Consider the following 107,756-nt stretch of genomic DNA (forward strand, 5'->3'; position numbering starts at 1 on the left):
TCGCCTTCTCAGTGACCAGGGGAGAGATTTTGAATCCCACACCATCAAGGAGTTGTGCTGTCTGATTGGAACCGAAAAGATCAGAACCACGCCATACCATCCACGTGGAAACCCTGTCGAGAGATTTAACAGGACCCTTCTCAGCATGCTCGGGACGCTAGAAGACAAGGATAAATATCATTGGAGGGACTTTGTCAAACCGCTAGTCCATGCATACAATTGCACGAAAAATGACACCACAGGCTACTCTCCATATGAATTGTTGTTTGGTAGACAGCCAAGACTACCCATTGATCTGGTTCTAGGCCTTACACCAGACCAAATTGGATTCAAGTCGCATTCAGAGTATGTTAAACATCTTCGACAGCGCCTCCAAGACAGCTATGCACTTGCTTCTGAAAGCTCTAAGAAGATGGGAGAGAAGAATAAAGCCAGGTTTGATAAAAAGATCAGAGCCGCAGAACTTGTTACCGGAGATAGAGTCCTGGTGAAGAATGTCAATTTAAGAGGAAAACATAAACTTGCGGACAGATGGGAAAAGGAAGTCCATACTGTGGTGAAGAGGATGGGAGATGGCCCAGTGTATGTCGTCAAGCAAGAACAGGGTGAAGGTCCACACCGTACCCTTCACAGAGACCTTCTTCTGCCCTGCGGCTTTCTACCTGTTACAGATAAAGTCTCAGAACCTGACACAAACTTACCAACAAGGAGGCTGAGACGCAGGGAAACAGTCTCGCAGCAGACCAGGCACGACAATATTGTTGACCCAGATATGCCCAGCAGTGACGAGGATGAGGATTGCTATCCACAGATCTCCACAAGGTTTCCCCAAAGCATTAGGACAACCACACAGGCCACCCCTCTAGCACGTGCCACGGAACTGTTGAACCCAGTCGGGTTGAATCCAAGTCCGTCGGAGTTCTCCCAATCTGATAGTCCACTCCTTAGTGAAGTACCCCATACCCCTGAGTCTGTTCACAATCAGTTACTTGAAAAGAAACCAATTGGGCGTGAGACAGAAGTAGTCACAGATGAATTCTCTCAACCTGTTCGAAGACACTTACCTGAGGGAGACCCCGCATCATCTACTACTGTTGTACCTCAATTTGGACCTATTGAAGGACGTTCACCTGAAAACAACCCACTTGAACCCGAGAGTGCACCGCCCACTGGTGTGACAGGCCAGGCTGACCTGTCTGACGGAAACCCGTCTGAGAGCGAACCGATCAGAAGATCTATCAGAGAAAGACATCCCCCTGAGAGACTCTGTTATGGTGAACTAGGAAGACCTTTAGTCCTAGCCATGGCCTCATTTTTCGAAAGTTTGGGCAGAAATGTCCCTGATTCTTCTAGAGTGCCCTCTGCAAGACCATACAGTGTTTAGACGCATGCAGAGACTGATGCGGTTTAGAGGGGGAGAATGTAACCCACATGATTACATGTACCCTGTGATGTATGTAAGTTCCACGAGTAGCCTCTAGGAGGCACACGAGCTGCAGAGTTTAAACCATGCAAACAACCGTCGACAATAGAGAAGAGAAATACGGATATTTAGAAATACGGACAACTTTGACTATGGATACCTGAATTATTGATATTTGAACTACGGATATTTGAGCTACAGGACATTTGAACTACGACAAAAAAGATCCCTCCCACGAAGCTTCCTTGGTGAGCCGCTAGCCAAAGCTAAAAAACTGGTTTTTTAGTACCCCGAACAACCCCCCTTGCGACACCCTTTTGGAACCCTTGGATACCCCCTTTGGATTGCCCCCATCATCGCCCTGGATTTGGATTCATCATCATCGCCTCTACATTAACTTGCCCCTGTGATTGTGGTAGGATTGCAACTTGCACAGATTGGAAGACTGAATCATTCCCCCTTTTCTTTTCTTTATTATTTTCTTTGAGTGCACTCATACTTTATTTTGGATTATTTTCTTTAATTTGTTAGTGTAGAATATGGCTGCATAAGTAATATATTAGAAGGGTATAAAATAGAATATAGATAGATATAGACAATAAATAGAATATTAGGAAGAACTTTTAAAAAGTATAATAGAGTAAAATATATATATATATATAACACATCTAATTTAGTATTGATATTGAAATAACTTTACTTTGAACTGTTGAAATAAATTGGTTTTTTTTATTGTAAACTATACCCACGAGTGTGTGTGTTGTCTTTGGGTTGAGTACTAGAATCCGGTCTAGAAAAAAACCTACACCAATCTCCACTGAACTTAGACATTAGACTGTAAACTGTCCCTGCGCAAGCATAGGCCCATTCCCCTGTCGTGCAGGTTACATGAGCATTGAAGTCCCCCAGCAGAACTATACAGTCCCCTGGCAGAACCTATCCAGGACACCACCCAGAGACTCCAAGAAGGCTGGATACTCCAAACTTTCATTCGGTGCACACAACAGTCAGAGCCTTCTCCCCAGCGACTTGCAGTCATATAGAGGTGACCCTGTAATTCCCTGCGGAGAACTCCAACTGGGGACTTGTCAGTATCCCCACACCCGCCCGGCACCTGTCATCTTGGCCAACCCTGGAAATGTAAAGAGTCCAGCCCCTCTCCAGGAATTTGGTACCAGAGCCCATGCTATGTGTGGGGGTGAGCCCAACTATATCTAGTTGGAACCACTGAGATGCAGACAACACAGGCTCATACCCACTAGCCTGTGCCTGTGTACCACAATGAAAGGACATAGAGCAGACAGAATCATAGAGAAGGCACAGAATCAACTCCTGAATGAAAGAGTGAGACAGGTCCATTTCACTATTGAAGGGCTGAAGGAGAAATCTGACCAACTACTCCAGCAAATAACACCCCACTTGCATGGTGCATTCTTGGAGAGGATCACTGATTTCACCAAGAAAGCCCAACTATCTCAACACCACAAAACCAAAGAAAGGCAGACAAGGAAGTTTCAAAAGTTACAGCGACGAACCAACAACATGTACAAGGTACTTACCCAATCAGAGACGGAGGTCTTAGCCAAAGGACTGAACTTCGCCATGACATCCAAACAACTACCTATAGTTGACCTCATCACATCCACAGAATCAGCCATAAGGAAAAACAAGCTAACGGAAACCGAGGCAGAACAGCTTAGATTAAAGGTATCAGCAGCTCTGTCCAATGTGAAACTCCCTCCTTCCAACCTAACCATGGAGGAAAGGAAAGCCGTGACAGCCCTGAGCAAGGACGAAAACATCACTATCCTTCCAGCAGATAAGGGGAGATGCACGGTTATCCTCAATACAACAGACTACCACACCAAGATCACGTCATTACTCAGTGACACTGACACCTATGAACCTCTGAGACGCGATCCTACTAGTGGTTACAAGAGGAGAATAATAGAATACCTACAGAAACTACAGAAAGGAGGAACCATTGATTGGATACAATACCACCGTCTCTACCCACAAGATAACATTCCATGCATATATGGACTCCCTAAGATCCATAAAGATGGAACCCCCCTCAGGCCCATCGTCAGCAGCATAAACTCGGTCACGTACAACATTGCCAAACATATAGCCAATATCTTGACCCCTTTAGTGGGCGAAACACCACACTGTATCCAAAACTCCATTGACTTCGTAGACAAGGTCCAAGGCGTAAAACTGGAACTGGATGAAACCATGGTATCCTACGACGTGACCTCATTCTTCACCTGCATCCCAACCATGGAGGCTTTGGAAACTGTGAGGCAACGTTTGCTACGGGACAACACTCTCCACAATAGAACCAACCTCAGCCCAGACCGGATTTGCCAACTACTGGACCTTTGCCTGAACACTACATATTTCCAATTCCGGGGCCAGTTTTACAGACAGAAACACGGCTGTGCAATGGGCTCACCATTATCGCCCATTGTGGCCAACTTATATATGGAAGAGGTAGAACACAGGGCCCTGAACTCCTTCAGAGGAACACCTCCGAGCCACTCGTTCAGATATGTGGACGACACATGGGTCAAAATCCAAACACAAGAGGTGCAAGCGTTTACCAAACACACCAACTCAGTGGACAAGAACATTAAGTTCACAAGGGAAGACTTAAGAACAACAGTTTGCCCTTCTTGGACTGTGACGTCCACATTGGGGAAGACAGGAGCCTCTACATTGGGGTTTACAGGAAACCTACACACACAGACCAATATCTACTTTTCGACTCACACCACCCGCTGGAACACAACCTGAGCGTCATCAGAACTTTGCAACACAGAGATGACAATGTGCCCAGCAGCACTCAGGCCCAACGAGAAGAACACAAACACCTGAGGGGAGCTTTAAAAACCTGCGGCTACCCCAGTTGGACCTTTGTGAAAACTGCAACACGTTCCAAAAAGACCAACCAGGTGAGCGACGAGGAGAAAAGGAACAGAAGGAATAGCACAGTCATCCCGTATGTTTCTGGAGTCTCCGAGAAACTCAGGAGAATTTTCAACAAACACCGCATCCCGGTATACTTCAAACCCAGCAACACACTCCGACAAAGACTGGTTCATCCCAAAGACCGTGTACCACACACCCGGAAAAGCAATCTGGTGTATGCTGTACAATGCAATGAGGATTGCACTGACCTATACATAGGAGAAACCAAACAACCACTACACAAACGGATGGCCCAACACAGAAGGCCAAACTCCTCAGGACAAGACTCAGCAGTCTATCTACACCTAAAGCAGAAGACACACTCCTTCAAGCATACACATTTTGGACAGAGACGATAGATGGTTTGAAAGAGGGGTGAAGGAAGCCATCTATGCGAAAACTGGAAAAAACCATCCCTCAACATAGGAGGAGGTCTGCGACACCACCTATCTCCCACTTACAATGCCGTCCTTTCATCTCTACCCAGGAGACTCAAGAAGCCTAGCCTCCAAGAACAACAGTCGGTCACTAACGGCTCCAACGACTCTCATGACCACTGAATAATGAAGTCGGAACTAACACCCCCAATGACCGTCGCTGCTAAACAAATGCAAATCAATAGCTCTGATGGCGACGGGCGCGGCTGGACATCGGAGCACAGGAGAGCCACACATATCAATAGCTCCGATAACGACGGGCGCGGCCAAACATCGGTACACAAAAGAGCCATTCATATCTATGGCTGTGTTAGCAATGGGCGTTGGTAAACATCGGATCACAAAGAGCCATGCATATCAATAGCTCTGACAACGATTCCTAGAGGATAAATTCTAAGTCTCATCACCAGCCAGTCAGACTAGCTTCGTCTAATCAGAAAGGCACGAACTGAGGAAGCCTCTTGGATGAGAGGCAAAACGTTTTCACGGATATATACCAAGTCCAGTTGCACTTGATTCAACTCCTTTGGATAACCATGACCTGGATGAATGAGAACATTCACAGACAGTTGGAACCACTCCACCTCCTGCACCAACTCAAGCTCCTTCCCTGCCAGAGAGGTGAGATTCCACGTCTCGAGGGCCAATCTGTGATGCCGCCCCGGTCCCCGCCTTTTCCTGCTGCCTGGCCTGCATTCCACCTTATCCCAATACTCATCCCTGCATGTGGTGGATCCATGGGGTGGTGGCTCCATGTTATCTTTTTGGGCTGGGCCCTTTGAAAAGCAGCAAAAACAGAACAGTATGAACTATGGTTGAAAGGACTGGTAACATTACAGCTAATTGAAATGACCTCATTGTTATTGTCTACAATCTGTTCAACAACACAAATCAGAGCTCATATTACTTTGCGATGCTCATCAACCATACGGAGACTTGTTTAGCTTGATCTGGATACTGTATTGAGTGCAGCCTTAACATCTGGTTGTCTTTGCAGTGCTGTTATCAAATGCTCTCCTTTAGAAGAAAGAGCAGACAGAAAGCCACTTTATTTTGCCATTGTACAGTTACAATGAAATTTGTTTTCTGCATTTAACCCATCCTATTGTAATAAGATCAGTGGATCAGCCACCGTGCAGCACCCGGGGACCAACTCCAGTTCTTCTTTCCATTGCCTTGCTCAGGGGCACAGACAGAAGTATTAACCCTAACATGCATGTCTTTTTTATGGTGGGAGGAAACTGGCATACCCGGAGGAAACCCACGCAGACACGGGGAGAACATGCAAACTCCACACAGAAAGGACCTGGGATGGCCTGGGGTTTGAACCCAGGACCTTCTTGCTGTGAGGCTACAGTGCTGCTAACCACTGGGCCACCATGCTGCCCCGTTTATACCTTTCAGATGGATTTGAGTTTGTCATATTTATCAAAAATGTTTAAAATTAGCATGTACACTCAAATTTTATTGTTTCTATATTTGATGTCCTCTGTTACTTATATACAAATGACACCCAACTTATTGCAAATTAAGTGACGTGACAAAGCATATCCCAGAAAGAAAACATTGGCTGAATGATTGACAAATAACTTTACACCAATTAGTGGTGATAAATGAAATGTCCATTTTAAAGTTAAAGCACGATCATACTCTCCTAATCGTTAGAAACATGTTTAATTTTGATCTTGACATCATATTACATTTCAGAAGAGCACATCACATCGTGTGCATTGTTAGAAAAAACTGTTATTTCTAATGCCAGCATTGCAAAAGCAAAGAGTGTAATGGTTAATGTCAAAACACCCTCGCAAGGGAAGCTTTGCTTGTTTGTCTTTCAGTTTGTCATAAACTTTTTGTACTATGAACAGTACTTGACACTAACTTGACTTGATTAGACGTTTGTGAATTTCTTTCTTTGTATATCTTTCTTAGATAAATTGTGCAGGCTGATAAACTGGCTTTCACTGTAACACAATAGTCATCTAGTTTGTGCTGCGGCTGAACATTTGGTGGTGCAGAACATGACCATGGCTGTATTTGATACCCAGGGAGACTATGTGTGGTTGGACCTCAAAACGGGCCGGGAGTTCGATGTCCCTATTGGAGCTGTGGTCAAACTGTGCGACTCTGGAGAGATCCAGGTGCTGGATGATGAGGGCACGGTAAGTCATGAGCAGAATAAAGAAAAAGTATTGAAATGTTATTGCAAACCTATCCTATCAACTAAATTAAAATACGGAAATGTGTTGCTACTGCCTGTATGCTATCAGGACTTATTTCCATTGCATTTGCTGTTAAATGTCTTAAAATCCCTTTATATCACCCTAACCATTCCAGTTCCTTATGCTCATGCTTATTTGGATCATTTTCCCCCACACATACAGGAGCACTGGATCTCTCCTCAGAGTGCGCCAAACATCAAGCCCATGCACCCAACCTCCATCCATGGGGTGGAGGATATGATCCGTCTAGGGGACCTGAATGAAGCTGGCATCCTCCGCAACCTACTCATCCGCTACAATGAGCGTGTCATCTATGTTAGTTCCTCTTGCAGCACTACATAGCACATGTCCATACAGCCAGGACCATGCAAATGTCTGTATCTTCATGATGAATCCCTCATTATAGAGACTTTTTTTACAAGTGCAGATCTTTCTGTAACAGTCAAGGGTAGATTTAGCACCTTAGCACCAACCTTCTCTCGATATCCAAACTCCAAATGGAGCTTATCAGAGCAATACAGTGCTGGTCACATGTGCTGGCCACGTCTTAAAAAATGTATTAAAAACCAAATGGGCACAAAAGGGGGTTTTCAAGATATTGTTTGGTTCAGTGTGAAAACAGGTTAAGCGTGGATCCAAGTCAGTCCTTACATTTCCAGTGAGAATTACAACTGCTTAAGAATAATAAGATGCTCACTAGATAATATTGATGCACAATACCTTGTCATGAAAAAAAATCCTAATCTTCTATAATATACTATACTACCTCACACTGAAATAAAATATCCACAATCCTTTTCAATTTAGTAATTTCCCCATCCTTTGGACTCTTTTGGTACTTGCAGACATACACAGGCTCTATCCTGGTGGCAGTCAACCCATACCAGCTGCTACCCATCTACACAGCAGATCACATCCGCCTCTACACCAATAAGAAGATTGGGGAGATGCCTCCACACATATTTGCCATAGCAGACAACTGCTACTTTAACATGCAAAGGAACAACAAGGACCAGTGCTGCATCATTAGGTGTGTGTGTGTGTGTGTGTGTGTGTGTGTGTGTGTGTGTGTGTGTGTGTGTGTGTGTGATTATGAGAGAGATGGGCAATAGAGGCTGACTCTGGGTCATGCAATGAAGGGATGGAAATTAAAAACAACTTTACTGTGAGAAAAAGCTGTCCTTGAAGCTGGATCAATATTATCTTCTTGACCATAATTTCACTCCCCTGTAGTTGTAGTAAGTAGTGTGTGTGTGTGTGTGTGTGTGTGTGTGTGTGTGTTTTTGAGACCAGTTGATGAAGGTTGGCATGTCTAATTTGGAACAAAATTGATGTACCCAATTTGGTGACACTGCAGTCACGTTCAACATGGTATAAAATGGTTTCCGTCCTCATTGGTGTTAGGTTATGATTAGATTACGCCTCCAGGGAATAAATGCGAGTCAATGCAATGACTCCAAAAGTTACCAAAGTAAATATGTGTGTGTGTGTGCGCGCGCTTTGCTTGTGCACATATATATGTGAGGTGAATGAACATATATAGGAAAGACATTGTGTCTAAATATGATTTTATTTACTCTAATCTCGCCACCAAATTTCATATTCAGGGGGCGTGTGGGTAGCGTAGCGGTCTCATTTGTTGCCTACCAACACGGGGCTCGCCAGTTCAAATCCCCGTGTTACCTCCGGCTTGGTCGGGTGTCCCTACAGACACATTTGGCCCTGTCTGCAGGTGGGAAGCCAGATGTGGGTGTGTCCTGGCCGCTGCGCTAGCACCTCCTCTGGTCGTTCGGAGTGCCTGGGGGAGGGGGAACTGTGGGGAATAGCGTGATTCTCCCACGCGCTACATCCCCCTGGCGATGCTCCTCACTGTCAGGTGAAAAGAAGCGGCTGGCGATGCCACGTGTATCGGAGGAGGCATGTGATAGTCTGCAGCCCTCCCCGGATCGGCAGAGGGGGTGGAGCAGCGACCAGGACGGCTCGGAAGAGTGGGGTAATTGGACGGGTACAATTGGGGAGAAAAAGGGGGAGAAATCCAAAAAACAAAAAAACAAAAAGCATATTATATTCCGCACACATTAACTCATGCGTGTGTGGAATCAGCTAAAATATTTTGGAGAACACTTACTGACCTCTGAATTTTGAAATCAATGTTACCGCACCATGGTAACATTAATAGTGAGTGAGAGAGAGAAAGAGAGAGACACAGATTGTGAAAGTGTGTTTTGTGTGGCAGTGGTGAGTCTGGAGCAGGGAAGACAGAAAGCACTAAGCTGATTCTCCAGTTCCTGGCAGCCATCAGCGGACAACACTCCTGGATAGAACAACAAGTGCTGGAGGCCAACCCCATCCTTGAAGGTCAGAGGCTGTTAACCGTAATGTTCCACAATGTGCTACTTACATTTTTGTAAGGAAATATAATTTCCAGAAAAGTAACTCCATTGCATGTTTAGTATGTCATTACATGCTTTATGAAAACATCAGAATCAGAATCAAAATAATATATTCATCCCCGAGGGGAAGTTGGGTCATATCACCTAATGATTATTCATTTTATTTTGATATTCTGATTATTGTCACTACCCAAATATGCCTATAGTAGATGATTTTCCCTTCTGACTGCCTATTATTCGTTCACTTTATCAGCATTTGGCAATGCCAAGACCATCCGTAATGACAACTCGAGCCGATTTGGGAAGTACATCGATATCCACTTCAATAAGCGTGGGGCCATTGAAGGAGCCAAGATAGAACAGTACCTTTTAGAGAAGTCTCGTGTTTGCCGACAGGTGAGAAACGTTGTCTGGATTATTGCCCGCCATCTGTAGAAACAGTATTGTTAAACACTGATGTTCCATGTTAAGCCTCAAACTTCTGATTTCCCATTTTCAATTTAACTCAGCTGAAATTTGTTTTATTTAATAGTGAAACAGTGATTTACAAAACCACAAATCTAGAACAATCTTATTAAACCCAATTTGGCCACAAATTGTGGCCCCTGACAGACATTAGAGTTTAGATTCCTGAAAAAAAGGCAGGGATATTTAATATTAATTTAGGGTGTCCGGGTAGCGTAGTGGTCAGTTCCATTGCCTACCAACACAGGGCTTGCTGGATCGCATCCCCGTGTTACCCCCGGCTTGGTCGGGCGTCCCTACAGACACAATTGGCCATATCTATGGCTGGGAAGCCAGATATGGGTATGTGTCCTGGTCACTGCACTATCGCCTCCTCTGGTTGGCCGGGGTACCTGTTCGGGGGGGAGGGTGAACTGGGGGGAATAGCATGATCCTCCCACATGCTATGTCCCCTTAGTGAAACTCCTCACTGTCAGGTGAAAAGAAGCAGCTGGGAACTCCACATGTATCGGAGGAGGCATGTGGTAGTCTGCAACCCTCCCCGGATTGGCAGAGGGGGTGGAGCAGCAACTAGGACAGCTCAGAAGAGTGGGGTAATTGGCCGGATACAATTGGAGAGAGAAAGGGAGAGAGAAAAAAGCCCCAAAACCCATTAATTTAAAGCATTCTTGTCACTTTCACTTTCTCCCCTCAGGCTGCAGATGAGAGGAACTACCATATATTTTACTGCATGCTGAGGGGTATGGCTCCAGAATTTAAAACTAAGCTGGGCCTGGGTCTCGCAACTGACTACTCCTACCTTACCATGGTAAGTGTGTGTGTGTGTGTGTCTGAGTGCATGTGTGTGTGTATTAGTGTGTGTGTGCGTGCATGTGTGCTTTGAGTACATGCATAAGTATGTGTGCATAAGAAGCACACCAGGGTGCAAAATGCTTAAAAAAGACTGACGTCCACTCTACAGGGTAACTGTACAGAGTGTGATGGCCGTAATGATCTGCGCGACTACTCCTGCATCCTGTCTGCAATGAAGGTTCTTATGTTCACCGAGACAGAGAACTGGGAGATCTCCAAGCTGCTGGCTGCCATCTTGCACATGGGCAACCTACGCTTTGAGGGTGAATTACACTGCATGTTCACTCGGACCATAATTAATTAAAAAAATTCCATCATCATTATCAAAAACTACCATTTCTTTGTTATACAAGTGGCTGGTGTTTTGTAATGCAGGCAGCCCCCTGCAAAAGATAATGTGGATATTCTGGAGCTTTACAGAACTTTAAAAAAGAACAAATAATTAAAATGTGCTTGGGATCTGTTTCTGGTTTTAAGTGAACAAACAATCTCTGTGTGCACAGAGCAAGACATGGCAACGTAATCAGAACATTATAAAAAGAGGCATTTAAAATCATTCAAGAGAGAAATTGACAATTTCATCCATCCATTCATTATCTGAACCGCTTATCCTGCTCTCAGGGTCGCGGAGATGCTGGAGCCTATTCCAGCAGGCATTGGGTGGCAGGCAGGGAGACACCCTGGACATTTCATATGTAGCTATTTTGATAGTTTGGCTGCATTTAGTTTTTCCCATCTATAACTCACATAAAAATGTCAGGATGGAAACATAGCTGATGTGAAACCCTATGCTTTTTGGTATGAATCCTATGGCCCATGCCTTCCCTCTTCCCTGCAGCTCGTACATATGATAACCTGGATGCCTGTGTGGTGGTGAGATCCCCCGATCTTGCAACTGCTGCTGCACTCATGGAGGTGTGTGTCCTTTGTGTATGTGTGTGTGTGCACTTGTGCATGGGGTAGGCCACTTGTGGGAAAGAATGCCAGAACATTATTGCTGTAATCAGCGCTAATTACTTTACACATGTGATTTTGTGCCCTTATGCTATGGTTCCGTCTGTGTAATTTAGAATTCAACCCTCTCTATATGACATTGCAAGTATTTTTAATTGTCCTTCTCTCATAATATTTGTTTGTGGTGTAATGTAGGTGGAGCCTAAGGATGTGATGGTGTGTCTGACCACACGCACTTTGATAACACGAGGTGAGAGTGTTGCCACACCTCTAAGTATGGTGCAGGGCCTGGACGTCAGGGACGCCTTTGTCAAGGTGACAGTATTTTCCCCGCAGTGAGGTCCCAACTAACACTTGATAAGACATGCATCAGGCCGGCCTAGATAAGGTGTCCTTCTCGAATTTTTAAAATCGTAGGTTCAGTCCCTACCACAGCCCTCTGGACTGTCAACGTGTATTTGAGCAAGGCACAAAAATCTTACTGTTTTCTGACTGTCAGGCACTCTGGTCAAAAATATCAGTTAGAGGGCGTCCGGGTAGTGTAACGGTCTATTCTGTTGCCTACCAACATGGGGGTCACCGGTTTGAATCCCCGTGTTACCTCCGGCTTGGTCGGGCGTCCCTACAGACACAAACGGCCGTGTCTGTGGGTGGGAAGCCGGATGTGGGTATGTGTCCTGGTCGCTGCACTAGTGCCTCCTCTGGTCGTTCAGGGCACCTGTTGGGGGAGAGGGGGAACTGGGGAGAATAGTGTGATCCTCCCATGCACTATGTCCCCCTGGTGAAACTCCTCACTGTCAGGTGAAAAGAAGCGGCTGGTGACTCCAGTGTATTGGAGGAAGCATGTGGTAGTCTGCAGCTCTCCCTGGATCGGCATAGAGGGTAGAGCAACGACTGGGACGGCTCGGAAAATAGGGTAATTGGCCATGTACAACTGGGAAGAAAAAGGAGGGGGGAGTGGGGGGACATCAGCTAGATATCGATCCATCTATCCACCCATCCATAGCCATCCTTCTATTCATATCCATCCATCCATATCCATCTGTCCACCTATCCATCATCCATCCATCCATATCCATATCCATCCATCCATCCATCCATCCTTCTATCCTATCCATCCATATCCATCCATCCATCCATCTATCGATCCATCCATCCATCCATCCATCCATCCATCCATCCATCATGTCTTAAATGTAACTGTTAGAGGATGTGTGTTCTTTCTGATGTCGATCTTAATCTTTCAGGGAATCTACGGCAGACTTTTTGTCTGGATTGTGGATAAGATCAATGCAGCGATATACAGACCACCGCCTTGTGAGAATAAGATCATGCGCAGATCTATTGGATTACTGGACATCTTTGGCTTTGAGAACTTCACTGTCAACAGGTCATTGCTTCCTGATAGCTTATATAAAGAACCTTTTTAAGTCAACATTGGTACTCAACCACAAAATAGTAATAGAAACAAATATAAATGCAATGGTATCATAATATATAATAAATCATATAAAAATCTGTGATGTATTGTAGCCTGCAAAAAGCATCTTCGGTACTGAGGTTCACGGTTTCAACCCAGGTGTGGCCTCTCACTCGATTGGGTGTTGTAAGGAGAACATTTATCAGTGCTCCTGGCTAGGGAGCTGGAAGGGGTAGTGTCCCTGGGGTGCCTGTACAGCTATAAATCAATCTGGGGGAAATAGTGAAAGCCTCCCATTCGTTCAATGGACATCTCCCACCTCCACCTCTTCCCATTTTCAATTGTCATCACTAAGCAACAGAAACACTCTAAAACACTTGCTTTGGGTTAGGGTTAAGGTTTGGGAGGTGGTTGGAAGTGTTAGAGGAGGCAGAGAAGAGTTGCGGGTGTCCTCAGTCTGCTGCCAGATCCATCTCCATTAGTTTTGTTCCCCCACAGAAACCTACAGCTGGTAGGTAAGAAGAAGTGATCAGCTTGCTCCATGTGTATCAGAGAACCCCACCACCACCCAACCACCATATGGGTTGTGTAGCCTTGGACCCTTAGTCGAACAGGGAATCAGACAATGTCAGTTTGGGATAAAAAGGGGAGGGGGAAAAAACTCAATCTTTAAATTAAATGACTTCTTTGAGGCAGGAAGACTCAAATTGTGATGCAAATTGAGCCTTATTTTTGTGAATCAAAGTGCACAGTGCAAAGTGCAGTCAACGGCATAAAGCACAGTGTGCACCATGGCAGTGGTGAACAGACTTGGTATTTTTGTGGCAGAAGGCACACGGTGCACATTCGGCATATCTTTGAACGGGACAGGATTAGGTGGTGTACATTATCTGGAGGTGTCATAGGGGCTGGTGTTGAATGAACCAACTACATATCCTCTTTTCTTTCCTTTTAAAAGGAGTGTGCATTGCCTAGAGCACTTTGTTATTTTGGTGATGGAAGCAACAGAGCGCGGCCCGGAGCTTTCAGCACACAAAAAAAAGTTTCTCCCGAGAAGAAACCGATGTCTTTGTATTTATTTTGTATTTGGATCAGAATTTTCAGTAATCTGTTTCGGGCAGCAGGCGGGGAGACACCCTGGACAGGTTGCCAGGTCATCACAGGGCTGACACACACACACACACACACACACACACACACACACACACCTAGGGACAATTTAATATGGCCGACTCACCAGACCTACATGTCTTTGGACTGTGGGACGGAACCAGAACACCAGGAACAAACCCACGCAGACACGGGGAGAACATGCAAACGCTACACAGAGGATGACCTGGGATGACCCCCAAGGTTAGACAACCCCGGGGTTCGAACCTCGGACCTTCTTGCTGTGAGGTGATCACTGCGCCACCGTGCCGCCCCAGTTAGAAACAACAGGATAAAATCCACAAATAAGTTTTCATGGCAGAATGATCTTATCAAGTACAACTTAACTTCCTTTACACTAAGGTTTTCTCTCTGATGTGCATTGAACACACAAGAATAAATAGGCCAACTTTTTGCCATCTTTCAGTTAACACAGGTGTAATCCCAATAGCTTGTTTGCAGTCACGTGATTCTGATGGCGCGTGAGATTCAGATGGAGGGCAGGAAGTGAAAAGCAGAATGGATGAGATAGAGCTAGTTTAGCCCAAAGTGTACTAGTTTAGATGATATTACGAGAGAAAGGTATAAACAGAAAGTGAGATATGTTGGACATGATCCTTATGTTATGAAGAGTGATTTTTTTTTGATGAAGTAGTCACTGCACACGTGTGCGTTATCCGACTCTGTTCCTCCCGACCACAGATGACGTTTCGCAAGCCATTTTTTTCCGCCGTTTCCGGTCAATTTCTTGCATTTTTTTCCCCCTCATGAACAACAATTTTTGTTACTCAATAAAAACTCCTTGTGGTTTCTCAGTTAATGACGCCAAACATAGGCATTTCGAAAGTTTGTGATAATGCTTCCTATGTAGAAAATCACTTCCTGCCCTCCATCTGCAGTTCGTGACGTCATATGCAAACAACCTATAGTTAACCATTCAGTAAGCTTCTCAGGAAGTTGAACTCTATGCCTAAATGGAGATGTGGAGGTCTTTTGGTGTCACCAACTAAATTGACAAAAATGGCGCAAAAATCAAGTGCGCCTTGCACTCTGCACTGTTGACCTGGTCCAAAAAGGGAGGTGGTGGACGCCGCAAATCAGGCGTCATCCTTAACACTAAATTTTGCAGTGTGCCACTGGATTGCCAATGGCACCCCTCCTGTTACCGCTCTCCTCCCACTTCGGTGTACAGTGAGTCACCAAAACACCAACGGGTGCAGTGCAAAGAGAAAATATCCCTGCAAAAACAGAACCCAGTGGGTTACGGGCCAGTATGTATGGGGGACAGTGGGCTATGCACCCAAGAATACAAGTGGAAATTGACGACAAGTAGATATTAACAGCTAAATTCTTATCTCATATATGTACATTTTATTACTAAATAATTCAGTTATGACATCTCATGTATAGCATAATTTATTGCAATAGAGGGGTTTTAGTTTTGGTGATTTATGGATCTGCTTCATATGCACAGACTGCACTTGAAGTTCACTACTATCAATTAAGAGCACAAAGCAGAAACCCCCACACATTGGATAAAAGCAGTGGAGGTGGGTGAACAGCAGCCAAGCAACCATCACGGCAGCCCCACAAACTGACTCCCTCGAGTTAAATAGCCCTCCCTTTAGCAGGGGCAATTGTAATTGGTGTGTGAATAGTATGTGGCCGAGGCCAATTGCGTCAGCAGTGAGCCAGTCCACCCACTAAGCTTATTAATTCCCCAACATAACTGTTGTATTATAAATAGCTTATTTCAAAATCACTACACAAACAGAAATAAATAGCAACAAAAGAGATCAAGTCAAAGACGTTATAAAATTGGGCAAAATTTTTAATTCTGTGGAGGGAAAAATTTGCCTTGAAAACCCTACTTATAACAGCCATATGTGAAATGTTGTTGGAAGTTCATTTTAATGCCTTATTAAAACATGGGTAATTGTTTCATACCAAGTCATTCAATGAATTCTTTTCTCTGTATCTCCATATAGTTTTGAACAGCTATGCATCAACTTTGCCAATGAGAACCTGCAGCAGTTCTTTGTGCGCCATGTATTTAAGCTGGAACAAGAGGAGTACAACCTGGAGGACATCAGCTGGCAACACATCGAGTTCACTGACAACCAGGAAGCCCTGGACATGATAGCTAACAAACCCATGAACATCATCTCTCTAATTGATGAGGAGAGCAAGTTCCCTAAGGTACTCTGAGAGAGCCACTAAACAGTAGTTTCTTTGGTCGCCACGTGGAGCTTGGCTGTCTGAAGAATATTAAACTGACTAGAGATCATCAGATGTGTGAAACAAGTGATGTGAAATCTCTCAGTTGAAAATGCTTTGAAAAGCAAGTCCCAGTCCTAAGAACACTGACATTTATCACATTTATTGGAGGAAAAAAACGAACTAAATGCTAAATCAAGCAGTCACTACATTAATTTTGCATGTATTAATTGTTAAAAGTGGATGTTTTGATCTGTCTTTATTTCTCACAGGGAACCGACTCCACAATGTTGTACAAACTCAACTCACAGCACAAGCTCAATGCCCACTATATCCCCCCCAAGAACAACCATGAGACTCAGTTTGGCATCCAGCATTTTGCTGGCGTGGTACACTACGAGACCAGAGGTAAATGCAGTTTTATCGGTACGGTGCATTATACCACATTGTCATATCATTGTATTACACTAAGTAATGCAAACTTGTCACTGATATTTGAAACAGGAATTGGATTGAATTGCTGTGTGCATAAAGGACTCTTCAGCTGTGATTGAATTGACCAGATATACTGTGTTAAATACCAACGCTCTCCTTTTTTTCCTCTCTCCATCCACTCTTGATTTAGGCTTCCTGGAGAAGAATCGAGACAGCCTCCATACAGATATAATCCAGCTGGTTCACTCCTCCAAGAACAAGTTTATCAAACAGATCTTCCAAGCCGATGTCGCCATGGTAAATTCAAGCTGAGGCCACTAAATTCTCCATTGGCTCAGTTCATATGTACTGGTTTGCTGCTCTTGTAATTATGCCATTGGTAGCCTTGCCTTCCTTCAGCTTTTTTTCCTCATAGTGCTGGGTTTACAGCGGTCGCTTCCTCTTCATCTTCTCTCTTTTTTTTCTATTCTGTCCTCTATCATCAGTTTCTGTGTGGCTATCAGCAGCCCAGCACCCCTGCTCCCAAGGTAAACAAAGGCCTGTAGCAATGTGTGGTCTCACTATCCCTTTGTATTTTTTGTCCGTGATGCAGTTTGAATTAATATTTACTTCACGTGCAGCCCAAATTTCCACCATGCATCTCCAACAAGCTGCGTCCCCTTCCTAAATCCAATTTACCAAACGGTCCCGGGGGAAATATTGGTTATGATGTGAGTATTAGCATTAGCATGATAAGAGGTCCACGATGGAAAGAAAAAATCAATCACAAGTGTACTTTAACAAAAATAATGCATGGAGACAAAACATATTTGCATACACACAAAGAACACGCCCACATGCACCCACCCACACACACACACACATACACACATGTGCTAACTCCTTCAGCCCATGAGCACAAAGCAGAAATTGATTAAGTGTTTTGATCAAGTGATAGAAAATTGGGGGGGGGGGTGTACACTGGAACATTTCACAATGGATTGGCTGAAACGATCTTCCATTTTTCAACATATCATTAGTAAGTGTCAGGGCTGATTTGTGATGAGTTTGCGTTGTTTTTTTTTTTATTTGTTGTGTAGAAATAATCTGATGGTACCCCGTTCCTATAGGTATCTTGTGTTCCCTGTGCTAACAAGTATCATGATATTAGGGCATCTGGGTAGTGTAGTGGTCTATTCCGTTGCCTACCAACATGGGGATCACTGGTTCGAATCCTTGTGTTACCTCTGGCTTGGTCGGGCGTCCCTACAAACACAATTGGCCATGTCTGCGGGTGGGAAGCCGGATGTGGGTGTGCGTCCTGGTCACTGCACTAGCACCTCCTCTGGTCGGTCGGGGCGTCTGTTCAGGGGGGAGGGGGAACTGGGGGGGAATAGCGTGATCCTCCCACGTGCTACGTCCCCCTGACGAAACTCCTCACTGTCAGGTGAAAAGAAGCGGGTGGCGACTCCACATGTATCAGAGGAGACATGTGGTAGTCTGCAGCCCTCCCCGGATGGGCAGAGGGGGTGGAGCAGTGACCGGGACGGCTCGAAAAAATAGGGTAATTGGCCAAGTACTATTGGGGAGAAAAAAGAAAAAGGATCATGACATGAGTGACTGACGATAAAGCAGCACTTTAAGTCAAAATGTAGAATTTCGTTCGAACTTCCTGTACACCGACTTGTTTTTGCTGCAAAGTGTACATGGGTGTATTTAACTTGAATACTGAAAACCTATCATTTCCATTTTTTCTCAAATAATAGCATGTCTCAGACAATAAGAAGCATATTCTCTTGCAATCACAGTGTTGTAACAAACAATCAAATAAGCATCGTGTACCCGGATATAGAAGAAAAGTTACTCGGCCTATATTTGTGTGGTGTTATTTTACCAGGTAAGGTTAGGGGTAGCCTCTCAACAGACACCTCAAATAAAGTGAGATAGATAAGAAATTTCATCACATACCTGGTCAGCCAGGGCGCCTGTTCAGGGGGGAGGGGGAATAGCTGATCCTCCCATGCGCTATGTCCCCCTGGTGAAGCTCCTCACTGTCAGGTGAAAAGAAGCGGCTGGTGACTCCACATGTATCAGAGGAGTCATGTGGTAGTCTGCAGCCCTCCCCGGATTGGCAGAGGGGGTGGAGCAGAGTGACGTAATTGGCCAAGTACAATTCAGAGAAAAAGGGGGAAAAATCCACCAAAAAGAAAAAGGAGATGATATGTAATAACGTTACTACTACCACCATTAACGTCCCCTGAGCAAGGCAGAATAGTACACTGGCTGTCTCTTTGTCACTAATATTAACCTAACAATACAATACACATAAAGAATAATGATAATAACATCGAAAGCCCAATTCCACCCCATTCACCAGTTCGTTGAACCTGAAAGGACAACCGATGCTGATGACTCATTCTAATTTATTAGCAAAAAGAAAAAAGAAAAAAACAGAAACCATTTTGAACTCCAATAAAGGAATTACTAACACTATCACAGCAAACTGTAAGTAAAAATCATTAAGATGTAAGTTGTAAATGTCTTTTTCAGCTTTGCCTCACAAGAAATGCGCTGTTGTCTGACATAAAGCTTTGGAGTCGTGCATGTATCCCCGCTGGCCTGTAATCGCATCCCAGCAGCAGCTTTGTCTCCTGTGTCTCCCCTATTCAGTCTGTCTCTGTTATCCTACTGTGTTCGTAGATACACCAAGGTGAATTGACTTTGTAATGTGATTTGCCCGTGGGAGCTGTTCTGAAGCTCTAAAGCACTGATTGCAGATCATGCTTGATCTTTTTTTTTTTTGTCTTTAAACTAGATTTTTGAACAGTCAAAAAAGCTCTGTCTGCAGGTTTGAGAATATGCCTCTATGCACAGGGTGAAAAGCTGTGATAAAAGGAATGATGTAGGGGCATCTGGGTAACGTAACAGTCTATTCCATTACCTGCTAACACGGGGATCGCTGGTTCGAATCCCTGTGTCACCTCCGGAGGAGGTCGGGTGTCCTTACAGACACAATTGGCCCTGTCTGTGGGTAGGAAGCCGGATGTGGGTATGTGCCGTGGTCGCTGCACTAGCGCCTCCTCTGTTCAGTTGGGGCACCTGTTTGGGGTGGAGGGGAACTGGAGGCGAATAACTTGATCCTCCCACACACTACGTCCCCCTGGTGAAATTGCTCACTGTCAGGTGAAAAGAAGCGGCTGGCGACACCACATGTATCAGAGGAGGTATGTCGAGCCATCCCCGGCTCGGCAGAGGGGGTGGAGCAGCGACTGGGATGGCTTGGCCAAGTACAATTGGGGAGATTAAAGGGGGGAAATTTTAAAAAAGGGAATGATGTAAATAGATCAATTTTATGTTAATGATTCTAAATTTGCCGCAGTTTTCAAAATAACTAAAAAGGCGTCATATCACTTCTCCCTTTACATCTTAAAGCTCAAGTGCTGTATTCTGAACTCTGTGCAAATGAGAATAAATTTCAGGTTAAGCCAATAATACAGATTTATAACCTGGAACACGTTATAACCTGCTGTTTGCAGAGTAATATTCAATCTAAACTGCTTGTAGATTAAAGTAATACATTTGTCCTAATTGTGTGTGTGTGTGTGTGTGTGTGTGTGTGTGTGTGTGTGTGTGTCTTTAGGGTGTTGAGACCAGGAAGCGTTCCCCTACCCTGAGCAGCCAGTTCAAGCGCTCTCTAGAGATGCTGATGAGAACTCTCAGTGTGTGTCAGCCGTTCTTCGTCCGCTGCATTAAACCCAATGAGTATAAAAAACCTATGGTGAGTGTGTACTTGTGTGTCTGCCTTCATGTAAGTTTTTGCTGTTCATTCTCTCGTCAGGCTTTTGTTGTAGAAAGCTAAATTCAGCCATCCGGGTCTGCCTTGTCTGGGTTTTTTGGCTTGTCACAGCCATCACGTGGGACTTGTGACAACATCCTTCCAGAAGAGATACCGTTTTTACCTAGTACGACTTGCCAGTGACTTCAACAACAAAGTTAACAGTGTAAAACATGTTGACCTGTATTTGTTATAATGTGTCCATTCTTCTGTGTAGTTGTTTGACAGGGAGCTCTGTGTGCGTCAGCTGCGCTACTCTGGCATGATGGAGACCATCAGGATTAGACGGGCTGGCTATCCCATCCGATACACCTTCTCTGAGTTTGTTGACCGTTACCGGGTCCTTATGCCTGGTGTCAAACCAGCCCACAAACAGGTTAACACCGCAAAATGTCCTTTAAAAAAATACCCATTTTCAAACATATTGCTCAGTTTTGCTGTTTCAAGTGGTCTTTCCGAAATCTACATTTCCATATTAGAACAAGTCGGTAGCTGCAGTTCAATGCACAGCCTCATTTTTGCATGTGTGAGATGTTTTCAGATCGACATTTAACATCTTCACCTGGGGCTAATCCTATCTCTGTGTCTGACATCAGATATGAATAAATGATACGGCATCCTAGGGGCATTATGCTAAATGTTGATGTCAGTACATATCTCATTTGCAGAAATGAGGATGTGCAATGTCAGAACTGCACTTCATCTTTTCATGTATCTAGAATTAAAGGGATGGGGATCCATTCAGTCAAAGTGTTATTTTTTGATCAGATACTGATGCAGGTTACTTGCTATTCTTGGATATATACTCAATTCATTTTAATTTTGTGCCAAGCTCAGGTAAAACTTCTCACAAACAGGGTTTCCGATTTGATTTCAACACAAACATCTCACATCCTTGCACTGGAAAACTGTTTTATTCTGCATTACTAATGGAGGGACAGCACAGGTCTTCAAAACAGTCATTCCTATCCTGTTCTTTTCTGTTTTTAGGAGGACCTACGAGGCACCTGTAAGCAGATAGTCGTGGCCAGACTGGGGAAACATGACGACTGGCAGATTGGCAAGACCAAGATCTTTCTCAAAGTTGGTGTTATGTCATTTTCTTCCTTATGAAGTTGTGCTTGTTTGCCCATATGAGACAAATAAAAAAATAATAATTTGGGTGAAAACTGAATACCTGGGGAGTGTTTTGTTAATTCTTAGTAATCAGATGCACAGGGATCTATTTAGAAGATGTATATTTCACACTAAATGTGGAACAAGTGGTGCTAAGGACAAGAAAAAACCTGCCTCTGACCACTATCGATCTTCAAAACAACGCATAGCAAAGGATAGGAATATATCTTTAAAATACAAAGTCAAACATTTTGGCAGTTTGAAGTGAATTCAACCATTTTACCGGCTGAAAAATAATTTTGAACTTTTTCACAACCTGGAATGAATTTCCTTCAAAATGTAATCCGGTCATCAAGGGACCATTACCCACCTTTCCTAAACATTTCATGTCATATGCTTTCATGATGCTGGCTGTTTCTATGAAGTTGTTGACAGACAGACAGACAGACAGCGCCACAAACAATACCCCACAGGGCAAAAATGGTAAAGTTTCCAGCTGTGAGATAACAGGACGTCTCTGTGCACATCAGTGTGACACTTGTGAAAGTCCTATGTGTTGCTTGTTGTTTTATGCTTTCATATCCCAGACTCTCTCAATGTGACAATGCAGTAAGTGGGTCAGATACAAGTCAAACTGCAAACCTTTTTTCCTAATGAACAGCTGCAGGTTTCCGTTTCCTGTTAATTCAATTCTGTGAAGTTTTTCTTCCTTTTTCCTTCCTTTAACTTTCAGGTTTGGATGGATGGTGTAGGGCCAATGTTACACTGTACACTTAAAGTGGAAGTAGTATTTGAACGTCAAAGGAAGGAGATAGATCCACCCCGCCTCCCCCACTCTCTCTCTCTCTCTCTCTCTCTCTCTCTCTCTCTCTCTCTCTCTCTCTCTCTCTCTCTCTCTCTCTCTCTCTCTCTCTCTCTCTCTCTCTCTCATTAACTCTCTTTTTGCTGACACCTACATATGTCTATCTTTTCAGGACCACCATGATATGCAGCTGGAGATTGAGAGGGACAAGGCCATTACTGACAAGGTCATCCTCATCCAAAAGGCTGTACGAGGACTAAAGGAGAGGTAAGGAACAATATGAGATGTTACATCTTAATTCCTTACAGTTCTCAAAGGGCATGATTAAGAATACCCAAAGTTACAAATTTCTTTCGAAAGTGGACCCACTGTGTGTGTGTGTGTGTGTGTGTGTGTGTGTGTGTGTGTGTGTGTGTGTGTGTGTGTGTGTGTGTGTGTGTGTGTGTGTGTGTTATCCAGGACAAATTTCCTTCGAGTAAGGAGTGCCGTGACTCTCATCCAGAAGGTCTGGCGGGGTTATCGACACAGGAAGAAGTACCAAACGGTGAGTTCTGCTGTTGCCTCCAGCATCCTCAACAACAATGTGAATTTCTTTTTACTTTTCATGCTATGAAGAATATATAAAAGAATAAAATATGCACAGTTTACTACCCGCTTGATCACAAACATGAGGAGAAAGGTTTTTAGGCGGGTCTGTATTATATGTTTACTCTGCACATTAAACTTTAGGTATTCACTTTAGCAAAGTATAAGATAATATAGCCCTCAACAGCTCGGGATTTACCAGTTTTCAAGGCCTGCACCTTGAAAACACATAGCCTGTTTGTTGTCTAACAGCATATTTAGAATGGAGGGCTGTCGGTGGTAACTGCACGCCATGATTGATTATGTGATTAAGGTATTGAACAGTGTTATTATCTTATTAGACTATATAGGATTTCAGATTACATTTATTTATAGCTTTGGTGGTACAGTGAACTAATACGGTCCTATAGGAACTAAAAAGTTCCAATGCTTAGAGCCACGGTTCAAACCCTAGCTTGGCTGGGTATAGCGGGGAACATTTGACTGTCTTTGTATATTGCTGTGGATAAAAAATGTCTGCTGATTGAACAAATATCAGTATGTTTCTGAAAATTATATCTTATTTAACTTAGTTTTGCATGCATTGCTTTAAATCAATAATCAGCTGCAAGAGTTTTTGAGTTAATAAGCCCTCTTGAAGTTATATTGTGCAAAGATTTTTACCTTAATTAATCACACGATCCCATCCTTTTAAAAATATGATGGAAGGATGAACTTTCAATCGATGGCTTTTACTGCCAGGTTGTTTTGTTGCCCTTTATTTGGTGCTAAGTGTTTTTCTGAGTCACAAAATGCTCTACATCATGAGCTTGAGCTCACCCATCGCTTATAAATGTGGACAATGCCTGTGTGCTGAGTTTTATCCTTTTTTTCTACGTCTTCTTCGAGAAAGCATGTTGCCATTTTGCTACTGAGTACCGCACATCTCTTACCCAGACATGTTGACTGCACTCATTAATGCCCTCAAAATGTGGTCTCTGAGGGCGTCCGGGTAGTATGGGAGTCTATTCCATTGCCTACCAACACGGGGATCGCTGGTTCGAATCCCCGTGTTACCTCCGGCTTGGTTGGGCGTTCCTACAGACACAGTTGGCCATGTCTGCGGGTGGGAAGCCAGATGTGGGTATGTGTCCTGGTTGCTGCACTAGCGCCTCCTCTGGTCGGTCGAGGTGCCTGTTCAGGGGGGAGGGGAAACTGGGGGGAATAGTGTGATGCTCCCATGCACAACGTCCCCCTGGCAAAACTCCTCACTCAGGTGAAAAGAAGCGGCTGGCAACTCCACATGTATCGGAGGAGGCATGTGGTAGTCTGCAGCCCTCCCCAGCTCGGCAGAGGGGGTGGAGCAGCGACCAGGACGGGTCGGACGAGTGAGGTAATTGGCTGGATACAATTGGGGAGGAAAAAAGGGGACAACCCCCCCCCCCAAAAAAAAAGCTTTATTCCTTTAGGGCTATGCACTCATATAGTCAATTATTTCAAAACTCTCTCTTTAGATGAAGGTGGGCTTCCTGCGTCTTCAGGCCCTCTTCAGATCCAGGAAGCTCTGCAAGGACTACCAGTTGGCACGGCTGCGTGTCACACTCATGCAGGCCCGCTGCCGTGGCTTCCTCATTCGACAGACTTTCTGGCGGCGTCTGCAAGCGGTGCTGACCATCCAGGCCTACACCAGGGGCATGATTGCCAGACGCCTCTGCCAGAGGCTCAGGGCAGAGGTAAAGAGTTGTTATGTCTACTGTTTTCACTTCTATCATGCCACTAACGTGCCAGATAGAAAGGAGTATTGGTGCTGAATCCAGACTAGACAGCTGAAGAAGAGAAGCGAGACTTTTTTTTCCCCGCAAATTAGATTGTGCTGATCTGAAAGGAAACCACTGTAAAGCCTTATACTATATTTGTATATTTTTTTGCAACTCTTTCAAATACTTCACCCCCAATCCCTTTTGATTTTCCTATCTGTTTTTTACACATGCTTTTCAAGCCAGGTTTGCTCAGTATGCAAAATTGGGAAATGTTTGTTCTTTTTTTTTTTTTAAGGATGTTTTTTTTTATTATTATTTTGAGCCGCCAACACCTTCTGCGACCAATGCTGCACTTACTACATATTCTCTTTCACGCCTCTGAAATAGTCAAATTTGAATAAATCAGATGGTTTTGAAATGCTTGTTTTTTCTGTCTGTTATTTAAGCCATGAATGAAGCCATAATGAGACATAGATAGCTTCCCATCTCAAAGAAAATAATCAAGAAACACCCAGGACAGCGCTCAGAGAAGAGAGGGGAACATTTTGCTGGTGGGAACTCGGTGCCCCAGATTTTTTTGATTTTATTTTTATGATTTTGATATACTTTATTGATCCCCGTGGGGAAATTACACTCTTAATTTAACCCATCCTAGCTGTGTAGCTAGGAGCAGTGGGCAGCCGCCGTGCAGCGCCCAGGGGCCAACTCCAGTTCGTCTTGCCATGCCTCAGTCAGGGGCACAGACAGGAGTACTAACCCTAACATGCATGTCTTCATGATGGTGGGGGAAACCGGAGCACCCAGAGAAAACCCACCGCAGACACAGGGAGAACATGCAAACTCCACAGAGGATGACCTGGGATGGCCCCCAAGGTTGGACAACCCCGGGGTTCGAACACAGGACCTTCTTGCTGTGAGGCGACAGTGTTAACCACTGGGCCACTGTGCCACTCATTGGATAGTCCTGAGTGTAACGCAGAAGTCTGACAGTTTGATGCTGACAGTTGTACACACTTGTAAATCTAACAGCACAGAGCTGTGACCTTTGTGCGTCTTACTATTTGTTGCTTGTAATATTGGTATCATTTAACGGAGTTTTATTTCTATTGTGCACCCAGAGTTGCATGCCTAACCCTATCTCTCAACTGTCTTGCCTCTCTTTTCCGCTCTCTCTCACTCACACAAACACCCACATACAGACACACAACTCTAGCACACCACGATGGACATCAGTACCCCACTGCTAATGTTCAGCATCTGCTGCTAGTATCTTGATAATTGTTTATACGCTTCCTCATAGAAGACAAATGAGCATTTATTTGGACTTACACCAAATGTATACTGTATATACTTATCAACCACAGCTATATTTTTTCATATCTGTGTTCATTTCTGTCTAAATATGTCTATTAGTGTAATATCCTAAATTGTGAGTCCTATATTTTAGAGACCAACTGTTTTCAGTTAATTTCTATTGTGAACTGGTGACACTAAATCTAATCACACAGACTTTCATTGACTTTATATTTGCTTTATGTGGATATAAACTGTGTTCTGGAACACTGTTATATACAACCTTTATTATCTTTATCATTTTTCATGTTTTTTTTTTGTCTTATGTGTTTTATGTGGGCTGCCAACAAAGTCAAATTCCTTGCATGAGCAAACTAAGTTGGCTGAAGAAAACTTCTTATGATGATGAATGCACCATCTAACTCCTTAAAATGTTGATGTATATTGCGTTGAACTTCAGTGGTAGGTTTCACTCTATTTTCATTGTTATCTTGGCCCTTACCTCTTAGAATTGCCTCACAAAAAACAAACAGCGCGTTCACACCCCATAATTGACCAGCTTGCCCCATTCCTTGTGTCGCTGGTGTTGGACAGACTATAGGACTCAGCAGAGAATGGAAAACATGGCTGATAGATGAAATGCGCCACCATCTCCTGAAGCTGCTGTGTTGACCCCCACTTTTGTGATGCCTTGTCATCCCTTACTCTCTTTGCCCCTACCACTCACAGCACCAGCATCGCCTGGAAGCCGAGCGCCAGCGTCTGGCAGAGGAGGAACGACTACGCAACCAGATGACGGCCCGGCGGGCGAAGGCCGAGGCCGAGAGGAAGCACCAAGAGCGGCTGGACCAACTGGCCCAGCAGCAGGAGGAGAGGAACAGGGAGGAGAAGGAGGAAGCACGACGGAAAAAGGAGCTGGTCGAGCGGATGGAGAGGGAGAAGGAACAACCTGTCGACCACTCTGACATGGTGGACCAAATGTTCGGCTTCCTTGGGAACACTGGGCCGCTGCCCAATCAGGAGGGACAGGGGCCTGCTGGGTTTGAGGTGAGGGGTCGAAAGAGGTGGAGATGTCCAGCTTGTGTAAATGAAACGCTCATGTGTGAATAGTAATTCAGCCCTCAGTTGTTTTAAAAATATTGAAAGATTGGCCCCACTTAATGATTATTTTTGTCAAAACTGATATACATGGAAATGAACTTATTATTTGAACTGCTTGAAAAGGTCTCCCATTGATAAGAAAATTCGACAATAAACTATTATAGATTTTAATAATTATCTATTTGTTATCGAATTATAACAGTGTTTACCTCCCTAGTTTCAATGCTTGTTGTCATTTGAAAACATTTTAACAGTATTTGAACACTTATTTGCTATTTATTCAAATATTTGATAACTGGAGATTTTTTCCCCCAGTGTGAGACATCAACCACCCTATTCTCAAAGAAAATGTCTAACATGAGCATAAACCTGATTGATGAATATTATTGAAGTAAAGTTAGACTCTGTAATGATTTGAAACAGCAGCCTGTAAGGTATTTTATGATGACTTCAAAAACATCTTTTGTTGTTGGGTGGAACCACAGGGTGGAGCTCCCCCACCACAGCTCATCAACTCTCTCAGTGCACCTACCCTCACTGGCAAGCCACAAAGCCAGAGAGTTTCATGTTTGACTAAGATAGGGGGAAAACAATCAAGTTGTCCCTTGTACTGTACAAATTCCACAAACACAACATCAGTTGTGAATTCTCTTTTGGTTTAAACATGTTTAAACTTTGGGAACACTTATCCAATATTTATATGATGGCAAGAGCGGTCGTAACCTCATATACTTTCCATTTGGGGATGCTTTCCTCTATCTGGCAGACCCCATTCTCATTCCACAGTATCATTTATTGATCCTTTGGCAAAAACACTGATATATAACATGCAAGGTCCCCTGATGCATTTGTGTAAGAAAAGGCAGGTTAACCACTACCTAATCTTAGCCCACAACTTAACTTTAACCCTAAATATAACTCCTATACGTAACCTGTGTGTCATTAATATTCATATATTAGGCCAGAGGCCTAATATAGGGGGAGATCATGGCTCAGGAGGTAGAGTGGGTCATCTAGTAATTGGAAGGTTGCTGGTTCGATCCCCAGCTCTTCCAGAGAGCATGTCGAAGTGTCCTTGGGCAAGACACTGAACCCCTAACTGCTCCTGATGAGCAGGTTGGCACCTTGCATGGCAGCCTCCACCATCAGTGTATGAATGTGTGTGTGAATGGGTGAATGTGAGGCATGCATTGTAAAATGCTTTGAGTGGTTGGTAGACTAGAAAAGCGATATATAAATACAGTCCATTTACCATTTACATTGGAGTCTATGGAATACCTGCCATATCTGAGGTTACCTTTTGTATTCAAACCATCAATATTTGATACAATGGGATGAGAATGCATTGCCTGCCATTGTGAAAAGAGTCCCCCTGTATTCTCACAGCCCCTCCCCTAGTCCCACTCAAATTAGACACACAGACATCAAACCAAAAAAAAAAATGTACAAATTAAAGTTCAACAACCATGTGCTCATTTGTCAGGAGATCACTCTTTGACACCATTACAAGAGTCTACCTTAATAATAATAATACATTTTATTTGTCGGCGCCTTTCAGAGCACTCAAGGACACCTTACAGAACACAGTTTAAAAAATAAAACAAAAAACAAGCAGCACTGTATCAGACAGCATAAAAGGGCCTTAAAGGCGAGAAGCAATACCTTTAAGTCAATATGGTATTTAACAGGGAGCCAGTGGAGTTGCTGAAGAACAGGAGTGATATGATCTATGGAAGGATTTCTGGTAATGAGACGGGCAGCTGAATTCTGGGCCAATTGAAGTTTATGAAGACACTTGAGGGGAAGACCAAAGAGGATAGAATTGCAGTAGTCAATACGGGATGTAACCAGGGTGTGAATGAGTATGGTGGTGCTGTTACGTGTAAGTGAAAAGCGAAGATGATTGATATTGCGTAGGTGGAAGTATGTAGACCGAGGAACATTGTTGATATGAGCTTCAAAAGATAATGTGCTGTCCAGGATGACACCCAAACTCTTAACCTGAGGCAATGGAGGAACTATAGAATTGTCAATAGTTAGGGAAAAACTATCAGGTTTAGCCAAAGTAGATTTAGTACTTACTAAGAGGACCTCAGTTTTATCACTATTAAGTTTGAGGAAGTGGTATGAAAACCGGATTTAATTTCTAGTAAGCAGAAAGGGAAGTGGGTGGAAGGGTGGCGGTAGGCATGGTGGATAGATAAAGCTGGGTGTCATCCGTGTAGCAGTGAAATTGAATGCCAAATTTCCTGAAAATGTGGCCAAGAGGTAATAGGTAAATAATAAATAGGAGGGGTCCCAACACAGGGCCCTGGGGAACACCGGTAGTAACAGGAAAGGACTGTGATCTCAAAATTTTAAGTTGGACAAACTGCATGCGGCCAGAGAGATATGATCTTATGTGAGATGGTATCAAAGGCTGCACTCAGGTCAAGAAGGACAAGTATGGTTAAGAGCCCAGAGTCAGCTGCCATCAACAGATCATTAGTGATTTTCACCAAGCCTGTCTCCGTACTGTGCATGGAGCAAAAACCAGACTGGAATTGTTCAATCAGATTGCTGTGCATCAAGTGAGCGTGTAACTGAGATGCGACTGCTCTTTCAAGCGTTTTAGAAAGAAAGTGTTAATTTGAGATTGGGCGAAAATTTGAAATCCTTGAGTAGAATCTGTTGTCTTTTGAGTTTACCTGTACTCACAGGAAAGGAGGACGGAATTACCTGAATTTTTTTACCGAATGACCATTGCAATTGTACTGTTTCGGGATGAAACTGGTGATGGAAGTGAATGCTCATTTTTGTTGTGTTTGTACCAACTTTACACTTTTGTGCACATTTACCAGGACCTTGAAAATGGTCCCCCAGGAGAGCAGACTGAGCCTGAGGTACTGAATGAAGCTCCACCGCTGCCTGAGGAAGAGGAGGAGGATCTGTCAGAGTTTAAGTTCTCCAAGTTTGCTGCCACCTACTTTCAGGGCATTTCCACCCATACCTACATCAGACGCCCACTCAAACAGCCCTTGCTCTTCCATGAGGATGAGGGAGACCAAGTTGTGAGTTTGACCCCCATAACCCATCAACATAAACATCAACATTATTATCATTTGGCCCAACAGCACAACTGATAATACTCTACTATACAGTACATAGTAATTGATAAAACATGGTCAGATCAGAGTTAGATTACAGCCTAAGCTTGAGTGTATTATCCTTCATCTCGTTTCTCTTTTCCCCTGTGCTTCTTCCCTTCTCTCACAGGCTGCATTAGCTGTGTGGATCACAGTGCTGAGGTTCATGGGTGACCTACCCGAGCCCAAGTACCAGATAGCCATTAATGATGGCAGTGAGAAGATCCCTGTCATGACCAAGATCTATGAAACTTTGGGTAAGAGGACCTACAAGAGAGAGCTTCAGGAGCTACAAGTGGAGGAAGAGGTGAGAGAGGAAGAGCGGAAGAAGATAAATAGTGTGGGGTGTGTGCTGTAATTAGGACAGAACAGGATTTAAAGGCCCTGACAACCTGTCTCCTTAATCGGCTTCTTACTACAAGCAATAGGGTCCTGCATAATGTACTAGTTGCAAAAGGAGGAACATGTGTATTTATTCCAAGAGAAAGGTTTCTGTATAATGTGTTTTCTCAGTTCTCGCCTAACTTTAATAAGTTAGGCGGGACTTATTTGGAGGTTGCTGATGTCACAGAGTTTGTAATGTAACCAGTCAGAATCAGAGAGATATTTACATCAGCTGCATCTTGAGAGAGTTACCGATACTTGCATATTTGATATGAACAGAAAGTTGTTAATAAACATGCAAACATTACAGAACACAAGAAACATTACAAGCACAATGTTATGAAAATTAGATATAGAAGGTCAGAGGCCAACATGCAGCTCAGACTTTTTGGGTTCTCCTAATTTAGCAATAAATTAAAGAAATAAACACCTGCAAAGGAGAGAATTGATAATACACTTTATTTTCTCGAATACAACAGCCAACAGCGACACACACATGCTGTATCTGCATCAAGCCCCAAGAGAAACAAAAGAAAAACACTACTTGCACCGTATCATGACTATGCAATCACATTGCGAAAAAACAGAAAAGTCTGTTGCATCATGTATCTGAGATAGCTAATGTAAGCTTGGCTGCAATATACTTTCTGCCTTGTAACTCACCATTTAGTGACTAGATGAGTAGCGTGAAGTTGTCCTGTTCTTGCAGCGGGATCTCTAGTTAATTGTAGAGGTTTCTGCCGGTTTAAACATGTATGGCAGTGTCATGCTGATCCTACCTGATGCTGCAATTGCTAGCAGATCACTAACTAGCTTTCACTGACCACCACGTCATTGGGTTTCCAGTTTACATTCCGTGCAAGATGCCACTGTCTCAATCATTATAAGATCAGACTACACCCGCACAGTCTTGGTAGACAGATTAGAGCAGGTTTAGCAGTTCATTGAATGAGTTTAATTATAGCAAACGGGGCTTTCTTTATTGCAACGTTCATTAATGCATCATAAATTGCATCTCTTTAATATCATATAGATATTCTAAAAACATTTAGATGTTGTCAGTGACTTCAATAGCTTCAGATAATTCTTAATATAATTTTCTTTTACTTGAGTTAGAGTACCAGATGTGTGGGGTTTACCATATCAGGAGTCTGCTGTTGTCAAACAGAGCATGGAATACAGAAATGGCTTTATTTTACTTCAAAGTGACTTCTAAGTTTTCTTACTCTCATTTATTGTCCAGTGTGCCACACCCAGCTGGGGATGCACTGATGTGATATTTTCACTGCTGATATTCCAAGTAAAAATCGTTAAGCACTGGTCAATACAGAGGACTGATCCGATCCACAGACCGTTAGCTTCTGTGGGCAAAATAATTGAGATAAAATCAGCTTTATTTTCCACCATTAAAGAAATATAGGCTTCCTTGTGCCAAAAATGTTGTAAACAAGCCATTTTGCTTTCATGGCCTTTGGTTTGGGATTTTAGTCTTGGGTAAAATCTCTGCTCACTGATACTCCATTTTTGCATAGTATGGTTCTGATATCCGATACCAGTATTGGTATTGGTGCATCCCTACACCCAGCTATTCTGTGCCACAGGAGTAAAACAAAAAAAAAAAAACAATGAATCTATTTGCACTTGTTTGGAGTCAGTGGCGTGCTCAGTCCTCTCTGTAGTTAAGTAATATATTTGTTGGGTGCTCTTTGGTCCAAGGTTAGTAGTTTCAGACATATCCTAAAAGGAACTAAAAGGTCCTTGTAGGTCCTTTTTGGATATGTCCAAGTTTCAATAAAGACATTTTTAATTACACGGAGTGCCTTGGTCAGAGAGATTTGTTCTCTTTTTCTCATCTATTTGCACTGTTTGTACTTTTTGACTTTGCTCTCATTGAAATTAAAAGACAGCTTATTATTGGACATAGGTGAATGAGATGACAATAGAGTTAAAAGTGCTGAAGGAGGGACATCTGGGTAATGTAGTGGTCTATTCCGTTGCCTGCCAACACAGGGATCGCTAGTTCAAATCCCCGTGTTGCCTCCGGCTTGGTCAAGCGTCCCTACAGACACAGTGGCCTCAGTATGCGGGTGGGAAGCCGAATGTGGGTATGTGTACTGGTCGCTGCACGAGCACCTCCCCTGGTCAGTTGGGGCGCCTGTTCGGAGGGGAGGGGGAACTGGGGGAAATAGCGTGATCCTCCCACGCATTACGTCCCCCTGGCAAAACTCCTCACTGTCAGGTGAAAAGAAGCGGCTGGCGACTCCACATGTATCTGAGGAGGCACGTGGTAGTCTGCAGCCCTCCCCGGATCAGCAGAGGGGGTAGAGCAGAGATCGGGACGGCCCGGAAGAGTGGGGTAATTTGCTAGATACAACTGGGAAGAAAAGGGGGGGAAATCCAAAAAAAAAGTGCTGAAGGAGTATTATATGCATGTTAATGTTTAAAATGACTGCAGTGCAAATAGTCATAGTCATATGAGTAGTAGGATATCCTTCAAACGTTTTCATTTTATGTTTGTCTTTGTCTACAGAACAGCCCCATAGATGGCCAAAAAAGGAACAGTGTCAGACATAAACTTGTCTCTCTAACCTTGAAGAGGAAATCTAAGATCACCGAAGAGGTGAGACTAACATGGCGCTCAAACATGCATCGGCAGGCCTTTTCAAATCATGTTTTTTTTCTTCTTCTTCTTTTTACATTGCTATTTTGGGGATTTAGCTGGTGCTCTTTTCTAGAGCAATTTACAATGAAACAGTAGAATGACGTGAAATTCATAGATCAGCAGCATTACAAGTTACAAATTAAAAAGTGTCAAAGCTACAGTGTCTCACAATAGTACAAATACTCCTCATTCCTATGATTGGTCATGTATAATGGGAAAATTCAAGGTAGCATGGGAGAAAAGCCTTTCTTTAGGAAACAGGAGCATTTTAGCTTACAGAGAACATGAAGATACAGTCACAGAAAGTTGAATCAGTTCATCTGGACACAAGGTTCATTCAAAGTTGTGTCCAGATGAACTGATTCAACTTCCTGGGATTCCCTTACCTGGCTTATTGAGCATGCATAAAGACATAAAGATAGAGGTTTTAACTCTTTGATGAGAAGGTAACATGAGTTGAGATCTCCCTTACAGGTGACCAGGCGTCTGACAGATGGAGACTACAGCCTCCAGGGGAACAGCATGCTGGAAGACCGACCTACCTCTAACCTGGAGAAACTCCATTTCATTATTGGCAATGGCATCTTAAGACCGGCCCTCAGGTGACCCTACTGGTTTCAACATCTGAATTCACTTTATTTATCCTTGTGAGATCACTTTGTATGGTAGGCAGCTACATTTGGTAATGAAAATGAAATTTGTTTTCATTAAGAGTCCAGTTCAGAGTGTAACCTAGTCCAGATTGAGATGCACATGTTTTAGCTGTTCCTACACAGTTTGTGTAACTGAGGAGTTTAGGCATGTCTGCTTATATCTAAATTTTGGCTTCTTCGGACATGGACCTTTCACGTTTTCATTTCTTCCTGCAGAAGCATTACCTTTACCGATCATGCAACTTTATTTCAGTTTTACTTAGAAAGAATGCACATGCAGATTGCCTTGAATTTGGTGGGGTGTGCACATAGCCACTGCATAGTTTTTAGATCAAGGTCTGGATTGGGCCCAGTTGTGTATTTTTCTGTCTTGATATAATATGATAATAATGATATTCGATCAACATGAACATCGATATAATTCTTTCTTTTTTTTTTCTTTTTTGATTTTCTGTGATGTGTTTCTATGATGTGTGTGTAGGGATGAGATCTACTGTCAGATTTGTAAGCAGCTCACTCAGAATCCATCCAAGAGCAGCCATGCCCGCGGCTGGATCCTGCTCTCCCTCTGTGTGGGATGCTTTGCCCCCTCTGAAAAGTTTGTCAAGGTAGGTTGCCCTAAATCTATTGTCCTGAATAAGGTCAAATATTACTTTGATAAAACATTCTAGTTGTCATAATATCTCTATCTTCGTGAGTTCCTTAACAGTCAGCATTTGTCAAGTCTCTAAAATCAGCCTGAACGTTATAATTCTAACATGCTTACCAACTGAAGCAGAATGACTGAGAATACTGTCTCTGAGCTCTGAAAAATTTTGTTCCAGCTTGCCTATTCTTAGACCAAAAAAATATAATAAATGCTCAAATGTTTGAATCAACATTTAACAGGCAGATAAGGTTAGAGATGAATGACTAACAGTCATAACAGGTGAGCAGATAGAAAAAATGGAAAGGATTTATGTCAAATGATTCTTAAAGAGTATATTCATGGTTTTTATTACATAGTGTTCAGTGAGACGCACCAAAGGCATAAACACTATTGCACAAGGTTCTACTACTATACTGCTCAAAAAAATAAAGGGAACACCTAAAAACACAATATAGACCTCGATGAATGAAATATTTCAGCTGAAAATCTTTATTTATTAGACAGAGGAATGTGTTTAGAGCAAAATAAGCTGAGAATGATCAATGGAAATCAAAATCATTAGCCCATTAAGGTCTGGATTCAGAATCATACTCAAAATCTAAGTGGAAAACGAGAACATAGGCTGATCCAACTTCTGTGGAAATTCTTCAAGACGATTCAAAATGAGGCTCAGTAGTGTGTGTGGCCTCCACGTGCCTGTATGCACTCCCTACAACGTCTGGGCATGCTCCTGATGAGACGACGGATGGTCTCCTGAGGGATCTCCTCCCAGACCTGGATCAGGGCATCGGTCAACTCCTGGACAGTCTGTGGTGCGACATCGCGTTGGCGGATGGTACGAGACATGATGTCCCAGAGGTGCTCGATTGGATTCAGGTCTGGGGAACGTGCAGGCCAGTCCATAGCATCAATGCCCTCGACATACAGGAACTGCTGACACACTCTGGCCACATGAGGATGAGCATTGTCATGCATGAGCAGGAACCCAGGGCCCACTGCACCAGCATATGGTCTGACAATGGGTCTGAGGATCTCATCCCAGTACCTAATGGCAGTCATGGTACCTCTGGCTAGCACGTAGAGGTCTGTGCGGCCCTCCAAGGATATGCCTTCCCAGACCATCACTGACCCACCGCCAAACCGGTCATGCTGGAGGATGTTGCAGGCAGCAGAACGTTCTCCACAGCGTCTCCAGACTCTCTCACGTCTGTCACATGTGTTCAGTGTGAACCTGCTCTCATCTGTGAAGAGCACAGGGCGCCAATGGCGAATCTGCCAACCAAGATGTTCTCTGGCAAAGGTCAATTGGGCTGCACGGTGTTGGGCTGTGAGCACAGGCCCCAATTGTGGACGTCGGGCCCTCATACCATCCTCATGCATTCTGTTTCTCACTGTTTGAGCAGAAACCTGCACATTAGTGGCCTGTTGAAGGTCGTTTTGTAGGGCTCCGGCAGTGCTCCTCCTGTTCCTCCTTGCACAAAGGACCAGATAGCGGTCCTGCTGCGGGGTTGTTGTCCTCCTGTGGCCCCCTCCACGTCTCCTGGTGTACTGGCCTGTCTCCTGGTACCTCCTCCATGCTCAGGACACTGTGCTGGGAGACACATCAAATCTTCTTGCCACAGCACGCATTGATGTGCCATCCTGGATAAGCTGCACTACCTGAGCAACTTCTGTAGGTTGCAGATACCGCCTCATGCCACCTCTAGTGGTGAGGGCACTAGCAAAATGAAAAACTAACCAAAGATCGGCCAGAAAAGATGAGGACAGGCAAATGGTCTGTGGCCACCACCTGCGAATCCATTCCTGTTATAGGGGTTGTCTTGCAAATTGTCTAATTTCCACCTGGTGGAAATTAGACAATTTACCAACAGGTGGAATTGATTCACAAATCAGTGTTGCTTCCTAACTGGACAGGTTGATATCTCAAAAGTGTGATTGACTTGGAGCTACATTGCATTGCTTATGTGTTCCCTTTATTTTTTTGAGCAGTGTATATTGGCTATTATTAAATACATTTGGAAATTTGCAACAGAGGTTTTTTTTTTTAAATCAACACAAGTGGAAAGCAGTTTTGGCTGCTTTATATAACATTAGAAAAATCAGTCTAGAATCATTATTCTATAGATTTATTGATGGTAAGTAGGATTCAGTGGAGCATCTAAGCAAGATAAGGTCGAACTGATGCCAGTCTCTGAGAGTACGATACAGATTGATTCAAGCATTTTCAGTTTTTTTTCCATCAGTTGTAGAATTTTGTGTTCTTTATTATGTCAACCCAAATGTCAAGGAGTCCATGGCCTTACCGATGAGGGGATGAGCTTTCTTTTTTCATTTGATTCAATTTACTTTTTAATATATTTTTCAAAACTTTATCTTTCCTGTCTCATTTCTCATCTCTCCCACTCCTACCTATCTATCTATCTATCTATCTATCTATCTATCTATCTATCTATCTATCTATCTATCTATCTATCTATCTATCTATCTATCTATCTATCTATCTATTTATCTGTCTATCCATCTATCTGTCTATCTATCCGTCCGTCCATCTATCTATCTATCTATCTATCTATCTATCTATCTATCTATCTATCTATCTATCTATCTATCTATCTATCTATCTATCTATCTATCTATCTATCTATCTATCTATCTATCTATCTATCTATCTATCTATCTATCAGTCAATCAACTAGGCCTGTAGTTCCAGACAATTAATTCACCCCTTCTTCTTCTCTGTTCCCAGTATTTACGAACATTCATGAACAGTGGTCCTCCTGGTTATGCGCCGTACTGCGAGGAAAGGTTGAGGAGGACATTTGTCAACCGCACAAGGACCCAGCCTCCATCTTGGTTGGAGCTCCAGGTACATAAGTGTTGATGAAAGCTGCTTTTTCTCATCTGTTGTGGCATCTGTTCACACTGGTGTTCTATTCAGCTAAATTCCACTAATTTACCTTAGGACACTGTCCATCTCAACTATTAAGTGAGGAGATTCTTAACGTAGTCTTTCTGAAATAATTGGAAGAATCTGCCAGTGGGATGAGGTCAAGTCACTTCTTACAATACAATTTCATTTTGTTTCAAGAGTTGAAACGAGTCACAATTGTTTGCACTTGGGAGGATCTCCCCATTTTGAAATACAATTTCAAGGCACTGGAAGAGTTATGAAAATTATGATTTTGAAAAAGTTTTTGAAAAGTCATGGAAATCATACTAAAGCAGCGTCATCTCTGTTAAAGATTGACTCAACAATTTTTAAAAAATGAAATCAACAGAGACGTTTTTATCCCTGTTGTATGTGTGCATGCACAGTTTATCACAGTATGCTTGCTAGAGCCCTCACTGGCTAAATTTCATATCATTAGCTAGCTAGCTTGTCGACAGCATATCAGGCAAGCGCAGGTTCAACAATCGCTGGCATCAAATGGCCAAGTACAAAATATGACTTGCAGAAGTTGTTGAGAGTAGCATGGCTCATATAGATTGACTTTTACATCATACATACCGTTAAAACATGCATTTTCAGTAGCAGCTCTAAAAACAATTTCTTTTGGTGACAGACATGTAGTCAAAGTCATAGTATCTTTATTGTCCCTTATAGGGAAATTAGTTTGCAGCCAGTATATATATAAAATCTCACACAAAAAAACAAAACATACAGAACACCAAGGCAGAGTTGACACATCACTGGTGGACAACAAAAAACAACAGGACATAGCGAGCAAGGAGAACCAAAGGAGTTCAGATATAGAGACCATGAACATAAGCGATCTGCAGACATCAGATGAATACTATCTACCATTTAACAATTGAAAGACAGTGGGGACAAAGGAAGCCTTGTATCTCTTAGTCCTAATACAGGGCATCCTCAACCGACGACCTGAGGGTAACAACTCAAACTCTGGCCGAAGGGGGTGTGACCTTGGCACTCCAGAAGGGAAGTAGCCTTTCTGAACGCCTTCCTATTATAAAGGTCGGTAAACTAAGCTGACTTCTCCCTGAAACCTTACTAGCCCATTTGATGAGTCTATCAAGCCTTTTTTTATTGGCCAGAGTCAAATTACCTAACCAAGTAACAATACAGTACATTAAAACAGTTTCAATAAAAATTCTTTAAAAGCGAGTCATCATCTGGGAGGAGACGGTAAATGTACAAGTCATGGAAATGTATAAGTCATGGAAAAGTCATTGAAAACCGTTGGTGGAAAAATTATATAAACTCTGAAGATAACGTCATCTGTTTCAATAAATTTGCAGAATTGCTTTGTATCAAAAAGAAAGTGAAATAATCTTATACCATTGACACATTTGTGTCATTTGATTTTTTTAAGAGGAAAAAATGTTTAAATGTAATTGTAGCTCAAACTAAATCCCTCTGCATTCACAACCCAAGGCTTCCATTCATTCCAAAAAAAGTTTCTTGATAACATCAAAGACAAGAATATTACTTCTCCAGCATTACCTTTGTGAGTTTAACATAGCCAAAGAGATTGACAAAAAGACCTTATTTCTATCAAAAAGCTGGATTTTAATAAAATTGATAAAAATTTGGTACAAAAGCTAGACCCTTTGTCTTGCCAAAGAGCCATGTTCTGTGAAATATTTTTATTGTTACAAACTGCTCATTGGTTTGGTTCTGTTTTGTATTGCCCTGTCAGGCCACCAAGTCTAAGAAACCCATCATGTTACCAGTGACATTCATGGATGGCACCACCAAAACCCTTCTGACAGACTCAGCCACCACTGCTAGTGAGCTGTGCAACGCTCTCGCAGATAAGATCAACCTCCAAGACCGCTTTGGATTCTCTCTATACATCGCCCTGTTTGACAAGGTATTCCATGTCATAGCATTATAGCTGTGTGTACATGTGCGTATGCATGTGAATGTGTGTTTGTGTGTGTGCAGAGCCGGTCCTGACCTCCCTGGGGCCCTTTACAAAATTCTGCGAAGGGGCCCTCCTACCTGACCTGTGAGCCATGTAAACCATTTGCCATTGCCACAGTCACATCTGACACCCCAGTGCTCCCACTACAGTCCTCCCCCCTTTTAAACAGTTTGCTCCATCTGTTGGTCTAAGAATATGTAGACCTATACAGAACAGAATGAGGTATAAACAAACAATATTTAGTGAATAGAATATTTTCTATAGAATCTCAAGATAAGTGAATATTAACATTAACATAAATAAGAAATTGTGGAAAATGTATGTAGCGAATTCGGGGGGCAGTCTGGGAGACCGTCGCCACAGCCGGGACGCGAACCCGTGTCTCCCACTCCTCAAGCGACAACGTTAACCAGCCGACTAAAGGGTCCGACCCGTTAGTCAAGGACCAACATGTCTACTTATCCATGCATGTTACACTACCCCCCTCCTTTGGGGAGCGCGTCCCCGCACCTCAGCATATCAGCTCCCTCACGCCTCTGGACGCACACGCTTCTGATGACCTCACAGTCTCACCATCCCACTTCTGACACCAATGTAGCGAATTCGGGAGGCAGTCTGGGAGACTGTCGCCACAGCCGGGACGCGAACCTGTGTCTCCCACTCCGCAAGCAACAACGTTAACCAGTCGACTAAAAGGTCCGACCCGTTAGTCAAGGACCAACGTGTCTACTTATCCATGCACGTTACACTACCCCCCTCCTTTGGGAAGCGCATCCCCGCGCTTCAGCATATCAGCTCCCTCACGCTTCTGGGCGCACGCGCTTCCGATGACCTCACGGTCTCACCATCCCACTTCTGACACCAATGTAGCGAATTCGGGGGGCAGTCTGGGAGACTGTCGCCACAGCCGGGACACGAACCCGTGTCTCCCACTCCGCAAGCGACAATGTTAACCAGTCGACTAAAGGGTCTGACCCGTTAGTCAAGGACCAACGTGTCTACTTATCCATGCATGTTACATGTAGAAAATAATAAAATATAACACTGAGCTCTGGTTCTGCTGCCTGATAATCAGTCCAGTACTCATAATTTTATACAATAAGCTTTGGTTATATGATGTAAACATAAGCCTAGAGGCTATGGCAGCAGCTTTGTGACTCAAAATAATAAAATAAAACCTATCCAGCTCTGTGATTAACTTTGGTTCCCTCTACAACCTGGAAACTAAACCTTGACTGAGAGATTAGATAATTATTGTCTTGTTTTAAAATTATGTATGCCTATGAGGAATGCAATCACACCCATATATTGTCTGGACTGGTCCCCACAGAGGTTGCTGCACTGGCAAGCAAGCAAGACACAGACAAACTAGAGAGATGCACTGGAAGCTAGCGCATCAACTTAACGTTACTGTTATTTGCTGACATCAAACTTGGAGAGGAGAGAACACAAGTTTACCTGATTGCTGTTCCCGCAGTTCACTCTCTGGTGTGTTTTTTTCCTCTCTGTTCATTACCAGAAGGATCGTTCCACTGACACCTGCTTTGACATGAGGGGGAAGCGGGGCCCTAGGCAACTTGTGTAGTGAGCGTATAGAGACTCCCAGCTGTGTGTGTGTGTGTGTGTGTGTGTGTGTGTGTGTGTGTGTGTGTGTGTGTGTGTGTGTGTGTGTGTGTGTGTGTGTGTGTGTGTGTATGTATGTATGTAAATGTACTCACTCAAAAAAAGGCATTTGAAACAAGGTACTGAAACTTCCTTTCTGCCATGTCAGGTGTCGTCTCTGGGAAGTGGCACTGACCATGTGATGGATGCCGTGTCGCAGTGTGAGCAGTATGCCAAGGAGCAGGGGGCCCAGGAGAGGAACGCTCCATGGAGGTTGTTCTTCAGAAAGGAGATTTTCACCCCCTGGCACAATCCTGCCGAGGACTGCGTGGCCACTAACCTCATTTACCAACAAATCGTACGAGGGGTTAAGTTTGGAGAATACCGCTGTGAGAGGGTAAGTAATGCAGGAATGACCAGAGAACTTCTGCTCACAGGCAGGCGAGTCCTCCCCTCAGTTTATGTGCCCAGCATATTTATCATCATTTTAAAATAATACAGACAAGGGGTAGCATAACAGTCTATTCTGTTGCCTACCAACACGGGGATTGCCAGTTCGAATCCCCATGTTACCTCCGGCTTGGACGGGCGTCCCTACAGACACATTTGGCCGTGTCTGCGGTTGGAAAGCCGGATGTGGATATGTGTCCTGGTCGCTGCACTAGCGCCTCCTCTGGTCAGTTGGGACGCCTGTTCAGGAAAGAGGGGGAACTGGGGGGAATAGTGTGATCCTCCCACACGCTACATCCCCCTGGTGAAACTCTGAAGCGGCTGGCGACTCCACATGTATCAGAGGAGGCATGCGGTAGTCTGCAGCCCTCCCTGGATCAGCAGAGGGGATGGAGCAGCAACCGAGACGGCTCGGAAGATAGGGTAATTGGCCAAGTAAAATTGGGCTGTAAAAGGGGGAACAATCCAAAAAAAAAACCAAAAAAACAGATTGTGCGTTAGGTTTACTGGAGTCTACTGTATAAATAGAATATCCAAAATGTTCAACTACAGATGTTTATTTTGTTTCTTTTATAACTCTTTGTCCATCTTTTCTGTTCACCAGGAGGAGGATCTGGCAGAGCTAGCCTCTCAGCAGTACTATGTAGATTATGGATCTGACATCCTCCAAGACCGTCTGCTTAGTCTCATTCCCACCTACATCCCTGACAGGGAGATCTCCTCAGCCAAGACAGCCGATAAGTGGGCCCAACTCATCATGGCCGCCCACAAAAAGGTATCTCCTCTTGCACTTATCAAAAACTTAAAATAAAACTGACTTTTTGGTAAAGATGTTTTTTTTTAATTAACTAAGTATTGAATGGGAAGGAAAATTCATATCTTTGTCCCCTCTGGGTATCAAATATGTAGTGGATTAGTTTGCATACACTAAAGATTTTGATTATGATAATCAAGCTTGTACCTTTAAAACAACCTTGAACCTTCAGTTGATCCATTACATCCTTGCAAAAAGCCAGTCTGTTCCCTGACCTTTGTATATCATTCCACCTTTGTGCATCATTCCTTATCTCTTAGTTTGCTTGAAATAAAATTATTGCTTTTGGAGGTTCTCTTGACTTTGCTCTAACCAGCCACAACTAACTAACAACTCAATAGGGATTGCACACTAAGAAGAGGTTGAACACACAGAAGGTGAAGGAAGATGTGGTGGACTTTGCTCGTTTCAAGTGGCCTTTACTGTTCTCACGCTTCTACGAGGCCTTTAAGTTCTCAGGTTGGTAAACTATGGAGCTGAAGCTGTGATTCATTTAAACAGATGCGTCCTCTGTCACCGAAGAAATCTTTTAATTGATCAAAACCTCCTATCTTATAGAGTGTATTTGTTTTTTGTAAATTAATGCTGTGCTGTTCATCTCACAGGGCCTAGCCTGCCTAAGAATGATGTGATAGTTGCGGTGAATTGGACCGGGGTTTACTTTGTGGATGAGCAGGAGCAGGTCCTTCTGGAACTCTCTTTCCCAGAAATCACTGCTGTGTCTAGTAGCAGGTAGGTAGCAGGTAGGTAGCAGGTTGTGCCACTCTACTGAACCAGCATTTGTTCAAAATTAGATGCCCACTTGCATAGCGGTCTATTCCAATCCCTACCAGCATGGGGATCACCGGTTCGAGTCCCCGTGTTACCTCCGGCTTGGTTGAGCGTCTTACAGTCACAATTGGCCATGTCTGCGAGTGGGAAGTTGGATGTGGGTATGTGTCCTGGTCGCTGCACTAGCGCCTCCTCTGGTCAGTCGGGGCACCTGTTTGGGGGGAGGGGGAACTGGGGGGAATAGCGTGATCCTCCCACGTGCTACATTCCCCTGGCGAAACTCCTCACTGTCAGGTGAAAAGAAGTGGCTGGTCACTCCTCATGTATCGGAGGAGGCATGTAGTAATCTGCAGCCCTGCCCAGATCAGCAGAGGGGGTGGCACAGCGACCGGGACGGCTCGGAGGAGTGGGGTAATTGGCTAGGTGCAACTGGGGAGAAAAACGGGGGGGGGGATTAGATGCCCACCATCATTAAAAAAATGACACCTAGTATAAAATTATGGATTTCACAAGATAAAAGCAAATGCTGGTATGGTACTTTGAAGCATAGTAGTTCATTTGTCCTTGATTGACACACTGAGATACAGACTGTATCTTCTACACTGTGGAACTTTTGAACGGTCATGAAATTATAGATTTTTTTTTTCCAAGATGAATGTCTAACGTTTTGGATAAAACAGTGTTCATATATTAACAAAAAAGCATAGTTAACAAAAATTGCCCTTACAGGGGTGGGAAGCTCCAGGGCCAGAGTTTTACGCTGGCCACTATCAAAGGAGATGAGTACACATTTACATCGAACAACGCTGAGGATATCCGTGACCTGGTGGTCACCTTCCTTGAAGGCCTGCGAAAGAGGTCAAAATATGTGGTGGCGCTAGTGGACTGTCCCAACCCTGGTAAGATTCACAGATGTTTAGAAAGAAAAATTATGTTTAAAAAAGTTTTTTTTTATTTGCTGAGGTACATTTCTATCTAAAGCACATACAAATATATACTCTACTAGAAGAACCCCGCTACAATGTAGTGGTTTGGTTATCCACCTGTCCAAATCTCCCTCCTCTTCATCCTGCCAGCTAACCGCCTTCCCCCTGCCCCTAAACCCCCCCCCCCAACTCCAACTCCCTCCCCCCAAGTGCTCAGAATCATCTGAAATGCCGAGAAAAGTGGTTTTTAGCCATTTTTAGAAAATGCATATTTTGCATAATTATGTATAATTATATTTTAATTTTCTGCTATTTTTCTGGTCCTCTCTGGAACAATACCTACCACCTCCAAAAAAAATTAGGATCATAAGTGCATTTTTGCAAAAATGCATATATTTTGCATAATGCCAAAACATTTGTCCCATAACATTTTTTTTATATAGGTGAAAAAATCAAAGATGCTCAGAATCATCTGAAATGCCGAGAAAAGTGGTTTTTAGCCATTTTTAGAAAAATGCATATTTTGCATAATTATGCATAATTTTAATTTTCTGGGATTTTCCCCTTACTCTCTGAGACAATACCTACCACCTCCAAAAAGAATTAGGATCATAAGTGCTTTAGTTTTCGGTCCCGCTATCTACACTAACACCACACACACACACATTCCGAAAATATATGAGTAGAGAATCAGCAACAGTCCAAAAAAAAAAAAAATGAAGGTCAACTTTGATTCTTTTTTGGGTTTTTTTGTGCACAAAACAATTTATTATAAACTAGATATTCTATACTTAAGAGATTTGAATTGTAAACATATGGTGGTGGATTAGTTTCTACAATAGAAAATGCTTCATATTCATAATCCTTTTAAAATATAAGCATTTTTGTTTGAATTTTAACAAGAAAACACATAAATAAGCTAATAAGCTACAAAAAAGGGGGAGAAAAACAAGCTTAAGGAACAGTGAGACCACTGCTATGCATAAAGGTTATTTTAAGTCAGAGTACAATGTTAGCGAGGGTTAAAGGTAAAGTTAAACACATCTAGAAACAGAATAAGTCCAATAACACCAGGTAAAATACCTTCATAGAGAGTGAGAATTCAGTTCTGTCATTTTTCTTAAGAGTAGACTGATAATTGTCTTTTTTTTTTAAATCTTCTTTGGTTTGTGGCTTTGGGGTTGATGATTTTGATTATACCATAATAATAAACAGCATTACATGTTTTTAAAATGACAGTCAGGGATTTACAGTCCTTTAGAATTAGATCACTGGATGCAACCGTTGCATAACTGCTTTACACTTTACTGTCATTGAAAGATATCTGTTCAGCTTGTATCTGGCATTTATCCACAACTTTTCAGTTTCTCCTCACAACATCTCATCCAACACAGCTAAAATTTGACCACCGGATCCAGTGTAACTGTCATGGTATGAATGAGCGGTTTTAACATATTAGGGTGTAAATGAAAAAGTTTGACATTTAACAAACATCATTCTTTTAGAACAACATTTTCACCAATAAGCTAACATGGATATTCAGTTTTACTAAAACTCAGCTGGAAAGGAGTATTTTTTTATTGACTAGGCTTTTAACATCATGCACAAGGGTCACATCATCTACAAGTGTCAGTATTGTGTAATATTTAACCAAGAGTCTGAGATCGTGAATTGGTTGCTTCATATTGAGTAAGCGCAAGGAGGCCTAGGCCCTGACCTACTGTGGGTTTATATAAATAAGATTTTGATTTTCAGCATGTGATGTATCCCCATACAAACACAATTGAATCCAACTCTTTAAAGAGTAACTAAAGCCTAGGATAAACACTGCTGCAGCTAATGAAATTAATAATAGGTCTGTTGGCTGTAGGTGTGCCAAAGAACCAGTATTGACAGTTGCATTGACTATTGACAATTGTTAGTGCTGCTCTGTATGTTTGTCAGTGCTGATAAGTGTGCCGGTACACCTAAAACAGACACTCATTATTAATGTTATTAGCTGCAGCTGTGTTTATCCTACTGTGCTTACATCACAGAGTACCAAGACCAGCCTGTGCATGTTAACAAACTCACTAGAATGGTCTAGGGTTAAGTTATGCTTTAAGAAGGCAGTCATGGGATAAATTGGCAAATTTTGAGAGTGCTACACTTCCTTAGCCAATTTTGCGGTCTGCTTATGTATTTCATCAGCAGCAGGGGCAGACTCCACATTCCTAAGCTTCTCCAAAGGGGACCTGATCTTTCTGGATGAGCACACCGGGGAACATGTGATGAACTCCGGCTGGGCTCATGGGATCAACGACAGGACTAAACAGAGAGGAGACTTCCCCTCTGATTGTGTCTATTTGCTGCCAACTGTCACAAGACCACAATATGACATAGTGGTATGTTTTATGTCATCTTACAATATAATACCTGCACGATACCGTTTTCTGGCAATGATTGATACAAACATCAAATCATTTTAAAAACTTTAAAATGTTGACTTATTTCATTTACAGCTCTATTTTTCCTCATGTATTTTTCTATTTTGTTATACTATACATTTCATTTTTTTATTCATACTAGTAAATTATTTTATTGTCTGATTCTATATAGAAAAGCAGATGCAAATGTTGATGGGGTGGCACCATAGCTGAATAGTTACCACTGTTGCCTGACAGCAAGTGGTTCCTGAATTCAATCTTTGCTCCTCCTTTCTCTTTTCTCTCTCTCGGTCTCTCTGTCTCGCAGGCCTTAGTGACCATGACTCCAGATCAGAGAAGAGAGTCCGTCACTCTGTCCCAGCTGGCCCTGTCTAACAATGAAGACAAAGCTGAGCCTTATACGTTGGAGGATTTTTCATACGATTACTTCAGGTGTTTTTTCTATTCATTTTAGAGCGCAACAGTAATGCAATATGATCATCTACCATCTTTTAGTGATACTGCATCTGGATGAAATTCAGATATTGCCGTATCATGATATACAGTTGTGTTGTTTAAATTAACAACAACTAAAATCTATTACCTTGAATTTATCACAAAATGAGATCTGAAATACTTAAAGTATGTATTATTTTAAAACTTGTTTTGGTTTGATATTACACATTATCAGCAGTTCAATGTGATGAACCTTAGTTGCAGTCTTAAATACGGCATTTCTGCATGAGATATATATCAATAACCTGTCATATGGGGATAAAGACATTTTCTATATCACCCGGCACCAGTTCATAGAGTTTTTATTCACCTTAATCCTAGCCCCAATGATACCTTGCGTGAATTATGGGCACGACTTCCGGCACGTCCTGTCACTGAACCAGAACCGGCGTTTTCCATGGTAACAGTACGCTAACCGTCTTTCTTAGAGCGATTTGTACGGCGTCTCATTCATTAAAATGGTGACATCCAATGCTTGGGTGACCAACAGTACCTGATTGATCCCAATGGAAAGGATGGATACTACCTCCAGGTGAATAACATTTTTTTCAAGAAAACAGATTATTGGCTGTATAATTAGAAGTGTTGGACATTGTATTGTAAACTCACACTGATCAGAATTTTGTAGCAATGTGCTTTCATATTCTTTCTTTCAGACACAACCGATCATGATGTGTCTGGGCCTACAGAGCTGCAAGCTGGTCATCTGGACACCAAGTGAGGACAGAGAAGTGGACATCCCATTTGATAAAAACTATACAGATGCACATGTGCAACAGCTGCAGAATTTCTACTTTTTACACAGGCTACCTAGTTGGCTAATGATTTTACTAACAAGAAGATAAATCTCTGCCCAAAGTACCTGGAGCTCTTCCATGAGTAGATGTGGGGAGAGCAGGAGAGTCAATATGTAGGGCTGCACGATATTAGGAAAACATGCGATATGTGATAATGTTGTTGAATATTGTGATGGTGATATGACTCGCGATATATAAAAAAATATTGAAGTTTTAATGTCTTTCTGCTTTAGGTTTGCTGCTAACACAGATCCCAGACAATGAACAGCCTATGCACACTCTGAAATGCATTGTTTCCATTACAGCAACATGGTTTTATTGAAAAAAAAAATGCACCTGGCTAAGCCGCTATATTAACAATGAACAAATACCACCAACTTGGTTGCATGGCAATACAGTTTCTTCATCACTTTAACAGAACATCTAGGCCTATTTAAAGCAGCTACTAGCAGTTTGTATTATAAATGATTACGTAACAGTCTCGATTTAAAACTGATGTCTCTTACCAGTTTTACAGAGTAAGTAATGTTAGAATTTTATTTTTTACATTGTTTTGTTACTGAGGCGGAATCGGCTCACTACCGCCTTTGTCCAGAGGAGGGCACCAAAGTCAACACAAACTCCTAGTACCATGCAGAGTGTGACTGCATGGCACGTCCATAAAACCATTTATCGCAGTTCAGTCTTTTGCGATACATATATTGCGCATGTTGATATCGCGATGAAGGTAAAAATTTTTGATATATTGTGCAGCCCTAAAGTTTGAATGTACACTTATTTTATGAAGTACTGTTTTAACATATGTTAAGCAGATATAGATCATATATTAAAGAACAGATCTACACAAACAGTGTAATTATGTCTCACCAGTTCATTTTTCATGGAACAAAGTTTATTTTTCATGGGACAGATAGTGAAGATAGGCCAGTTGATACAGGCAGTTAGGTGAGCTGACAAAACAACGGTTAAGAAACAATTACAGCTAAAAGTTGGAATAAAATAACACATTCTGACATTGTGCTGTGCAGTTCATTAATAGGAATAAAGTGCTGTACCTTTTTGAATATATTTAACAACCAGCACACGTGGTTAGCAGTGGTAGAAGTATTCAGATTCTTTAATAAACATACTAATATAACACTATGAAAGTACTCCACTGCTTTTTTAAGTTTAAGTTCTTTAGCCAATTTCTTTTTGCCTCGTCGTCTTGTGGGAGGCGATGGAAAGTACGTACCATCACTGACAGGAAGTCTGACTTAGTTTTAGGCTTTTGATCGAAGCACTCCTGTTTAAGCCACTCATTAAGTTTCGTCTGGTTGTACGTACGACCACGAACAGCACGTTGTCCCCTGAGCTCCGTAACGACATTTTATATGTAGGTTAGCAAATGTTATCTTTTTTTAAACACAAACAGCAATCGCTAACGTTTCTTCAGCCAAATCTGCCGCCGGTTTGTGATACTGCTTCCTTCGAACACCGGAAGTATTACATATAATCGTTTCCCCAGTGACGACCCCCAAGAAACGCGTGGATAAACTTAACGTGCAGTAGTTCCACACTCGCTCAACAATTACCACAAACCTCTGTCGTCCATGTATGATTCAGGGGGATATAGTGCCAGTTTCAAGTTGCAAGAAAATACAGAAGTCACTGGAGCATTGCAAAATCAAACCACTTCCAGTGACCTGAATTATATTTGCCATCAGAGAAATTGCTGTCCTTTAGGGGATAACAACTCGACTGACTTAATACTCAATGTTGTGAGCACCAGGAGACAGTTATCATTAAATAACGGTGTCTGTTGAATAGGTGATTCAGACGGAGAGCTGCCTTAATAAAGCAATTAGAGATGTACAAGCTGAATAGAAAGGCACATGGGAAATAGGTGGGTGATTCAGGAGGGACATGAAGTATTTCTTGAGACAAGTTTTCAGAAGTGTGACTCACATCAGGAGTTTGGAGGGTGAGGAGTGGAGGCTGGGTGAACGAGACAACCAAGTAGCCATTAGCATGGAAGGAAAGACCACCCAAGGCGAGTCCAAGTCCAGACTAAGTCTTTAGGGGAGCCAGTTCGAGTCCAAGTCCAAGATTGAAGCTTATCAGGTCCGATTCAAATCCAATACTTTAATGTGCTGAGTCAAACTCAAGACCAACGGGGCCAAAACCTATGTGAAGACTGACACCAGAACAGTGCAAGCCCAATTAAACACCATGACTGTAACTGTAGTAGTCTACCTTTGCAGTAAAGGTCAAAATTTCACTCCACTGGAATATTTATTTAGGCTTTTTTTTCTTCCTCCCTTGTCTCAGATTCCAGTTTCCCAAAGTTTCAGAGACATAAATTGAAAATAATGAAGAAACAAATTAAATTGGATGTACTTTATTTATCTCCCCAGGAGAAGTTTGCTATTCATTTCAAAAATGTAAAAAAAAAAAAAACAGTTTTGAAAAATCAACATAAGTCCACAGACTGAGCAAAGTCCAAGTCATTATACTGTGAAGTCTGAGACGAGGACAGAGATCAAGACCAAGTCCACAGAGGAGTGCTACAACCATAACGACCTCTATGGCATCTGGGTCTCTACCATGGCCTTGTGCTCAGCTCCCTTATCGATCTCATGTACCGACACCAGGGTTTTGAATTCAATACAAGCAGCTATAGGCTACTAGTGGACTGAGTGCAGGAGGGGATGATTTGATGTAGCTAAAAAAAAAAAAAAACAGCAGACAAGCAGCACACTGAATAAGTATCACGTGAAAGTAGGTGTGAAAGCGAGAAAACAATCGGGGGGGGGGGGCTGCAATAGTCGAGACGAGATCAAGACTAAAACCTGAAGAAGAGGCGGGGGGTCCCTGTTACAGGCAGCTCTTACCTGGTGGATGCAGTAGAGCGTTAACCTGTATGACTGGTGTGAATGATCATTTGGCTGTCATTGTAAGTATTGGTCATCTCTGTCTTTCTTTTCTTGAACTCTCTTCCTTCTTTTAATGTCCCCCATTTTTCCAGACCCCCTCCTAAGAGCACTCTGAGCAGGGTGATGATCACCAAGTCCCGGGGAAAGGAACGATTGTGGAGCTGCACCAGGGACCCTCTCAAACAGCCTCTACTCAAAAAGGTCCTGGCCCATGAAGAGCTCTCTCAAGAGGCCTGTGTGGCTTTCATAGATATCCTTTACTCTACGGACTGTGTATATGTGGCTGTCTGCATCATTCTGTCTGCTGACTGTGTGTGTATATGTGTAGTTTTAAACCTTAAACCTTTCACCCTCTTTCATTTCGGGGTTCACAGCGCAGCATTAGCCTCGATTGTGTCTGTTTTCTTCGTGTTGCCATCCAGCAGTGTTAAATGCAGGCGTGTGTTACTGGTCCTTGACCGTGGCGGTACCTGTGATGAAGTATATGGGGGACTACCCTTCCAAACGAGCGCGCTCCGTCAATGAGCTGACAGACCAGATATTTGAGGGGGCTTTGAAGGCAGAGCCTCTGAAAGATGAGATTTTCTGTCAGATCCTCAAGCAGCTTACAGATAATCACATCAAGTAAGTCTGTCGCACAAATGCAAATGCACACCTGCACATACACACACACACAAAGTTGACCTAGTACATGGACACACAAAAATCAATGCATTTTTTTACCAAGGTTATGTTCCCCTTGTTGCATTTTGCCATGGTCTGAAAAATGATTTAGCTGTCTCTGTCAGTTTGATATCCGATCGAATCTGTTTGATGATAAAAGGAAACTCCATATAGCAAGCGGCACCACAGGTCACTGTATTTTAACTTAACGAAGCTCACAGTTTTAGGCAACCAGCAGAATGCACAACACACTCTATCTATGTTTTTGCTGTGTTGCGTGTGTGTGTGTGTGTAGGTACAGTGAGGATAAAGGCTGGGAGCTGCTGTGGCTCTGTACTGGTCTTTTCCCTCCCAGTAACATCCTGCTACCTCATGTCCAGAAGTTCCTCCAGGCAAAAAAACACCACCCGTTGGCTCCAGACTGCATGCAGCGGCTACAGAAGGCCTTACGGTAATTTGCACACATGCCGGGTGTCTGTTAGTGTGTCTGTCTCTCGATCTTTCGCCCTCTCTTTTTCTTAAGCTCTACTGTGACAAAGTTCAGGAACATTGAATGAAGGACACACTGGAGACTGTACTCCACATTACAGCTCTTACTGCAAAGCACAGTGCTTAGTGCCCAGCCATTAGATAACTACATCTCCGTCTCTCGGAGCAGTCCACAGGCTTGCACAAGCACAATTCAAAGTGTCGGCGATTCCTAGGAGTCTGCTACTCTGTCTGCTAAACCCGACACATGAAAAGATGAATAGTCACAGATTAATTGAGTACATTTCTCATCTCACAGCATTATATATCAACGCTTTGGCAAAAGCGATATATCATGTGCAAGGTACCACTCCGTGTCTGTATGGCGATATGCCAGGATAACCATGATTTCAACGTCTGTATAGAGCTGGACAGTGTTAACCATGAGCTAACCTTAACTTAATACCTAACCACAACGTGAACTTAACCCTAAACATAACCACTACCTAGCCTGTATGTCATTAATATTCATATATAAAGCTCAAGTTGTAACACTGGAGTCTAACACCCGGCATGTCTCTATACAGACACGGGAGCAAACTATATTGAGCTTCTGGCAAAAGTGTTGATATAGGGCTTCACTGAATGACAATTACCTTTATTAATCATAACTGGTCAAAATACACATAAGTGTTCCTCGCTGTCAACATAAACCACCTCTAATTCTGCCTGCCTCAAAATTAGTCTGTCTATCTGTCTATCTGTCATTTCATTTATTTTCATTTTTACCCCTCACTCAAACCCTCCCTTCCCAACTTGACTCATCTATGGCACTCTGTTTCTTTCCTCTGTAGAAATGGATCCAGGAAGTACCCTTCCCATCTGGTGGAGGTGGAGGCCATCCAACATAAGACCACCCAGATCTTTCACAAAGTCTACTTCCCAGATGACTCCGATGAGGTGAGGAGTATTAAGATGTCCTTGCATATAGCAGAACAAGGAGCTTGCTAAAGCTCTGGAGTGAACCTGGAAAAGGGGGGAAATAAAAACGTGTTTATCGTTCATTTGTCTCCAGTAATTTTCATTTCTGTTCTTTTTCTTTTTTTAAGGTATAGAAACTGTAGTTATGAAAGGCTATGTCCGTATTACATGTACAAATAGTCCCCAATCGCAACTATTTGAATGAGGCTTTTTTTCCACATAGGCATTTGAGGTGGAGTCAAGTACCAAGGCCAAAGACTTCTGTCACAACATCTCTGGACGACTGATGCTGAAGTCCTCAGAGGGGTTCAGTCTCTTCGTCAAAATCACGGACAAGGTAATGGGGCTCACTACATTCTCAACTCATCTGCATTTTTTTGGTGTACCTCAGACTTTTGTTCTAAAATTAAATATCTTGAAAAAGGTGACAAACACACTCATAAAGTAGAAACATTTTATATTGCTAAATTTTCAAGGGCACTTCATTTCCTCAAGGCCATAGTTGATAAAATCATAAAATCACCTCACAACTGGATCCTCTTTCAGTCGTAGTTTTTCTCTGTGTATCTTTGAAAATGAACTCAACTAGATTTTCAAATCTTGATCTGATTGATTTTTTTTTTTTTTCCCAAAACTGAAATATGCTGTTCTCTCAATTTCCAGGTCATCAGTGTGCCTGATGGGGATTTCTTCTTTGACTTTGTGAGGCACCTGACTGACTGGATCAAAAAGGCCCGCTATGTAAAAGATGGTAAATAGCTCGGCATTCATGAATGAATCTGTGGGCTGAGACTCAAATTGCTTATAAATCATGCAGTTGGACCTCGTATGAAGTTTAACCTCTAACCCATATCTTCTGTGTCTTAGGTGTAGTTCCTTCATTAACGTATCAGGTGTTCTTCATGAAGAAGCTGTGGACTAATACCATCCCAGGAAAAGACTCCATGGCTGACTCCATCTTCCACTACTACCAGGTAATTGACTTCTCTATTGGCAGCACATAGCTTATCAGTTTAGTTTATAATTAAGCCACCTCCAGAACCATTACAACAATTAGATATGATGAGTGCATGTAATGCAAAAAGTAGGTTAGGATTAACATAGATGAAAAGAAACACTGTGAAACAAAATATATATGATTCCTTCTTGCAAATATTTTTCGAAGGTTGTGATGTCAGCTCTTTATTTCAGGCCTCATGGAGAAATTGAGTCATATGTAAGGGCTGCTATTAAGCATCTCCCACCCGGATGAACCAAAAAAATGTGAAAAAGCCAAGATATTAAATTAGGAAACAGCGGCTTTCAGCAAGAGAATTATGTTCCCAAAGTCATTGGTGCTAAAAATAATGTTTGATTGACATATACATAACATTTGGCAAAATAATAATCCTATAATAAAAACCTGAAATTGATAAATGTGCTAAAACAAAAATGCATTTATTATAATTAATGCCCCAATCACAGTCTCCAGGGAAAATAATGCAATATCAATTTTTATCAGCACGTTTTGCCTTTGCTAAAACATGTGCATACATTATGTCCACGCTCCCAGCATGTCACACACACACAAACACACATACATACACATACACACATATTGTATTTGTGTATCGGTACAGGAGCTGCCAAAATATCTACGTGGCTACCACAAGTGTTCCAGAGAGGAGGTACACCAGTTGGCCGCTCTGATCTACAGGGTGAAGTTTGAGGAGGACAAGTCCCACTTCCACAACCTCCCCAAGATCCTTAAGGAGCTGGTCCCTCAAGACCAGATTCGACATCTCCCTCCCGACGACTGGAAGAGGGTTCGTCAAAAACCACACCTGAGGCGTCAAAAATGATCATCATTTGGGCATCTGGGTGGCGTGTTGGTCTATTTTGTTGCCTACCAACACGGGGATCGCTGATTCGAATCCCTGTGTTACCTCCGGCTTGGTCGGATGTCCCTACAAACACAATTGGCCGTGTATGCGGGCGGGAAGCTGGATGTGGGTATGTGTCCTGGTTGCTGAACCAGCTCCTCCTCTGATCAGTCAGGGAACCTGTTCAGGGCAGAGGGGGAACTGGGGGGAATAGCGTGATCCTCTCACGCGCTATGTCCCCTTGGCGAAACTCCTCACTGTCAGGTGAAAAGAAGCAGCTGGCGACTCCACATGTATCGGAGGAGGCATGTGGTAGTCTGCAGCCCTCCCCGGATCGGCAGAGGTAGTGGAGCAGCGACCGGGACGGCTCAGAAGAGTCGGGTAATTGGCCGGATACAATTGGGGAGAAAAAGGGGGGGAAATCCAAAAAAAAAAAAGAACACTCATGTTGTAATAACAATATATCTATGTCTCCCATTAAAGTACTTGTTGTCTTTTTTCATTTGTCTTCCCTGCAGTCTATAGTGCCACTGTTTAACAAGCATTCAGGGAAGACTCGAGAGGAGGCCAAACTCTTGTTCCTCAAAATCATTTACAAATGGCCCACATTTGGTTCTGCTTTCTTCGAGGTCAAGGTAAAGGGGGAAAAAAAGACTTCTGTGATCTTTATTTTTTAATGCAATAATACAAATAAAAGTACAATAATATAAGTTTGCAGTTAGAGTGGGTATTGTTTTTCCAACCAGCTTGTGTCCTGTTGCACCTGCAGTAATCAGTTGTTTTAATCTATTTTATGTTTTCTTCTTTCTGAAGCAAACCACTGATCCAAATTACCCCGAGACGCTGTTGATAGCAATCAACAAGCATGGAGTCAGTCTGATCGATCCCAAGTCTAGGGTAGGTCTGCATTCATCTGTGTGTGTGTGTGTGTGTGTGTGTGTGTGTGTGTGTGTGTGTGTGTGTGTGTGTGTGTGTGTGTGTGTGTCAGATAAGGAAATTCGATTTTCGAAAAGGACTTTTTGTACATACGTAGGCTGTGCATTAAGGTTTGTGCACAAAGAACACTTTCAAGGATCTCTGTTCCCTGTCACCAATTTACTCCCCATAGGACATTTTGACGACACACCCCTTCACAAAGATCTCCAACTGGAGCAGCGGCAACACCTACTTCCATATTACCATTGGCAACTTGGTCCGAGGAAGCAAGCTGCTGTGTGAAACCTCACTGGTAAGCCCTACAATGTAGTGATAGTCCCAGCTGTATCTCTTTACATAGATGACTAGCTGTAGATTGTGTATTTTTTGTATGAATGGATTAGTTACAAAAATGAGTATTTGCCAGTTGATGAAAAGCTACACTACTTTTACAATTGAGCTTTAATACAAAATGAAAACAAATCTTGGTATATTTTGGGGATACTGACTGATGAAATTCAGGTAATGACTTTTTTTTCCACAAAAGATGAATTTTGAGAATGAGCTTTCGATATATTTAAACGTATTTGTGGCCACCCATGTGTAATAGTTTGGTTTACAATCCTTCAACGAATGATATGGTGAAAAAAAAAACATTTTACATACTGGTTTGAAATAACCCTCTCAAATACCAGGGCTACAAGATGGATGACCTCCTGACTTCTTACATCAGCCAGATGCTAACGACCATGACAAAACAACGCAGTTCCCATGGCAACAAGTGAGCCGGGGGATGGAAGTTCAGCGATCTCCCTGCCCGGTGATGTGTGGTACCCTGGGAGGCTGTTTCACATCAGTCCCATGCTCATTACCAAACACAGAGCGGGTTTAGGTCCTGTTCTCATCTTGTACATACAGTAGCCATTCATATGCAAAAAATGCACTTTCAGGTATACACAAGACATAAAAAAAGGTATACCTGAGAATAGAGGAAATACAAAGAAAGGCTTTTCAGCTCAGTCAGGATAAAAACACAGATTTGATGAGGAGTCACTGATTCCCCCTAAGGTAAGAATACGCTGCGTTAAAGGCAAAGCCCATTTTGAGCGTGACACATCCACTGTGATGCTGATGCCAGTGTTTTTCCCTGAGAACATATTGGCCCTGTCTTAACTTCACCTATTGCCTTCAGTTGATTTTTTACTAATGAACTAAGAGTGAGGTGGCAACTAGGATAACTTTAAGCACTGCGCTGTGGTACTATGCTATATATTATTTTCAGAGCGGCCACGGCTGTTGTCCCCACAGCTCATCGGCTGTTCTGTCCATTGGGTTTCTTGATTCATGTTTTCAACTCTCTACATGCTAGAGAGCTGTTAGTATTCAAGCAATCATCTATATTCATTGCAATGTTTTTCATATTGTAGACTCATAATCCAATCCATGACATTTTTGTGTGGGAAAGCTTAAATATCTATTTATATCCTATGCATCAGTGTTGAGAGAGATAAATAGGATTTTAGTTGGTAGCACATTCTAGCCATACGAGGACTAATTGCGTCAATTAACGCAAACAGAAAATTGGAAATCTGACTTTGTGGCCAGACTGCAATCTTTCCATGGCTGTGGAAACGGGTGAGAGTGAGATTCTATGTGCTTTAAATGGCCGTTAAAAAAAATCAGGGATTGTTTTGCAGACAACAAAACTGGACCAAGAGTTCGCTTACTTTGTAAGATGCATCTTTTGTTTATGCCTAATATGATGAAACGTTTCCCAAACCAGCATCTGAGTCTTCCTTTTTTCAAGTTAATAATTTGACTTGTGTTTTTTTAGGAATTTAATCTCTTCAAATATAGACCAAAGAAAAATCAAGTATGTTATGTTATCATCCAAGGAATTATATTCCAAATCTTAGTTGTTTGTCATTATTTGTTTAAAGCATTGTTTTTTATGACATTTGAACATGTACTTTCGCCTGATGTTTCAAATTGCCAATCCGTAGTTAGTCTGGTGTAGATTTCTGGTAGCCTCGAGTTAATGAGGGAGAAACAGCAATGCTTTTATTCGTTCTCAAACAACCAGGTGTTAAAAACTGATGTAATAGGAAAGCATGACCACGCAGCAACTGTTCAGTGTTGTTTAAAGTTGGAGGATGAGCTCCTGCAAAGGATTTTCTTACTCGTGCATCTTACTCATATGGACCAGATCTGTGTCACTTTCAGTATGAACCAAGACATCACCTCTTTATACCAGCTGATCCAGCTACTGAGCGTTTTCAGAAGGTCTACGTCCATCTTTACACTGAGCAGTGGTTTTCTTATAGCCGGGTATTCGTTCATGTAAACTTTCAGTTGATATTATTTTAAGCATTAAGTAATTTAAAGTCATTGCTATTGTGGATCACAGTAATCATTAAGATGAAATTGCCAGTTTCATAAATTATGCTGTCACATGATCCAACACAGAAATTAACTTGTGACATGTTGCATGTCCAAACTGGTGTTTTGGTTAATATCAGTTCAGCTGTTGTAATATGTAAATAAAAAAAAAAAAAGAAAAGAAAAAAAGCTTTAAATAAAAACATTCCACTGTTGAAACGATACATGCATTTACACTAATCATTTTACACCAACATGTAGTGACCTCCTCCTATCATGAATATGATACAGATATGAAGACTGTGTGGATGGCGGGGACAGCTGGGATGGGGGAGCTGGTTGTAGGCTAGTTCTGCACAACATCATGAGATCTCGATAATACTGGAAAAAAAATGTTTTTAAGTTATAGATATATTTGGGTGGCACGGTGACACAGCGGTTAGCATGGTCGCCTCACAGCAAGAAGGTCCTGGGTTCGAACCCCGGGACTGTCCAACCTTGGGGGGTCATCCCAGGTTGTCCTCTGTGTGGAGTTTGCATGTTCTCCCCATGTCTGCATGGGTTTCCTCCCACAGTCCAAAGACATGTAGGTCAGGTGAATCGGCCGTACTAAAAATTGTCCCTAGGTGTGAATGTGTGTGTGTGGGCAATGTGATTGACTGGCAGCCTGCCAGGGTGTCTCCCCCCCTGCTATAGGTTCCAGCATCCAGAATTAGGTAATAGGCATTCCAGAATTAGGTAAAGCGGCTTGGATAATGGATGGATGGATAGATATATTTTAAATCATACAACTATTTCTTGAATTCTTGTATTTTCAAATTACATGGCAGATATTTTTTAACGAGTCAAAATGTTCCCCCTTCACGCCACATCACATAGTCCCGCTAATGCACTGTCATTGATTCTCACCACTGCTAAAGTCAGTGAGTATTTAATGACACTGTGAGAGGACAAGGTAAAATGTTGCGATATTTAGCAATTGAAAATATATCCATATATAAAGACGGGTGACAAATTAAAGGAAAAGCTAACATAAAGTGTCTTAGTAAAGTGTTGGGCCACCACGAGCCTCCAGAACATCTTCAGTGCTCCTCATCTTAATATTTTCTACAATTCCCTGAATTCTACTCTTCCAAAAGATATTCCCTCATTTGGTGTTTTGATGATGGTGGTGGAGAGCACTGTCTACTAACACGTCGGTCCAACATCTCCCATAGATGTTCCACCCGGTTGAGATCTGGTGCCTGTGAGGGCCATAGCATATGATTTACATCATGTTTTTCCTCATTAAACCACTCGGGGCAGCCAGAAATCTGCCGCAGCTGAGATGTGAACCCGGGTCGCCCGCACTGTGGGCGACTGCGCTAACCAGTCGACTAAAGAGTCCGACCCAGTGATGGCCTGGCAGCCTGTCCAGGATGTGTCCCCGCCTGCCGCCCAATGACTGCCAGGGAAGGCTCCAGCATCCCCGTGACCCCAATTGGGATAAGCGGCTTGGATAATCGATGGATGGATGGATAAACCATTCAGTGACCCCTCTTGTCCTGTGGATGGGGGCATTGTTATCCTGCATGGGTGTTGCAGCTTGCTAAGTTTAGTCATACTCATTTGAAATGTAGCCTGAGGTTACTGTATACTGCATGAATTCAATGCTGTGTCCAGTGCACAGGCTACTGAAATGCATTTAATAATTTTAGGGTTTCCTCTGGATCCTTCAGATTGTCATGGGGCATTTCACATCACAATCTCTATAAATGTATGCAGATTAGATTCTCTCAAACTACTGCTTCTTTTTGCCTCTGAGCTTGTTCGCTGAGATGATTTTAATGCTTAGTGTTTGGTTCTGAAAACACGGGTGTGGGTTCATTGACAGAATGAATAGGTACCTCTTGATATGTATTTTACACCTGTTCAATAAACATGAACAGGAGGACAAATAGGGTTTTACAAAGAGTCTGCCTGAACATTTAAAGAATAGTCACAGATGTTTAAAAATATTTAATTCTGGTATGACATACAATTATAGTCTGCGAGGAAAACTTCATGGCTTTACCATTCTTGATAACACTCTCTTATAAATGTCATTTAGAAAGAAACTATCATTGGGTTATATTTGCTGATTCTTTTGCAAAATATATAAAAAAATAGTAATAGTGATTTCATCTATATCAATTGTACTTGTTATTCTGTCATATACACTACTACTACTAATATTAATACTTTCGGCTGCTCCCATTAGGGGTCGCCACAGCGGATTATCCGTTTCGATATCGTCCTGTCTAATTGTCCCATGCACTGATGAGCCAAAACATTATGACCACCTGCCTATTATGCTGTTGGTCCTCCGTGTGCCGTCAAAACAGCGCTGACTCATCGAGGCATGGTGTCTACAACACCCCTGAAGGTGTCCTGTGGTATCTGGCACCAGAACATTTGCAGCAGATCGTTCAAGTCCTGTAAATTGCAAGATGGAGCTGCTGTGGATCGGATTTGTCAGTCCAGCACATCCCATAGATGCTCAATCGGATTGAGATCTGGAGAATTTGGAGGCCAAGGCAACACCCTGAACATGTTATCATGTTCCTCAAACAATTCCTGAACACACACACAAGTGTGAAAGGGTGCATTATCCTGCTGGAAGAGGCCACTCCCATCAGGGAATACCATTGTCATGAAGGGTTGTACTTGGTCTGCAGTGGTGTTTAGGTAGGTGGCACGTGTCAAAATAACATCCACATGAATGGCTGGACCCAGGGTTTCTCAGCAGAACATTGCCCAGAGCATCACACTCCCTAAACTGGCTTGTCATCTTCCCACAGTGCATCCTGGTGCCATCACATCCCCAGGTAAATGGAACACGCACGCCTACACGGCCATCCACATGATCTAAAAGAAAACATGATTCATCAGACCAGGCGACCTTCTTCCACTACTCCAAGATCCAGTTCCGATGCTCGCGTGCCCATTGTAGGCACTTTTGATGGTAAACAGGGGTCATCATGGGCACTCTGACCAGTATGTGGCTATGCACACATTCTTCCTGTAACCATAATTAAAACTTCCTGTAACTTGTGCCACAGTAGACCTTCTGTCAGTTCAGATCAGACGGGATAGCCTTTGTTGCCCTTGTGCATCGATGAGCCTTGGGTGCCCAACACCCTGTCGCTGGTTTGTGGTTTGTCCCTCCATGGACCACAAGCCTTGCTGTTTCAGAGATGCTCTGACCTAGTCGTCTGGCTGTAACAATGTGGACCTTGTCAAAGTCGCTCAGGTCTTTACTCCTGCCCATTTCTCCAGCATCCAACACGTTGACTATGAGAACTGATTGTTTGCTTACCATCTAATCTACCCAGATCTTGACATGTGCCCTTGTTTGGAGATGCTCAGCATTATTGAGTTCACCTGTAAGTGGTCATAATTTTATGGCTCATCAGTGTATTGCCAAATGTAATGCTTTGGTTTAGTTTATCTACATATCACTGATAAGCTGCTTGTGAACAGCAGCAAGTGATAAAAACCTTTATAAGAATTCATATGCTGCTTCTACTTCAATTAACTACTACTACTACTTTCGGCTGCTCCCATTAGGGGTCGCCACAGGGGATCATCTGTTTCCATTTCTTCTGTCCTCTGCATCTTCCTCTGTCACACCAGCCACCTGCATGTCCTCCCTCACCACATCCATAAACCTCCTCTTTGGCCTTCCTCTTTTCCTCTTCCCTGGCAGCTCCATATTCAGCATCCTTCTCCCAATATACCCAGCATCTCTCCTCCACACATGCCCAAACCATCTCAATCTTGCCTCTCTTGCTTTGTCTCCATTGGCAGTGTGGGGCTCAAAGCAGTTGGGAAGACCGGATTCCTCACAGAGGCAGTAGTCAATGTTCAGCAATGGTTGCCAGATTGGGTGTGGTTGTCCGCAAGCTAAGTTTCTCTCCACTGGAGACTGACCATACATCACTCATTTCTATTATAGGAGCAGAGTACCAAGAGGACCACATTAACAAGGTATTTTTTGATTTCAGACACACACGAGAGGAAATATAGAAGTCGTTTCCAGGGTTTGATACTTGGATTGTTCGGAGCCAACACGGAGCTATGAAACTCACCTGTTCTGAACTTGCTGTAAGTGCCGTTGTCCAGCATGACTTTGCTGGCTGAGCAGAAAGACAGTCCTCGCTCTCGCCACCTGTTGACAAACAACACAGCCCCAGTCATCAGAGGGACAGAGGTGGAAAAAAAAGAATTTTTCTATGAATTATTTGTTGAAATGTTTTCCATTTACCAGTGGAACATGAAGATAATGAGAATCAATATGAGGGACAACAGATCTGTGAGGATCCACATCAGATTGTACTCATCTGGAGTCTGAGAATAACAGAGACTTGTAACGGGCAGAGGGGTGAGGTTGTGAAACACTTGGGCCATTCTTGTATGCTAATTTCCTTTTACCATTATTAGCCTGTTTGTTTTGCCTAGTTAAAAAAAAGGTCTCTTCCTGTTTGGCTTCAAAGGACAGCAATAGTTAAACTGAAAAATTTACATGTATTTTTTTAGTCCAAGGATTTTACCATGAGGAAGAGGGGTGTCTGCATTGCACGAAGGAGCTGAGGGGCATTGGTGGTAACTGAATGGACTCCAGTACACCAAGCAAGTGAGTAGAGCCATGGCTGGCTGATGACATACAGGTTTGTGGTGATGTTCACTGCTGCATACGCCCTGCTCCGAGATGAAGTACACATACATGGAAACAAACAAACACGCTCACAGCTGGAGAGTACTAAATAGATTGCTTAAGATAAGAGCTATCTAACTAAGGACTGTCTACTATTCTTTAAAGACTGTAATATTTTTATCGCACTTTTTAAAAAAATTTTTTTAATTATCCTCCCCTCAACAATTAGAAGTCAGTTTCTAAAAATGCTGGATATCATTTTGGCATGGCATTTTTTCTCACTTTATTATATAAACAACTGAATATAATTATAACTCACTGATTTACTTTCTATGGACCACACACACACACACACACACACTGACCTGGTGAGCTCAGTGGACATGGCGCTGTAGTGCAAATTCAGTTTGACGATGTGGTTGCGCTGCAACTCCTCTAGGGGGAGCTGGCTGCCAGATGTCTGCTGAAGCAGAGGGTCCATCTCCTGGACCAGGGCCCTTAAATATGAGGGCAGCCACAGCACCTGGGGGGCAGTGTTGCGTGGACATGTTACATAATACATGTACAAGGGCATATGAATGCATTTAATCAATTAACCTTTTCCTCTTCTTTAAGTCTTTTTGATGACAAGCATGCACTTTATAAAAACAGTCCAACGACATTTTCAAACTCATATTTACACTTGCGGATAACAAATCTATAAGTACATCTATATAGTGAAGCAATTGCAAAAAACCTACAACTCTTAAGAAGGACATGTTGTTCTTGTTATTTGCATATCCTGTTACCTTACAAACCCATATTAACATGTACAGTATCTGTACTGTATCTCTCTCATACCCACTGCTAAAGGGCTCTACATCCAGGTTTGTCTCTCCTGGCCCCCAAAAGGTGGAATCAACTCCTGTCTTCCACCAGAGCTAAAGATTTGCTTTCTTCATTCAAGAAAGGCCTAAAATTCATGCTCTGGATAAGTTCTCGTGACCGAAAGCTGAGTCTCCATAAGGTGGAACACAGCATGAGGTTTAAAGTTTGTGACTTTTCTCTTGCTAAATATGGGCTTTTTCATTATGAAGCGCCCTTCAGAAGTCATTGTGCCAGGTTAGCAGCTGTAACAACACTATAATTTAAACAATCACAGTAAATTAAAGGACTGCATTTCTGATTCAATCACATATTTAGCAGTCGTGCTGCTGGTTAAACTTCTTAATTTAAAAACCTCTTTTTAGTCTGCAGTAAATTAGCATAATCAGTCATAATCATAGCATATTTTTTTAGAATTTGGCATTTATTTTAAAAAAAAAACGACACGATCTGGTAACGAATTTCCATGTGGTTCACCAAGGAACCTTCTTTATGGTAGGTTAGGACCTGAGTAGAAGTTATTGCTTCTGCACATATAGTGCATATTAAATTGGGATTTAATAAAAAGTGTAGCTGTTCAGAAAGACAACAGTGCTACATTAAAATTGCATAGCATTCCTATAGTAAATGAACATCCATCTATCCATCCATCGTTTATCTGAACCGCTTATCCTGCTCTCACGCCTGTGAGGAAAAACTAGCTATGCCTTTTTGTCACAAATGAAATCAGTGTGTTTGTCAGGGTCAGGGTAACATCAGTCTGAGTTGGTGGTACCATGATATCCTAGTACTGTAGAGTAAATTACATAATGCCCTGCCATTATTCAGTTTAAACAATACTAAACTCTGGTGGCCAAGCCCCTCGAAGACCAGAACCTTTGTGATCTTTCAGATGTCTTGAAAACACTCACAAGCATGTATACAAACACACCTGAGACTCGGTTGAAGTCGGTAGGGTGGTTTTCTTGTTTAGAGAGAATACCCTGTAGGTAAAAAGTCACATGCTCAATCCCAATACTCAATGTGTTCAAATCTACGGCCTGAGTCTTGCAAAAGCATCCTTGTGGAAGAGACAATGTCCTTGTTTCTTAGTATAATTTCATCTAAAAAAAAAAGCTTTGGCTATTTGCCGAAAATGAAAAGTGAGCAGCTGAATATCCCAACGGTAACCATGTGCAACAAATTAAACCCCGGCTAATCCAATATAATGTTCAAGGTGGTGGATTATTTGGATCACTGTGACATATTAAAATGCTGAGCCAAACTTATTGACTTAGTGAGGAGCTGAGGATCTGTCTGTGTCATGGACTGTTTTCTTGTTTTTTCTTGTTTTAAGTGTCAGACTCCTGTCATCTGCCATTGCGTATGGGTGTGTGTGTTTTTTTTTTTTACTATGGTTCAACCAACATTTTCAAAATATAAAGCTTGAATGATTTTTTTCCCTGCGATATCAATAATTATGTCTTTGTTCATCCACTCCCATCCAACATAAAATATGATATTACGCCATCTACATCAAGTCCTCACTCGGAAACTGCCCCACCTGATCAGAGTGAATGGAGGCTTCATTCTGGATGACCTCCAGTGTGCGCTGAATCCAAGTGTCCCTGTAGGGATGGCCTCTGGGTGGACGGTAGAGGTCAAAGATCACTTGCTTGCCCCCTTTGGCCGCCAACTCCAGAAAAACCTGCAAGCTGCAAATGGACTGGTTCCACGCTTGCGCTTGCTCCTCTACACCCAGTGAGCCAGCTGTGCCAAATGGATCATGCTAGTGAAAAATGGTCAATAGGTAATTAATTACCATGAAGCGACATGCAAGTCAATATGTTCCTTATCTACCAGCTACACTGTAGTAGTGCTGTTATTGAAATGAGGCACTATCTAGGTCCAAATTAAATAACAACCACGTGTCTCCCTCCTGTTGTTTTTTTCTGTAGTACTAGGTACATGTGCCTGCCAATGTGTTGGTCCATGTGCTAAATGTCACCAACCAACAGAAACCAACATGCTGGGTAATGGAATCTGTTTTAAGGCTGAAGCATCACTGTGATCTCGCCGAGCATGTTTAGGCTAAAGCTAGTTCAGCAGCATAAGCGCCCGGCAGTGTTAGGAAAACCAACATGACTATTTTAATGTGGTTGTGGTTAGGAAGTTGACTGGATTCAGAGACTGACAAAGAGGAACCAGCTCCCGGCGTTTAGGCTCTCCAGTTCACCCCAGGTGAACATTGCTGCCAGGCTGTCTGTTCGGTTGGGGAACACCTCCCGGATGTTGGTGGTCCGCCGGAGGGTGCGATCATGCATCAGGAAAGGTACACCATCGTAGCTATGACAGTGAGAGGACAGTAACATTTACTGATTAGACAAAAAAGGGCACCGATTGTCAGAGAGGGTTTAATATTAACTTTTAAATACTAGTTAATATTGTTCAATAAACAATATTAGCTAGTGTTTTGAAGTTAATATTAGTTAATGTTGTTCACTAAACCTTTTATCACACAAGAAAAGCATTTTCCTTTGATTAAAATTTGTCAGAGTTAGGTTTAAAACCATTTCTAAGAATTAATCCCAACAGTCTGGGGGAGTTTAAGTGGTAGATTGTAAACTCATGTATTATTTTATCTTGTAATTTTTGAACTTGCTTAAACAACAAACTACATGAACTTTAGTGGGAACTAGGAGTTGAACCTGAGACTCCCTAATCTACTGTCAAATCCTAACAGTCCCTCTTGTTCGCAAATCACTGACTGAAGCCCTGCTGACCGACCTAATAGTGACGTCCGTCTCCAGACCATCACTGCCAGCTTCCACGGCCTTCTCAAATGACATGAGGGTGTTCTCTGGAGCCAGCTGCCAGGGGGATCAAACGTAATGATTTGCACACCCGATCCCCACACATGCAAAATAAACAGCTACGTTACAGTGATATCCAGATTAACACCTATAACATTTTGATCACTGCTTGAGCTCACCATAGGCGCTCCTCTGTGCCCAATGAGGGTGGGTGCAGGGCCCAGCTTGCCTTCTTCTTTGATGCAGGGGGAGTACATACCCAGGGGTACCAGGAAGAGGGCAAACAGGACTGCCAGGTAAACTCCTATTATTAGTTTTTGCCTCACTGCATTAAAAATAACCACAAACACACACATACACAAAATGTACTGTTACATACTCTGCGGGGTACAGTGAAATTTTAAGAAGAGTCTGACACAGCGAAAATATTGGAAGGAAATTTGAAGTTATCAAAATCGAACCAAATTAAGAAGCGAAGGCTGTTGTGCGGCGGTCGAAGTCACTTTCCATTGTCTTTAATAATATCACTATGGTCGCATTCATCTAAAACCCACCATAAAAACTGTGTGCCTCTCCTCTGCTGGTCATTCGAAAGAAATGCAAAGCGATGGGCCACGCCAGGGCTGTTGTCAACAACATGCCGCCCAAATGTAAATACGGTGCTGTTACCTATTCACACAGGAAACACAACCTCCAAAGGTTAGCAGTCCAACGCAGAGAACTTGTGAGGACTCGTGGAAAAAGAGGAAGGGGGGTCACCTGGAAGGAGAGTAGCAGAGTGGTCCATTCCTTACTCCACAGGTCGGAGAGCACGGCTGTGGCTGTGATGGAGAGGATAAGGGTCAGCAGGATACCAATCTGCAAATGAATCGAGGTAAAACGTCCATGATTAGAAAACCAAGAAAGCTGTTGAGACCAAAATCATAAGTAGGTTGGCCTAAGCGGGCATTTCAAGTTACAATATATTACAATTTCTTAAAATTGAAATTTAGAACTGCGACTGATTCAAACGTGGAAAAAAATTGAAACTAATTGTACGGTGTACGTCAATGGGATACGTGATGATAACTTATCCACAAACAATAGAAAATATTGCTCAGCTACCTTGTGGGTCCAGTGTAAATACAGTTTCTGGCCTTCGGACAGCAAACACACTGCCAGCAGCTGCGTTGTAAAAACAGACACATAAATACAAACACACACAAAGCTCTCACACAGGACCAATCCTTTATGAGAGCGGAATGATAAATAAAACGTATGACATTTAAACAACCAGCTGCCTTATAAAATCTTCAGTCTGTGTAGCTGACAAAATTTGTCATTGACTAATGCTGTGAGAAAACGTCCGAAGTCGGGTCTGAGCCACACTGTTGTCCTGAATTGTACGCGTGCGCAGCGGAACCTCTTGCTTTTCATTTTGGCGCCCATGCTAACATGTTAGACCTACCAACACGGGGGTTGCTGGTTCGAATCCCCGTGTTACCTCCGGCTTGGTCGGGCGTCCCTACAGACACAATTGGCTGTGTCTGCGGGTGGGAAGCCAGATATGGGTATGTGTCCTGGTCACTGCATTAGTGCCTCCTCTGGTCGGTCGAGACGCCTGTTTGGGGGGGGGGGGCTAGCGGGAATAGCGTGATCCACCCACGCGCTACATCTCTCTGGTGAAACTCCTCACTGTCAGGTGAAAAGAAGCGGCTGGCGACTCCACATGTATCGGAGGAGGCATGTGGTAGTCTGCAGCCCTCCCCGATCGGCAGAGGGGGTGGAGCAGCTACCGGGATGGCTCTGAAGAGTGGGGTAATTGGCCAAGTACAACTGGGGAGGAAAAGGGTGAAAATTCCACAAAAAAACAAAAATATGTTAGAGCAGCCACACTGCAGGTGCAGCATGACTCAGGCGCGGCTCGAGCCACCACGCTGCAGCGACGCAACTCTAGAGAACAGACATGATGCCTATTTTTCTCTGCATGAGGCTCAGAAAAAATAGCGAAAATAATCTGTTGATAGTCATATTGACATCATACCAGTAACATTACATAACATTACTGACAACTTTCGCTGCAGTTTCAACATCTATATCTGTAGAATGTCACAGACATGAAAAATATTTTTTTAATTTATAATGTATAATATAATAATTTATAAGGTATAATAATAAAACATTTATAATGAAATGAAGTGAAACATTTGATTATAGATGGCCATTATCAAAGGCAAACTCAGTGTAGATAGATAGGGCTGGCAGTAGCAGCGCCGCAGCAGCAATGCTGTCTGTGTGGACACCATTCGCATGCAAGTCGCAGCAGTTCAGCGAGGTAGCCATCATCACACACAGGTAAATGTAAGCAGTGTGGACCGGGCCTTACAGCTTAACACCAGCAACCCTCACAACACAGCGCTCGAGTTACTCTGCCAAATCAGACATTTGTCTCCTGTTGCTTGGACGTGAAAATTTCACTTCACTGTAATAGCAGAACATTCAGAAGGAAAACAAAAAGCTTTTCTTTATGGTGAGAAGTTATTTGAGCTGGCCTTTTTACTCTGAATGTTAAAAGTTGCCTTTCAGTGCATCAAACAGCCATGCTACATACATGTATATCAGAGATGCTTTACTGGTGCTGATAATGTGGCTGCCTTACCATGAGCACAGCGATGTAAGTGAAGAGGGCTGCAGCAATGACCAGCAACACCACAGACCAGGGAAACCAGAAGCCCAGGTTCCCGAAACTAAACCTGAAGACAAAAGATGATGTGAGGCAGTGCAGAGAGAGAGAGAGAGAGAGAGTGTGTGTGTTTGTGTGTGTGTGTGTCGGGGGGGGGGGTCTGTATTTACATACATGTAAAAAGACAAGGAGAATGAGTTTGCATATTTGCATATAAGTGTGACCTATACAGTGGCTTGCAAAAGTATTCATACCCCTTGAACTTTTCCACATTTTGTCACGTTTCGACCACAAACATAAATATATTTTATTGGAATTTTATGTGAAAGACCAACACAAAGTGGCACACAATTGTGAAGTACAAAGAAAATTATACATGATTTTAAAAAAATTTTACAACTGAAAGTGCGGTGTGCAAAAGTATTCAGCCCCCCTGAGTCAATACTTTGTGGAACCGCCTTTTGCTGCAACTACAGCTGCAAGTCTTTTGGGGTATGTCTCTACCAGCTTTACACATCTAGAGACTGAAATTTTTGCCCATTCTTCTTTTCAAATAGCTCAGGCTCAGTCAGATTAGATGGAGAGCGTTTGTGAACGGCAGTTTCCAGATGTTGCCACAGATTCTCAATTGGATTTAGGTCTGGACTTTGACTGGGCCATTCTAACACATGAATATGTTTTGTTTTAAACCATTCCATTGTAGCCCTGGCTTTATGTTTAGGGTCGTTGTCCTGCTGGAAGGTGAACCTCCGCCCCAGTCTCAAGTCTTTTGCAGACTCCAACAGGTTTTCTTCCAAGATTGCCCTGTATTTGGCTCCATCTATCTTCCCATCAACTCTGACCATCTTACCTGTCCCTGCTGAAGAGAAGCACCCCCAGAGCATGATGCTGCCACCACCATGTTTGACAGTGGGGATGGTGTGTTCAGAGTGATGTGCAGTGTTAGTTTTCCGCCACACATAGCGTTTTGCATTTAGGCCAAAAAGTCCAATTTTGGTCTCATCTGACCAGAGCACCTTCTTCCACATGTTTGCTGTGTCCCCAACATGGCTTCTGGCAAACTGCAAACAGGACTTCTTATGGTTTTCTTTTAACGATGGCTTTCTTCTTGCCACTCTTCCATAAAGGCCAGATTTGTGCAGCGCACGACCAATAGTTGTCCTGTGGACAGATTCCCCCACCTGAGCTGTGGATCTCTGCAGTTCGTCCAGAGTCACCATGGGCCTCTTGGCTGCATCTCTGATCAGTGCTCTCTTTGTTCGGCCTGTAAGTTTAGGTGGACGGCCGTGTCTTGGTAGGTTTGCAGTTATGCCATACTCTTTCCATTTCCGGATGATGGATTGAACAGTGCTCCGTGAGATGTTCAAAGCTTGGGAAATCTTTTTATAGCCTAACCCTGCTTTAAACTTATCCACAACTTTATCCCTGACCTGTCTGGTGTGTTCCTTGGACTTCATGACGCTGTTTGCTCCCCAATATTCTCTTAACAAACCTCTGAGGCCGTCACAGAACAGCTGTATTTGTACTGAGATGAGATTACACACAGGTTGACTCTATTTAGTCATTAGGTCAACATTCGATCATTCAGCAATCATCAGGCAACTTCTGAAGGCAATTGGTTGCACTCAGAGAAAAGGGGGCTGAATACTTTTGCACACCGCACTTTTCATTTTTTTATTTGTGAAATTTTTTTTAAATCATGTGTAATTTTCTTTGTACTTCACAGTTGTGTGCCACTTTGCGTTGTTCTTTCACATAAAATTCCAATAAAATATATTTATGTTTGTGGTCATAACGTGACAAAATGTGGAAAAGTTCAAGGGGTATGAATACTTGCAAGCCACTGTACATTAAGATGCCGTTATCTATGAAAACAGCAAACAAATCTGTGAGATGTGCAGAGAGACAGAGACAGAGAGGTGGTTGTGCATGTTTCAATAAGATATCCTTCTGATAACAACTACTACGACTACTACTACTACTACTACTTTTGGCTGCTCCTATTAGGGGTCACCACAGCGGCTCATCTGTTTGCATCTCTTCTTGTCCTCTGCATCTTCCTCTGTCACACCAGCCACCTCCTCCCTCACCCCATCCATGAACCTCCTCTTTGGCCTTCCTCTTTTCCTCTTCCCTGGCAGCTCCATATTCAGCATCCTTCTCCCAATATACCCAGCATCTCTCCTCAACACATGGCCAAGCCATCTCAATCTTGCCTCTCTTGCTTTGTCTCCAAACCATCCAACCTGAGCTGTCCCTCTAATATAATCATTCATAATCCTGTCCTTCTTCGTTACTCCCAATGAAAATCTGAGCATCTTCAACTCCGCCACCTCCAGCTCCGCCTCCTGTCTTTTCGTCAGTGCCACTGTCTCCGAACCATATAACATAGCTGGTCTCACAACCATCTTGTAAACCTTCCCTTTAACTCTTATAATAATATTAATAATTTTATTTTTATAGCACTTTTCTAAAACAATGTTACAAAGTGCTTCACAAAAAAAAAAAAAAAAACATAAAACCAGACAAGGCAAAAATAAGAGTAAGTTCAAATAAGAGTAAAAATAAAAACAGTAAAAATAAAAACAAATATCAAACATTTGTAAAAGCTTTCATTAAAAGAAAAGGTTTGAGACGAGATTTAAAAGAAGCTCGGGACTTTGTCTTCGACTTCGTTTTCGTCTTAGCTCAGCAGGAAGAGCATTCCATAGTGTGGGGGCTCTAACAGCAAAAGCCCGATCACCCTTTGTAACCAACCGAGACCTGGGAATAACTAGCAGGGCTCCGTCTGCAGACCTTAATGGTCAAGGGGGGACATACCAAGTCAGTGAATCACAAATGTATGAAGGAGCAAGACCATTTAAAGCCTTAAAGTGAGCAGTAAAATCTTAAAATCAATTCCCCTCTGTTGCAAATCACTCCTGACACTCTTCTCTGCCCACTCCCCCCTGCCTTCACTCTCTTCTTCACCTCTATCCTGCACTCCCTGTTACTTTGGACAGTTGACCCCAAGTATTTAAACTCATACGCCTTCGTCACCTCTACTCGCATCAACATCATTCCACTGTCCTCCCCCTCATTCACACATATGTAGTCCATCTTGCTCCTACTTGTTGCGGCAAAAATACTTTAATGAACAGTGAGAACAACAAAAATGGTCTTTGTGAGTTTATTTTGCAATGTAAGTTTTTTTTCAGCTGAAAAAGGACAGACCTCATCACTCCCACACACACAGAGTATGCATGAGAGTAGCGAGAGTCTGACACCGGACAGAGCCTTTGCTACTCTTTTATCAGTGGTCCACCCCCCCCCCTTGGGTAAAGGAATGATCCGTTCATTTCTTATGGGACAGCTGTGAAGCTTCTCTCGTGTGCCCCTTATCTTGGAGACAGGACACAGAGCGCCTGACTCCCACTGGAACACAGTATCAAGGCTGCACGCCAACCCTTTAAAAGCTGCACACACATTCTTTTGCTAATGCTTCTAGGTAGATAAAACAGACAGGTAGAGTCAAGCACAGAAAAGCACTGATTACACGAGGTTTAGAGACACATCTTAAAAGGAGTAAATATAAGAAACAGCTGTAACACTACTGACTTTCATTCCTCTTCTCTCCAGTACATAACCTCCACCTCTCCAGGCTCTCTTCAACCTGCTCCCTACTCTCGCTACAGATCACAATGTCATCCGCAAACATCATAGTCCACAGAGTCTCCTGCCTGAACTTGTACATCAACCTGTCCATCACCACTGCAAACAAGAAAGGGCTCAGAGCCGATCCTTGATGTAATCCCACCTCCACATATCCTTCTGGTAACACTTAATCTTAAATGATAGATCCTTTTCTGGGGGAGAACAAGATCTCATTAAAACATCGTCCGTCATTGAGAATTGTACAGACAAAAACATCACTAATCGCTTCAGTATTATAAAACTTAGCGCTTTACTAAATCTTCTTACTGTGCTTGCAGTGCAGGCATGTTTATGTGTGATTGTGTACGCACGTGGACGCTCACTCATGACACCAACATGTATAGTGTGTGTGTATTAGGGATGGGACGGTATGAAAATTTCATGGCACGGTTATTGTGACCACAGATAATCATGGTTTTCGGTACAATCACGGTATTGTTAAAATATGTTCAAAATGTTTAAAAAGTGCTAATAAACACTGAAATCATTTCACCAAAGGTATTATATTGAAGCAAATTTTTATCTACCCTCTGGTTAACACTATAAATAAATATAGGAAATAGCAAATGTATTGTAATTGTCATCATCCACAGACACATACATGTGCGTGCGCACACAGAGTTTATTATTTTCTGTGTTTTGTTTGTTACTCAGTAATTGCATTGACCTCATGCATAATAATAATAATAGTAATAATAATAATAAATCAAACTTATATAGCACTTTTCTAACACTCCTAGTTGCTTTACAATAAACGGGGTGAAACAAGACAACAGATAAACAGCACAAACATACAGGGGTGGATGGGAAGGGGGGGAGGCTATGAGAGGGAGAAGTGGCAGCCACACACGATGCCAGCAGTACTCTCTGACTTAAACAGATACAAAAAAGGGCAAGAAAAACAAAAAACAACAGCATTGTGGACGTTGACTCTCTGTAGGGGTTTACTCCCGTAGCCTAGTCCTCTCCCGAGGTAGCTTAGTCCTCTCCCGAGGTATCCCCTAGGCACTGGCACTATTTAACCCATAGCTGGGGGCTGGTTCATGGGCATCAGGGAATATCCACACACCGGTGGGCCTGCGTATCGCATGTCTAGGGGCCAGACCTCCTCCGAGTCCCTTGTAGTTCAGCCAGGGTCCAAGGTGTACCCAGTTACCATGTGTCGCCTCAAGGAGGCACTACATAGGGCTTGCTGTTGGAGAGGCTATGTACTGGCAGGGAGAGACTTACACCCTCGGCTCTCCTGTTCACATTTCTGCTAGCCGGCAGTGAAGGTTGAGAGTGAGACGTGACAGGCACACAACACCACACCAACACACTAGACGCTTCACAACAACCCCACTTCTTACAAAGGAACGTCATAAATCAAAAGATGATGATACCAATCAAAAGATGATACCAATAGCATCCATATTGTTGGAACAATGTTACTTTTGTAACCCAATTCCACAGCCTTCAGATTTTACATCAACAACCACACATACTGCATGGGTGGATCATGTGCAGTGAGCGTGCAGCACGACAATTGATGTGTTACTAGTGTTGAGCAAAAACACCCTTTCAAAGGCTCTGGGTAAAGATGTTGGAATTGTTCGCTCCCTTTGCAGCAACCTTGCAAAGCAAAGTTGCATGTTCAGCAGATGGGGTAGCTTCCTGTCAAGAATTTTTAAAATAACCAAAATACACCCAGACTTCAGACTCCGTCTTTTTAGATGGGTGAAAAATCTGAGCAGCACTATCTCCTCCTTCAGCCATTGTTTTTTTTTGGGGGGGGGGGGGACTAGCTAAGCAGTGTAACACGCTCAGCTAAGCAACATGGCATGCTGCGCATGTGTGGTTACATAAATTACATTGAACCAGGGTAAATGAGATTGTGAAAATTTGACACAGTATGATAACCGTCAGGAATTTTATCACAATATATTGAAAACAAAAACGGTGACCATCCCATCCCTAGTGCGTATTACTCAACTTACCAGTCAAAATCATTATAGTCATTCTGAGCTTCACCCCAGAAGAAGAGGAAGATCAGTGTCAGGCAGAAAGCTACAACAAGAAGAGCAAAAGTGGCGCCTTCCAGCTGTAAAAGACAGAAATATTAACGGATACAAAGGTCTTGCTAAGTTGTTTTTTTTTACAAAGCTGTAAATCACACATGTCTATTTCATGGTCTTGTAACTTTCCAGTGAGGAATTCATCAAGAAAAGCTCATTATTGGCTTAACTGGTTACCTTAAGCGGTATGACGCAAGTAATATTTTAGAGTCTGCAAAATCTGGGCGCTCTTTCTTGCTTTACTTTAAAGCATTAATTTGGTACTGAAGTGAAAGCTTGATGAAAAGAGAGCAATAAAGTAAAGGAGAGAATGTGAGAAACAAAGAAAAATAGAAAGAAAAAAAAATAAAGAAAACAAAATTCGAAATCAATTTTGGACACATCTCATATCAAAGTCCCTAAGACACACTAAAATGTCCAATATTGGAAATCAAATTCAGACCGAGTAACCACAATATGTGACAGCCAATGACAAGAATACGAGACTTTATTGTTATTACTTGCTGCAGTGCACCTCATACTCAAAGGGCCAGACCGGTTTGTTTGGCTTGTCACTATTTAGCTTTAGCAAAATTGTACACACAAATTCACTTACACAAAACGACACACACATTTGTGGAATATTATGTCATATGTTATGCTGTCAGTGTCAAATGCATTATCGCTTTATTTGTTTTTTCTGACCATATGTTTGATTGTTCTTTATTTCACTTGTTCCAATTGAATTGAACTGGGAATGAGCAAGATGGAGGGAGGGAAGAGTGTGTCATCGTGTCAATATTTGGCTATATTGTATTATACATTCATCAGCAAAGCAGATTGAACTGAAGTGAAATGAAACGGGGGAGGGAGAGAGTTGTTGTTGCTGTTAATATAATCATTGTTGCTGTTGTGCTGTTGTTTTACATGCTTTGGCAATATGTACACAAACGTATGTGATGCCAATAAAGCAAATATTGAATTGAATTGAGAGAGAGAGAGAGAGAGAGAGAGAGAGAGAGAGAGAGAGAGAGAGAGAGAGAGAGAGAGAGAGGGAGAAACACGCGAACTCTACAATTAATAAGTACGTATATATATTTTGTTTGATTTACCATGCAGTGTTTCACTTCATCTCATCTCTATTTCGTGTTCAGATTTATGCTTTGCCAATGTGTGCACATGGGCCTCATGCCAATAAGTGGAAATGAACTGAAACTGGACTTTGCCAATGTGTGCACATGGGCCTCATGCCACTGAGTTGAAATGAACTGAACTGAACTGAACTGGACTGAGAGAGAGAGAGAGAGAGAGAGAGAGAGAGAGAGAGAGAGAGAGAGAGAGAGAGAGAGAGAGAGAAACACGCGAACTCTATAATTAATAAGTGCATATATATATTTTGTTTGATATACCATGCAGTGTTTCACTTCATCTCATTTTATTTCTATTTCGTGTTCAGATTTATGCTTTGCCAATGTGTGCACATGGGCCTCAGGCCAATAAGTGGAAATGAACTGAACTGGACTGAAACTGGACTTTGCCAATGTGTGCACATGGGCTGAACTGGACTTTGCCAATGTGTGCACATGGGCCTCATGCCACTGAGTTGAAATGAACTGAACTGGACTGAAAGAGAGAGGGGGGGGGTGACTAAGGTGTTGCTACTTTCCTGGTTCCCTCACCTTGTTGCAGCAGCAGTCCCCGGGCTCAGTGCGTCTCCTCTGGTATCTCTTCCACTGGCAGCCGTAGAGACCAGCCAGGCAGGACACCAGCGGCCGGTGCTCGTAGCGCTGCAGCACCTTTCCACGCAGCCCGCTCAGCTGGCCGAGCCTCAGCCTGGACAGGGCGGCGGAGGAGGAAAGGGCCATCTCTCTCACGCGACACAAGCCCCCACGCGTCCGCACCAACTCTGATAACACATCACATCCTGCCGACTCACACTTCCGAAAAGGATGTCACTCAAAAAACCCCAGAGGGGCACGAGGAGAGAGGGTGCTGTTGATACAGATGAGGGCAAGTTCAGCGGCACAATACGCTCGCCAGCATCCTCCAATACACGGCTATCACTGGACCAGGCGCTATATAATCAGCAGTACGTTTTGCGTCGCCGCCACCTTTCATTCTGCTGGACAGACGCGATGCATATATAATAAGCCTTACGTTAGTCCCGAATAACCACACACTCATTGACTAAAGCGTCGTTAAGAGCAGCGTTCGGGTTGGTTTGAGAAAATGTCCACAGCACGTTTTTCGACTTGAACTCACAGAAGCACAGTGACGCCAAACTTACCTACCGTCGTACGTCGTGCTGATAAAGCAGTATATAAATGGCCGATACGCGATACGTGTTTGAATTTCCAAGGTGACAATGCTCGGGTGTAAACAAAGCCTCTCACCGCTCAGCAGCGCTACATAACGCCTCGCTATAAGCGGCAATTCCGCGTCGTAAATATCGCATCGCTGCATTGACGGTGACGGGGGAAGCTGTCCGAAAAGCCATCAAACCGCGCGACGTCTCGACAAATGTGTGCCGTCACAGGTTGGCGGGCTCGGCATCCTCCTGATGGCCTACCTCCATGCTGACCGGCTGCTTTAGTTTTCTGGTGACAGTCCGTTTGTTTGCTTTGTTTGTTTGTTTGTTTTTTTTTGTTGTTTTGTTTTGTTTTGTTTTTGTCCCTCATGGAATTACGGCGAAGCCGCAGTGCGCAGTTTGTCAGTGGTGGCCGCCGCTGTCTGTCTGTCTGTCTGTCTGTCTGTCTGTCTGTCTGTCTGCAAGGTGAATAAACCAAGCGGCCCCTATATATGACTTTCCTGTCACTTGTTGCTAGTGGTCCTAGCGGTCACCCTGTAATAAGCAGGGCTGCCAACAGGCTGTCTAGAAATTTACCAACTCTGTAAAAATAAGTACATAAATATGTGTGTGTGTGTGTGTGTGTGTGTGTGTGTGTGTGTGTGTGTGTGTGTGTGTGTGTGTGTGTGTGTGTGTGTGTGTGTGTGTGTATATAAGCAATCATCAACAGCTGATGATTGCTTATGGCATGAAACAGGCTTGTACTGTATCATGAGGAGTTTACTTGAATCATTGGACTATATATAAACTTAGCACAAAAAGTAAGGAAATGTGTGTTTGGTAGATTATCTCTTTGTTGTAACAATGCTTCTTGGCAATAAATCTTATATCAGGCAGCTGATTGTCAGCACCTGGGGTACCAGAAGCTCAAAACAAGAGTCAATAGCAACAGCAAAATAAGCTGTTGGGCATTGGCAGAGAAGATTTGGCAAATTTTTCATGGGCGCAACCCACATACTCAGCTCTGCTGCTCACCCCACAAATGCATGTTCCTTACAAATGTGGCCCCATTTAAAAGGGAAATAAACAGGCTTTCCAACGGTATAAGATTTATTGCCAAGAAGCATTGTTACAACAAAGAAATAATCTACCAAACACACATTTCCTTACTTTTTGTGCTAGGTATACACACACACACACACACACACACACACACACACACACACACACACACACACACACACACACACACACACACAAGGGTGATAGTAGCACGCAGGGATAATATCTATGGTTATGAGAGCCATCGAGCTTATTATTTCATAAGTGGGTCATAATTTTCCCGCGACCCTGAGAGCAGGATTAGCGGTTGGACTAATGGGTGGATGGATGGGTCATATATTACAGTTGGCACAAAATTGAATAGGTAATGTTGGAATATTCCATAGAAAGTTTAAAAAATGATATACAGTAACTGGTGCAGAAAAGGGTAAATTAATGATTTAGCAGTGAAATGAAGTGATGTGTGTGTGTGTGTGTGTGTGTGTGTGTGTGTGTGCGTGTGTGTGCATGTGCGAGTGTGTGTGCAGGGCCCATGCACAAACATTTACATATGAAATGTCTAAAAAAATTGTTTGAGACTGAAACACTGGGGGGGGGGGGGGCGAGTTTTGCTGCTTCCCAATAGTTTAAACCGGGGAGGAGGAGGGTGCATCTCGCATCTAACACGTTGTTAAACATGTCACAACATTGTTGCGGCAAAAATACTTTAATGAACAGTGAGAGCAACAAAAATGGTCTTTGTGAGTTTATTTCGCAATATAAGTTTTTTCAGCTGAAAAAGGACAGACCTCATCACTCCCACACACACACATAGAGTATGCATGAGAGTAGCGGGAGTCTGACACCGGACAGAGCCTTTGCTACTCTTTTATCAGTGGTCCACCCCCCCCCCCCCTTGGGTAAAGGAATGATCTGTTCATTTCTTGTGCACTGTAACACATTTCTGTAATCTGGGCGGTAAATGTCATCCGCTAACACAGTGGCGCTCACTCATTTTCTTAGGAGAGCCAGCCACTTATGAGTAAGACCATTCCTCAAAGAGCCACAGAGATTGCAGATATAACTCGGGTGTTGTTTTTTTTATCATCACTCTCAAGCTATTTACCATCTTTGTGTATGTTTAAAAAATATATATAGTGCCATGCTTTCCATCCTTACATCTTTTTATTCTCAATTAATAATTACATTGCATTATTAAAATATATAATACTTGTTTGTGAGTTTGTAAGGCTGGGAGTGGTACCCATCTTATGTATGCATGTACGTATGCAATTATAAAGCCACACACATAGGCTATACGTCTACCCATGATCCCACGCTGTTACTTAGCCTACGTTCTCTGACGTATCTTCAGTATGCTGCCATCTGCTGGATAATTCATGTCAATGCGCTAAAACAGGACACAAACGGAACCTATAGTAGAAGTAAGTTATAGCTATGTTCTTATTGTTATCAGTGGATCTATATGAGGCGCAAAACAAAGCTGCGTAAAGACTAACACTGCGCTACATTATAGTCCACAGAGTCTCCTGCCTGAACTCGTCCGTCAACCTGTCCATCACCGCTGCTAACAAGACAGGGCTCAGAGCCGATCCCTGGTGTAATCCCACCTCCACATATCCTTCGGTTAACACTTAATCTTAAATGATAGGTTCTTTTTGGGGGGGGGGGGCAAGATCTCATTGAAACATTGTCCGTCATTGAGAATTGTACAGACAAAAACGTCACTAATCGCTGCAGTATTATCAAACTTAGCGCTTTACTAAATCTTCTTACTGTGTTTGCAGTGCAGGCATGTTTATGTGTGATTGTGTACGCACGTGGACGCTCATTCACGACCATATATACTTCACCTACGTGTACTATATAGTGTGTGTGTATTAGGGAGGGGACGGTATGAAAATGTCATGTCACGGTTTAGCATGTAATACACGCTGTTTTTCTTTTCTTTCTGCTTCTTCTCTCCACATTCCATACGCTTTCCATACAGCTACAAAAAATTCATGATCACGTCCCCCCGCCCCTTTAATTTCTCATGCTCTTTCTGTGAATCTGCCTCCTTTTTCTCGAGTCTCTCTTTTAATTGTTCCAGCTGAAAAATACTGAAACTTCCTCCCATAGGAAAACCCAGTTCACACCACTCGCGGAGTTGTTTTATTGATTCAGGGAATTTATCTCTCATATAAATTAAATTGGGAGTCCGGAACCGGCAGGTCGCCAGGACCTGGGCGAGGCACTTCTTTGCTTTGTTTTTTTTACCCGTCTCTAATTACGTATCTCTAGTTACGTATCTCTAGTTACCCATCTCTATGTGTATCAGAAATAAATGGGGAGACCTTATGACCTCATGACCTTTGCTGCCTTGACATTTATGTCAGCGTTAACACTCGGACTTGAGCTTCGGTCAGGTACATGTACTCTTTTACACTCTACTGCATAACTATGACACGTCTGTCAACGACTCTTTCTTTAGTCGTACAACTGTCAACAACCCTTTGTTTTGTGAGATTTTAGCGCTTTCATAGACGCCTTCTCAACCCTTGGTTTTGAGGGGAGGAATCTTCTGTTTGACGGTACCAGCTGCAGACGTCTCCTCAGCGGAGGCCGTTCACTCAGGACGTCTAATCCTCGTCGCCGTTTGTTGCAGCAAAAGTACTGTGGCGAATTCTACTGGAGTGTTCCTGCTGGAAGTCAGGGGGTTCATTTGCATATTACCCACGATGCAACTGAAGTGTTAACGTTTTGGTCACGTTGCGGGATATCTGTTACAGATAGCGGGGATGTGGTGGAAGGAAATGGGGACGTCATGAGAGAAGTTGTATTAGACAGCATGCTTTTTTCCCAACATGAGTGTAAAGAGTATGCAAAATAGGTTAAGGTCGGTTCTGTGGCCAAGAAAATAAGAGCAGCTGAGACCAATACTAACTTTTGTCTGCTATGACTGGCTTGGCTTACGGTCATTAAAAGCTTGCCGGTTATCTCTGACAGGTCGGCTGAGAAGTCCATTATTTGACCACGTCACAATACTTTGGAAAAAAGCGGACAGGTAGAGTCACGTGTAGAAAGGCACTGATTACATGAGGTTTAGAGATACATCTTAAAAGGAGTAAATATAAGAAATAGCTGTAACAAACAACTTGAAGATAAACATGTTCTGCGGCCGTGCATTGACTCGTTTTTCAGAGAAACTTAATGTCAACGTTGGTTCGGATATTTACGTTGCCTTCATGTTGAGTTTTTAACTCAACTCAGAGGGTGAAGGTCAATGGTTGTCTGTTAGTGTGTTCCACAGAGTCACCACACGAGGGTGCTGTTTTGCCCCTGTGGTGTAATTCCTGGCACAGCCGATACACAAACAAGTACATGGTGAAATGTGCAGACAATTCTGTTGTTGTTTTTCTTTTGAATGAAAATGATAGTGTTATGTTGCTTTACTACAGATTAATGCTTCGAAAGCTAATGACATGTCAATTGATTTTCAACTCAAATCTCATTTTACTCAAAAAAATAAAATAAAATAAAAAGACAAATAACAGCAGACAGAGAACACTTGAGTATAGTAACAAGTATCTGTTCATTGTCTTGATATATTAATAAGGCACTGCACAGAAAGGGACAAGACTGCTCCTGCTTGAGAAAGCTCAAATCTTTTGATATTGATGACCCTATGATAATGTTTTATAATTCTTTATCTGGTCAGTTTTAAATTTCTCGGTGACATTTTTCCAAATGTAAACGCTAAACACAGAATTATTTTTAGCCATTGTTGACCAGTGTAGTAAGAAACAGATGTGTTTTACTGACATGTTTGGTGTTTGATTAAAGGATGAAGTCAGTAAACCAGGAAATACACCTCCCTAAAAGTTTGAGTTTTCCGTTGGAAGGCTGTTGTATTTCAAACAGCACAACATTATAATAGATATGCATTCATCCTTACATGTTCCCCCTAGGAAAAAGTCTCGCTGTTGGGTTAATTTTAGTGCTTATTGTAGGCCTGTCATTACCAAGGACGATCTACTGAGGGTAACTAAATCACTCATCTGATCAAGTTGTAAACACATCTACCCCCCCTCCCCACCACCACCACCACCACCACCACCAAACAGTCATAATGAAAAAGATTGTATCAAAAAAAGAAAAGAAAAAAGGAACATGCTTTGTTTGAAAGACAATGATGTAGCATTCTCAATCAAGTAAGGCAGTCACATGACCCCCCCATCCGGTCACAGGTACAGGTCGACAGCAAGGGGGGAAAAAAGCCTCCATTGACACAAGTTGCGTTCCCTCAGCCGTAGCTGCTTTAAATAGAGTATACCGGTGATAGTCCTTGTCCATATCTGTGTATGCATGTCCCAGTAAATGTCATGCATGTGTATATGTTATATAGCAGTACCCATGTCTAACTGTATGGAGAGATTTTGGCATGAAGGTGAACTTGCATGTAGCGGAGCAATGATCAAATCTCCAATTTGACGAAACTGTTCAAAAGTTAAATTACATTTCTGACCTATAAAATAGTCTTGATTAGTTTCACAGACGTGCATTTGTGCCTTCACAAATACAAACCACCAAATAACTCTATCTATCTATCTATCTATCTATCTATCTATCTATCTATCTATCTATCTATCTATCTATCTATCTATCTATCTATCTATCTATCTATATCTGAGGTTGCTTGTTATGTGCGTATTGGCGCCCTCTAGCGCTCAGATTCCCTGAGGAAAATAAGTTCTAAAACGTGACCAACTTCCGTTTAATATCGCCGCACTTCGCTGTGTAGGATAGCAGACACTGAAGGGCTTGGAGAGAGACAGGTCGTCTGAAAAGACCGCTGCGTCCAAGAACTAGTCAATTCACAGCCAAAAGCAAGCGTGACGTCTCCCCCCCCCCCATTCTCTCCGGGAGAATGGCAGACCTGGGTATTTCCTTAGCACTGATTGCAGCTATAGTGCTTCTCAGCGAGGCTGCACGCCGGGCAACAGCTCGACTCTTCTGCGAGGATTATTGGATTTACCTGGTGGAGGCTGTGTCCACCTTCCAGCTCTGTGCATGCACACACGAACTCAAACTGCTGGGGGAAGTGGGTCGAATCGAGTCGTACGTCGGCTTGACCCTGACTTACATCATGACAGCTGTGCACATATCTACTTTTCGGTGCGCGTCGTGCAACCCCAACGGGACTCTGGAGAACGTTTACCGCGGACACATCAGTAGGAAAGCCGCAGCTGCTCTGGTAGCCTGCCAGTTTTCTGCAGCCGTCGTTGCGCAATTCGCGTCAGCCTGGCTGTGGACTCTGGGCTTGTCCGACCTTCACGTTCAGCACGAGAAGTTCGGTTTCCGATGTTTCGACCCCATCAGCGGGACTCTGGTCGAAGCCGCCGCGGTGGAGCTGGCCTGCGCTTTCACGGTCCAAGCTGCAGTGCTGCACATACACAAGCTGGACGAGAAGTTGAGGGTCCATGCCGGAGCTGCTGTCATCACGCTGCTGGTCTATGCAGGTTCGTTGGTTGTCACAGCGTTAGGCCCCAGTGAGCTTGTTCTAGAGAAGATGAGATTGTGTTACAGAGGTGGTGGTCTAAGGTAGCCTGACTACATCAGGTAACCTAACAACATTATAATTCAATTTACTCTGCAAGAGTGATAAAAGCATGGGCTTCATATTGAAATTGAATATAGATCATAAAATGCAAACATGGTACATGTGCAGGAGAAATTAGGCCGTTACACGACTTAAAAGGGTGGTGATGTTTAAAGTAGGGTAAATAAGAAGGCTTACTACATTGCAAATAAATACAATGTTCCAGAGAGATAAAGGGTTTGGCTACATATTATACAATATCAACAGAAAACAGTCGGTCCCTAAAAAAAACTTGGGGTAAACTATAGTATGCAGCTATACACCCAATTTCCCCTCGGGGTTGAATGAAGTATTCTGGTTCTGATTCTGATAAAGGTGGATTGGGTGTATTTAGGTGGGTTTACCTCCCGGCACCACTGATTATGAAACAGGACATTTGTACAATGAACAGCTCAACAAGAAAAACTGGCCCGATACATGAATTAAATAAGGGTAGCAACAGGTGATATTTAAGTAGGTTAGACTTATTTACATGTCATTATAGCGTACAGTACGGCAGAGGCTTCTTCGTTAATGTCAGGCAACCACACTTCAGGTATATCAGTTAATGATGTGCACATGGCTTCCATGCATTGTTTTTACTCTCCTTTTGAGCAGCAGGCAGTATTTCAGGAGCTGTTTTCAACCCAGTTCTGGCGTTTTCCATCCAGTTCCCCTGCAGTGGCCATACCTACCTGGAGTACTGCTTTGTCTATTGGCTGGGCCCAGTCTTAGGTAAGGCGTGTGATGCTAACCAGGCCAAGCACCATCAGCTTTGTTGAGACCAAGATGTTTGGATTCGTACGATTAGAAAAGTAATGCACGAAAGTAGAGCCCAACCGCTATAGGCTTTTTCAGATCGATTTCAATATTTTAGGATTTAAAAATCCGATAATGATATTTGTCGGCTGATATTATTTTTTTCTTCCAGAAACACATGACATAAACAAAGATTTTCCCTAACATTTCCCAACAGTCCTCACCAAGAAAGCATGACATAATGCAGTTTAGAAAATAAACTTGTTTTATTGTCATAAATAGTACTTTGAACAAAAGTACAACAAAATATAAGTTTTGATAAATGAAAGCCAAATGTATAAAAACACAAAAAAGTAAAAAAAAAAAAAAAGATCAGATCCGTTATAAATTAAGAAATTGTGTGTGTGTGTGTGTGTGTGTGTGTGTGTGTGTGTGTGTGTGTGTGTGTGTGTGTTGTGCGGGCCTGCCATATGAGCATAAAAGAGAAACTAAAAAAAAAAACAAGCACAAATATATTATCCTTGAGAAAAATATGGGTGAAATGAATATAACATGCCGTCTATAAAATGTTTACCAAATACCTGGCAATGAGGTAGTGTGCTGTGTGGTTCAGCAGTAGTGAAGAACATTAATTCCTCAGTCCTCAATACTTCCAGTCTAACAGGGGCAGGTTGTAATACATGAAGCAAAGCTTCTCTGCATTTTCTCCTCCCAGAGCACTCCACTTCTCTTCATAAATGTTGCCTGTGGTGCTGAACACCCTCTCACTCGTCACAGAAGAGGGTGGACAGGAGAGGCATCGCCTTGCCAAGGCTAACAGTCTGTTGAAACAGCTGCCGTTGTCTTTCCACCACTCATAAGGATTGCTTGTCTTTCTGTCAGTGACAGGTTTCCTAAAGTACCTCTCAAGTTCCTCAAAGATCCCCTCAGGTTCCAGTGCTTGACTGGTGGAAGGAAGCAGCATGGTGTTGTATAGTGTGTCTGAAAGACTATGGGCTTGGTCCTCCATCCTCTGCATTTTGGGAGCTCGCTCAGATGTAGCTTCAGTGGTTGTTGTGTTTGGTGGACTGGTCTCTGTGTCCTCCTTCAGCCTGGTTTTTGCTTGAGTCAGAATTTCTGGTAACAAAGGGCGCTCGTTGTATCGTGGGACAAGAAGACATGCCAGCACCACCTCTTTTGACTCTTTTACTTTGGAGAACCTCTTCTCCAAGCTCTCTAGAATAGTCTTCCTCAGGGTTTGGATTCCTCTGCTGGTTGGTCCTTGTGACTCCAGTAGACGTAGCACTGCTGCAGTACAGGGTATGATGCAAGATATGGAGGAGTCTGCTTTGCTCAATTCCAGTGTTATGTCCCCCAGTGGTGCAAGGCTCTCTGCGAGGTTGGCTGCAATGTACCATTCCTCTGCAGCTGGACATAAGAAATACCCATGGTCACTGGCATATGCTGTAACGGCCCTCTTCTGTTCCAGCATCCTCAAGAGCATATGCAATGTGGAGTTCCACCTGGTCTGCACAGCCTGTATTATGGACTACTAGGGGATACCTAGCTCCTCCTGAATGACTGTGATAAGGCCTTCACATTAAGGACAATTTGGACCCTCTTCTAATTTTGGTCAATGACATGAGCAGTCAAGCTCATGAGGGCTTCAGTAGAGCCAGACCAACAGTCTGTGGTAAATGAAATGCTATCTCCTGCATTTTCCACTGAGAGGCGTTTCTTAATTCTGTTGACGACTACTGACAGTATTTCATCCATCATCTTTGAGCGAAAGTATTTCTCACTTTTTAGTGGGTATCTGGGCCCCGCTTTGGCTGTTGATCTTTTAAATCCAGCACCCTCCACTATTGCAAAAGGCAGGGTGTCTGTGGCAATCATCTCCATGATTAGTTTGTCCATCGCCTACGTTCTTGGGTCATTTGTGATTTTCTCAAACGCTTGTTTGAGTGTGGGCTGTGTCAATGGCATAGTTGCAGCTTGAGGCTGTGCATCTTTTTGTGCCTTGTCATAGATTTCTTTGGGCTTTGATTTAAGGTATACCCACATGTTGGTGGTATTTTTATGTTTGATATTGCCAGATCCCTGGCTCATGGAGGTTGTGCAGATGTTGCATATCACTGTACCTGATGGATCTTTGGTAAAGTACTCCCATACTTTACTTTGTCCACCATTTGCCATCTGTCAAAATATTGAACCAAAAAGCCAAGTGAGAAATATAGAAAAGGAACTTTATTACTATCACTAATGATAATAATAATGATAATAGTAATAATAATGCGTTAGTGGCACGATGGCACAATGGTTAGCGCAGTCACAGCAAGAAGGTCCTGGGTTTGAACCTCGGGGTTGTCCAACCTTGGGGGTCATCCTTTGTGTGGACTTTGCATGTTCTCCCCGTGTCTGTGTGGGTTTCCTCCGGGTGATCCGGTTTCTTCCCACAGTCCAAAGACATGTAGGTCAGGTGAATCGGCCATACCAAATTGTCCCTAGGTGTGAATGTGTCGGCCCTGTGATGGTCTGGCAGCCTGTCTGGGGTGTCTCCCTGCCTGCCGCCCAATGACTGCTGGGATAGGCGCCAGCATCCCACGACCCAAATTCGGATAAGTGGCTTGGATATGAATGGATGATAATGATATACCATTTATCATTACTCTTGTGATTACAATTATCTGATCAACGGGGCTCTCCTTCATTGGCAAAAAAATTATATAAGTTTTTTATGTCTTTTAATAGTTAATACAATACCGTACACATAATCTGTCACAATGACTACTTTCAATGTAGCATATTCACATTTAGTTTATCCCTTTACCAGCACTCTTTTAATTCCATCCAATGCAAGCTATGAGAAACCATTTTTCTTTTTCTTTTTCCCCCCCCTCTTTTTTCTCTCCAATTGTATCCGGCCAATTACCCCACTTTTCCGAGCCATCCCGATCCCTGTTCCACCCCCTCTGCCGATCCAGGGGGGGCTGCAGACTACCACGTGTCGCCTCCGATACATGTGGAGTCGGCAGCCGCTTCTTTTCGTCTGACAGTGAGGAGTTTCACCAGGGGGATGTAGCACGTGGGAGGATCATGCTATTCTCCCCAGTTCCCGCTCCCCCTTGAACAGGTGCCCCGACTGACTAGAGGAGATGCTAGTGCAGCGACCAGGACACATACCCACATCCAGCTTCCTGCCCGCAGACACGGCCAATTGTGTCTGTAGGGATGCCCGACCAAGCTGGAGGTAACACGGGGATTCGAACCGGAGATCCCTGTATTGGTAGGCAACAGAATAGACCGCCACACCACCCGGACGCCCGAGAAACCATTTTTCAACCACCATTTGGCGCTGTCATCTTAAACTATGTGCCGAACTGATACATTGACCTAGAGTAAGCGCTGCTGTTGAATGCATCTAATGCAGTGAGGACTTGCGACTTTGGTATTTCACATTACACATTGGAAAGAGAATCTAGATAACTTTGTTTGGCTACCAAGCCATGATAGATACTTGTTCAAGCTCACATTTATTTATGTGTCCCCTCTGGTTTAGTAATTTCCAGTGCACTGACTGTAACTACAGACATGCAAGTCGCAGATATATTTACCATTGCCATTAGTGGTCTTGTACTGATAAACATGGCATTAGCTATCTTTGTGGGTAACCTAATTTAGCAATGGACATCGCCATAAGCTGCTATAAGCGATGTTGCCAGTGAATTTTTAGAAGCGACGAGGGAGAAATGATGGGACCGTCATTTGTTTAATTGCTATAACTTCCACAATGTTTCATAAATAAACCCACAAACAAGTTTGTCAACAGCTTAGCTTACACCACGCAGCTACCGTAACGTTAAATGTAATTTTAATGTATTTAACATGACAGTTATCAACATGAACATAGATGATCTCCGTTGTGGCGTTCAAAACACGTGGAGTTGCAAACTACGCAATGACAACTCTCATAACATGATTGAAGGATCCATCTTCCATCACTCTTTCTTTTTAACTGTCATTTATTGGCCATTATAAAAGCCGATACCGATTTATCTGCAGTTAGTTTATATTGGCCGATAATATCGGCATGCCGATTTTTCGGTTGGGCTCTACATGAAAGAAGGTACTGTCTGTGAAGATACATCTGATTCATCCAGGTAGTGTGATACCACCAAAAAGGTAAATACACTCAACCAGACTGTTATTGTGGATTTTAAAACATTTCACCACTTATCTGATTAGCTTCTTCAGTTCAGCTGTGAGATAGAGAACCCCCGGCTTTTATTTCTGTGGAGAGGATGCTCCTCTTGATAGATGGAGCGGATGTCCTAAACTACGTTGTCTTTCATCAAGAGGAGCACCATCTCCGCAGAAATACCAGAAGCCGGGGCTCTTCCACCTGTCATGAGCTGTGAAATATTTCTAAACCTATGATGACAGTCTTGTTGACTGTATTCACTTTTTTGTGATAAGTAGAGTATTCTGTTTTTAATGTGTGATTTAGTTCAGCTGGAACAGGTTCTTCCGGTTCACACGAGTTTTTGTGCCAGGCAGGCTGCCGCTGGGCTCTGAGTGGCTGTTTAGTTTGTTTTTGCATTGGGCCACTCCTGAACATTGCAAATATTAACAGGTAAATGACAGTGGCAGCTCAGAAGCAAGCAGTTATGTCACTGTTCATATTTCCTAATAGCTGATGTAAGCCAATCAGTAACAAACTTGCATGCCAATGGTTTTGCAACAAAGATATGGCATAAAGAAATACTAGCACAACTGTTAATATTCCTTAAAAGTGTGCTGTTGCAAACTTTCAACTACTGGATGCGTCAATATCACACTAGGTTGGTGCAGACATTGCTTGCAGTGTACTTGGAACTCGGTAGTCCTTAACTTTAAAGGGAAACATGATGATTTAATCACTTTTTCATAGTCTAACAAACATATCTTTTGCTATGTTTCCAGGCATGTCAAGCTGTATATTACTCTTTGAGAAAATCATCCCTTTTCTCTCTGGAAAGAGCACCACTGGACTTGATGTTCCTGCTGTCCAGAAGAAGATTCAGTAGTATCAACCTAGTGATGTGCGAAGTCACCATGTGTGACTCCGGTAATAGTCTTAGTGGTCTTAAAATGTGATGTTAAAATAGTGTTATTTTATTTATTTGGTTTAAGGATAGGTAGTAAAAGTACTCAGTGAAATTTCTCTCAAAGGGAAAAACAGCACAATGCTAAAAAGGATCTGAATACATGTTTTTATGATTACCTTATAAGACACAAGCTCCCTCTTAAACTCGTGTTTCATGACTCAAACTGATGAGAGCGTACCAAGAGGGAAAGATGGCTTACCCACAATGCCAAAAGTAGTTGTAAAATCATTTAAAGTTGCACTATTTATTTTTTGAGTGAGGAAAAACTTAATAACCTGAGATGCTTGAAAGTAATTTCTAGTGCATCACAAATAAATGAAATTTAAAAAAAAAGAACTCTTGAGGCAAAGTGAAGGTAGTCATTTTTTGTCATACTCAAACAGCACAGCAAATTAACAGTTGGAACTATTATATGTTTGTCTGATGATGATGTACTTCAACAATTGTCCATGTATTAGTTGTTCAAAACAATTTTTTCTATTATTTTTAACAATTTTTTTGTTTGACATTTGAACATGGTTGAAAAGATCACAACTACATTTTGTACCCTGGCTAACACTAAACTAGTGAAAGGAAAACCCTGTACAGTGTACCTCCCAAGACAGACAATGTGAAATGGATGTAATATGACGTTCTTTATTCAAGATCATCTTTTCTGACAAATCAAATTAACAGTTGGTACTGTTATATGTTTGTCTGATGATGATGCACTTCAACAATTGTTCATGTATTAGTTATTTAAAAAAAAGTGTTATTTTTAACATTTTTTTTGTTTGACATTTGAACATGGTTGAAAAGATCACAACTACATTTTATACCCTAGCTAACACTAAACTAGTAAAACGCTAACTATGACCTACTTTTCTCGCCAAAGCTTGGATTAGCACAGTGGAACTCTCTTTGAATGAATGTTTTTGAAGCTATGGGTCAGGTTGTACCATGTATGTAGACTAGATAAATGCTACCTGGAATGTATGTATTCCAGACTTGAGAAAAGTGAGAAGCACCTGCACAGCCTGCCTGCACAGCCAAAATGATGATTTTAGTCAGTGGCCAAATAAATAAATAAATAAATAAATAAAATGCTGAAAGCGTAGATTGGTGAATGCAAAATCATTCAACAGCCTTAAGTCCTCTCATCTCAGTATTCCATGCAGATTTAAAGGCTTTTGTAATTTTTTTTGCTCCTTTCATTTATTCCCCATGTCAAAACTACATAGCTTTAATTCCTTGCTGAACACTACATAACTACATATTGTAACTGCACAACTGTAAAACCTCTAGATTAGATCTTGGACATGTTAAGAATAAAAAGACTTGCATGGCAGCGTTATGAAGTCAGTATACTGTATGGAGCTTGGATTGTTGATTACGTCAGTGGTTGTATAACCCAAAAAAAAAAACTGCCGATATATCACTACCTGGGTTGTTTGTATTTAAGAGACTGAGCAAATGTCCAGATTCAAAGCATACAGTATGTGAATGAATTCAGATTGTCAAAGAGAACGGTGATCTGTGTTTTCGAGAAAAATATACAATTTGTATTAACATTTAATTGCATTTTTCATACAAATTGGTATTTTTTTGGAATTAAAAAACATTCTTGACTGCAGTTCATTTGTGACAGTGCATCACTGAGTGTTTGTGCCATCGAAAATGTTGTTATATTATGAAAGCACAGTGGATGTACAGGGATCTGTCTCACCGACATTAATGCAAGAACGCAGTGACAACACAACACAGTGACACCAGTATAAGTACAAAATAAACAATATAAGTACAAGATGAAGAGTAACAGAACCTTATATTTAATGCAAGTAGACAGTGGACTATTGACATTAAACTGCAAATATTTGCGAATGAACATTTTATCCTGTTTTGAGGACCTGCTATATGACAGCATCCCACTGTGGGAATGCACAACACACCAACAAGTTGTAGTGCTATGTTAGACGGAATTCCATGGAATAAATTCTGAACCTCGTGCAATACAGACATACTTCCTGAGGCCAAAGTGGCGTAGTGTGTTCAAACTTGTGCTGAAATGAACAGTGCAAGGGTGAAGCCACAGACATAAAAAAACAGCCTTGCTTCTTTCCTTTCCACTTTCCCTTGTCCTTGCTCTGAAAATGTCGCAATGGTCAAGCAAATGTTGCAAGTAAAATTCAAAAGTATCTTTGGGCATGAAGTCGACATTGGTATTGAGATTGCTTGCCAACAGAAAAAAACGTGCAAATTCACGAAAGAATTGCCTACAGGAAGCTTGCTTATAGTCCAATTTAGCTATAGTCAATTTCATTTTTAAACAATACAAAGGCAAATAAAGCAAATAAGCAAAAAAATACAAACTATAGGCCAAATCGAGGGTCAGAAGCAAACAGGGTAAAAACGAGTGGCCTGTGAAAATTAGAATGAGTCATAAAACTGGATAGATTCCCAGATTTAAGTTATCACTACCTACTACTACTACTACTACTACTACTACTACTACTACTACCACTAATTTTGGCTGCTCCCGTTAGGGGTCGCCACAGTGGATCATCCGTTTCCATCTCTTCCTCTCCTCTGCATCTTCCTCTGTCACACCAGCCACCTGCATGTCTTCCCTCACCACATCCATACACCTCCTCTTTGGCCTTCCTCTTTTCCTCTTCCCTGGCAGCTCCATATTCAGCATCCTTCTCCCAATATACCCAGCATTTCTCCTCCGCACATGTCCAAGCCATCTCAATCTTGCCTCTCTTGCTTTGTCTCCAAACCGTCCAACCTTAGCTGCCCTTCTAATATACTCGTTCCTAATCCTGTCCTTGTTCGTCCCTCCCAATGAAAATCTTAGCATCTTCAACTCTGCCACCTCCAGCTCCACCTCCTGTCTTTTTGTCAGTGCCACCGTCTCAAGTTATCATATATATCATATATATCATATAAATCCTTTAAAACAGAGCATATGCTTGTGTACAATGTTCCCCCTCCCCACTGTGAATCAGTGCTTTGAAATACCATCAGTATCCAATTAATAACCAATGCATAAATTACATACACTTTGTTGTCCTTCTCCACCATGCTGGTGTTCAAATGTTCCTTTCCTGCCAGCTTTCCCTTGCAGTTTATCAGAAAACTTTGAGGCATGAATGACATTTAAAAACACTGAAATGGCAATAGACCACTGTCCAGGAATCTGAGCTCTCCTTCTGCGAAGGCTGGTCCTGCGTGACCTCACTGGAAGGAGGTGAAGACAGGAGCCACAAACCATATTTCCCCGCACAAAAGAAACAATTCAAGTGCACCTTGTTATGGCCACCGCAAAAAAAACGTCCCAGACGTGTTCGTTGTAAAGAAACCCTCCTCATTGTATTTCAGTATTGTGATGCAGCCCAAGATCTGGAAAATGACACCAGGTAACAGGAGCATACGGCGACCAAAAACAAAACCTGACCATTAACCCCAACTGGCCCATCAACACCAACCTGTAGGTACTCCACCTCACCTTTTCTCAATACAGATGCATATAAAATAAAACATACTAGACTACTTGTGTGTGTGGTGACCACTAACGGGAGCAGCCGAAAGTAGTAGTAGTAGTAGTAGTAGAATATTCATGCGTTTACTTCATACTAGCGATACAGCCTATATGGACAATTAAATTTAATTTGGTATTTTAAAGTTTTTTTTGTGTGGCATTTTCCACCTTTATAGTGATAGTGATAGTAGAGAGAGACAGGAAAGGCAGGGGAGAGAGAGGGGATGACCTGCAGCAAAGGGCCCAGGCTGGATTCGAACCCAGGCCGCTCCAGTAAGGACTCAGCCTTATGTGGTACCAGGTGAGCCACCAAGGCACCCCAAAAATTAATTTGGCATTTTGCACATGCTGTGATAATGTGAAAATGAAAATTCAACATTTAGAACCAAATATATGTCATCCTCACAAGAGCCAGGAGTAAAACCGAGATGGAGAAATGGCTGCTAAGATAGGGAACCAACTGGCTTGAAACAGATGGAAAAACAATGCAGTCACGGGATGTAAAATATGGCTCGACACCTGAGTACTTGATCAATAAAGAGTAGCCTGTAAGGGAAATTCCAGAATATTAATGGTCACAGCGATTTGCATATGAAATCAGTGTTAGGTCATCGTAGACTGACGAAGTCACTTAGATAAGTGATGAACCATTTCTTCTGATAAATGTGTCTAGATGAACTGATTCAACTTGTCTGGGATTTCTACACCTGGTTTATTGCGCATGCATCGAGATAGCCCAGAAATTCATTAAATAATGAGAAATAATGACCCGTCAATCTTCATTTCAACCCTCACCTATGGTCATGAGCTTTGGGTAGTGACCGAAAGGGTGAGATCGCGGATACAAGCGGCTGAAATGAATTTCCTCCATAGGATGTCTGGGCTCAGCCTTAGAGATAGGGTGAGGAGCTCAGACATCCGGAGGGAGCTCGGAGTAGAGCTGCTGCTCCCTCACGTCGAAAGGAGCCAGTTGAGGTGGTTCGGGCATCTGATTAAGATGCCTCATGGGTGCCTTCCTTTGGAGGTTTACCGGGCACGGCCAACTGGGGGGAGACCTCGAGGTAGACCCAGAACTCGCTGGAGGGACTACATGTCCAATCTGGCCTGGGAATGCCTTGGGATCCCCCAGGAGGAGCTGGAGGGTGTTGCTGGGGAGAGGGATGTCTGGAGTGCCCTACTTAGCTTGCTGCAACTGCGACCCGACCCCGGAGAAGCGGCTGATGATGAATGAATGAATAATGACCAGAAAGAGAGTTGGATTCACTACTGACCCCCACCTTTCTTTGTCGACAGCTGAAGTGTGGTAGAGAGGATCCAGGTTATGGTGGGAAGCGTAAGGGTACTTTGTGTTTGTTAGCTGGAAGAAGTGGAGAGAGAATGGTTGTGACAAAATGAGCATCCTCATTTGGTGGAAAAAGATGTCCTTTATTGAACGTCGGTGATGAGACAGACGTTGTAATCCTATTTAAGGGTGTCTTAAGCTGGATAACGAGTGACTCGCCTAAGGTCAAAATTGAACTATTTTTCTCAGGTGAGAGATGAGCAGGTTCTCTTACAAGCTGATCCTCATCCCGACAGTTTTCCAACCAAGTTTATATGAAGCTCAGCAGTTGCTCCTTTGCCTCATGAATGGCTCTCCGAATGCTGGAAGTATCAAAACAGATGATACATCATACAAAGAATTATATTGTGTGTTTTATCATATCTTTCACATACTACTTCATTGGTACATTATATTTTCATTTTCACTTTCAATCATTTTTATTGTTTCATTTCATGGATTTCTGTCTTTTACCTTTCACCGCATCTCTTGAGTGCATTTGCATTCGACCCTGGCCTGCACCTTATATGCAATGTAAATAAAGTCAGGCTTAATTGGATGTGATTTACCTTCTTTTTAACCGCTTTTACATATACACTTCAGTCTCTTGCTCTTTATATTGTCTTCATATATGAGTTATACTTTGAAATCACTCCTCATGTCTTTGATCCCCAACTTCAATTATTGTTTAAATTCAGCTGTTATTCAGCGATATCGGTAGTTCAGCTATGGCCATCATAGAAAAGTCAAGGGTGCACTGCTGAAAATAACTGAGGGGGCGCTGCTTTGAATTTGTAGCTGCAGCTGTTTATGACAATATTTGTCCTGCTGCAGTAACCTTCCTAAAGGCCATAACCCTGGTATACATTCAAGGCTGGCGGGATAGGGGATGTGGGGGGGGGGGGTAAATGTTTCGGCCCCTATCTCAAAGACAACCAAGACCCCAAGAGAGAACATGCAAAGCCACTTGAACAGGGTGGACGTTGACTGGTGGACGTGAAGGTCTGCATGCTTGTTGCTAAAGCTCTGATGGATAAGACAGCATTGTGAGTGTTTTGTTTTGTTTTTCTGCTCCTCATTTTCTTTCTTTTCCAAAACTGTACAACTTAGCTGTTTGGCCATAACATTTTCTCTTAAAAAAGCGATTAGTTCATTTTTTAAACATCTTTATTACTGAGTATAGCAAAGCCTAATATGACGGAACGCATTCATGTTTTGTTTTTGTTTTTTGCAGATTCAGAGACGCATAAACCAAACAGTCACTGTAACTTATGTCTATATAAATCTAGGTCGAGAAAAGCGTAGGATTTTGCAGCAGAAGATGTCCAACTGCAGTGGAGTGAGTACATTGACCTCAGTAGTATCTGTTACGCAATGTGACCTTTGTACCCTCTCCTCGCCTTTTCTGCTGACTATTCCACATATCAGCTCCCGAGTTACTGATTCACATATAAAACAAGAGCCTAAATAGAAAATGCAAAATAGAGTCACATACGGCCTCATTCATCAATCATTCGCACATGCAAATTTGTTCTTACACACCCATGGAATCTTTTTGCCCTCAAGTTTGTCTGACAGGCTGCGCAAAGCCTGATGGTTATTTGTAATTCCTTCCCCCTAGCATCTATTGTCTATTACTGCAACGAGCAATCAGCCAGGCTTGCAAAGACATAAGTGTTAGCCAATTGGTGTCTAAATTCAGGGGTTACCCAAATTCTACACTTGTCTCTGAGACAAACTTCGGGGCTAAAAAATCCCATGGGTGTGTAAGAACAAAGTTGTACGTACAAATGATTGATGGATGAGGCCCATTGTAAGCAACCGATAATAGATCTTTTGTAGGTTACATTATGTTATACCCAAACAAAATGGTGAACTCAGTATTTATCAGGAACTGCAACATTTTAAGAGTTTACCAGCTTAGATCCGGTCATTAAACACTGGGAGACCATATTCTGTGAGCCAAGCGATTAAATTTTACCAGAGTGGCTGTCAACAATTTGTTAATGAGATGATCCACCAACGTTTCCATGTGCAAAAATATGTAAGGTTGTATGGCTGTACTTGCACCTTTCACAACATAGGACCATCCATCAAGCTTTGGTTTCACTGGTTTTGAGCAAACCTGTGGCATGTCTCTGGCAGCATGAGCTGTCAGGTTTCTCAGCATGCTGAGGAGATATGCAACTTTACACTGGTATTCTGGGTGTGATTAAGTTTAAACTGTTTTGATGAGAGGGGGCCTCTTGACTAATGTAATTACTAACTGTCACTAAACCACAGTACTTGGAAAGTTTCTGTACGTGTGTGTGTGTGTGTGTGTGTGTGTGTGTGTGTGTGTGTGTGTGTGTGTGTGTGTGTGTGTGTGTGTGTGTGTGTGTGCGTGCGTGTGCGTGTGCGTGTGCGTGTGTGTGTAAAAGACCTCACAGGTGAGGAGTTCAAATCCCACACAAATCTAACATCTGACAAGATAATGTGAGTCTATATTTACATTTTCTCATTTAGCCGACACTTTTATCCTGTGACTAACAAGTGGGTCAGAAATCAGCATATATATGTGTCTACCTACAGGCATTATGAGTACTGAATAGTAATCATACCATGGCCAAGAGTGCACGTCATGTCATGTCACATCATGTCATGTCAAGTACATTTAGTGCAGGCGCATAGAAAACCAGTAGTGATGCGAGTAATAGTAATAGTAATAGGCTACATGTCAGAATCACAGTCGTGCTTAGAGACCTTCTATGGATTAATGAAGACCTGGAAAAGGAAAGGTTGAAAGCCTTTCATGGATGAAGCAAACAAGTCTTCAGCACTAACGGAAAACGAAAGTTCAATCCACCACTTTGGGGCCAGGTGAGAGAAAAATCTGGATTGCCAGCTCAGCCCTTTTGAAATGGAGAGTAGCCCTCCGGAGGCGGAACGAGCAGCGCAGCATGCTCTGATAAGTACAGACAGATCTTCTTGTGTTTGTATAAATTCTATGAATAATCATGTCATGAAGTCTTACTTCTGTGAGCTCATAGTAAGATGGTGTGACAAGTTAACAAACCTATATTTTACAGAACATGCTAAGTGGAGTTCACATTCAGAAGTTGTATGAAATTTAAGGTGGCTTTCTTTGGAGAAAATCTGTCAACATGTCTGCTGCAAGGTAAGAGGTGACCTGTGGCTTTTCACACATCTTGGCCTCATTTGGGCCATTTGCTGGGAGTGTTTTATGCCCTTCTGAGCTCATCTGATAGAACGGGATGATTGGGTAAAATAGTGCCAAGATGATCTTGTAAAAGCATAAAACTTCTTACATAAGACCGTTGGGGTCTGTTTTTTAACAGTTTTTATGAGATTATTTATTTGAGGGTATCCTGAGTCCGGGTACAGTTTGTTTTGTGAAACTGACTGTGCTGAAACCTTCCCATTGTACTCAACCCACCCCTCCACCGTGGGTATGAGGGATTAACTGGTTGTGGTCCCTTGAATTCATAGTGGTGGCAGGTCTATCCGGCATTGCTGGGTGCTCTCATGTTCACAGTCATGCCCCAACACATGCACACACAGAAGCTCAAGTGCTACGTTTTAAAATGTGTAATTTGCATGTTCTTTCTTGCTTTTGATGTGTTTATAAATTAACAGACTACAGAAGTGTTCATTACCAAGTTATAGCTATCTCGAAAAAAAAGCCTTGTTTAATTAGTTTACAAACAATTGATGTGAGCTGCACACATGCATAAAACTCTTTGTTTAAATCAAGCGCCCATAAGCTAACCTGATGTTGCTATGTCAAGGTGTTCCCTCAGCTCCCAGGCACAAAACTTGATGTGACAATTTAGAAAAAAAAACTATGTGTGAAAAAAATTATTGGGGGTGACGTCACACCATTTCTGTGCAAGCATAACTGCATTTTCCTGACAGAAAATCTGCCAACACTTCACCCCTGCTGGTTAAATGCTGCCATAGGAGTGCAGTCCTGAATGCTCAGATGTCCAAGTGCATTTGTCCACAAAGAATTAATGTTACCTTCCCCGCTGATCAGAGAGACAGTCTGGTTCCAAGCAAGTCAAGTCAATTATTTGTACAGCCCAACATCACAAATTACAAATTTGCCTAAGCAATACAAACTGTCCTTAGACCCTCGCGTCAGATAAGGAACAACTCCCTAAAAACACCCTTTAACAGGGAGAAATAATAGGAAGAAACCTCAGGGAGCGCAACAGAGCAGGGATCTCTCTCCCAAGATGGATAACATGCATCTGATGTTGTGTTTACAGAATAAAAAAAGCAACTGAAACCAACCACTCCTCGTTGGTTGTCTGTGCTAGACTCCCCAAAATGTCATTTTTCTGTGTGTTCTTCAAAGATGAAACAGGACAGCTGATACTGGAAGGTGATGTTAATCTTTTCTGTCTGCTGAAGAGCAACTTAATCTATACACTTCCTTGACTCCTCGTTTCCTCTTGCAAATTTTAAAGGGAACCTATTATGCAAAACTCACCTTTTCAGTGTTGCTGCATATACATTTGAGTCTCTGATGGGCCTACTAACACACAAACTTTGAAGTAAAACTACCCAGTCATTTTGTTGCGGGCAGCCAAATTGAAAACTTTTGGAAAAAAAAGACCCAGCAAGCCGTTCAAATATCCTTCCGCCCTTTACGTCACGGAAGGAAACTCATTATAATAATCCCGCCTTCAGTTGAATATCTCCACCCACCTGCCTTACGCGGCTATAAAGGTCGACATTTTTTGCAGGTACTGGATGTGAGGGTGGCCTGGCTGCGACGTTACATTAGTCATTTAGCCGACGCTTTTGACCAAAGCGACTTACAATAAGTGCACCATTTAACGTAGGAAATCAGGACATCTGTCACCCCATTGATCGCTAGGGTTGATTCGGCAGATCTGGCTGGCTAGGCGGATGTCCCCTTCCTCCCTCACCGCTCCATGTGCGTCCCTCCCGAAGCTCCGCGCTCGGTGGATGAGGACGATTTCCCCCGGCGGACGAGCGTCAATCGTTGATATACCAGTAGCTGCACTCCCCTGCTAGAACCTCCAAACAAGCTCAAGGTACCGCTAGCTAGCATAGTGTCTTCGCACGGAAAATACGCTGTTCTTGGCTGTAATAACCCGCACAAATCGCTACATCGGCTCCTAACCTTGGAGGGCAGAAGAGCTGAGTGGATAAAGTGTATTTTTGATGGCAACGTTCCCGCTAAAGTTGGCAAAACGCTGTTAGTGTGTGACGGGTTTCGGCAGGTTTTCAGGAGACTGTCGATTTTCAGTGTGAGAGCCAGCGGATGTGTCGGCCATACCGCGGGTGCTGTCTCTGGCCGGGCTGCCTACACCATACCCGGACTCGCTTTGTGTCTTTTGTGTGCTAATCAATGGGCTAACTTAACTTAGCACGCCTTCGGAGGGCCTCCGCCGGCCGGCTTTGGGTGGTCGGTTCCTCCGGTCTTGCGGAACTTTTTTTTTGTTGTTGCAGCGATCAAAGTGCCGAGTGGGCGGGGCTCTAGCGCCTAGGCCTCTCCGTTGCTCCGCTCGTCAGCTCTTAGGGCGGGGCTCAGCCGGACCGTTTGTCCAGTTGTTCTTCCACGGCTCCCGCCGCGTGGTTCGCCGCCCCTCCCCCGAATACGGCCGCGGGGTCCGTCACCTACCCGTCCGTACACCCCACCACCAACGGGGTTGCGGTTTTCGGGTCCGCCCAGCCCAGTCCTGTTGTGTTTACGTCTTAATAGTTGAAATTAGACCATGAAAATATTCACTGAATTGAATCAAAACGAACGACAAACGCATATTCGCATTTCAACACTTTACTGGGTGAATTCTCTTGTTACATTTCCGGCTATGACATCACTCCTTACGGGTACCCACAGGTATCAAATCCAAACACAATACATGACATCCCTTTTTCCTTGAAAATCTACAGACATCTTACAAACCTGTCTGATAATTGAAAACTAAACTCTGTAATAATTTTGCATCCAGACATCTTGCAGACCTGTGTATGACAATAAAACTAAAAAGTCCTCAATCCTCACGTCACCCGTGCCCTTACTTGTAATTCAAGTCACGTCATAGTCAGACAGTTTCTGAGGCGCTCGTTTGGCCTGCTGAGGCCTGCCTGCATTAGGCATGTCTGCCACGCTGGTTCCAGTGGGTGTTGGCGGGGTCACTGTGTCCTTGTTATTGTATTTAGAAATCACGTCAGGACACAGCGCTGTCGCTCGACACAACCTCTCCGTGGCATTCTTTATTTAGACTGACACAGCATCAAAGGCAGACCCGATCAAACAACCCAGAGCCCGCAGGCATCACCAATCGATCCCAGCACAATAGAACAGCACCAAATCAAATGCAGCACTGTCGATGTGTGCATACATAACATTTCCCCCCCCCCCCCGGCAGGATTTCAAACATGAAAGGTTGACACAAAGTCCTCTAGGTGGCCAGGGCGTAAACGTGTGCGAACAGGTCGCGGGGCGGCCTGAGGCTGGGTAGGCCGAGGTGGGGAGGGAGATGGCAGGGGAAGCTGAGGCCCAGAAATGTCTGGGGCCCGTGTAGGAGCTGCATGAAGCCCCGGGGCGTCTCGCCTTGCTGAGGGAATGGCTATGGTTGTGTCACCAGCTGTGTGTGGCGGAGCTGACACCTTCCGTAGACGACTGGAGTGCCACCGAGTGCCATCGCTGAGGAGGTAAGTGGCTGGGCCCAGCTGACGGGTGACTTGGAGAGGAGAGGACCAGTATGAAGCCATTTTATTGTCCCTGTGGGGCCTGCGGACTCTGACCCAGTCGGACACATTGATGTCTGGCACCCTGGTTCGTTTTGACTGGTCAAACCGTTGCTTCATCCGCGTCTGCTGACGAGTGACTGAGGCTCTGACCCCAGAGGGAGGTGCCTGAGGTGTGGAGGGGCGGAGCCTGTCAAGGGGCATGCACAGTTCCCGGCCTAGCATGAGAGAGGCTGGGGAGACGCCTGTGGTCGAGTGCTGTGTGGCCCGATAGTGCAGCAGAGTGTGACGGATGGCCTGCGTGAAAGAGCACCCTTGGGCCATGTGTGCTCTGAGGCCGTTCTTCAGTGACTGGTGAAAACGTTCAACGCCGCCATTGGCCTGGGGGTGGTAGTACGCAGTGCGTATATGACGGATGCCCTTGCTTTCGAGATAAGCAGTGAACTCAGCAGAGACCAGCTGAGGGCCGTTGTCAGTGGTGATGGCCTTTGGGAGGCCCCAGCGAGAGAAAAGAGAGTCCAGGAAGTTGATGATGATCTGTGAGGTCACAGTGCCGGAAGTGGTGAGTTCAGGCCATTTTGAGTGTAGATCGTAGGCGACCACCATGAAGCGTTGGTGGTGGGGAACTCCATGGATCTCACCACAAATGTCCAACTGCAGGTGTTCCTAGGGCTGAGAGGGCCAGGCGAGAGGTTGCAGGGGTGGGGGAGCCTGGTGGCCAGTCTTGCCACTCACAAGGCAGGCAGAACAGTCCTTCACCAGAGCCTCAATATCTCTGTCTATCCCCGGCCACCACACCAGGTCTCGGCAGCGCTGTTTCAGTTTCACAATGCCCAGGTGGCCTTCATGCGCCGTATTCAAAACACGTGCACGGAGAGCAGCTGGGACCACTGTGCAAAACCCATGTGCCACGCAGGTGTCGTTCCAGCAGGAGAACTCCTGTCTGACTCGGGCGAACGCAGCCAGCTCCTCTGGGACCTTGTGAGGCCAGCCGTTCTGGATGTAGGTGCGGAGCTGGGAGAGGACAGGGTCCTGTTCGGAGGCTGCCCTCAGCTCCTGCAGAGACACAGTGGCCTGGAGGGGTGTGTGTAGCATTTGGACAATGTCCTTTTCCACACAGTCAGTGTCCGTCTGTGGAGCTGGGGTGGAGACGGAGCGAGAGAGCAGGTCGGCGACAACATTGTCTCTGCCTGGGGTGAACTGCAGGCTGAAGTTGTACTGGCGGAGGCAGTCAGACCAGCGGTGCAGCCTCAGGGGTTTTTGGCCTGTCCCAGATGTGGACAGCAGCGCTGTCAGGGCCTGGTGATCTGTCCTGAGGGTGAAGGAGCGGCCATAGAGGTAGAGGTGCCACCTTTCACAAGCCCAAATACAGGCTAACGCCTCACGCTCACCCACGGAGTACCGCTGCTCGGTCAGGTTGAGGGCACGGGAGGCGAAGGCAATGGGCTTCTCCACACCGTTCTGGGTTTGAGACAGCACGGCCCTTATCGCTGTGGCTGATGCGTCACAGGTCACAAAGGTGGAGCTGGAGATGTCGAAGTGAGCCAACACTGGTGGTGAAGTCAGTTGAGTCTTGAGATCACGCACAGCGTCACTGCATGCCTTTGACCACACCCATGGCTCGTCCTTACGCAGCAGCTGGCGCAGGGGGCTGTGGTCGCAGAGTACTGGGGAAGAAACCTCAGGTAGTAACTTGTCATACCCAGGAAGGAGGGGACCTGGGCGGCCGAGCTGGGCTCAGGGATGGCCTGAATGGCGTCCACGTTGGATTGTAGTGGAGTTACACCGCTCGCTGACAGCCGGAACCCCACGAAGTCGATGGCTGGCACAGAGAGGACACATTTCTCAGCATTGAGAGTTAGCTTGTGCTTGGACAGGGCTGCGAAGACCATGTTAAGGCGCTTGTCGTGGATTTCACTGGTGGGCCCGTGTACCACTATATCGTCCAGATAAATGGCCACGCCCAGTATGCCAGCCAGCATGGAGACCATGATTTTCTGGAAGCAGCTAGGGGCGGAGCTGAGACCGAAAGGCATCCTGGTGTAGCGAAACACTCCTGCATGTGTCACAAAGGCTGTGAGGTTTCGGCTGCTGGGGTGGAGGGGCACCTGTAAGTACCCCTGTCTGAGGTCGAGCTTGGAGAACACCTCAGAGCCATAGAACTGAGCAGTGAGTTCTTCTGAGGTGGGCAGTGGATACTTATCAGGGACCACTGCCTTATTTACTGCACGTAGATCGACGCAGACACGCAGGCCCCCCGACTTCTTCTTAGCCACCACGAGGTTTGAGACCCAAGGTGACGCGTCCACCGGTTCAATGATGCCAGCTTCCAGCAGTTGTTGCAGCTCGGCGGAGACCCCATCACGGAGAGCCAACGGGATGCGGCGCAGTGGTTGGATGACAGATTTCACAGCAGGGTTGAGGAGAGGTTGATGGGTGAAGGCGGAGAGGCAGCCCAGCCCCATAAACAGCGATGGCCACTTCTGCTGCCAAGGTGTGGCGACAGTCAGGATTGCTGCCCCCCTTGTGTCTAAGAGGGAGAACCCCAGAGCGGAGAACAGGTCCAGGCCCATCAGGTTGGCCCCACGGCGTGCCACATGAAAAACTGCATTGGGCACCAGCTTGGTTCCATAGCGGACAGTCACTTGGAGAGAGCCAACCAGATCGATTTTGGAGTCACCATACCCACAGAGGACAGCTGAGGGTGCGGACAGTGGCAGTGAACCGAAAAATTGACTGTAGGTATCAACATTCAGGAGAGACACACCTGCACCGGTGTCCAACAGCAGGGGGATGCACACATCATTAATGTTGACTGTGCATGATTTGAATGACACTGGCCCAGAGCTCACCTTGTGAATGACGGCGGTTGAAGACTGGGGGGTGTGGCCCTCTGACCCAGCCGGGGAAGATCGACAGACGTTGGCAAAGTGATTTTGCTTACCGCAGCTACGGCATGTCTGGCCACGGGCAGGGCAGTTCTGAGCCCTTGAAACATGAGACCGAGACCCACAGTTACCACAGGACTGTTGAGGGCGGGGCCGAGAACGCCGTCGTTGCAGTTGCAAGACGTCCCCAGTGGAGTCGGCGCCCGCCTCGCTCTGGTTGGGTTGCGTCCCGAGGGGCAGCCGTGAGTAGAGGGAGGAGTCGTTGGCAGCTTGACTGGAGGTGGCCACTTGCTGTGTATTTAGCATAGCAGCACACTCAGCTGCTCCCTCAACCTGTAGTGCGATGGTAATTGCTCTGGACAGCAGCAGATCGTCTTTTTCCAGCAGGAGAGTCTCACGCACCTTTGCGTTGTTGGTGTGTTCGATTAGCTGGTCGCGAACCATCTCGTCCTGAAGCGCGCCAAACTTGCATGAGCTAGCTAGCCCTCGCAAATTAGCTACGTGCTGCCGCACAGACTCACCAGGCAGTTGGTGTCGCTGACGGAATATAAATCGCCGAAGGAGGGCACTCTGTGGAGCAGCGAAATGGGTGCTCATAAGTCCCACAGCTTCGTCAAAGCTTGTGACGTTCCCCAGAGACCCGAGCACACGATGAACCTCTGCTCCCAAGCAGTGTAGCAACAGAGCCGTCTTCCTAGCCTGGCTCACGTCGTCGAGCCCTGAGGCGATGATGTAATTTTCAAAACTATGTAGCCAGCGAGTCCATGGTACCGGAGGCTCGCCAGGTAATGCCAGGAAGGGGGCAGGTGGTGGGAGAGAGATATCAGCCATCCTCGTCGCCAATATTGTATTTAGAAATCACGTCAGGACACAGCGCTGTCGCTCGACACAACCTCTCCGTGGCATTCTTTATTTAGACTGACACAGCATCAAAGGCAGACCCGATCAAACAACCCAGAGCCCGCAGGCATCACCAATCGATCCCAGCACAATAGAACAGCACCAAATCAAATGCAGCACTGTCGATGTGTGCATACATAACACTTGTCAGAGTCCACTGTGATGTCCTCAACCCCTTGTGTGTCATCCTGCTCATGGGTTGTCTCCTCCAGTCCAGTTGTCCTGTATTTTTTTTTTCTCGAAAGTACTGTTCCTTGCATACCGTGCTCCCTCTGGGGATTCTACAATCACATGCCTCCCTGTTTTAGTCACAACTTTGTGTGGTGTAGCGTTAAAGGGAGTGGTAAACTTGTCCACTTTGTCTTGCCTTACAAGCACGATGTCGCCGACTTCGATCTCTGAGCGCTGTGCTCTCCGGCGTTCATCAGTGTACAGTTTAGATTTGCCCTTTTTCTCACTGTCCCGATCACGAACTTCCATGTCTGTGCGTGACTTTGTGACGTCTGGCAGTTTTCCTCTCACTTTACGATTAAAGAACAATTCTGCCGGGCTCTTCCCTGTCGTGGTATGGTCGATGGTGCTGTACACAGTCACATATTTTCTCAGCTCCCTTTTCCAGTCCAGTCCCTCTGAATGAGCAATCCCGATTCTCTTCATTAGTGATGCATTCTGGCGTTCGACCTCTCCGTTGGCCTGAGCCCATTTAGCTGTTGTCTTCAGATGTGTGATGCCGTTATTTTCACAATATTCCTTGAATAGCTCAGACTTGAACTATGGGTCATTATCTGATTTACAGGTGACTGGTAAGCCGTGACGGCTAAATATTGTCTCTAGGCTATCAATAACCTTCTCTGTTGTTGTATATGTCAAGATATCATATTCGTAATAACGACTATAATAATCTACTACTACAAGAATGGAATGGTTGGATGGCAGGGGTTCAAGCAAGTCTATGGCCACATCCTGCCAAGGCCCATCTGGAAGGGGTGTGGGTCTCAGTGGTTCTGGTAGGTTGGGTCTGGCTACTATCTGGCAACCGTGGCAGTCTTTGCAGTGTTTTTCAGCCGCTCGATCCATCCCCAGCTACCAAACCTTGGTTCTCAGGTGCTGTTTTGTCCCCATTATCCCAAGATGTCCCTCATGTGCTAAAGCCAGTGCTCATGCGTGTAGGACGTGGGGTAGCACAATACGTGTCCCATGGAGGACCAAATATCCCACTATGCACAGTTCATTCACTATGGCTGAATATGCTTTGCAGTTCTCAAACCGCCCATTTGTGATTGCCTTTCGTACCTCGATCAGCTCTGGGTCGGTCGCAGAGGCCTCTTCCACCTCTCTGGTCGTGAGTGCCTTTGGCGTGGCGCTGACAGCGACAAACTTCACGTACTCGTCCGAGCCGTGATTGTGTCTCTCACGTTGTGCTGTCTCACCCAGCAATCGTGACAGTGGGTCTGCAATATTTTGCTTGCCTGGTATGTGTAGCACTTTGAAATCATATGGTTGTAATCCGAGTACCCACCTCTCAATGCGGGCGCTGGGTTTGGAGTGAGGGCCGTATATTACCTCTAAGGGCTTATGATCTGTTATTAAGGTAAACTGTCTGCCATAAACATACAGATGCAGCCTCTCACACGCCCACACTAGAGCGTGGGTCTCTCGCTCGATTTGAGAGTATTTCCGCTCACAGTCACTTAAGGTACGACTCACATAGCAAATCGGCACCGCTTCCCCCTGTTGGGCCTGAACTAGCACTGCACCTAATCCTACGGGGCTCGCGTCTGCGATCTCTTTCGTCTGTGCCTCCTTGTCAAAGTATGCTAAATTGCCAGCTCTTGCCAGTTCATCCTTTAGTGCATTGAATGCTTCTCTCTGCTCTGGTCCGAACTCGAATGGGGTATCCTTTCAGACGTCGCAGCGGCTCCGATAGGTTCGCAAACTGTGGGATGAACCTGCTGCTGTATCCGACTAGTCCGAGGAAGCTCCTCACTTCCGCCGCATTCTCTGGCTCGCGAGCTTCCACCACTGCTCGCACTCTCTCTTCCGTCAGTCCAATGCCCTTCTCAGACAACAAGATGTCCATGAAAACTAACCTGTCCATGTTAAACTGGTGTTTGTCTGGGTTTAGAGTCAGGCCTCTCTCCATCAGCCTGGTCCGGACGGCATGGAGATGTCTGTCGTGTGTCTCCTGGTCGTGTGCGTGCACGATGATGTCATCGGAGAGATTTTCGACACCCTCTATCCCTACTAGTGCATTAGCTACCTCGTGCTATTGCTCGCTGGCTGAGCACACACCGAATATCAGCCGTTTATATCGGTACACTCCGTTGTGTACGGCAAAGGTCGTGATTCCACGTGACTCAGGGCTCAGTTCCAACTGATGGTATCCCCATTTTAGGTCTAGCTTGCTAAACACCGTTTAGCCATTCATGCCTTGGAGTATCTCATCAACCGTGGGAATAGGACACCGCTCCCTCTCTATAGCCTGGTTTGCCCGTCTCATGTCCAAACGTAGTTTCACATCATTGTCAGCTTTTGGTACGATAACCCCAGGGTTTACCCATGGGGCGGGGCCGTCTACAGGTTCAATAATGTCCGTATCCATTAATTGCTTT

At 43.5% G+C, this 107,756-nt stretch overlaps 3 protein-coding genes across 3 annotated transcripts; 2 read left to right on the forward strand and 1 right to left on the reverse strand.

The window, feature by feature from the left end:
* Positions 1 to 6,851: 6,851 nt before the first annotated feature.
* LOC130116318 (unconventional myosin-VIIa-like) lies at positions 6,852 to 56,619 on the forward strand. The gene is made up of 47 exons (XM_056284237.1): positions 6,852 to 6,992; positions 7,215 to 7,367; positions 7,898 to 8,082; positions 9,289 to 9,410; positions 9,699 to 9,841; positions 10,605 to 10,718; positions 10,872 to 11,025; positions 11,601 to 11,677; positions 11,912 to 12,031; positions 12,964 to 13,106; positions 16,274 to 16,484; positions 16,775 to 16,910; positions 17,128 to 17,234; positions 17,423 to 17,464; positions 20,557 to 20,694; positions 20,969 to 21,127; positions 21,742 to 21,834; positions 22,842 to 22,936; positions 23,129 to 23,213; positions 24,748 to 24,966; positions 27,016 to 27,333; positions 30,228 to 30,437; positions 30,643 to 30,819; positions 33,427 to 33,516; positions 34,033 to 34,160; positions 34,693 to 34,819; positions 37,607 to 37,726; positions 39,522 to 39,695; positions 41,521 to 41,748; positions 42,406 to 42,576; positions 42,957 to 43,074; positions 43,221 to 43,347; positions 44,116 to 44,285; positions 46,503 to 46,696; positions 47,046 to 47,170; positions 51,038 to 51,195; positions 51,416 to 51,569; positions 51,904 to 52,059; positions 52,931 to 53,036; positions 53,281 to 53,394; positions 53,721 to 53,808; positions 53,925 to 54,031; positions 54,677 to 54,862; positions 55,438 to 55,554; positions 55,733 to 55,816; positions 56,028 to 56,147; positions 56,530 to 56,619. Exons 1-47 carry the CDS (start codon positions 6,852 to 6,854, stop codon positions 56,617 to 56,619), a joined length of 6,594 nt encoding a protein of 2,197 aa, XP_056140212.1.
* A 5,417-nt stretch (positions 56,620 to 62,036) lies between these two features.
* Positions 62,037 to 76,797, reverse strand: LOC130116319 (glycerophosphodiester phosphodiesterase domain-containing protein 5-like). Its single transcript, XM_056284239.1, has 15 exons — positions 76,612 to 76,797; positions 74,876 to 74,979; positions 69,183 to 69,276; positions 67,649 to 67,708; positions 67,304 to 67,402; positions 67,099 to 67,213; positions 66,724 to 66,869; positions 66,519 to 66,601; positions 65,927 to 66,077; positions 65,296 to 65,520; positions 63,254 to 63,411; positions 62,785 to 62,932; positions 62,499 to 62,581; positions 62,323 to 62,402; positions 62,037 to 62,180 (listed from the first exon to the last, which is right to left on the reverse strand). The coding sequence occupies exons 1-15, from the start codon at positions 76,795 to 76,797 to the stop codon at positions 62,092 to 62,094; spliced, it is 1,821 nt and encodes a 606-aa protein (XP_056140214.1). The 3' UTR covers positions 62,037 to 62,091.
* Positions 76,798 to 83,190: 6,393 nt separating this feature from the next.
* On the forward strand, positions 83,191 to 89,981 carry aqp11 (aquaporin 11). The gene is made up of 3 exons (XM_056285346.1): positions 83,191 to 83,782; positions 84,520 to 84,636; positions 89,602 to 89,981. Exons 1-3 carry the CDS (start codon positions 83,191 to 83,193, stop codon positions 89,703 to 89,705), a joined length of 813 nt encoding a protein of 270 aa, XP_056141321.1. The 3' UTR covers positions 89,706 to 89,981.
* The last annotated feature ends 17,775 nt before the right edge of the window (positions 89,982 to 107,756 follow it).

Source organism: Lampris incognitus, chromosome 8, assembly GCF_029633865.1.
Source record: "Lampris incognitus isolate fLamInc1 chromosome 8, fLamInc1.hap2, whole genome shotgun sequence".
In the NCBI taxonomy this organism is placed as follows: Eukaryota; Metazoa; Chordata; class Actinopteri; order Lampriformes; family Lampridae; genus Lampris; species Lampris incognitus.

Bases quoted from the DNA above. Each gene is read 5' to 3' on its own strand.
- LOC130116318 (XM_056284237.1), top strand. From the start codon at position 6,852: ATGACCATGGCTGTATTTGATACCCAGGGAGACTATGTGTGGTTGGAC. The intron at 46,697-47,045 runs GTATGTTTTATG...TCTGTCTCGCAG, and splicing joins GACCACAATATGACATAGTG to GCCTTAGTGACCATGACTCC. The intron at 56,148-56,529 runs GTAAGCCCTACA...CTCAAATACCAG, and splicing joins TGCTGTGTGAAACCTCACTG to GGCTACAAGATGGATGACCT.
- LOC130116319 (XM_056284239.1), bottom strand. From the start codon at position 76,797: ATGGCCCTTTCCTCCTCCGCCGCCCTGTCCAGGCTGAGGCTCGGCCAG. The intron at 65,521-65,926 runs GTCAGTCTCTGA...ATTTTTCACTAG, and splicing joins CCGGGAGCTGGTTCCTCTTT to CATGATCCATTTGGCACAGC. The intron at 62,181-62,322 runs GTGAGTTTCATA...CTCCTATAATAG, and splicing joins TTACAGCAAGTTCAGAACAG to AAATGAGTGATGTATGGTCA.
- aqp11 (XM_056285346.1), top strand. From the start codon at position 83,191: ATGGCAGACCTGGGTATTTCCTTAGCACTGATTGCAGCTATAGTGCTT. The intron at 83,783-84,519 runs GTTCGTTGGTTG...CCTTTTGAGCAG, and splicing joins CACGCTGCTGGTCTATGCAG to CAGGCAGTATTTCAGGAGCT. The intron at 84,637-89,601 runs GTAAGGCGTGTG...CTATGTTTCCAG, and splicing joins TTGGCTGGGCCCAGTCTTAG to GCATGTCAAGCTGTATATTA.